Genomic DNA, 144,179 nt, shown 5'->3' with positions numbered 1-144,179 from the left:
ATTAAATTACTAATAATAAACTGTAAAAATACAAAGGTCTGTCAAGGAGAATAAGATGTGTAGATTGTCATCTTGGTATGAGATGATTTAATCTGTACGTTTTGCTTCTCTTTTCTGGGGGCAAGATTTGACAAGTAAATGAACTTCACACAGAACAAGAGTAGTGCATTTAGAAACATATTAAACCTATTAAATGTTTCTAATACCATACTATTAGTTTCTGTGATAAAGTATTTCCAAAAATCCAAATTAAAAACAAAAAAATCCAAAACAAACAAACAAGTCAAATATAGTCATTCTCTCATTTTATGCAGATGCTGCTTTTTCATAGATGTACCCTACTGACAGAGTAGTGAGCTTTACACGACTGAAAAAACATTTCAAAATTATGAGCAACTTCAAATACCACAGCTGACTGCACTGAAGAGTGAGGATTTTCTGATATTTTGTTCAGGATTTCAATTTTTCATTAGAAGCGATTACTGCTTTTAAAACACTAGTCACACTATACAGTCTTAAGGAAAATTATTTATTCCTATCCCTTGCTAATACAAATAAGCATATGCTTCCCAATAAAAATAATATGAATTAAAATTTTGCTATAGAAATACATCATCCAGTCATCAGATGACTGGCATTTCTAGCCATACTCAACACCAACAGAAGACTGCTCAGCACAATTTACTCTATTTACTGTAAAACTGAAAAGCAATTTTAGAAGGCATTTTAAACACAAGAGATAATAATAATTTGTATACTCAATCATGTACGTAAATTTAAGTACCTTGAACTGAAGTCTGTGCTTGCTACTCCCTAGGAAGCTGTGTGTATATATATCTACACACACACACAGAGTTATTCAACGTTTCAATATTCAAAAGATCCTAGGCACCGTACAATCTCTAGACTGAACAGCCCAAAGCCTGTAGGATATTTTATTAGGCATGATGCAGAAACTGAGAACAGAGATTTAGAGTTAAGAAACGGGTTACAGTAATTAGATCATACGGTTTCTCAGTTACGGTATATGCACATAATGACGACTCCATTAAAGTCAATTTTTATGGCATAGTAACTCAATTCTTGAAGGCAAAACAAAAAGACTATATTCCTAAAAGATTTGCTTGAGGAAAGATGGTAGTTTGATCACTGTTTTTAAAATGGCATGCAGTAAGTATTATTTTCAGCATATGGAACAATATTTTTAACAAGTAAAATGTAATACAATTTAAAGGCATCAAATCAGAACATGAAACTTAACAGAATATTTTTAAAAGGAGTGATATGTACTTCTTTCTAAACTCACTATAGTTCTTTTGTTTCCCTTGGAGACAGGCATGATCTAATAGAAAACTGTGAGGAAGCAGGAACTAATGATAGTTCCCAGCAAATGATGCGCATGAACCGGCAGTGTGATTATGTATGCATCTGCATTAAGGCAGCATGCAACATCAGCTTCCAAAAGGAGCAATGATAAAAACAACAAATTGAGAAGTACAGGAATATTTCTAGTGACGGAGTTCATTACTGCGCTCATTTGCGCTAAATATTGTGATTGCCTAGAACATTCAGGCTAGCACACTGTAAATCACATCTAAAGACACCAGTGTTTCATGTTATTACAAAACTGTAACTATGAGGTTCTAAACATTTCTAAGCTATATAAATGCAGTTTTAGTATTCATCTTCATTTTAAATTACCAAGAAGCATTCATAATAAATTAACACCCTATTCTGTTCAATTATAATAGCACCCTTTTTGAACGTACAGCAAAATGAACGAGACCATGATAAAGCATAACTCCTGAAACAGTGAAATTCAATGTCTAAATATTTATAAATATATTTATACAAGTGACTTAGGGTGAACAGAAATGTGACAGTAATAAATTTGTAGTGATTAAAGCTACTCAATTGTAAAGATGACCCAATTTAGTACACTTTTTCAAGCTCAAAACCAATGAAAGTGTATACAGTCTTTAAAATCTGCAGTAAAGACAATATAAATGGACTGTTACTTAACTTACTAACCTGTACATTATTCAGGTAAAGTATCCTATCTGTAATGGAATTAAAAAGCTTTTTAAAAATACTGACAAAGACTGAAGAGTAAATTGATGCGCTCTTAATAACTCTAAGTCATCTAGCTCTTTCTGCCAAGAAGTGTTGACAATACCAGCTTCAAGGTCATTGTCAACTTGGTAAGTCATTAGCAAATAAAATATGGTTTAATTGGAGCAAACTCAGCAAGGAGCTGCATTATTTTAAGTGAACACCGTAATATAACTTGAAGAAGAATTACTAATCGCCACTCCCGTTGACAATGAAATGGATGAAGAAGGTGCTTTGTAACTTTTTTCTATGACTTTCCCGTAATTAAATATGGAAATAGATTCTGTGAAGAATTAAAAGTCCCTGAGTGCATTAATTCAGGCACTAATGGACTGCCTCGCAGTGTTACAGCACACAGGTAGTACCCAGCGTGTTACCAGCATTAGCTAATGTATCAGTGTCAGACTCCAGCAGTACCCTTTAGTTTGAATACCCAACTCTAAAGCAGACTTGGGCTGATTACACATGCTGTTTTAAAAGGATGTATTTTTCATATTCTGAAATACTACCTGAAACTTTCTGTGCATTGATGAAACAGCTTGAGAAGACCGGAGATCCAGTTGCCTGAAGATGTGTCCAGATGTATTACATACATACAGTGCTTTGAAGCCTTTACAGCCACCTCACTAATCTCTAGCATAACGATTGCCAATGGTTTGCTTTTAAATATTTTAAGTAAAACACCTTTTAAAAATAACCTCATTTGCATATTTTCCATCTTTCCCAGCACACTATATATCACAAACTCCCCAACAGAATTGTACCTTTGAGGGTTATAACATTTAAAGAGTTCCTCTCAGCACAGACGACTTGATAACTGCTGCTTGGTTCAAACACTGTTTTCTCACTTTATGCCACAGAACTATTCACTTCCTCCAGCTCTCCCTCCAAATCATATTTTATGGACAAGCATCCCTAAATCTGCAAAGCTCCGTAGGTCCCAGCCTGATACACTAGTCCTCGCACATTTTTAAAACAACTGCCAATCTATCAAAGCATGGTAATGCTCACCATAAGAGCAATTGAAAATGAAGAGCTGGTGGTTTTTTTAAATGAACTGTGATATTTATGGAGTGCATATGTTTAAATAGCTAAAATATTTGCATTATAAAATAGGATTTTATTTTAATTGACAACTTTGCAAATCTATATCTGTATCAGAGAGCCTAGCTCAGTAATATAACACAAATTTGTTGCTCTTCCTTGGCATTACATGTGGGCACGGATCCACTAGAGCACTTCAGCATGTCCATAGCTTAAAATATGTAAGCAGTCCTACTGCAGTCAAATGCAAGAGTTGCATGTTAATAGTTAAATACATAGTTAAGTGCTTTGCTGGACTGAGGCCTGCATTTATTTTTGACAGTGAAAATGGGTTCTGGGAATTCATTGCTCATCCAAAATATGTACCCGTGGTAAGAAAAAAAAGAAGCAACTGAGGAGCCTTAGACAAGTGGATTGGGCTTTGAGGCACAATGAGGGAGCTCTGACCTAAAAATAGTGGTTGTGTAAAATAAAAATAAAGATTCAACCCAGCAATTACTACACATGCTCTGTCAGTACTCTAGGGAAAAGACAAGGCCAAACCAGCTGTTGCAAGTGCTGAAAGAACACTCAAAATAGTTTATTACCCACTTAAGAACTTACATATCTATTTTTCACATTTGTTTCTTGTTGTGCTATTATATTTTAATTGTGAAAACTCATTAAATTATTAAAGCTTATGTACTGTTTTTATTTAAGAAAATTTATATTAAAATGAAAATAATCAGGTATGTTTTGCTAACAAGAAAACACTGTCAAAAACCCCAGAGGATGGAATTGTTTTCAGAGTATTCGAAAGCCCTTTCCCCCCTGAGGATCATAATGCTTTAGAGTTTTATGTTGTTGGTGTATGTCCCTGATAAACTTGATGACTATTACTGCTTATATATACCCACAGACAAAATATTAACTTATCCCATTGATCCTGTAATAAGCATTAAAAGAAATGTGCATCTGCAGGTTTTCTGCTACTAAGTATAACCTTGCAAATAAGTCCTTAGAACTAACAAAAAATTGTCAAATTCTAACAAAAACAGGAGGATGACAAGACTCAGGTATTATGATCTCTACCTGTAGCAGAATCATAAATGAAGAAAAATAACAATATTCTATTAAAACCAAACAGATACAAAACAAAAGTTTCAACATATGAATGGTCTCCAATGAATCACTTAAATGTTTTCCCCTCAACCCTTAGTTTTGACTACTGTAAAACTATGATCTCAAATTGTGACCACTATTTCTATGCTGTATCCAAAATCCAACACCTGACTAAAACAGGGCAGTAAAATCTGACATTAAAGAAAAATAAATTCTATGAACAAGAACCAAGAGGAACTAAACAAACACAGACAAATCAAAACTGAAACATGACAATACTACAATATTTCTATGACCTATTCATAAGAAAGAATGGTAGTTAGATATAGGGTAATGACTACTAAGATATTGTAGAATAAGGACTTGACTTAGAGAGGTACTGAGCCACTCAAATGCTTTGCTCTGGTTATGGGTCAGTTCCTTAAATAGGAACTAATAATTACACTCTTGAAAGATGCCTATCTTTTCCCATGAAGGTGTTCATTATTTCCCTTAACAGACAGAAACAAAGTTCCGCTTTGTCCTCAAAAGTCTTTTTTCCAACAAATTCAAGATATAAATTTGGTAGGCAAATTAACAATAAAGTCCTTAAAGAGCATGTAATTTTTTTTATCCTTTTCTGTAGGATAACAGTGATGAAGTGGTCAACGTTCCTTAAAACACAAAAGCATTTTAAGTTCTCATCAAAAGCTGTCTTAACACCATCAGTTAAACCTAGAATTCAAAAATTGTTTCTAAGTTATGTATACAAGCAATACAAGTTTTGAATAAAAACTTCACTTATGTATTCTACGAGTTCTCTTGACCTTTTGCCTCTCCCTAAAAGATAAGACATACAAGCAGCTAAAAGACTACCTGAAATCATCCAAATCTAGAAATCAGCAGCCTATTTCAGATTGAAATTCTCGCATTTCCAAGCCCCTTTTCACTATATCATTTAGAATCTCCTTGCCTTAGTTTCCTAGTGGTATAACTATAATAATTACAGACAACTACACAGATTCTACATATGATTACTTAAAGAATATTCATTTTGCTTATTTGCGTTTAGAAAACATGATGCCTTATATTTGTGCAACGGTATTCACAGAAAATGCAATTCCTAACAAAAAAGCCAAATACTGAAATGCTTGCATGAAGTACTTAGAAGTGGTTGCAAACTGGATCACTACAAGACACTGCTGCCACCTAATGCATTTCTTGGAAAAATATTACAGGGGGAAATAATAACCAGAAAGTAGTAATCCATTATTCTCTTTTTTATTTTTGTTAATTATGAACTACAACTCACTCTATGCAATTAGTATTGCTTAAAACTCCTCTTTGTCATAAATGATGCTATATATAGCTCATGTTGCTACTGAGAATCATCAGTAATAAGGAACAGTGAACAGCAGTTATTGAGGTTTTTCAAATGGAAGGCATCTTTAATCTACAATTTGTTTGCGAAGACGTGACAGAAACATTAAAGGACACACTGTTTATTACAATAGTGTAAAAATTCACATCTCAACAGAACATAAGAGTTATAAACCCAGAGCTTTGAATCTGTCATGTCTCAGAATAGTTTTAAAGTAGAACTGCTAATCTGTAAAAGTTCTTATAATTAAAAGAATTTTTGCAACCTAGATTTGACAGCAGATTTATAGTCTTTCAGGTCTGGAAGGGATTTAACAGTCTGCTTTAAAAAAAAGCCCACATAATTAATTCTTTGAATAAGCAGTAAGTTGAGCTAGAGCAAAAAAGAAGTAAGACAGTACAAAAAGACTTTGGAGTAAAAATAAAGTGGTAACCTATAGACTTCGAAATTAGCATGTTTTGCCACAGACTGACCCAGATCTGTCAACTATTCCGTTAGCAGGAGTCACACAATTAAATCCCAAGTACCTTTTTCAAAGACATTAATACATCACTATCCTGACCTACAATGATACCTTTTAATTAAAGACAAAAATGTCAAGAATGATGAGGAGATAAACATTATAAACACGAAGTGGAAATACCACAGTCAAAAATCTGTCAGTGCTAGCAACTTCTCAGCAGGTAAATTTCTTTACTAGATGCTTTAGATTTGGGACTCAGATTTTTAGTATTAAAGTTGCCAGATTCTACTGTAATGTCTGACACTTTGGAGATTAATTACAAATAACACAACTTATTAAGATCCTGAAAACACAGCAGAACTATCAAAGCTCATTACTTTAAGTCATCACTTACCTAATATAACAGAATTATGAGAAAATTTATTCAAAGAATTCAAGAATGCCTGTGATTCAAGAGGTCTCATACTGAAAACTTACATGAAATACTACAACTTCAAGAGTTTTCTGCAATAGTCCCCATGTAGCTTGGAAAGCACTAAGAACTGCATAACTTTAAAAGAGAATTTATGTTTCATATGTATAACATACATATATATATTTATTTCTATTTTATGTATTACTCCTCTTCTTATGAAAGGAGTAAAGGCAGGGGTGGGAATCTCTTTATTCTGAAATTTTTTGTGACCTACAATTAAGAAAAAATATTGCCCAAACCCAAGAAGTTTATCTAAAATATTTGCAAATAAAAATAAAACAGTGGAAAATACATAATTTTAAGGTTGCACTCAGGATATGTACTATATTAGAATCATATTCTTTCAATTCAGTTGTTTTTCCTGTGATTTAATATATATATATATGTCAGTGTCATGCTTTAAGCCCAGCCAGCAGCTAAGCCCTACGCAGCTGCTCACACACTCTCCCCCACAGTGGGACAGCAGGGAGAGAATCAGAAGGGTAAAAGCGAGAAAACTCACAGGTTGAGATAGAGACAGTTTAATAGGAAAACAAAAGCTGCATGTGTAAGCAAAGCGAGACAAGGAATTTATTCCCCACTTCCCATGGGCAGGCAGGTGTTCAGCCATCCCCGGGAAAGCAGGGCTCCATCACATATAACACGTACTTGGGAAGGCAAACACCATCACTCCAAATGTGCGTGTGTGTCCCTTTCCTTCTTTCCTCAGTTCTATATGCTGAGTATGACATCACATAGTGTGGGATATCCCTTTGGTCAGTTGGGGTCAGCTATCTTGGTTGTGTCCCCTCCCAACTCCTTGTGCACCCCCAGCCCACTCGCTGGTGGGGTGGGGTGAGAAGCAGCAAAGCCCTTGGCTCTGTGTAAGCACTGCTCAGCAATAACAAAAACATCTCTCCATTATCAACACTGTTTTCAGCACAAATCCAAAACACAGCCCCTTACTAACTACTATGAAGAAAACTATCACAGTCAAAATCAGCACATTCTCCACCCCTTATTCCATGCCATTTACGTTATGCTCAGGCCTCACAGTATTCAATACAGCCTCATTGACCACCACCCCCCTTCCCATCCTTTGATATAAACACACAGATATCATTCCCTTAGTCTATGGAGCACCCTTATAAAATGTCTGTAAAATGTGCACAAGCGTCCATGATTTTGGGCTCCATCTATTATGGTGGTCACTCAGGACAGGAGAAGTGGTGTGTTGCATGGAGTTACTGGGCACCAAAGCCAGCTCAGGTCAGGTCACTGCTGCACTTGCACTGCTTCTTGTAAGGCTTGTTCTCCATTAGTTCAGGTGGTTCCTGCTACCATAATGCCTATAACAACTCAAATCATAGGTTACAACAATTTAAAGATATTTCCATTACAATCTCCACCCCTGGTCTCTTTGGACCAGACCATAGGGTTTAACATTGCAGTGAACTCCTCTCCTTGACCCTGCTCTGGCTTGGACTTATCCACAGACTGCAATCCCTTAGGATTGTACCTGCTCCAGGTAGAGCGTTATCTATGAGCCACAGTCTCTCCTGAGGCATACTTGCTGTAGCATAGACTTATCCACAGCTGCTTTGAGGTGCACTTGTTCCAACGTGGCCTTCTCCATAGGCCACAATGCCTTCAGAGATATACCTGCACCACCGTGGCCTTACCCACAGCCACAATCCCTTCAGAAGTAAACCTGCTCCAACATGGCCTTACCCATGGCTGCAGTCCCTCCAGGGGAGTACCTGCCCTGTCGTGGGCCACACACTTTAAGGTGCTCCAGCATGACCTCATGCACAGCCGCTGGTGCTTTGAAATGTACCTTCTCCAGCATGGACTTATCCTTAGGCCACAATCCCTTCAGAGGTATATCTGCTGTGGCAGAGTCATTAAAAGTTACCTACAAATAGTGTCTGAGAGTAAGCTAGACCCAGTGCTATACCTCTGGGGTGGGTACTGTTTTATTAGAGTGCCATCCTCGGCTTCCTCACATCCAAAACTCTGACCAGCAGAAGGAACAGAGGAATCATCCACCTTTTGGTAGATTTTTATAGAGTCTACAGCTTGCTCACTCTCAAAAAAAAAAATAGATATACATTTTAAAATAGGTTATCCACACATCTTTACTCACAGTAGATAAACTGAAAATGGGTATCCCTGAAGGAACCAAATGCCCTGTACTATAAAAAAAAAAAAACCACAAATCACCACACACTTTCACTTTACAGTAGGAGGTGCAAGATCTCAGAATACTACAGAACCAATAGGTAATCCTACAGCAGTGATAACTTTTATAATGTTGCATGCACAAAAAAATGACATCAATTTTAGTCACTTGTGTCACATTGTTGCACAAGCATAAACCAGTAAAATTGTGCAAGGGTACGCCTAATAGGATTACTAATATTCTTTCCAAGTCAAATGAAAAATGGCAGTGTTACCTTCTGGCTTCTCCATCATATTCAAGAACGCCTCACAGCATTAAGGCATTTGTAACCACTAGATGATATCAGCATCCTGGCCCTACCTGCTATTTAGTAAAGTGAAAAATCTCAGCCGCTTCCTATCTACTGCAAATTAAACTCCCCAAATCCATTTCTTTACAACATTCACAAACTTTTTTAAAAATAAGCATTAATGGCTAGGTTTTTGTTTGGATCTGTTGGGTTATAGTAACTTTAAAAACTGGTGGGGTCCCCCCCCGCTTTTTTTTTTTTAAAAAAGCAGGTTTTGTTACCACAGACACAAGCTTGAACATGTAAGTGTTCAAGCATTTTTGCACTTCACATGGCTCAGCTTAGCTTTTCAGAACATTAGCATAATAAAAACATTATCACAAGCATTCAGTAATATGCTCAATCATTTTTTAAAGAGGGAATTAATGGACATTTAAAATTAGCATACCAGCTGACTACGCTCCTTAGACTCTCTCTGCTTTTTGCTGTTTCTAGCCAAGTCCATCGTAGGAGCTTGGTTACAACTGCCAGGTCCTAGAGTAATTGTGTGGATGTCTTTGAAGCACTTCTCTCACTTGGCACTCTTGCCACCTTTTATATTCTAAAATATATTAATTTAAAAAACCCCAACCAAACAGAAAAACATTACCATAAATTAACTATGAACTTGATAACGATTTTATTAAAATAATTCTGATGCCTAGATGCATCTATTAAAAAAATCACCTGTGGCCAGTAATATTAAAGCACTATAATTTCTTCTTTCAAAGTTGTTTCACATATTTCAATTAGGAAAAATCTAAAGAAGCTAAAAATCCTTCGCTCTCATCTGCATCCTCCAATAAATTACTGTTTCTAAAATTCTGATATAAACTAGTCATTATCTCAAAGTGTTTCAATAAAGCAAAATAATGGATAAAATTGTATAGTAAAAGCTAAAAGTACGATTTCACTATTACTGACTCTATAATGGTAAAGACCCTGCAACTGATGAAGGCCCTCAGCAAGCCAAGATCTCAATAGTAATCTACTCAGTATCAGTTCCTTCAGTTCAAACATTTTAGCGTCCTAAATATTTTAGTTATAGTTGAGCTTTATGTACAGAAACCTCTATACTTAATTACATCAAACTAGAACTGCCAGACTGTGGTTTTCTTAATAACTAAGAAGCTACAGCATTTCTTTGGAGGTTTGTTTTGGTTTTTTGTTTGGTGGGGTTTTTTTAAGACCTTCTGGAGGATTTATATGGTTTGACAAGTGAACACCACAGCAATTCTTACAATAGTGGAGATGGCAGATAATTATGTTTTTTCCTTACACTTACAATATACTAAGAAAATTAATTAGAAAACAAGACTGAAGTATTTGACTTTCTGCTACTCTAAATGGGACCCAAGACATGAACTATGAGGAAAGCCTTCAGAAATTTCCAAACTTCACCATTAGTGCTGCTACTGTAACTGTCAACCATTGAAAGTACATTTTCTGCATACTTCTAATAACCATCCTTACTAAATATAAATTATCAGATATCGCTTGCTTTTTTTGACCAATGATATCTCACATCATAACACATTATTTATGCAGTATTATGGCAGGTGTGATGGAAAAGTGTAACACAAGAGTAAATTAATAGAAGTACCAACATGATGTATCTCAGTTAAAACATGAAGCTGCCATTCCGCAAAGCCTGTCATCTGCCAATTTTTGTAACATATTGTTCGCACCACTACACTCTCATAAAACTCAATGGTGATCCACAACAACCAACCAATAATGAAGCAGAAGCGCCAAAGATAAGTATCTTTTACATTGACATCGCTAATTTCAAACTCTTATGTCTAAAAATGGAGTAAAGGTTCTCATATGCAACATCATTACTTAGTGAGTTATTTGATCTTTTTCCATTATAATTTAAGCTTGAGGAAGATTCAGGAAAAGAAGATAAGAGCAAGCAGTGAAGACACTTTATGATACACTGTACTCTACAACTGTGATTTTATCATTCTAGTATGAAATTTAGTGCAACAATCAGCTTTATCACCTTTTCCCACTTGGGAACATATATAGTGGTCAGCCTGTCCTAAATGATTGTACAGTAAGAAAAAAGTACACTACATGACATACACAACTATAACATGAATTTTTTTCATTGTCAGACCCATGCTGTAGACAGTCTAATTCTTTCTGTAGTTGCATGATTTTATGTATTTTGTAGCTGTTGGCACTGATACTATTTCAGAGTCATGCTATGCTCTTGTTCTATAAAGTTTACCCCACGTATTAAAGCTTAAAAAGCTGAAATTTACATTTTTCTTCTTGACATAAGGACTTAATTATACATCTAAAGATGGGTTCCATTCCAAGTTATAAGCATCACTCTTCTTTGAGAGTAGTAAGTAGTACTGCCTCAGGCAAACAGCATCCCTGCTCAGCTTCCAATAGTGAGAGACACTGTTCCCACACATTTATCTCTTCCAGCAGATAGGGAAGAAAAAAAAAAAAAGAGTCAAAAATTCTCCCTACAATGCCTAAAAGTACTCAAGAAAGCATTAGGAAGACCAGACTTCTGCATTCCAAAGAGGAGGACTGCAAATGCAGCATTTTGCGGTGCAAGGATGAAGGAGTGAGGAGAACTTCAAGCACCTATCTTTCCACGGATTTCACAAGAGTCATGCGTAATTCTGGTTTTTTCACCTGATCCCCACTTCATGCTGCCTAGCTAAAACACCAGCAGGCTATATGACATCATCTTAAAACTACAGCCGCCCTCCAGCTTGGAGACCTCACACAATTGCAACAGGCAGGTCAGTCTCTGGAACAGGAGAGGGGAAAAGGACCATGCAGCAACCATGGTGACAGCCTGCTGCGCACACAGCAATTGTACCAGAAGGTATACAAACACCTGCTGCAGTCTCTGCCACATTTTATTCCCATCACATAAGAAAAGCCACACAACAATGACAATATCAGATCAAACTAAAAGTCCACCTTGCCCTGTGTTGCAGTCTTCCTTGCTGACCTGCCATAGAAGGGTAAGCAGACAGCAATATTTCTCCTTACACTCACTGCCAGATTCTAGTAATCTGCATCTAAAGACCTTTGTACTGAAGAACATTGAATAGCTCCTCAGAATTTCTGCTTCCACTAATTCATCTAATCTTTGATCACATAACTATATACCCTTTACTTCTGAACATTTCACCAGATAGTTTCACAATACCCCTCATTTTTTGCATTAGGAAGAAAAAAAAAAAAGACATCATAAACAGTCATTTCTCATTCATCTGTTCTATGAAACTCAATACTACATAGACTTCCATATCCTGGAAAAGTTACAACCAGGATGAAAGATCCCTAATCTACCTACTGACTCCTTAAGTCTTTTTAATATCTATGATCATCCTTGTTGTCCTTCTCTACATGTATTTTAAAATACACTTTCAGGATAGGGGTAACCAGAACTTCAGGTAACAATGAATCTGCTGGCAAACTAAGGCATTTATGCAAGGGCATAATAAGGTTTTATGGTTTGTTTTCTATCCCTTTTCTAATTATTCATAATAGTCTAGTTGCCTTTTTTTTTTTTTTTTGAGTGCTACTGTGCTTTGAGCTAGCATTTGCTTAGAATGAAGTGTTTGAATTTTAAGATCTCTCTTGTGCCATATGTCATTCGGTGTCCTTGGTTTTGATGTGGAAGATTAAGATTGGTTTTCCCAAGTGCATTTATCTGCAGTGAACCTCACATGCCATTTTATCACTCTATCATGCAGTATCACGAAATCTTGTTACAAAGAGCTGTGGAAAGATTTCATTTTTTACTATCTTGAATAAATCAGTGCAGTGAGCAAACTTCACCACCTTGCTCATCCCTTTTTTCCACCTATTAGATAGCAGAGACCCCAGAACAAATTCACTTCTGCTCTAAGCCACGTTGGAACTTCTTAAATAGTTTTTAACCTGAAAGAAAAGATGCTGTTACCTCACTACTCAAAGAAGGCACACTTATTTCACAAGAGTGCAATATGGGGGGGGGGGGGGGGGGGGGAAATACTTTCACACTTTTTATGCAAAGCACAGTGATCTCCAACCTAAGGTAAACAACTGAGACAAACACAGTGGAGAAACTGCCCAGCACACAGCTATGCATTACAAACCCCAGGGCTATGATACAGGCCCTCTCAAATTACCAGCTCTGCACCGCCCTAACACCTCTCCCGTCCACGCCTTGCCTGTTGGCAGCTAACAAATGGTATTACTGCTTCTTCACGTGCGTTTTTATTACGTTCAGCCCTCTATGCGCCTAACAACTGGTGGAGCCAGCCCCGGCTCTGTGCAGACACCGATAACAGGCCCAAGGGGTGGCACGGGTCACCACGCGCTTGTGGGCTTGGCGCGGCCGCTGCCAGAGCCGCCCTACTCTGACACATACGAACGCTTCGAGCTGACAGGCCACTGCCTACGGGACTGGGAACTGCAGCGTCCAGCCGCAGGCACTGTGGGAGAGAGGGCAGGCAGTGTGAGGAAACTCCTCAGCTGGGTGCTGCGGCTGCTGCGGCTGCTGCCACCTTATTTCTCTCTTCCCCCTCAGTCTCCCCGCGGTCGGGCATTACAGTTTTGCGCTAAAGATCTTCACAGCTTGGGGGCTGTGGCATGGCAGGTGGCCCCCATGGCCTGCCTGTCCCAGGCACTGTAGCAGCTTTCACCAGGCACCAGGGCAGGCTTGGCGGTGCCCACTGCAGCCCCTGGCAGGCTCTGAAGAAGCAAGCTCATAAAGGAGTTACTCTGTCCCATCTCTTTGCTTCATCTTTTAAAGTGGTACTTGGCCTGCAGCAGAGCTTTATTTCATGTTCATCCTGCAATAGTGGCTGCCACCATGCAGCCTCCTCAGAGCCACAGTAAGCCACAAACAAGTATGGTGATGGTGCTTTTGAACAACCTCACTCCCTTCATTTTAATAGGTCTTACCTGGTTCTGTGTCCTCATTAATGACTATAGAGTAGTAATGGTAGTGGGAATCCCTCAATTAAAAGTACCCATGTCCTTCAGGAACTGTAGAAGAGGTGGGAGACAACCCAACTTTTGGGAGATAAGTGGCATGTCTTGAGAACAGGCAGCAAAGCTTTCCTCCTGCAATCCTCAAAGGAGGCTATACTAGCCCCTGGAATGATCATTGCTAATAATTATTATTACTACATGTTATGCTGTTTCCTTCTTTGTTTCCAAAAAACTCCCAAGTGACAAATGCTGACGATAAGCATGCCTAAATTTCTAGCCTTGCATCCATACATAGCACCGATTTCCAAACTGCTGACAAGTGGCCTCACTGCTCTAAGTGCAGCACTTCGTTCAAACGCACCCTCTTTCTTCTTGGACCCCAGGAGCAGCTAGATGACTCGTCACTTTGCACCAAGCTTACTGCTAAAGAATAGAGGTGATTTCCTGTAGACACCTGATACCACATCTTGGTACATCCACTCCAGCCATGGAGAAATGTGGGAAGACAAATGAAAGAGCACATTTTCTCCCTTGACACATGCATTCAGCTGGCAGACAACGCATCAGGTATTTCCCACTGCTGAAAAATGGCAAACATAGGTAAAGCAGTTACATCTAAGCATGCAATCATTCACACTCTATTGTTCACCCACTACCTTTCATTAGAATTGTATTTACTGCGGGCACGTTAAGGTTCCGAGTCCCCTATTTAAACATACCTCAGCCTTTCTGGGAACATCTTTCTTGTATTCACACAGAGCATTTGTATAAAACTGGTGCAGATTCCTTGTGTCCACAGCTGGCTGTGCAGGCAGTGAATTTAGCCCCCAAACTAAAAATACAGTAAGAAAGTTTAAACTGAGATTGATTTAATTCCAAATTATTCCTTAACACTAGGCCTGCATATGTGAAAAAATGGCAATATACACAATGTTAAATATATTTACTTGCCTTCATTGGTAGTAACAGACAGAGCTTCTTGATATGGTTTTAAACAATAACTTTCTAGAAAAAAAAAAAAAACACACAACCACAAGAAATACTACAGAGATAGCTGTAGATGGCGTATTTCCCCAATTTTCCTCAGGTTGTATGCAGTACAACTGAACTGCCCATTTCACCATTGCAAACATGATGCAGCAGAAAGCTTTCCGATTTCCAGCGCTTTCACCTAAAAAGTATTTATAAATATCTTCAGGCTACTACAGTTCTGAGATTAAACATATCCATATCGTCCTACCTACTGACTTGAAGAAATCGTGCTTCATCAACATCCATTCCAGAATTACATGCAATAAGGATCATTTTTAAAAAGCTGCTACAAGTAGAAATCAATAATGAAACTCTTCTATCTTAAGTGATATTCTTCCTGTTTAGGCAAAGTATTCATGATTTTTGTTACATATGTGAAATACTATCGGAGTTGTCACATAAGTCTTAAATACGCATGACGGGGATCAGAGTTCACCTGCGTATGAGCCTCTGATCCAGGACTGCTAGTGGCCTCCATGTGCTGTACCAATAACTGCACTCAGTATGCAGAAGTCTCTGCTTCTCTAATCATTTCTGGAGCAGTTTTCATGCAGCAAAACCCACAAGCTTCTGCTCCTATTTTTCTGGTATCATCCCTATCTGGATTGGATATAGTCAGATATTCTTATCTGAGGCTGGAAAGATATTTCTGTAGTACAAAATCTTGTAAGGAGAAGCAGCCAATAAAAATAGATGTGTTTCACATCTCCAAAGAAATTCAGAAGACTCATATAGGAATCCCCATAAAAAACAAATTCACAACATTAAATTAGCAAATAAGCAATTTGTCAGAATACTAAAACGATTAAAAAAAAAAAAAAAGAAAGATGTATTTTGGGGTAGCTCACATGAGAAGTCCCAGGCTTAAAATTCAGTATGAGAGGCAGAGCCATTAGACACAAAGGGAAGCTTCCTAGTGAAGACTGTTTCATGAAACTTGTAGAAATTAAATAATGCAAACAGATATCTTTAAAGATGTAAATATTCAAAATACAAAGCATTAAATATATTTAAAAGAACAAGACAAGAGGTGCCCAAGCAGTGTGAATAGATGCTTTAATAATGCTGTGCTATTTCTGATGCGTGTAAAATCATATAGACTCTGAAATTCATCTATTCTGTGGATTACACTATACAAAGATGCTGGTTAAAGACAATGTAGCGGTGAGAAAGGACTACATTAAAAAAAAAGAGGGGGAAGACAGGACAAATTGGTTTATTACAGAAGGAACAGTGAAACTGAAGATCATCAAGAGGATAAATTATAAATGGTTTAAAGTTATTCAGATGAAATAGTCCAGATTTCTAATCCTAGGCCAGATGTCTTTCTCTGTTGGGAATATTCCCAAGAGATGATTCTCCTTACCCTAGCATTTCTTTCTACATCCTGCTGCAAATTCTGCATCTGTTTCATTTTTCAATCCTGCCATGTGAAAATATCTAAGTATAGTTTTCCACCAGGGTTTTTTCTGCAGCTCAGACCTCACTCTGCTTGCATTATCATCTTCCAACCTGCTGTGAGATTTGTTGATTCATTTCTTTTTCCCCATTTCCAATAGCTATACAGGCAGCAAGTTGCAATGCTGAAATTACCGCTACCTGGTAATTCTACTGGTGAATGAATAAATTGTATGTACAGGAAGAGATACTAGTTTGGCTGAGGACAGCTCTGATATCAGGACATACTTCTTGTTCCAGTTGTTTTCCCTAGTTCAAATACTGTCCTTTCATTCTTCATGCACATTTTCTATTTATATGTATTTCAGTTGCATCCAAAACACCAAATCCAGGATTAAACCCTCACTGCAGTAAGTACAGTCCACACACATGAATGCAAAGACTTCTGCAGATACAGAAACACCAATGCCATCACCAGAATAATTTTAAAAATGAGTTCCATTGATAAACATGGTCCCAGATTTACACTTTATACTGCTACAGTATGTTAGAAACAATTGCACAACTTCCAAGACATGCCATAGGTTGAGAAATGTAGCATGTTACTTTACTTACTGAAGCTAAATATTGGATCGCTAAACAGTGAAAAAAAGCTAAAGAAGTGGGTTTTGTGTTTCCTTTGTTTGTTTTAGAGAAGAGGATATTATAAATAAAAGCATTGTATTACAGCTGTGATTCAGGAGAAGTTCTGAGCTTTCACACCATGTAATATAAACACATTACATATTATAATTCTCCTCTCCCAAGGGGTGATTATTACAGATAAAAAGCTTTGGAATGTATAAAGTTGTCTTTAACTGCTCAGTATTTTCTGTTAACATCCATAATGCATGCATCTATCTACCTTTAGTATCAATCCAAATGTCTCTGGACAGGAGCTTGTTAAAAGCTGGTTTCACGAAGAATAACCATCTTCTGCTACAGATCATTATAGCAGCTGATGGAATTTGTTTCCAAAGGACCAAGCCTATCTCAAGCAGCAGAACAGAGAACGCTATGGGCCACAGATATATTTTTATTAGTTCAAAAGTTCTGGTTATACTCTCTGCATGCATGTGAAAAAGAATTGCAGGGCTTTTTGCTGTTCTCTCATCATGTGAGCATTACTGGAACTTAACAATCTGCAGTTATAAACCATGGAGTCTCTGATGAAGAGTACTGGACCTGGAGTTGTATTTAGCAGAAAAATATGCTTACTGGTGTCCAAGACTATGGCAAGCAGACACTTCTCAAAATATAAGTACTTAAACAGCATAGTCTACACAGCTAGCTGAATTTAGTATATTCTATTTGTTGTTTTCATTAGGAAGTTGGTAAGTAAACACATACTGCCAATAGAAACATGGCACCAGAGTAAGCTCATCTGTAACATTTTCCTTTGTTAATACACTGGTGGTCTTTTTTCACTTGGCAGCTGAGAAATTTCTTTTTCAAGTTAAGTTCCATAGCCTTACAAATCAGATAAAATTTTTAAAAGGTAGGTTTTGACTATCACTCTATTTAGTATCTTAGAATTGATTTTAAAACTTTTTTTCATTATTATGTTAAAAACAGTAATTCCAAAAGAGAAATTAATCTATTCTGGCAAATGCAACCATTACCGAGTTGTATTATACACAAAGAGGTTGATTAAGCCCCACTGAAATATACACGGGGGCTACACAAATATAATATTAAAGACTTCAGTAAAGTTCAATAGTATTGTGGTTGGGGGGGAAGTCAGTCTTGTCTCATTTGTAATGCAATTAAGTGAAAAGCAAGTGTGATGAAATCAACGTGTAATTCCAAATTAATTGCTATAAATTAGACTAGGATCTAGCATCAGTAGTTGCAAAGAACTGGTAACTGGATACAAGTTGTTCCCAATTCAAATGCAGTCAGGAAAAGTAGTTAATGGATGTTAGCTTCCCCTTGACAACTGTTCAGCAGCCTGTGAGAACTGAGAGCGCAGTGTTCTTACTCCAGTTGCCAGTGAACAGCTGCCCGGCTCAGAAAAAATCAGGATCACAAACTGACAGTGAGGCAAATCAGTAAATTCAGCAGTTTCACCCATATTCTGTCCTGGCCAAAGCCATGCAGTTGCAGTTAGTATCGCCCCAGCCCTGAACTAATAAGCCCTCCTGAAATTTCAAATGTCAGCCTCAGCTCAGGACCATGGCGGTACAGTCACATAACTTCTGGTTGGCTTTAAGAGCAAGCTGTGCTTACCTATGTCTGCCTGCAACATATGTTGTAAGCATATATACGGTACATGGGCCATTTTTGCCCTTCAAAGCCCTTATTACCTTCCATCAAGAAATCAATAAAGTACATAGAACATTCTGTTCATTAACCCTTCTGCTAAAAGGGCATCCCCAAAGTACTGGCTAACTAAATCTGTCTCTTGTTAAATCTTGAGGTTACCAAACTCAGGCTTCAGTAAATCCAGCAAAACAGGCCTTTTCCTACTAATTTCTTATCAGTGGAGAAACTTAAACCTGAGAGCAAGACAGGAAATAGAAGGAAAAAAGACTCGATCTTCCAGCTCCTCAGCGTTCTGGGCATGCGGTGGTATCACTTCAATGCCACCCAAAATCCCACCCACGTTCAGAAGCAAAATGGATTGCCAAGGCTGAGCTTGGATGTCAGGTGAGTTTCTGCTACATTCACTGGCTGCAGGTTTGCCAGGCTGCAGCTTTCATCAGCCTATGTCTTTGACTCACATGTTACATGATCACACACACCATCTCTATAGATGGCTAGCAGAATACCTGCGTTCAACATTCATGTTGCCCAGCTGAAAACAATAACCCACACTCTAAAGCTGCAGAAAAATTAGTATCACCTCTTTCCAAAGGAAAGATTGGATTTTGTCTTAGAACTGAAGCAAGCTGAATTCCAATCTTGTTCACCAGGCCAAAAAAATTCTCTCACACAAGCGTGTGCAAATGCAAAGGAGAGCAAGAGTTTCCCCTACTAAAGTAAGATCAAAGCATCCCACAGCCTTTCTGTTACAACTGTTGTGACTCTGAGGTGTTTTCTGGCATAAGAGCTTTATCAGCTTCCATAACAGCTTGCCCAGTCACAGGTCAGTTTGGGAATGTGATAACCCCCACGGCAGTGTGAGAAGAACAGCTGGGCTGGAGCAATGCATGCATTTTCCTTGAATAATACGTATTATTTCAACGCTATTCTACAGCGCCGCCAGAATTCATACTTTGCGGGGCGTGCATCCTGGACAATTAGAGTGAGATTTGTTCTCAGCCCTACACTTATTATTCTATTTTTAGGAACTAAAAGGCTTATCCCTTCCTCCTTGCCTCATCAGTGGCTTTACACAGCCTGTGGCCAGTTTCTATGGTAACTATAAGGACAGGTGGAAACGTACAGATGCCACATAGAATTGCAGTTCCAGCAGCAGTCAGGAAGGGGTCAAGGCAAAAGGACTTCATGGTTACATATTTCTTAAAGCTTTTAGAAGTTAGATCAGCACTCCAGGAGTGAAAGGAAAAAGGAGGGTCAAAATCTAAATACGAAGTGATTATGAGAAGAAAAAGGAGAGGAAAAAATTCAAAACTCAGACCACAAAAATCAAAAACTAATTGGAATAGCAAGGTGGAAAGATGCAAACTATCTCTAGGAACGATATTTGCATTAGCAAAGCCTTGCTCTACAAAGACATGTACATATTGAAATAAGAGAAAGAGGTGCACAACTGGGTTCTTATTAGGTTCTTCCCCTCTACTTAGTGCTGGATAAGTTTTTATTTTAAAACAGCACTGGTTATTAAACACAGAGGCTTTTAGTAAAATCCCACTGCTAATACCCTTTGGGATATTTGATAGCATGCCAGCTGTATTGTGAGCTCAGAGGCAAGCAATGTAGGCATTTTAAACAGCAGGCACTATATGCTCCTGAGCAGCATTCCCTAACTTCCCCCCGCTCCGCAATACGCAGGCAGCACTTTAGGAGACTCCATTTCCTGTGGATGGGTCCCACTCCCACCTCATTTGTAAAGACTGGGCTTCTCATTCCCATTTGCAAGTGTACAACTCCCCTTGGTAATTCAGTCCTTAAGTACAGACAAGCTACATTAGAAATTGTGTATATTTTGGGGGAAAAATAACAGGAAAGAAATAGCAAGCCAACGCAGCCTGCCTGTTCGCTTTGGACTGGGGCTTGTGTGGCTCAAAGCTCTGGGTGTGTTCCGGCTAGCAGCCACACGCACGTCTAGTGGTAAAAGAGCCTCTATTAGAGCTGGCAGGAAAGTGAATATAGCGCTGGGGTGAATCCAGTGGAACAGCAAAAGGCTGACATTGTTCTTCTGAACTCCAAGGTGTTGCCCTGCCCACACTTACTTCCATCCCTCCCTTTCCCCTGGAAAATAAAGACCAAATCCTCCTTTTATCTTTCAGTTTTGCTCAGCTGTCCCCCAACCACACCACACTTCAATGTTAACAAATAACTAAAACTGTAATACACTGTGGATCCAACAGAACACCAAATAATATACTTTGCTATTCCACCAATATATGTACATAAAATACATATAAACATATTTATCTTCCTTTCCATCTCTAGAAATGGAAATTCTTCAGGGACTGGATTACTGCAATACATTTGTGCAGTATCAAGCACACCTTGATCTTAGCTAAGGTCTATACATGCTGCTAAAATACCTGCTTTGTAAACAAAGATAAAGACACAGCAGTGACACAGAATTTAAGATCTAACCTACACGCCTGAAGGTAGCTGATGAAAAGGGAAAGGAGTATTGCTTTTTGCTTTAAACACACTATTCTACAAACAGTTCAAGTGTAAAATCTGAGGAATGGCTGATGCCATTCCAATCAGCACTTCCCAGAAGTAAATATTGTTCCCAAAATGCTAAGCAGTATTGCACACTTCTATTGTTATGCTTGGAAAAATATATTATATAAATATTTCCTCTGACATAAGAGCAAACTTTTACAAATATTTTCTGAATTATTAGTGTTTTCTACAAAATATGTATGTTTTGCAGGGTAGAAGACTTCATATGATAAAAGTTTTTCTGGATTCTTCTGATTTTGATCTCAAATCATATCTACAGCTATAGGATTTCTTTCACTTATTTAATTTTCAGTAAAACATATAGATTTCTACAGACATCTTCAGAAAAATTAGTTCTGCTTCATTAAAAAAACCCAAGAAAATATAAAGTCTTCTCAAATTCAGGCATAAAGAGAGAGCAGTTTTAAACACTGGGTGAAAAGGAGAGGACACATTAATCCAGGAATGTCTGAGCAATGACACATGTATTCATGCTCTTTTCTTCTTCTCTACTCTTTGTTTACTTTTTCCAATTTCTGGTTACTTTCTGTGTCTAACTTAGCATGGACAACCACAGCTGCAACTAGCCTGTCCTGGAGTCTGTTTTCTTCTTCTTGAATTAAGTTTCACTTCCTCCCACACAAGCATTCATGGCACAGGATATCAGGCAAAGACTTTTGAGTTTTTAGCTATCTTATTCAATAACGTAATTTGACTGTCTCTTCCATTTAGCTTTTAGGAAGGATGACTAGTCCATGCATTATCTTGAATGAAGTCCACAATTGCTTCCTAGAGCCTGCTCCCACATAATGTGTTTTCCTCCCCCGCCTTGCAATTCTAGCCCATAGCTACTAAATCAGTTAGCAAAGTACATGCTGCTCTGATTCATTTGGCCTTTTGAGAAGCTCTCAATACTGAAAGGTTAGTGTATAAACTATACATATTGTATTACAATTCATTAAATGTTACTTACTGCTTGCCCTAAAACCGTAGAAGCCGCCTGACAGGCATCCTATCGACTGCATACAATATTTGTGTTAATGATTTCATAGAGAACTTGCACAGACAGTTTTAGCTGCTGCATGATCTCAAGTGCCCAAAAGGCTATTTCAGCTTTTGACACAGCGAATCAGGGAACCCTCAGACCCTGCAACAGCTTCCAGCTTTCTCCCCCACATAGCTCCTTCCCTCTCCAAATCACCAGAACGGATCCAGGCTTCCAGCACCTCCTCATACAACCTAACATTATCATCTCAGAGAAGCGAAAGCAGCCTTCAGCCTCCTCCCAAATAGGAGCTGAACTCTAAAGAGTGTTTTCTAGTTTGGCATGCATTCAGTAGAGTAATCGTGGAATGAGAGCTCTTAAGTCTAGCTTTGCCCAAGCTAATCTCTTGTTGCGTGCCTAAGTGGTGTGCTTCTCAGGGCTGCATGCTGTATAAAAGGCTTTGCACATCAGGTGCAGCACAGAAGCATGCAGTCACCTTGGACCTAGCATGCAACCAGGCTAATAAGATCTTAAAATTCTGATTAATAGGGAAGTTTGATATTCATGCACCTCAGGTGCCTGGTAAGAGACAAGAGGAGACCTGGGCCCAGCTTCAAGCTTTGGCTGTTTGCCAACTCTGCCACATTCTTAGGTCTCTATGTTATGACCCTCAATACCTGAATTAGCCAAGTTTTTGCATTCACAAGGTTATACTAGTTACTCACTGCTCCCAGAAGTTGAGAGCAGACTGTGCAAGAGATTATATTCTGGCATGCTGTTGACAGCTGAGCATGCCATCAAAAGAAATGGTAGTTAACAGATTCTCATCCTTTTATTTCTCTGCTAACTTGAGGAAAGTACTAGAATAGCTTTTTTTTTTTAAACCTACTTAGAATTAAATATTTGTAATTCAGAAGCCCCAGTGCAACGAAGAATTTAGTCAACAGAACACCTTAAGTACTGTTATAACATTTTGGATTCCTTCTGGCTAGATTTTCAACTATTTTATAAATGACTCCACTAGCCCAAGTATTAAAAAGCACTGACTGCCAGACTCTCTCAAGCAAGGCCACATCACATCAGTATTCATAAAGACAAAGCACTCTCCTTTAGTATTCTCGCTAGCAGTTGTTTTGTCTTCTGCTGAGGCTTTTCATCTTTAGTCTTAAATTCCAACGAGCAAGAAACTGGCACGCTACCAATCTACTCTAGAATGCCTCAAGGGCTTTTGGCTATGTAAGGAACAAATATAATCTCATACCTTTAACAGTTCAGATGAAATTTCTTTTTTCTTTCCTTCTAGTGCTCAAGTGTCTCTTGGCCTACTGAGATGGATGGGTAGTTCCAAAGTGTGTATTACAGATTCGTTTAAGCTTTGGATGATGAGATTTCTTTCCCTGCGGGTAAATTCTGCGGCACCCTCAGAGGTGGGTCACTTACGCTGTCTACTGAAATCCCTCTTTTAGTCCATTACAGTCAAATAATCATCACAAGGAGTTTTCTCTTCAAAGATAACATCATTAAACTGAAGCAATCCAATTTCTTGCCTTTACCTTCTGCAGATTATGAATAGGGTATAAAATAAGAGCAGGATGAAAAATATCCTTTCTTACCTAAACCCTTCGGATGTTTGAAACATCTTACCCAGAGAGCTAGCTCCTACTATGGCCTGAAATATTTTTCTTTCTTTGTGAGCTAATTATTCAGTTTGTCCACCACTTACAGCATCTTATCTCAGCATTTTCCAAGTTGGCCAGTAGTTTCCATGTCTCCTATTTCTTGGAAAACTTTCTGGGTCATGACAGCCAGGTCACTGAGCACCTCATCAATCTGTCTTGTTCTTACAGAGAACTCTGATTTGGCTTCTACATTCAGAGACACTTTTAACTGTATGGCTAACAGTTTTTATCTCCTCTGACAAAGTATTGAAGGTCTCCCAGAAGGGACTGGGGTACAATATCTTAATTCATTTTGCAAAAATCTGTAGTTCTTATGTCTCATTTCTTGGACTTCTTTTAACATCTTTTGGTTGCCTCTCAATGCTCCTAGCATCTCTGTAACAGTTCTGTTTGGGCTTACTGGGAATATCACCTTACAAAGTGTCCTTCCTGGAAACTCACTCAATTTGACACCAGCATATCAAAATTTAGCCTACATCTAATGGAAAAAACGATAGAGTGTCTATGTAGGTAGAATGCCTTGGCTAACACTTTTATCATTTCATGTATTACAGCCCTTAAAGGTTAATGAAGATCAGAGACAGGGTTAGCAAGGTCCACTCTTGTCCGAGCATTAAATACCTGTCATTAACATCACACCTGAGCAGCAGGTGAGCTGTGGAGGGCCTCAGCAGGCCAAGCTAACAGCCCAAAGTTACTGTGATACAACCACACTTTCTTTACCTGCCAATACCCTCCCTTCTGGTAGCTGAGGACTGTAGGAGTCATTACATGAGCACTGTGATGCTACTATTAAGGCACCTGTAGGGCTGCTTCATGCCTCCTGTCTGGCAGAAAGCAGTGGCTGCTCACCTGCAGAGTAGCCTTCCTGTTTTGTGTCAGGTAAATCTTTAAAAACCCCACCTAAATAAACAACAAAAACCCCAGCAGACAACCCACACACCACTGACCTGAGAGCATGCCCAAATAGGAATGAAAATTGCACTAGTCCAAGGACTAGCTCTTGTCCAGATGAGTCTGGATCGGTGCCACAATATTATTAGATGTTGGAAGAGACTAATTAAATTCCAGTTGCTCATTAGTCCTATAATACTACAAACTCCAAACCACTCAAAAACTGAAGATCTCACCTTTCTGATGTTGACAAATAGTTGCTTCTAGAATTAGCATGGATTGAATGATCACAGTTTTAAATTAAATTATATGGGTATAGATATTAATTAGCAAACATTAGTGCAGATAGATACAACTTGTAATGTAAGTTACAATTTGCCAAACTGGCAAATAAAGCTTTAAAGTGGCTTAAAGCTTAGGGACTGATTGAAAATTGGAGGGGGGGAACACACCACAAAAAAACCCCCCAACGATAACCTTCCGTATTTTGTAACACAGTTAGTCACACCCACAAGCACATCCATCTCCATCTAAAACCAGTCAGGTATTTCAACTGTTCAGAAAGCTGTTCCAGAATCTTATTTTTCTTTTAATTAAGTAGCTGTTTCTTCTTCTGTCCTGCCTAAGGTAATTAATGAACAGGCTATGCTCTTATGTCCACACACCATCCCTAGCTTAATTCTATTTTTCTTCCTCTCTGATTTTTATCTCACTGCAGTATACTCATAGAAAACAAACGTGGTCTTTCAGCCTGCATTTTTAGGTTACACAGCAGGTCATGCTCCACTTTTAAGTTATGTACTCCATTTTCCTGTAAGGCAAATTTGAATTTACCTTTCCTGAACACAGGTAATAATAATTATATAGAGATCCTAAATAAGATCTAGCCAATAAGAGACATCTTACAGCTTGAAATTTCATGTTGGAAACAGATCAAGAGACCTATAAGATGCTGTAGAGGCGGCATTATTAAGGATGTGTATATTTGACCACCTGACAGGAGATGAAGCCCTGGATTAACATACATGTCCCTCTTACTTGAAGTTTCTTAAATCCCATGCTATTTACTGCAAAAGAAAAAAAACAGATCCTTGCTTACAGGCTAAATTGAAAGAAAAACCCAGCCCCGTATTTATTCCCTTGTTTCACTAAAATAGCAATACTGAAAAGACTGAAGTAGTTGTTCTTTGCCACTTTTTGCTTATTTAGCCCTTTGTTGCTAATGGATCAGGTTAATGCAAGTAGGCTTAGGAAGAATTTCATGCTGCATTTTGAAATCAAAGTTTTTCTTCCCTTTTTGTGATATTTACACTTTTTTTTTTTATTTCTGGCTTGTCCAAACAGATTTTGTACAGCTTTAAGGACCAACTGCAGCAAGAGATAGAATCCTCCTGCGTACATGTTTTTGTACTTATGCCAAGGCAACATCCAGGTCTAATGCTCTTAATCAAAATTAATATTGGCAGAAAACTTACACTGAACTAGTAAATAATAAACTGTACTTAGTACTGACACAACTGAACGGTTACATAATTCTTTAACTTGCAACCATTGTTCATACCAAGACAAACACTCAATTTCAGCAATTACCTTCCAAAGTATTCTGAAAATTGTCACCATTATCATTAGTACCAGAGTGCTTGGTATCTTTTAGATCATTTTCCTTCTCACTTCTAGCTGTAATATTCAAAGCATTTCCTCAGTACTGAGGGCTGCAATTATGCTCCGCCTGTGCCTAAAGCCTCATGCCCAGTCCTTTTAATTTCTCTGACAATCTCCCATGAGGCATAAATCTATTTCCCTCACTGAGCTCATTAGTATCTATTCCTGCTCCAGCAGGTAGATCTCAGACTTCCAGGGACTTTTGCTGGAAAGACTATTCTATTGGCAGCTGTATACAAAGAAAAGGATTATTATGAATAAAAGATTAAAGGAAAGCAGTGACTAACAACTATTAAATAAAGTAAAAACAGCATTGGCAGCAAAACTTTATAGTGCAGGTCTAACCTAAATGACTACTTGAACCAAATTCCAGAAAGAAAAGGAGGCTTACATACTAAGATGCAATTGATATAGTTAAACAATACCTTTTTTACTGATACACTGATGTCTGCATAAAGGTGATTTCTATTGATAGCTATACATGTTTAAAAGTATATCTTCCCCATAAAATTGATTCTATGCTAAGGATTTTATCACTACACTAGTTTTATATTTTAAAAAAAAAAAAAATCATATCTTTATGTACCAGACCAAAGTAACTACTCATAGCACCACACAATGTTACGATCTGCTCTTTGCTTAAGTTATATCTTACCAAAACCTTTAAAGCACCTAGAAGGACCAGGACAAACCCCCTTTCCCTCAGCTACAGAACACTTTATATTTTCCAAGATTTTATCATGCTTTGATAGTTATTGTGTCTCCGCCCAGAAAAATAACAGAATTTCTTCTAAGAGATACATTTGCATCTCAATATATGTCCTTGATAACACTTAAGCCTTTAGTGAATTTTCCTGAATGAGATAAAATTCTATGTATGTCTCAAAAGCATGCCATACTCTAGCATTTAAGTGTTTGTTAGGTAGTATAATATATACAGCATTACAAAAAAATGTCACAGAGAAAGGGAATATTCAGATGCTGATTGTGGGAATGGTAATAATTCATACAGGAAGAAGAATGACTCATCTTTTGTGAAAAATTATCTGAAAGCACTTAGCCAATGCTGGCTTCATATCTGTCAGGCTTAGAGTATTTCTGGGAATCTAAAGAGCCTGACATTCCTGTCAGCTCCAACAACATGTACCCTTAATTAAGATATGCATACACACATTGATGAAACATCATTCCTGTCAACTGATCTGAGGGCTTGTCTGCAGAGGGAATCTATTCTGGAACACGCAAGGGTGTGAACATAACCCATCCACACCAGGACCTGGCATTGAACTGGTATCCTGTGGTAGCTGGTTTATCATATTTCCCCTTTAGCCAAGGACAAATATGAAAATAATCAGTATTTTGCTGGGTTTTGAGAACTTGTAGGCATATTTCACTTCTTGTTTACCTCCAGCCCTCAATTTCAAACAGATACTTTATGTGGTACACCAGGAAAGATGACAGCACTTACATGAAAAGCAAAGACAAAAATCCTATGTTCCAATTAATTAAAAGACTCAATAGATTTAGAACACTAATAAAATAACTGACAACACATATGTTTAACTGCAAACATATATTACCTATGATATTAAAGAAGCTTGCAGAAGTATAAAAATCAGTAAATCAGTTATTGAAATCAAAGATGGGAAGGCTTACTAAGGATTATCTCCAAAATTTTGCCAAACCCATTGCTGGATACATGGGAGAGTTCACAAGCTGTGAATATTTGAAGAGAGGTCATCCTTGAGACAGCTTGCAGACTAGCCTCCTATACATTTCTGCAACCATTTAGTTTAGATAGTTCCAAAAATACTTCATTTACAGAAGAAAAATCTTGTGTTTGTTCCCTGGAATATTTCTTCTTCATTAAATTCTGAGAAATGGAACATGAAAGATAACTTGATAACCTGAACCCATAGGTCTGGATTTTCCTCAGAAGAATAAAGTTAAATGGAAATAGTGTACTGTGTACATCCCTTCCAGTCTGGATACTTCTGCCTATGGTGCACATTCACTCTAAAATAGAAGCAGACAGCATAAAATGCCTGGAACTCAGTCTGTCCTTTTTTCTTCGTGATTATTTTCTTGCACTGTCTGCAATGTGATGCAAATGACAGTCTCAGTTTCAATCTGGAATTTCACTTTGGAAAGCCCAAGCGTGACAAGTTAATTCTATTATACAGAACGTCTGCTGAACAGTTTGCAGAACTATGCTAACTGCTCTAAAATAACATCTTTGATGTGTGCCTTAGCGTGGCAACCAGGCAATAGCCACCCCTCACAAGGGGATTACATTCAAGACCACCAAGAGCAGTAGAACTGACCAAATACAGGCAATAAAAATCACTTTGATGAGTTATAGAAGGTAAGATTTAGGATGATAAACCCTGGCCCTCCTTGTCATCTTAAAACTTTAGAGAGCTTATGCTATTTCACTACATAGAGCTATAGATTTCAGTAGCTATGAACAAGTCTGAAGAAAAGAAATTATTCATCACTTCTTTGTTTATGAAGTTTTTTCCCCTCACAGCTAACATGCCTTACGTATATTTAAAGCTACATGATGAAATAGTCACATTTCTTACTAAACAGTTTGTACAGATGAAACTACCATAATTCAACATCTGCACTGAAGAATAGGAAGTAAGATTTATTATGATTCTCAATAAAAACATAGGAGTTCAAAGGCACAGTAATCACAAATAACAAGACAGCAATTGTACCATAATTCATGTACCCACATGCCTCATAGGGTCCTGTCACTTAGCAATTACAAGTTTCAGTCTTCAGTAATGAGTTGAAAGCACTGCTAGATGAGATCCAACAGCAAACCTATGTGTCCAGTCTTCCCTGAGCACATTGGTTAAACCACTTAAGGTCATATAGACCAGCTGCGCCAGAAGATTTTTTTATTTAAATAAATTCTTTTACATGGTTTAAATTAGGAGCTGAGAAAGGGGGAGAAAACAAAAAGCAGGAGCTAATGATTCTGAACAGCATGGAAGCTAAATAAATTACCATCTTTTCCTCATAATCTCAAAATAACACCCTCTACCTTCAAGGTACAGACAAGTTCCTGTTCAATAGAACTAAAAGGAGATACGTTGCAGGGCTTGGCAACCGTGAGTAGAGTAAAATGTTACAAGGGAGGACTCTGCAGCAGGGCAAGACAAAAGAAATGGCTGGAAGTGTAGGAGGGTTGATAGGAGAAACTGTTTATAATCTAATGTATTTAAATTTGGCATTTTATACTGAAATTATAATGTATACACTTTTAGTTTCCTCCTCTAACATTCTAAAAGTCAATAAGTAATTATAACATCGTAAAAGCTAATAAAAATATTTTAATAAAGTGTATTCTTTTTGAAGATCAGTCATGCAGCTTTTGTACATTTCAGGTTAGATTCTTGAATCCAAGCTTTCAACAGGATAAAAGAAAAACTTTGTCCAAAAACCCCGCAGAAAATGTAGCCTCTGTGTAAATAAAAGGTAATCTCACCAAGTTGACAACATCTACCAGTATGAAAGCAAATGTAAAAAAAAAAAGCAAGTTCAATTTTATTCTTTGGCACATCATATCTATTGGGATTATCTCCTTTGGATTTAATTGGAATTGCATTTTCACTGAAATAAGAACACTGAAGAGCATGGGTAATTATTTTTTGATTTTTCTATATTTTTTATGGTGATGTCTTATAAACCCAAAATCAATGTCTGCAAACCTGGAAAAGACCAGAAGTGTTCATTCTCCTTCCAGACAGGATAATCCTGAGTCAGTAGAAATGCATGGAAAGTTACAGTAGGTTATAAGGACTCCAGGAGGGAGTTACTTGAGCTCATTTCCAATACAGAAAATGATCATTTTTCACATCACTGGCCAATTAAATGTGTTCAAACAAACCTCTCATATCCTGGGGCAATGCAAATTTGCAAGAAAAAAATAGCACTCGGTCTTAGAAATCCAAAGTAGGAGATCAAAGGAAAACACATAATAATACCACAATGCAAATGAGGTTTTGCCTGGGAAATAAAAAGCTCTGCAAAAATGTCCACAACAGCAGAATTCCTAGAGCTCAGTTGTATAAAGCCAGTTAGCAGGGTTTGACTCATCTTTTTGATAGCAGAAGCTTGACCCTTAGGAAGATATCCGTGCTGTTGGAGAGGCAGTCCCAGCTCCAAGGTTTGAAGCTTTGGAAATGTTTATGCTAAATGTTTATCCAAATTTGTTTTTTGTTCATTTTGAAGTGATTATGTCCTACCTGCCCTGCACAACGCAAAATACCCATTAAAATAAGAAGCATAAGAAACAGTACGATTTTTCAGTTTGAGAATAAAGACCTGGGTCCAAAAGCCTACAAGGAACCATAGTGCAGGTCCCTTTATTTTAGGCCCTCTCTCTGACAAGTAAATATCATCCATCTTAATAATGCTTCTGATTTGGTAGAACAGGATATCATGGGAAAGCGGATCAAATATTGCAGTGAAACTATGAAGCAGAAATTACAGTTGTTGAAAACTCCAGTTATTTACATTTGTTCCCTCCAGTAAAATCACCCATGGACTTTATTTTCAAGCCTTCCAGTTTATCCAGATAATATGCTATTAAGCACTGACCATTACCTTTTCCCTTCTGAATAGTCCCTTCACTAGTCATTGTTTGCTCTCACTTCCAGACATTTTATGTAGACAAGCTATTTGTAATGCTGATTTTTGATAGCATTGGATCCCAGAGGCATCTGCGTATGAGCCCACATGGGGTCTAGGAAGCTCAGCTTAGACTTTGGTGTGCATTGATGTTGTCAGAACATGCAGCTGCTTCGATTCAGCCACAGGTCTCATTGTTAGTCCAAGGGGAGAGGCAGAGGTCGCCTAGAGTTAGACAAGTGGAAAGAGAAGAGGGAAGAGACTTCCCTACAAAATACATAGCCGCACAGAATCTCTCTGGAGAAGGTGAACTAGGAAAAATACAATATACAGGGGACAGTACAAGAAAAGAAAAAAGAAGTTGTGTCTCTGCACAACGAGGCAGGCATAGGTCTCTGAGCAATTTTAAGCCATTGTTTTCCATTAGAGGAGTTTCCAGATTTTTCAGACCTACGTCTCTGTAATTTGCAGGTACGAAGCATACAGATTTCCACATACTACGTAGTATGTGTGAATTACACTTCCAAGTCCACTATTTTCACAAAACTAGCGTGAATACACAAGTGGACCTATTGGCCCAGCTCCAGCTAATCCCTGAACTATTCTTGGCACATTACCAAGCAGCAGCAACTATAATGAACAGCAATAGCAAAGAAATGATAGCCTTATCTTTCTGGCAAGAGCTCTGAAAGCTCCATGAGAAACTCATCATCACAAATGCAAACTTGAGAAAGTAGGGAAATGTGTTTTCACTAAGCAGCATTCTCACTGGAGCCTCTGTTTAGGATAACATTCACAGAAGCTTAGAAAACTTCCTATAATAAAACAGTTGGTAAAGATTCATGCAGCACAAATGTATCCAAGCAAACAGGGAAGCAAATGGCTATTTTAACTATCTTGGTTCATGACTTTATTTTTTTTAATAAACAAATAATTAGCAGGAAAAAAAATAATTAGGTTTGTGAAGATAAAACAGTTTTGGGGGTGGTTAGTTGAGATCTTTAACTGATTTTAAATGTTTTAAAATTTAAAGCTTGGGTAGTTACTAGTTTCATACACAAAAGAAAGGACCTAACCTCAAACGTAACACCAAAAAAATCAAAATTCAGCAATACAAAGCAGCAACGAGATTACTTGAAGCCTCTTCTTAAACATCCCTGCAGTCCTTGCCATCAGGAAGCGCAAGAAGTACAGCTCCAGCTAGCCCCACAGCAAGAACTTTAAGACTTCAAAGATAATTTTTCAAAGGCCTCTCAGTTTGTTGTTGACAACAGTGTTTTGGTTTCAATTCCAGAGGTCCTTATAACTAAAAAACCTCAGATATGAGCACATATATGCGTGTTTCTGAACGCACGCTAACATCAAGTGAGAGGGGTTTTTTTAATGTAAACTATCAACAGGCAAACCACAGGGGTGATGGGAAAGTCAGGGCCGTAACACAGAGCTAGGAAAGACAATGGTAGGCAGTGCTGGAAAACTACCATTTAAATCAGAAATGTCTTTATAAGGCTAAAGCATAACATACCTCTTAATATGTTCATTTTAAACCCACCTTCTTCATGTGCTCTCCCTCCCATCATCTCTCCCCTAGCTTCAGTTTGTGCCCCATTCATTGTTGATGGGCTCTATTTCCTCTTATAGATTGCAGGTCCAATGCTGCTGCAGCCCTCCTCACCATGCCAGAAAAAAAACCCAACATTCAGAGTGCACCAAGTCAGCACTGCAGGCTCCAACTCCTACCTTCTCCATGCTCCCTGGAGAGACATCACTCCTAAAAGCAGCCTCCGTTGCCTGAAGATCAAGGTACACGGTGATTACCTTTGTTGTGATTTCCACCCCCACTTGCACTGCTATGGATAAAGTTTTCAGACATGACAAGCACCTGCAAGATCTCGCAGTTTGTCACAATGCCCGACAGGCTAAATTAACAGCGGTGGTGGGAAAAATATGCTAACGTACATACATGGCACTAAAACAGGGCAACTTCGAATCAGCTCTAAGCTTCAAAATTAGAAAGCCTGATGAGTAAAGTCAGCATAATACCCATTATTAGAAAAAGTGTGGCTCTAGCAGTTTCTAGAAACAGAGCTGTGACTGAACACAAGCGTATGAGCTACTTGTACGATACATAGGCTACATCTATGCCGGTAAAGGGTTGTGTTCAGGAATGGTCCCAAACATAGGGTGCACACCTGTACAGTTGCTGGAAAATGAGGTCTGAGTTTCATCACATGGACTCAGAATATGAGTCTCTCACAGACTCACATCTGTCCCACAATACTCTTCTCAGTAAAGAACAATGAAACTTTCCATTCTCACACCTTCTTGTGTTATGCCAATTTTCCAGGCTTCCATACAATGGGGAATAACCCAGACTTTGGCCTAAAATGCTGATAGAAATAATCCTTAAATGCTTCAACAGTCTGGATTTGATTTCTTATTAATTTACCTTTTATTTTTTGTTTTGGTAGCTTGTGCAGTAGATAATGAAAACAGAAACATTAAAGGATCTCCGCATTTCTGATTGCACCGGCATTTAATTCTGCCTATGATCTGCTCCTCTCTTGCTGCTGCCATGGCCTGGACATCATCTAGCTTGGCAGCCTTCCCTACAGGTCAGGGCACTACTGCTGACTACAAATCTTTTCCATCATGCAATATAAACATCAGATTTTCTTAATCTCTCCAGTGCCTTCTTTTTTCCTGATGCATCAGATACCAGCTTTCCCTCACTACTAGGAATATAATAGATAATAATCTTATTTATCGCAAATTTCAGAAGTGTAAACTCTTCACAGTCCTATCATCTGTCTTACTCCTTAGTCCCTTCCTCATCTGACTGCTGCATCTGCTATCAAGCTGCTGTCATATACCTGGAATCTTCATCCATCAAGTCCAACCACTCTCACAGCTTCACAGTTTCAAGTATCATATTAAAGATGCTAGGCTATGCAACACCTCTTCTTTCACATGCATCAACAATCCTGATGCCCTGTATTATTCGTCTGCCTGTTGTATTGAAATCTCAATGTTTCTCAAGGTGGACACAAGTCTTACATACAACCTGAGGAACTTCAAGAAATCTGTCCCCAAAGGCAAGTTGGTGGGGGGTTTTTTTGTGGGTTTTTGGTGGTTTTTTTTTTTTTTCCCAAAACAATACTGTTCTGTATTGCCGGTCCCACTGGGAAAAGTAAATAAATTTGTTTGGGCCTGGAATATCATTGCATTTGTTTGGTTTTTCGTTTTTTTTTTTTTTTTTTTTGTTTTTTTTTTTTACATGGACCAAACCTTACAGAGGCAAACAATAAGAAGGGGGGAGCCTGGCTCAGTGAAGTTATTTTAATAATATTTTGTGGGAGACAGTTAAAATTATCACACTTCACAACTTTTGAGCTCTCCTGCTACTGTATGTAGATCAATGCCCTTTTTGGGGAAAAGAAAAAGGATATTAAGAAAGGAAAAACCAACACAAGCTTCTTGAGATATCAAGCCTTCTGTGGATGCACATCCCAAGAAATTTGGAGAATCACATATCTAGATTTAACTTATCAAGTAATTACAGACAGAGTGAAATGCTTCACCATCCTGAGGGCAGCTCTTGTGGGCATTCGAATGCCTCAAAGTTGACTTTCTGAAATTCTCAGCCTCAGTAAACAGGGAAGCTTGCCAAGAGCTTGCTGCAGTATTCAGAGAAGATAACAGCCTCACTGCTGGTGCCTAGGTGCAGATTTTCCCTAATTCTAGTTTTGGAAAACACCATCTTTCTCTAGACTTGCTACAATGGATGTAGTTTTTGCTGCCAATACCATTGTAGGTACCTAGATTTCAACACAAAAAAGATAAAAATAATGCAAAATTCACAACTAACAAAACTGAAAGAGACACTTGCTGATCCCTTTATGAACACCAGCATCTTCATTGCCTGAAGCAGCACTTACAGTTAATTGCTCCATCGTGCACCTTTTACACACACACAAACATACATTCTGCCTTTGCCATTACACATTAATCACTTTCACAGCATAAGTTGTGATTCCACCCCAACCCCCTGAGCTGCATGGTAGAAGGAAAAGAAGCTTGAGAGCAAGCAGATCCGACCAGAGCTCATATCTATCTGAAAAGCCAGTTTTCTCAGATTTGCCCAACTGCGTGCTTTCAGCTATAGAAGTCACAGATGTTAGTGCAAGAAACCTAGCCCGTAATATCTCAAATACAGTATCACTTTTAAGAGCTTGCTTGGGAAAAATGACAACCCAAAAAAGTTACTTCAAATCATCAGGTTATACCTGGAGCTGCCTGCTTGTAAAACAGGCTCTGCCTCTAAGATCCAGGACAGAGTGCAACTAATTATTTATGTTGTGGAATGCAGTTAGAGAAATATGGGTTGCAGTAGCTCAAGGGGTAGGAAAAAAAAAGGAGGGGGGAAGACACACGCAGCTGCAGCAAAATGATGCATTCAATGGCAACGTGAAGTCTGTAACAAATTCTGTAATATTGAAAAATGAAAACCTAAGGATTTTTGTCTGCGATATTCAGAGTTGTTATTATTTCAGACTTCCACAAGTGCAGAAAGACTTTTTTTCAGTTCATACCCAATTTATATTTAAGATATTCCAGAAACATCTATGCATGTATACATATTTGTGTGCATATATAGACATATACATATTAAACACATGTGAAGATATAGATATATACATATTTAGTGAAATATATTTAGCAAAAGTCCCATTTCTGAAATTCAATGAAACCTATAGGCAGTTTTACAGTTAAGGACCCACAAAACATACAGGGTCCTGCATATGTACACACTAAGGAATTTTTGCTACCTTAAGATAGAGCCTGAACTCCTGTACTAAAGAACCAAAAATTAAGTAAACCACAGAGTTCATATTTCATCTGCTTGAACTAAAGACAGGCTTTAAAAGGACATAGTCCAGGCAGCTGGATATTCCCTTCACCAGATTAACGTAACCCTAGCATGTTGCAGGCAATAATGTGGCAAGGGACTGCCTCGGAGTTGCAAATTCCTCTGAAAACAGTCATCTGGCTAATAGGTTATTCATTTGTTAACTTCAGTCAGAATTAGTGCCGTTGTCAAGCGTGATGGTTATTTCCTGATGGGGAAATGGAATTAAAATAGCAAAAGAGTTAAAGAGTCCTGGGGAAGCTCAAGCTCACTGGATTGCAAGGTTGAAAAAGTGCAGAAATATTTAAATAAGAAAGGCTGGCATACACAACTCTAATATCTTGTTTAAATTCTGAGAGCTTAGAGATATTATTAAAGCACTGCAGTATTGAACCTGGCACTGAGGGATCTACTATGTGCTAAAGTGGGGTTTTCTTAGATTTTTTTTCCTATTTGATTTTATCAGATAACACACAATAAACAATAGATTAATTCTCATCTATCAGTTACTGAAAGGCTGTCCTCACAGATGTAAAATCACAGACTAAAGTAACTTGACTATACCACCTAGGAAGCATAAAAATTTGGATTTCAAACTAGGTCTTTTTTGTAGCTGTATTTTGCTTGTATTGTAATCTTTCGGCTTATGCATCATTAACAGCTAAACACAGTGGCCTTGCTTAGCTAAAGCTTTGCTCTTGCCTTTATTATTGCTTAGGTAGAATTCAAGTTACCTCCATTAGTATTATCAAGTCAGAAGCTGTTTTTGCAAGTTAGAAGTTACTTATAGAACTTAGTTTTATTTGTACCTAAGTAGAGAAATTAATAGAAGCAGAAAAATAAATACAACACAGATGTCCCACTAGAGGAGTAACACTATTTCTGCAGTAATAAATTATAACATCTAAATATGAAATGCTTCATAACAGTTAAATAAAACACACTGTAGCAAATTCTGCATACACTTCACTGGGTTAAGTTCAAAACCATGTGATTTAAACAAGTGAGGCTATACTAAAGGTATGTAATTAAAAGAGCACTGTATAATTGCTTTGTACATCTAACAACTCCAAAACAAACTTTTACCCAAGAATGTGAACATGTATTAGCACTTACTCAAAAATAGCAGTGTGAATCTATAAAAAAGTTTTTTCCAATTTTATTTCACAGTCTTCTAACTGAAGCAGGAAAAAGAACTAAAATTAGGTGATGATAGCCAGTCAATATTTGGAAGAATATACTTACAGAACAGCTGGAGATGTCTGCAGACAAAACCCCTTTTTAGCAAATATTTTAACCTGTTTCACTTTCCAGTATTTAAATGGGCTGAGAAAAGTTGAGTTCTGATTTGCCTTTAAGGAATATAAACCAGAAAGCTAGTTCATCCTTTTCTACTGTTTGCTCCCAGCCCTCTCAGCTGTCTTGAATTACTTCCTTAAGCATAATGGCCATCAGGTCACCTGCGTATCATAGGCCAATAAATTTAACCTAGATCTCCCATAGAGTAGTCTGACTCTATTCACCTGAACAGGGGAAGGGGAAACACCAAGTTTTCATACCTAAGACAGCTGCCTGACTGGATGCTGGTTAGATGAGATTTGCAGAGAGAGCCCAGCTGGGAAACCACCTCCCACAGTGAAGGGAAAGGCAAATATAGACAAGGTCTCTGCCAATCTCACCTGCGAGCAAAGTCTTTCCCAAGCCCAGATCTTATGACTAGGTCATCCAAGTAGATTTTATACATACAATATAATCTTGGAGCAATTTTTCCCTCTAGTTGCTCTCCAATCTCTTCTTGAGGGCTGTAGGAGAGCCATAATAAATATAACACCTTAGCAAGTAAACAAAAAGCAATGCAACTGCCCAGTTCCATTTGAGGGGAAGAAGGAAGAAATTCCTTCCTGACTATGCAGGAAGCCTCCTTCAGCTCTAAAATCTGACTAGCTTACAGCTACTACCTTCATGTGTTATGAACGTACCAAGCATCAAATGCCATTTTTACTCTCCCCAGTACCCAGGAAGAAAGCGGGAGATACTGGCCATTCAAAAACTCCCAAATTTTCAGGCCAGAAAGGGTTACTGCAATCTTTTAGCATGACAAATGACACATAGGCACTCACACATAACATGCACAGATTTTTCCTTCAGCCAGATTAAAGCTTTGCTTTTTGAATGATAGCCAAACTTGGGACTGAGAGATACAAAAAACCTGTGAATTTATCAGATTTCACTTTCCCAGGTCAGCCATTCTGGTATTTAAATTGCACTCACAGCTAGAAAGTTGTACTTTATGTCAAGGTTGGAGTTTTGTTTTCTAATTTCAACTTCCAGCACTTACCAGAAAGGCTTTATCATGAATACTTACACACTGGATGTGGGAACATGAGTTATTGTAGGACAAGGTCAGGTGTTCACTTCTGTATTAATAACTGCTCTTATCCCATGGAAAATGTGAGGCAGCTTACTCTCAGGGGCAAGAACATCAAGTCATCCCTGGCAACACTCTTTCCCTGTGCACACTTTGTTGTCTTCCCATTCACATATCACAGGATGATCTCAAGAAGTAGCTTGTCCTGGTTTCCATGTGCAAGTTCATAGATAGCCCTGCCACTTCTAGTTTTACAAGAACTTAAATTTCCCAAGGTGCTAGGAGTCAGAGGGTTGTCTGTGCCTCTAACCAGAAACAAGGGGTAAAGTGCTACCCACAGTTCTGCTTTCTTTGCCCCTCCTCACTTATGGAACAAGTCGTGACAGCCTATTCCCATCAGATGATCCAAATTCCATTAAGTTACAGCACCATATTGTATTTCCCTATGCATTCGAGCATCCCAACATCCTACTGTTGCTCATGTCGGTTTCTAACATCAGTACAGAGGCAATGAAAAATATATTCCTTTCATGTGCCTTTGTGCCAAATCAAATGATATAATGTATGCAAGAAGATTTTTCAAGGAGTCACTATGTCAGGGGTGAGGAGATGTGCTGAGAATTTGAAACTGATGCAAGATATGAAAAAGAAAATTCATGAAGTAGTAAGCCCTGGAAGGTCACTTTGACCCATTTTTCCATTTTCCTGCAGGACATCAGACATAGTGTTTCGGAATGCACAGTGCTTGTTAACAACTTCATAATTTCTGTAGTCCACAACTCGATTTTCACACCTGCATTACAAGTGCAGAAACAAGCAGTGATCTCATAAGCTGTTCTAAAGGATATTTTTATGAAAGAATCCTTCATTCTCTTCCCCACTGCTGAAATTAAACATCCCCTGAAATCTTGAAATCCTCAGAATGTGCTTGTACAGGTTTATTCCCAATTTCTACTGCAAACCTCAATGGTAACTTAATACATTGCTTCTAGTTCCCACTTTTCCTCAAATACATACTTTTAACTAATTTTTTCCTTGATGAACACATCAAGAACATCATCATTTCATTGTTTTTAATGAGAGATTCTCACAGGCATCACTGTATCACACTTCACAGGTACTAATCACTTTTAAAAAATTCAGTGCACTGATTTTGCATATTATCTTCTACAGATATGGTATCTAAAGCCTGATGGCCCAAAGCTCTTTTGTATAGTCTCTTGGAGATGGAAATTACTTTCATGAAGACTACTCTCCCTTTTGCATTATACCATGAGTAGCTATACATACAGGATCTTGCATTAAATTACAAGAATGGCAGGGCGTTATTTGGATTTTTTTTTCAACAGCCCCTTTGTTCTATTTTAAACTTGTACCTAATTGAGAGATTGACAAAAATCAATCAGCTCCTTTGGAGTTTTCTCTTTCTCTCCTAGAATTAATAAGTATTCAGTCAAAAGATCGGAAAGCGTTCCTAGTTCTACATGGTTCTTTTGGATCCACCACAATCAATTATAATCAAAGACGTTCTGTAGTGCCAGGCCTCTTTCTGGAAATTTTTTTGAAAGCAGAACTCTTTAGAAGTCACTGTCCTCAAAATCCTCTCTTGGAGTAGGTAACAGTCATACCTTTCTGGGTCCTGCAAAGATATACGTGTGCATTTCACTTAGGACATACAAGTAAACTTGTGAAACCCTTGCATTTTACAGGTTGTTCTGATTAATCACAGGTACCCACACGGGAAATAATATGTGGAATATCTGCTCCATGATCCCTCAGAGATGGATCAGTAAGAACAGCATTTCATTGCCTTTTTCCCCAGAGAAGTAGGGGAAACATTTGGGGGACAGTTATAAAGCAAAAATTATTGCCAAGTAAAAGAAATAAGGAGGTAAAAACATAGGACAAAGAATTTCAGGCAAGATCTGAAAATAGATGAAAGCAGAATACACATTTTCACCACTTAGACTCATTTAAGAATCCCTGTATTTTATTAGGTACTGAATTAGACAAACCCAGCAGTTACAAAACCAACATGTTCTGGTTTGATTTTTCTGCAGTTGCGGTGCAATGGAAACAGTCACAAAAGTGTTTTAGTTGTCTAGCCATTGTAAAAACATACGAATTTTCAGTATCAGCTGATCATAAAATTACGTATCTTCAGTGTCAAGTTCTGCATACTTGGATAGTGGTTAACCCCACTGAAGTCTACTCCAAAATTCTGCTGATGCCCTACGGAAAGAGTTGGTGAATCATAGGGCTACACCACAGTAAATGGAGAAACCCCAAAACGTTCAGCCTATACTCCACAGAAGGACTGATGAATTCTTCTTTGCTTGTCATATCACACTGCCCTTTTACAGGCATGAAAGCTCCCAGGACCTCTTCCAGAGAGGAAACTCCTGGCAGCTGTTGACTGCTGGTGAAAGGGACTACTGGTGTCACTTGTGAAGCCACTGTGCGGGCCGACTCATCCACAACTTCATTACCTCACTCATCTGAATTGTCCCTGGCCTAACCATTTCTACAGAGCAAGTAAGACCCTCTGTCATACTCTTTGGTCCTACTCTATTTAACCAGACTTTAGGATTTACTCAGGTAAACCTGTGAATACCTAAATATGGAAAGATTTGGAAAATGTGAAAATGCCACAAGTTACTCATTTCAATGCCCCTCAAAACAGTTCCCAGTGAAAGCGCTGTAATGAGAGGTTCATAACAGCAAACAGTTCCTTATTGTTCCCTGCGTTACAGAGACCGAGTATCCCAGGGGAGAAAGGGGAGTGGAACACTGAATAGAGAGATTCATTTTCTTATTAAAAATCTCTTCCACGCATAACTACCTTGTGCAGAAGCCTTTCAGTTTTGGGTGTAAAACTCATCAGGTTGTACAGCAATTGGACTTCACCTGGCAGTTTGCTCCACCAATTCTTTTCCTCACACAGCCCACCTAAAAACCACTCTTCCACCCAGCTTAATCCCCCCTCCTGCAAAATGCTCCTCCTGGAGTCCACATTCTTAAATACGAATTTAAATGCTACACTCCCCATTTTTAAACCACCTCCTCCAGTAGGTCCGCCTTGTGCCCCCAGCCCGCGGCGAGGGGCTGCTGGGGGGCTGCGGGAAGGCCGCCCCGGCGGGACCAGGGCCTCTGCAGAACTTCGAAGAGACAGCCGCGGACCCGGGCGCGGCCCTCTCGGCGCCCGTTGCCCCACCGCCTAACCCTCTCTCCTTCACCAGCCAACATCCCCGACCGCAAGCCGCAACCGAGGCGGCCTGCCTTCCACAAAACACGTAGGGATAGCCAGCATCGCGGAAAAACCCCTCTCGCCGCCGCGTCGGTGAAGCCTCAGCCCCTTCTCCCCGGAGGACCTGGGCAGGTGCGGGGCGGCGGGAAAACAGAGGGCCGGCCTCAGGCGCCCGCAGCGCGGGGGGTGGGGGCAGGTTACCACGCCGTGCGCTGGCAGCCGTTACTAACGGCCAGCTCCGCGCCCCTCACTCCCTCACGGCCATACCACCCACACCATACCATGCCCCGCCATCCCGCGGCCCGGCGGGCGGCCCCACCCCAGCCCCTCTAACAAAGGAGGCCCGGGGCCGCGGTGAGGGGCGGGAGTTATTGCTCCCCGCAGGGACCCGCCCCTTAGTTCCCGCCTTCCCGGCCGGGGGCGCTGCCGCCGGCCCCACACAGCCTCCTCCCTCCGTGGTTGCCCGCCCTTCCCGGCGGCGGCAGCAGGGTGCCGCCGGGCGGGCGGGGTGTCTCCCAGGCGGCCTTGCCCGGATGTGCTACCCTGACTCATAGCCGCTCCGCACGCAGGCTCCGCGCCGCTGCCGCGCCCGCCCGCCCCGCGCACACGTCTCCCGCACCTCCCTCCGCGCTAGCGGAGAGGTCGGCGGCAGCAGCAGCAGCAGGAGGGGAAGGAGGCGGAGGAGGCCGCGGCGGTACCATGGGTAAGTCGCCCTAGCTCCGCGCTGTGCAGTCCCCTGCCGCCGCCCCTCTGCCCCCGGAGGCCGCCGCCCGCTCGTGGCCGGCGGGCGGGGAGTAAGCGACTGGTGCAACTTCCTCATCGGCCGCCTTTCTCCCCTCCTTGCCTTAGCTTGGGAGGAGGGTCGGGGTGGCAGCGGGGCTCCGCCGCGTTACCCCCCGGCGCTGCCGTGACCGCTGCCCGGCCCCTGCGGCGCAAAGTTTCCGCGGCTCCTGCGCTGCCGTCTGCCGGCTCTGCCTCAGCCCGGCGCCTGGCTGGTCAGCCCCGTGGTGCTGCTCCCCGCACGGCACTCGCCGTCTTGGGTCTGAATGCAAGTGGGTTAGAGGAAAGATAAATTCCCCGAGTGCGAAGGGGGGGTTTCAGAGCAAAGAGTTATATAAGGCACCCCCAGGACGCTTTCCCAGTTACTGTTTGCATAATGGACACAGTTGGGGTAATATGTTTAGGAGATCATTTTATAATCTCTGTTTATTGTTTGCAGAAGACACAAGGATCCTCGTATTTCTCTGGCTTTTAGAAAGAGCATTACTTATGCCTACAAATGCAGCCATATTACCTCTGCCTTTTTTATCTTAAGATTATAAATTAAGTAGTTTCACACTGATTGCCGCTTGAATGGATCTTCCAACAAATGCCATGTGAATCTAGGAAGTATAGTATTTGATTTTTTTCTTTCCAGAGTGCTCAGTGAATTTGTCATGCCTTCTCTGCCTCGTTCTTTTGAACAAACTACAGTTCTCCCGGTATTAAACAGCCATTGTAAATCAGATTTCCCAGAAATCTGGCTGTAACATTGATCCCAGGGATGGATAGGGAGTGCCCACATTAAGCTGCCACGGACTCAGCCAGCCGGCTGAATGTGATGGTGGGATCAAGGTTGCAGATCTGGAGGGCAAGGAGTTGTGGTTCACAACCAGGGTAAGGAGGTGCCAGTTCCTGAATTCAGCTCAGGGGTTTGACATCAGCACTTCCTGTGGCCTTAGATAAATCAGTAGTTTCTGTGCAGATCACATGCATCTTTCACTTTTAACTAGAAGTTTCCATGGAAAGAAGCAGTTTCCATGCCTTGGTTTTTCTGGTTGTGGAATGAAGATGAATACTTATTTAGCTCCTCTAAAGCAGTGGAGAACCTTTGGAGAATGGTTCAGGTTAGAAGCTGCCAGGGTCAGGCGTGAGGAACAACTGTCAGATTTCATCAGAATTAGGTAAAACTCTAATGATGTAGCGAAGGTCTCTCTTTTTATGTGGGTTGAAAAGACAAGACACCAGGATTTAGTTTGCACATATTTCCTGCCTCCAGTCACAAAGTAGGACTATTAATCTCATCATTCTGGTCAAAGTCTAATTGTAGCTAACTCTGTTTTGGCTTCCAGAAATAAAAACTTCAGGGCATCAGCTAAAACCTGTTCAGAAAAGCTGGTGCAGAATGAGCGCAGCACTCCTTTTTTTAGATGAGACTATGCTTCAGTTGCAGGCAAGTTTGTAAACAGCTTGAGAATCTGCTACAGCTTGCTGCATAAGTAAGAGTAGTTATAAGTATTTTCAGGAAGACTGAAATAATTTTCCTGTAGAATCTATCAGCACCCATCCATAAAATGCCCTGAGAGATTGCTTGTGAAAATACAGAGGAACCTTCCCCCACACACACTTCTTCATGTGTCAGGGCCTGATTCCACTGTTTAAAATCAAGGCAAAGTCTAAGTAACCTCTGCAGCAGATCTTCTTGTGAGTGGCAAAGACTGAAATTAGTTTCACCTTGGCTAGCAACTAATAATGACTTTCTGTGTATAAGATCTATGTTTAAACTCATACAATCAATGCACTAGCTTACCTTATTCAGGTTATAGCATTCTTTTTGGTAATACATTGCATAAAAGCTGAAAATCCTTAGAATTAAATCAAGGATGAATTTGGTCTTTCTGTAGCTTTTATATCTTTCCATAAATTATGCTCAACAAACAAGCATTTGTGGCAGAGAGTGCAGTAATGTCTTATGGTTAAACATATGGTCTACTCTGTATTTATGAAGGTTGGTATGGTATTAGCTGGTTTGTATACTAATGATATAAAATGGAAGCCCAAGCAGGTATATTTTAAGTCCAAGAAAAAGATTTCTGTCATTAAGCATACTTGTTATGTATACGTGGATCTGCATTATCTTTACTGTATAGAAATATCTTTGCTGCCACTCTGGTTCCAACTGTGTATCCCTCCAAAGACATTATCATGGCAGTTGTTTCCTCCTAGAGGACAGGGATTTCTTCCCATTAATATCAGTTCTTTCAAAAATGATCTTTTTTGTTGCTTGTGTTTATAGTTTTTAAAGTTGTGTCAGCGTACAGTTTAAACGATATTCAACTGCTGGAGTGTAGTGACAGGACAAGGGGTAATGGGTTTAAGCTGAAGGAGGGTTGATTTAGATTAGATGTTAGGACAAAATTCTTTACTGTTAGAGTGGTGAGGCACTGGAACAGGTTGCCTAGAGAGGTTGTGGCTGCCCCATCCCTGGAAGTGGGATGAGGCATCCCATCCAGGCTGGATGAGGCTTTGGGCAACATGGAGGGTGTCCCTGCCCACAGCAGGGGGGTTGGAACTAGATGATCTTTAAGGTCCCTTCCAACCCAAACCATTCTATGATTCCATGGATATAAATTAAGAAAATAAAAATGAGGAACTTGGTTACATGGTGACCGCTCAACAGTAATCCATTGGCTCCAAAAGATGGAGACACAGCATGTATGAGACTTTATATGTGAAATACAAATACAGATCACTTTTTTTTATTGCACATATCAGTTTGTTTGAAGTGTTGATGTTATAATCTGTAGTAGCGAAAGCACATAAAAATATTCTTCCATTTTGAGAGTACTGGTTTTGTTAGTAGGAAATGGAAGACAGCCTCTGCTCTGATGAAGCTTAATACATACTTAGGTGCTTAGTTGGGCAACAAACTGTGAAAGCAACCTGCTAGACTCTTACAATACCTAGCAGTAATAGCACAATGACAAGATATATAAGGTACACAGGCTATAATGTAGATGAATTTATTTAAGTACTGTCCATTTAGCTACACTTTTGTCAGAACAAAGATCTGTATTGCCACCTTCCTCGCAATACACTCAATTTTCATTCCCAGTTTCCCTGAAGAATTACGATGTGCAACTATATATCCAGTTTTGGGGTCAGCCTGGTGGTTGTCAAACACCAAGTCCAAACTGAACCACAGATCAGGGCGTAACAAGCCACTACCTGTCTTCAGGACATCGGTTCCTGAAATAAAGGAGGCAGGAGGGTGTGAAGCTTCAGGCATGGCTATGTGCAGTATTGCTTTTAGGAAGATAGGGATAAACCTGCCTGCTTTTTATTAAAAAATGTAATCAGTAGCCTCAGACATGAGAGGAATGAAAGCTAATGAAAAAAAAAAAGTCTTCCATCTTGACAGCTCTTACAAGAGATGCAGGTCAGCCTCATTAACTGCTCGGAAGAGATATATCAATTGCACAAAAAGAAAATTTTTAATTCTTGAAGTTTTTGCTAAAACAATGAGACTTCTAACACCACCAGCATATTAGTTCTAGCCAGCATGAATACATGAGTTTAAGCCAGTATAAAATGTTGCATTAGCATTTCCTAAAAACAAGACTGATTTTGGCAAAAGTCTTGTCTTTAAAACACAAACACGGAGGAAACTGCTTTTAGACTTCATCTCTTTTGCTTCAGTAATGTTCCTCAAAGTGTGCTTCTGAAGCAGCCAGAGAGGTTAGGTTCATTCTGACTGACCTTCTGTAATGAATAACTGTTCCTGTGTTCAGGCTAATATTTTTGATCTTTTATTATTATGTGAGAATGAAACCAACCAATTTTGTCTTTAGCTTTAGGTTAAAGGCTTCATTCATGAGTGTGTTCCCTGAGAACAGAATATTCAGATGTAGTTTCAGAAGTCTGTGACGAACATCTGGCTTTCTGTAGCTTCAAAATAAAAGTGGAAAGAGAAGGGGCAAAAGAACAGCTGAAACCTGAAGGAAACAAAGCAGTAATAATGGAAATGAGAAAGCTACCAAGAAAAGAGACAAGAGTAGAAGGGAACAAAAATCCCTTAAGGAAAATGCATGGTGAGAGAGAAAGACTAGAAGCGGAGGAAAAACAGGATAATAAATGGATGAATGGAGCAATAGAGGACAGAAATGGGACAAAGAAATTAGGACCTTTACTCTGCTTCCTCCCCCACCCCCAAGTTAAGAAAATAGTTGGGGTATAAATGTAAATAAAATCAATTAATTTTTACCCTCTTATTTTGTAGTACCATTTGCCTGCTGCTCACAGTCCTTGAGAAGACTCATTATATTTTTTCATCTTTCTCAAGTAAAGCTGATTTATTTCTGGAAGTTCTGAGAATTTAATTATTTATAAATATGTTAAAAAAAGGGATTAACATAAACTAGCATTTGCTCAATAAAGAGGAAAATAATGTCATCACCATTTGACAGGAGAGAAAGCTATGGAGATTCATCTATGGCATCTGTCAAGGAGGTTGGTTGTTATCCCTTCTTAACTCTGTCGCAGGATGCAGTTCATGTCTTCGGATGACAAAGGGATATTAAACAGTGACCCAGTTACTTACATAAGAGAAAACCCACTTTCCACTGTTGACTAGTCCACCTGGGTCTGTTCACATGCTGTGTGTTCAAGAAAACGAGCATCCCTGCTGTCTTGATACTGTTGGAGACATTACGTTTAAGATTCTAACTTGTTTCCAGATTAAAGTAGATTAGGAACTACATCTAAACTTCTGGAAATTAGGAGTCTTAAAGTGTTGATGTATGTTCTCCAGCTAATGGAGAAATTTTTTAAATGACAGTTTGAATTTTAATTAGACAAGGAGCTTTTCCTAGTAAGGGATTTTATAAGTAGCACCTTTCACTGTAAGGACAACCTCCCAAGGCCTCTTTTTGTTAAATATGGTCTAGAAAATTGTTTCTGTTTACAATTTTAATATAATATCAACCAAATTAAATTTGTTTTGGTAGAGTGAAATGATAGTTAAAAGCCGTGGACTTCTGAACATTGAAGTTCCTTTTAGTGCAAAAAATAGCTGATGTGTATTAGAATTTACATGCGCTCCAGATATGCCTAATAGAATTTGTAAACTCTCTGAAATAAATGGCTGTGGTTCAAGGACACTCAAAGCTGTGCGCCTCAAACAACCTGGCAATGTTTGTTCAGCCTGAGAGTTGCGCAGTTCTAGTTTAGGGAGCTTTGAGGTTGTGCAGAAACCCTAGTGATCTCATACCATACTTAAACTGTAGTTCAAGTAGATTACAGGGTTGGCAGACACTCAGAAGAATTTGTCAAATCTATAAACCAGATAACTGCTGTTCATTTAACTCCAGATAGAGGACAGAATTTAGTGCAGGATGCTTTGGGACCTGCAAATAAATACAGTGTACCTTAACTGTACAAGTGTAAGTGTGCATTGGCAAGGTGTGTGTCTTAAAATATCTCTGACTTGAAGCACTTTCAGATACATCTTCACAAATTCTGATAAGAAATGTCAGGGAATAAATGTGTGTGTGTCTGAAGTAGTTGGATTTCAAAATATGCATAAATCAAGACAATGTAGGTACCTGTACAAAGTTGTGCTAAAATTTGCAGTTTAAAATAGACAAAGTGCCTTCATTGCATGCTTTCCATTTCTAGGTGAGACACAAAACTCTTATAAAAATCACAGAAAATTTAAAAAAATAAATCACACTTTGCAAAGGAAATATTTTAACTGATCCCTTTCAGGTTTAGGTCCCATTTTTCCTCATATTTCACAGCTCTTACAAGCTTACTGCTTCCTAGTCATGTATTATAGGAATATCTGAGGCATAAGTCAATTCTGAGCTTTTATTAAAACACTGAGCTATTCCTTACGTTAGTGATAGCTCAGGGAGATTCATGAAAGTTAATCAGTGTTGTTGAAGTTCATTAGTTGGTTCCATCCGCTGATACTTGCCAACCTGATGGACATAATGATTTTGAAGAAATATGCAAAATTTGTGTATAACTTTATTTTTTTTATTGACCCTTCCTATCAGTTGACTCAGATTTGACAAGTCATTTCAGTATCTGATTAAATCCAGTTAGGCAGGTGCTTAAATTCACATGGTGAACAGCAGCCTCCCTTTCAGGCTTACTGTCTGTGCTCTGCAAATGTACTTGGGAGTAAGGCTGGACAGAGAGTGATATGGAAATTATAAGAAGGAGATGAAGACTGGATGAGAAGACTGAGATTCATGGAGGAGAGCAGTATAGGATGGATGACATGATGAGGAGTGAACGAAACCTTAGAGAAATTTGTCAGGCCTGCCAATGAGCCTGTCAGGAACTGGCCTGTGTTTGGGAGACCTGGGAAGGAGGTGGTAGCTCAGCATCTCCTGGTAGTCTTGAGTTTGCACATCTGCTGTCAGCCGCCTGTGTGTTTGTACGACTTTCCTGATATACTAATATGGGAGCACTGGGGCACAAAATCTGAGGTTGAAAACCCTATCCTTATTGCATTCTTCACCTTTCAGTAAATGTCTTTACATCTGGAATACACCAGTCCAAAAAAAACCCCCACAGGTGTAACAGAACACTCATCTTTCTCTCATCTTATCTTTCATACAGTAAAGAGGTCTACAGTTGGAAGAGAACTCTGTCATACCCAGCAGTTTATGAACTCTGTTCTACCCCTTTGCCCTTAATTTTACCCAGACTGGAAACTAAAATTGCATTGTGCTGTAGGGACTAATTCTCTGACAACATTTTGTGGCTAGAAGCTGAAAATTTTGATAGCTTAGCTATTTAACATAAATATTAAAACCCATAAAAAGTGAACACATGCAAGTCTTTATGGTCTCTAGGGTGAGCGGAGTGTTTGGCTGGGGAGGTCTGCGTGTTGCTGAGGGCGGTGTGCTCTCTGGCAGCTAGGAAATCTTCTTGGGACCATATTTAGAAACGCTTCCTGTCTTTCATGTTGCACATGACAGTCCAGTGGCTTAAATTAATGGGACTATTTTAGCCTTTCTAGCCTTAAATGCAACCTTAAAAGTACATGTCATTATTTACAGGGCCAGTAGCACACCTGTTCCCTTCTCTAGCCTTGCTAAGTTCATTCCCGTATCCCTCCTCTATGGAGAAATCCCATCGTGCTCGCAGTCCGCAGCAACCAATACCCTGCAGGCATAACTTGAGTTCAGTACTGCCAAATAGCTGCTTGTGCTACATAAAGGCTTTGGAACGATTTCCTTAAATCAAAATGCTATTTTATCTTGACAGCAGGAACAAAGCATGGGAAGTGAAGAGAGTTTTAAAACCAAAGCAGGATTGTACACCTCTTTCTTATCTAAATCTTCCCTGTCCACAGAATGTTTAAGTTTCCCCTCCTGGGCTCTGGAGGAACTGACTGAAGTCAATCTTCCAAGTCCGGTGTACTTGGTAATAGCATCTTCATATCTCTGACCACTTCTTCAAGCAACCTTCCAATGTGCACACTGGAAGTCACCGGATTGCTGGTCATGTTAGGACCATGTTGTACAAATACCTAAGACACCCCTCCTGAACTTCAGTGAGCAATTTAAGAGGAAATGCAGTGAGTGAACGTGACCATCAAGAGGAGTCACAGCAACAATGAACAGTTATGAGGTATTTCCACACTTACTTTCTCTCTTTCTTTTTTTCCCTCTTCCCCAAGTGACTAGTAGCCATTATTTTTCCTCCTTCCTCTCCCGTGCTTATGTGTGCTGACAGTAATCCAAGCAGGTTCAGGGTTTTATTTGTTTGGGTTTTTTAAAACCATTGCAATAAAAATTCTGTCACCCATTTACAGCAAGATAGTACTTCAATCCAATCAGAGATACTAATCAATACATTTACGTGCAAGCAGTGCCCAAAACACAGTGTGCACTTTCCGGGCAAAAAACACACTTCTCCATCTGATCTTACAATGTACTTATTTTCTTCAAGTCTTTTCTATTTTACCTACGAATCCTTTCCTACTCTTTGCACTCTCTTCCACAGCCATCCTATTCCTTCAGGCTTCTTTATTTCATTGCCCAGTTTTCTATAATGTCTTCCTCCTCTCTACCTCCTCCAGTTATCTCTTCTGTCTTTCCTCCCATCTCCCACTCTCTCCTCCTCTGGAGTCTTTATTAATTAAATATCTGACAGGTTCTTCCATCATCTACCCTTTCCACTATCTTTGTTAGGGAAAGAATTGAAAAACTGGTGCTTCACTTTCTAATTTCAGGAGCTGAAAGTATTTTTTTTCCTTCTCTGTGGTTAAATATCAGTTATTTACAACCAGTTTAAAATCATGCTTCAGTTTCGCCTAATGCACAATAAGTGAGAATATATGAAAGAATGTATCTCATAGGAAAAAAATTGTACAGAATTGGGCCCTGTTCATGTAAATGCTGTTTATACAGCATTCTTGTACCCACACAAAGCCCACACTGAGTACCACTGAAGTCATTGGGATCCTGCTTTTCTGACTCAGCTGATCTTAAACTGTCTTGTTTTGGTGAAAACATGTAAAATGGCATGCATCACCCCATTCTTTCAAGATGTAATAATATTGGCTCTCCAGTTTATACATTTGGAGGCTGATTATACACTGGGCTGATTTTGGCCATCAGAAGAACTGTTAAATTATCTTTTATTCATAAGTGTGATGCTATACTAACATGTAGCATCTGAAGGAACTTGCCAAATGAAGAAAGAGCCATATCCTATGATAAAGATGATGATTTAGTGAACTTGATTTTTCTTAAAAATTGACAGAATTACATAGTTTATATAATTTCTTATATCAAAGAAGAAACCAATTCAACATGGAGATCATCATATTAGACCATCCTCCTGTAAAAGAAGTAGTAAGCATGGTGTCACAATCTATTAATATACATCCAGTGACCTTTGTTCTACCTTGTAGCAGCATAGGGAAAAGAAAAAAAAAAATGTTTTCAGAAATCTGTTTCAGAAACTCACTTTGTAACCATTAGGTGATGGCTTTCAATGCTCTCTGATATTCCAGAAAATGTTAGGAATCCCTCTTTGCAAGTTTGCTACACATTATGCTTCTAATAACACATATATTAGAGTGTGGACACTTAAGGCTCTGAAGGCAAGAATGGTGGAGAGAAACAAAAAGCAATTCAATGCACTTCAGAATGCATCTTCATCCAAGAAATGATCTGAAGTGCTTGTTTATTTTTATGAAGGCCATAACTTCTCCTTTACAAGGAGGGTGAAGGCATCACAGTTCTTTTTTTTTTGGCTGTTGAGAACAAGGTAGAATTTAAGACTTCTTATACAGTCTCTGAAAGAGACTGGAAGAGTTCTCTTGTGAACATAAAATTTGACTTCAGTTCAAAACAGATGGCTGGAGAGAGAAATGCCCTAGTTAATATAGCAGTTCATGTTAGCAAGGGGTGGCCTGTTTTGCTTTTTCTTTTTTCTTTAAATTGATATTAAATTGGCTTTCTGATAAAAAGCAACAGCTGTGGACTACTGGATTGTTTTTAGCCTACTTAGCTCTTCCAGTTCTGAACAGTTCTCTGTAGTTAAGTGATCACAACAACAAGGTATCACTTGGAAGCCAGCATGCTTAGCAACTATTTAAACTAAAGTGCTTTCTTTTCTAAAATCAGAAATGGTCATCAGCAGAACAGCATTTTTGGCTGTACATAAAGAACTTGCTGGATTTTTCGAAAGCTGGTTAATAGGCACATTTTACAAAATGACTTAATCTTTGGCAGGTTTTTTGAAACACAGGCTTTTCTGTTTGACCCTTTTTAAGTCTTAAAAAATAAATAGATGAGCCTATTAATTTTTTTCCCCATTATCAGAAATTTATTTCTTACAATCAAAAATATGCTGAGGAGCCTGCTTGTGGATTAAGGTTAAACTCTGGGCAGAGATGTAACTTTTAGAGCAAAGATTAGGTATCAAACTTGAAAATTCAGGAATTCTTGCAAGCTCCCAGTGTTTCTCCTTCTTTCTTCTTCCCAAACTCATGTAATTCTTGCAAAAGCAGCACTGTGACAAAAAAGGCCTCTTCTGGTTTTGGTCACAATTTGGAATTAAAATATTTTTGTTTTAACAATTGTTGGCCTCTCATAGAACAATCAGAATAGGTGTTTGATGGCCACTATGGTTATTGTATTTATATAACAGTAAAAGATTCTGTACTTAGGCTTTGATCATGTAGCATGTGTTGGACTTCGGTGTTACTTTCTAGCACCTTCAGAGGGTCAGTACAAGTTTGGAAGCCAAATTGTGCTAGTTTACATGAGCATACTATTCTGCTCTGTATTTGTGGAACTAATTTGTCCCCAGAATTCAGCATATAATTTGAATCTTTTCATTCTGGAGGTTTCTGCTGCTTCATCTAATGCAATCTAAGGGTAACTTAAAACCATCAGACAAGAAAGCCTAGTTGCTTTGACATGAAAGATCTGCCTGCTCAAGACAGAGCTTATAAAGAGGCATTAATTTAGTGGAAGTAAAACTTTTTATTCAATGCTGAGACATGACGTCTTCAAATTGAATACAGCAAACTCTGTCAAATGACAGGTTTAAGTATGTGTTGTAGTTTTAAATGACGCTGTATTGCAATGCTTTAAGTGACCTGGTTGCACAGCATTTAGTAAAGGTAATCTGTTGAAACCAGCTTTGCTGCTGAAGCTTCTGTGTAGTCAGATTATGGCCTCAGTTCCCCATTGCCCTGTATTACGCATAAAGTGACTGCAAATTTGATTTAAGATAGTAATTGGGCCCAAATTGTAGCTTTTATATTCTGCCTGGGCATAAATGACCATAGGATAATGGGTAATAAAGTGATGGGTAATAAAATGATGTCCATAGTGCCTTCATATTTGAGATGACATGAAGAAGTCTCATTTTTAAATACTCATCATGGTTTAGTAGAATTAATGGTTTAGATCTGCATACAGTTTTGAGAATGCAGTGACTCACAGCTGTGGAAAGCCAGAAAAAGCTGCAGATGTTTGGTACACTGGAGAATTTGCAGCACAAGGGAATGGGAATTGTATTCTCAAAATACTAGTCAGTTCAGCGTATCATGATGTCAGACACAGATGAGGAAATCTGACTTCTCATGCATTAGAGAGAAAAGGTAGATGTGCTGGCCGTAGATGACAAACAGACAGTTACTGAAAAGATAAGAGCATTGAGCTCTATCATTAAAAAAAAAAATCCTCTTCAGAGGGATCTATTAACATTAATTCATCTAAATAGCCTTTTAAGTGAGAAAGTGAAAATAATATGTTTAACTACATGAAAAGTGAAGCAAGGAAATAAAACCAAACTCAAATTTAGTCCTCCCCCCAATCTGTTTCTTTAAAAAAGTGAAAACAACAAGACCAAGACAGTAGATTGTAAAAAAGTGTCTTCCTCTCTACTCCCATTCTCAGTTAATGTGTTGCAGAAGGCTGCTATTGACACAGATAAGGGAAATAGGAAATGAGTGAAAACTGGATTTTTACTTTGAACTCTGAAACATAAAAGTAAACCAGTAACCTAACAAATGAAAGGCACACTGTGGAAAGGAGATATTGGTTCAATATATGTGAAAACTTTTGCTCTTAAAATGTGGTTTTCTAGTGTAACACTGCATCATTCAAAGAGATATCAAGGTGCAAAAGGTGTCATGACAGCTAGAATTGGACCTAGCATTTTCAAAGGCCTATGTTCAGACCACAACTCCTTATTCACCTCAGAAGGTAAAGTTTGTGGGAGTTTTGGTAATTATTTCATTATATACATATCATCTCCTAACAATTAATAGGCTGCGAAGTTCCTAACCACTTGTTTTAATAGGAATGTGGAGAGTTAATATACTTTTGCAGTTTTACTAGCAAACAGTTCACAAAATCACCTCTGCGGTACTTATGTTCCATTTGTGTCATGTATACTGTCATCTGACAAATTTTGAGATTTTTTCAACCAGAAGTCACATTTTTAATCCTTTTTTTTTTCTTTTCAGAGATAGGAATAATTAATAACCTTTCCTCAGTATTAAAATACTGCTACAGAAAGCAAGCCTTGTTCAAGCTCTTTTTGTTTGCCTTTACTCTCTTTCACTGTGGTCTTCAGTTGTATACCTTCTCTGTTCTTCAAAGTTGTGCTCAGATCCTTCTGGAATAATACAAAGGACTTACCAAATCAAGATAATTTTGCATCATACTCAACAAGTTGCTTTTTCCTAATAGTAAGACTTAGCTTCCATGGTATTTTACAATCACAGTCTGTCTTCCCATATGTGGGAATTTAAGCAGTACCAAAAATACATATACTGTTGAGTAAATGCAAGACAAGAATCTCACAATAAAAATTAACAGTATGTTAGCAAGAGAAAGCAAATAATTTTATACACACAAAGAAGTCCTTTCTTACCTGTGTTTGGGGATTTTTCTTTTTGAGCCCCAAACTGCTACATGGTTTGTAGAACAAAAGGGTACTTACCTGTTTGGAAAGAAAAGGAAAAGATCTGTTACATAAGAGTTAGATAGCAGGAATAGTCAGATCAGGATTTTTCCAATCTGTGCTCTGCTAATTTTTAGTAAGACCAAGCAGTTACATTTCTGTCACACAGCAAGTCTTAGATGTACCTGTAATAAGCATGTCCTACTTAGAGGCACTGTAATAAGCCCTGTGGTAGAAACAGTGAAGGTGTTTTGAGCTGAAAATCATAGAAGAAATACAGAATTGTCAGTTGGAAGGATTTTGAAGAAGGACTGTTGCCAACACTAGAACCAGGTCAACTATGACTTTGTCTAGCTACTACTAGCCTCTGTAGTCTTTGTAACATCCGTTCAGGTAGCTGCAGGCCCCCCTTAGCCTCCTCTTTGCTGGCTTAAAGAAGCCCCCAACCTCCCCTTACACATCATGTGTTGTGGGCACATGCCCATCTTGGTAGCTCTGTCCTAGACTCTCTCCAGTTTTTCAGTGTCTGTCTTGATCTGGGACACCAAAACCGGACAAAGAATTTTGGGACACAGAAATCCTTGCCAGGAATCAAGCAGAGCCTTGATCTGCTGGCCACGCTCCTAATATAGCCAATATACAGTTTGCTTTATTTACCTTGAGAGCACGCTGCTGCCTCATGTTTTCCTTGGCATGCGCTGTAACCCCTGGGTCTTTCCAGCAGTCTGTTCCCAGCCTGCATTGATGCTTGGGGTAATTCTCATTGTGCCTAGCTGCCTATTTCAACGGGACATGAGAAAGGAGAAAGACTTCTTTTTATCTTTTGCTTATAGCCGAAATATTACCAATTTTCCTGATAAATATTGCTTTAAGGGTCAATTGCTGACTGTATTAATATTACCTCAATAACATTCCATATGAGGCTTTTGTGTGATAATAAAATGGAGATGAAGGTTATTAAACCTGATAATGCTTTTAAAAATTTTTATTCTTCCATGCATCTTCTAGAAGTAAATGGAATATGGCCAGCGACAAAGCTGCACTGATCTATGCCTGCTGATGCAGAAGCATGCTGGTATCTTCCTCTCGTTTCATTAAAACCTCAGTGTATATCACTGGTAGTTAAAATTGACAGCAGCTTTTGGCTTCTGCATAATCCACACATTTACTCCCTGAAAGCTTTTTCTCTAAGCTTTTTTCCTGTAAGGTGTGACAACTTTTGCACTATTCTTTTCCCCACTTCCCCTTCCTTCCACTTTTCAAGGGATCAATTATAACTGAGAAAATAAAGTTTCAGAAAAACATAAGTGGAAAACTTAATAGGAGAGATTTTTTCCTCAACTGTGGTCCCGTTGTGGCTGGCATCTATGGGAGGTGTATATGCTGACCAAGAGGAATTTCCTTGGCGCAAACACTATAAACATGCAATACAGAGAGGACTGTGCTGTTCCTTAAAGTTGGCGCAAGATTCCTAGTGGAGGATGGGCTAGGAGACGTTGTTGGAATTTTTCAGATTATTGACAGACTGTTGCAAAGATTCTTAGTGTCTCTTGTCTGTCAAGCAGTCCATAAATAACTCCTCAGTGCACTCAGTTATGCTAAAGGCTGCAGCATCCTTGTTACAAGCAGGAGCTGGTCAGGAAATCACCTCTCGGAAAATCACACTGGGTTTTGACTTCTGTTCTCTGCATCTCTGCCTTCTGAAGTATCACTGCATCTTTCAGCCCTAATGGCAAAAGGACTGGCAGTCGATCAGTAGCTCAGTCCTCTAAGAGTCTGTCTATGTTGAGTAGTTTGCTGACATGGACCAGTGTAACAGCACAACTGCAGTTAACAGTGATACAGTTCTCTGAGACTATGATTGAAAGTGGCATTAAAAAAATAACGTAAATACTCTGAAATACTTCCTGCGGTAGAAGTTTCTTTGTGGATGCATATTTAGAGATAGACTGCATTACACATATGCACTGGATTTTAGGTGCTGATTCTCAGTGTTGCATTCAGAAACCTGAGCCAGGAGTTTTGGCTCTCTAAACAATGCCCGGAGAGTTCAGAGTAGGATCAACTACCAAGCTCAGCAGGAAACCACCTATAATTAATATGCATACTATTTTCTGATCGGCACAATTTCTGCCTTAAGTCCAGAGCCTGGAATTATTTTAGAGCTGGATGCCTGTACTTTTTCTATGAAAGTCTGAACCTTCATTCCTCCTCCTTTTCAAATGTGAATGAAGAGGCACAACTGGATTACCACCTTCACCTTCCTTGGGATAGGCACGCGTTTACAGAGGAAAGAGAATAGTCCAGGCTTTTTTCTGCCCAAAAATGAAGCTGCGCCCTCAGATGAGGAAACCAGGCCTAATAGTGGTATGCATTCATAGCCTATTAGTCAAGGCATGGCTTTTAAAAGGTGGAGGTGTTTAGTTCCAGCACTTTTTCCTGTGAGTGCTCATTTGGTTTATGCAATGACTGCTTAATCTAAAATTTACCTCAAGAGAAGCATTAGAAGGTGTTTCAGTCCTCATATGAAAAATGAAAAAATCTGATTTGAGTATGTTTCTAGGAAATTGTGTTTAAATCCTTTCAGGGAGGGAATAGCATTTGGGTTATTTTCATGTTTAGGCTAATGTGCAAAAGGCACTTTCACCTTTTTTGCCGTCTACTTTCTGTGGGATGCTAGTGCCTTTCTCCAAGAATTCCTGTGTTGCCTTTGTGTATGGGGCACACTGGAAGAAGGGCCAAGAAGAGTCACTCCTTCAGAGATCCCAATAAGGCTAATACATGAATTTGGTTATTAAGCTGCCTGAGAGAACTAGGAGAGAGTTCTGGATTTGGGCTTAAGCTGACTGCATGTGGAACTTCAAAGGAAAAAAAGGTTACGTTTCTCCAGGATTTGGTGACACGCGAATGGGAGTTACGCTTCCTAGAGCCATCTCTGTGTATAAACCTGTTCGGTTTTTTCCTCCCCTGTGATTTAAGGGTCAGTCAAGACCTGCTTCGTCATCAGAGGGATAAATGTCTTTGAGAGTACAGTAGACATTCTTCATTTGGGGGCTATAACATTTGCAATTGTATTCAGTCGTCACAGAACCTTGCATCCCTTGTGAAACACATCCTAAGGTTTTGTTTGTCTTCCTCATCTGCTATTAGCTCTGCCCTTCATTCTTGAGACCTACAGATTGTATGCAGAGCCTGACTCCTTTCACTTTCTGTCAATATGACTCTTTACTTAGTCTGAGAGATGGTTATTAAGCAGTGAAAGCAAAGCACTCCTCCACTTTGCAACACACTCTGATCCTGTCGTGAGGAAAACAAATGACTTGCAGTTTAATGTAACAAGTGACATTTTGCAGAATCTTTTGTCTTTTAAAAATACGTGTCTTTTTGGGGAAAAAAAAAAATCTTGATTGCCTTTTTTGTTGAGCTGCCTACAAATATGTGTGTCTTGGGAGCATTTAACTTTTTTTTTGGATGTTGTCCAAACACAGCTGATTGCAGAATGGGGGATTAATAGTTTAATTAAGAGTCATGAGATTTAAGACATATAAAGTAGCCTTTTCTTTTGAAGATTTTTTCCCCTTGATTTGCACTGTCAAATTTTCTCTCTCCAAAAACATATTTTCAGTGGATATGTATTGTATCTTACTCATTCAAATGTTCATCTTAGTGGTTTGAAGTAATACTTGAGGCCTATAACATTTGGATTATAATTTATCCAGCTGTGCATATGTACTGTAACATGCTGCCTCAGAACATCAGTATCATGTTTACTGCATTGTCACTGTTGTATAATTTTTACTAAATAAAGCTCTTAAATGCTGTGCAGAGGTTAATAATCACTGATAACTGCAGCAGTTGTGCAGAACACTAGTGGGTTTTGTGGAAATCTTTCTTTAAAGTAGAGATATATAAAGCATTTTGTGCACCATTTTAATTTTGCCATCTGATTATGCAGTTTTGTGTCAGTCTTACATGAAAACTCAGTTGAATCCTTTTTCCCGAGAGAGCATCTGAGCTGATCCTGTCACTGCAGTGTTTTTATTGATGCTCTACATCCTATGCATTCCTAAGTGAGAACAAATAACTGCATTAATAGGTAAATATTTATCACTAGAGGGATTAACCACAGATGTCTACTAATCTTAGTAACATCAGGTTTAAGGCAATACATGATACCTATAAAAACAAACTCTATAGTACATTTTGGCCCTAAAAGCTCATAGATGAATGATACTGACAACCCAGTCTTCATTTTAGAATATGCAGGCACCACAATCTGCCTACAAAGTGCATATTGTTGATTTGGGGCCATCTTAGTAATTTGTGCTAAACTGCTAAATTGAAGGACTAGTGGCATCAGAGAATCTCACAAGCCAAGAAGCAGTGCTTTCTAGAACTGACTTAATTTCCTTCGTGTCCTTCATTGACATTAGAGAATATGAAAAGCCTTTATCCGCAAGGCACAAGGAGACTGTCATAATTCTATCAGTCTTTCTGTGGTTAAAAGAAATTGTTAAATTACGGGTTTTAACAATTGTGTTTTCAGGAGGAAAGGCACATTCTTATGTGATAGTCTTTCCCTGTCTTCCTTGGGACAAAAATGTTTTGCTGAGCGTTAACTTTAGTAGGAGAATACAAGCAAACAAGTACTTACCACCATATGATTTTTTAATTGCAAGATGTTTGTAAACAAAGGGGTTTAGAGTCAAGTATTAGATTTGCAACCGATCTCTAACAAACTTTCACTGAGAACCAAACAATAGCACAAATGGCAGGTCACTTCCATTATGAAGTATTTGCACACACTCATCAAATTCAAACAGTGTATTTTCTGGGCTAAAAGTTTTCATGCACAGTTTGTAATTATCATGTAGCTTGTGATTGAAAGTAGTGACTATTTTTTGTAATTTTTGGGAAAACTAAATTAAAACAAATTAAAAGCAAACTTTGAAAGTTCTCTGGAGAACAGCATAAACCACCATTATGACTTCAAACCTAAGGAATATGTGCCCTTTGGGACATCATTGTGAAGTTCCTTGGTCTGACAAAATTCAGAAGCTGCAACTCTCAACCTTCTGCTGGGATAGAGAATTGGAGAAAACCTGCATGTTTGCATAAAAAGATAACTGCAGGGACAAGTGTAGTAGGTCAGCTGGTTTAGGATATGTATCTTGCTGTCAAGAAGGAAAACGGTACTTGCGTGAGTGTTGTTGCATAACAGAATGTCTGATGTCTTTTTATTTATGCGCAGCTAAGCTAATTTCATTTATGACTTTTTTTTTAATTTGTTTTTAAGCTTTATTGTACCAGTTATAGATGTATTATTTTACATTTATATATCCATATAAAATGTAAAAGGATAGACTACAAAGTTTATAATTATATCAGGGTAAATATTTACTCTCCTTGATGAGCTTTCATTGAGGTGTGTTGTGCTGTGCAAGCCTTCAATCTTTTAGTGTCTGGGGTTATGTTCTGTGTCAGGCATTGGAGAGGTTTCTCACAGAGCTAACATGCGAAGGGGACTCCACATATCAGCACGAAGCACCGGAAACTCAAGTCAGTAGAATATGGGTTGCTAGAGTGCTCTGATCCACCTTGAATTTAAAACTAGCTGCTTGAAGATCCATCCAACAAAACAATTTCTTAGCTTGTAAAAGAACTGAGAAATTCAAGTCTCTGTATTTTAAGAGTTTTTAAAGGGCTTACCATTCAGCAAGATGCTCCAGGTCCAGACTTCCTTCTAGAATGGTATGCATTTGCAGGCAGGTACAACAATTTATATCCCATAATCGCATGCAAAAAGACAGTAGTAAAACAAAGAAAAGTTACTAACTCATAAAAATGTAAGATTTCAGACCAGGAGTACAAAAGCAGATTATATAAATTGTTAATTTTCAATGACAACTTCATTTAAGGTGCCAAGATACCTTTAAAAATGTAGCACTAAGTAGTATGTTCTGTTATTAGGTCTTTTATAGCCTTTCCTTAAAGCTTCACAGCTTTTCCTAGATTAGTCTCTATTTTTCGATTGCTCAGACCTATTTTGTTTTCTGTAGTAGATTGCTCTTTGGGTCCTAATCATATATGTTACGGCTTTGAAGACTGGAGTAGCTAGTTTTAATTAAGTCCACAGCCAAAAGTTGAAAGACAATGTCAAAGCAAAGGTCTTTCTATTCAAATAATTTCCAAAACTCCATTTTGATGTATTGCCATAAATTAATTAAACCAACAATAAAAATAGTCTATATTTTTACGGTTTTATTCTCTTTAGTATCTCATTACATCAGGACCTCCAAGTGTTTATGCACACGTGGAAGACTACTTACAACAATACAAACAGTTCCTCACAGATAAGTAGTGACAGAATCAGGCCCTTATCTGCCTTCTGGGTGCTTATCCTACAGAGATTTAAGATATAAATTAATCCCATTAATTTACCTATTTTATACTTGATTCAGTTAAAAGGTGTTGAGGGATAGGAATGAGGAGGGAGTGTTACTAAACCGCTTCATATAACTGAAATAGTATTTTTGTCTCACTGTGTATTTCTCACATCCTAGGCAATCGATCCTCTAGCTAAGTGTCTGGTGAAGCATTCAGTTTTGGTTTACCTCTCTCTTTTGGCTCAGTATAGTGCAGAAGTGGATCACCTAGATTACCTCTGCCAGTATTGCAATGTTTTGAATCCTCCCTGATAATTTGGCTAGTAGTATGATTATTTTAGTAGCTGTTTTGCATTGAAGGCTATAGACCAGGCCAAGCAATTCAGTGCTATGTGTTTATGATGTATACAACCTTATCAGATAGGCTCACAGCATCACACAAAAAATGAAGTTGTTAGGGCCATCAGAGGTCACCCAATACAGCCTTCTGTGCCAAGCTGGGCTAACTTTGAAGCTAGATCAGGTCTCTCAGAATGTGTTTTTTTTTAATTGGGGGTGGAGTGGTTTTTTTTGGCAAACCAATTTTGGTTTTCCAAGGCAAATTTGAATATAAATTACAGTGTGGAATTTATTTTTCTCTATTAAATGTACATATTTTAGCACAGCAGCTAGAGAATAAATCTTGCATTGGTTTTGGCACTAAAAGATATGTACTTAATATATACTGAGCGTAGTACCCATCTGTTGCTGGAATCTCTCTCATTGCTCAGAGCGGTCTTGAGATTTGTTTCCCCTGTGAAGATTTTTGTCGCTGAACATTTCTTTAGCTTGCTGTCTACTGTGGCTTTAACTCCCGGTACCTAAACCCATTCCGTTGGCTCTCAGCAGGCTGAGCAAATTCTTACTATGTTTGCAGGTTTAGAACAACTAGGCATCAGGTTTTCACTTTCACTTTGTATTTGCCTAATAAGGAGCTTGGAGCAGCAGTAGACTGAACAATCCTAAATGTCAGAAAAATATATAAACCCAAGCAACAACCCAAAGCAAAAGCTCAGCAGTTTACTTTCAAGGTTAGTTTCATGTTTACATGCAAGTAAACTTGTTAGAACCTAGCCATCTGTACACTATTAGGTGCGTATTTGACAAAAAAAAAAAAAAAGGTAAATGAAAAAGCTGTCAAATGAGTCTTGAACATTCAAACGGCTCGAAGGCTCTTTGTGTAGTAATGTTGGCACAGCTCCTAAGTGACCAGATGGAATTTTATTAACACTCAACAGGACAAGGGCTGAGATTTTGTTTTTTAACTTACTATATTTGAAACGCTTGTAGAGAATGTGTCAGAAAGCTTGATATTTTTTCCTACTACACAAAATTACACATATACCTTCCCTTAATGCAAAGATGCTGACTGCTTCAGAGGTTGTCATTTCTGTAACGTAGGTAAGAAAAAAGATATGAGATGTATGGTAATTTAAATATCACAACTTTTTAGTGAATTTTAAAAAGCTGGTTTTATATACACAATTAGTGGTCATATTAGCAGAATTTAGAAACAGGCTTTTTAATAAACAGACATAAAGAATGTATTTTTATAAGAAAGAACAAAAAATATCTATTAAAATAACCTTAATTTCTGACATCAATAACTGGCAGTAGTGATGTCAGATTTCCATTTAAGGACTCTAGTAAACATATAAAACCTTGCGAATTTATGTGAATACTCTTTCATCATGGGTTTATTGTCAGTAAGAAATATCTGAAAACTGAAAATCTCCATTGTCTCTGCTAAATCGCAGGATGACCTTCAAACCAGACAGCTTAAGAAGCAAAGAAAGAAAATCTGTAACACACTGGACTCCTCGTTTGCTCTGTGCCTTTTAAGTGCTTCTTTTCCACATTCAAGGTTTTCAGGGAACTCATGACAGCTAGAAGCATGCTGTGTTACAGATTAGTATTTCATAACATCTGACAGAAGACCACTGATGTGACATACAGTTAGAGTTAGCAGTACCAATTTTGAGCCTGGGTATCTTACTCAGGCAAAATTCTCACTGTTGCTGGTGAAAGATAAGCCTGAGGGCTTTGTACAGAATCAGATCCCGTATTTGTTAAATAACTCAAACTGGTAGCATAAGTATAGTTATGATGCATATTGTACTGTGACTTACATTGTATAATTTATATGTACTTACTTGCGTAGTGTAGGCCAAAGACCAGATCCAGAGCTTGCTGAAGTCAGTGAGAGTTTTTCTCAGCTTCTTCTTCAGTACTCTTGGCAATCCTGGAACTTTGTATCCTCAGCCTTGTATTGCCTGATTAATTAAAATTTATTTATGTATTTATTTTATTTTTGTTAAAGCCCCAGCTCTGTTTATACCTCTCATGTAGGAGAAAATGATAGACTCAGTATCGTTACAAGAGGAAAAAGTAATTTTAACTTACTTATTGAAAAAGCTAACAGCAGATTAACCTTGTTATACAGATTAGGAATGTATATACTTAAAATCTAAATCATTGTCCTGCATTATAGCATCCTGCAGATGTCAATTCAGACCAACTTCTGGCATTACATATGTGTTATTTTGTTGCTTCACAAGCCATATTTTGAACAGAACTGGGAAAAAGTATAGAGAATTGGGAGCCCCATTAAATTATGCAAGGGAAAAAAATCAGTGTTTGTTCTAACATCATAATAGATATTTATTAAATCAATGTTTGTTCTAATATAGTAAAGGAAATAATTTAAATGAAAATTCAAAAACATTTTAGGAAAATGTTTTCCTCTTGTTTGTGTAATGTCTAGATTAGTATTTGCTGTCTGTAGTCAGTTAACTTGAATCACATGAGGATCAAAACTTTTAGAGTAGCTACGGTCGGAGAACATCGTACGCAGTAGCATAGGCGAAGATCATCCCAAAGAAAAGATCAAGCTGAGAGAGCTAACAGTTTTAAATGTGCTGTTTCTAGACTGTACTATTTCTGTAGATTAATTTTCTTCTGTTTGTTTTCTATCACCTGTTCTCTGTTCTTGCTATCTTGACTTGACAAAGTCTCTCTTACTTGCTAGATTAAAAATGCTTCAGGCATAAAGGATCTGGAGGGGCAGAAAAGGAAGGGAAAAGAAAGAGGAAAAAAGAACATAATCAAACAGCTAACTCAAATGAAAAAATGAGCCAGTAAAGAGATGCAAGCCCTGCTAGTTGCATGTGTGTGTGCGCACACACAAGCTTTTCTTTTCTATACTCCTGCTGTGTATGGTTGTCTATTTATATGTAATACAGCGTTGTAGGGAATGATAGCATTGATTAAGGTTCTCCCTTTGTCTACAACATCCTGTTTCAGTCATTTACTGACTCTTCAGGAAGAGCTATATTCTATGTCAAGTGTCTGGTTTAGGCTGTCCATTTTCATTTGCTTGGTGGGTTTTTGTTTTAGCATTAGCAAGAAACAGGTGTGGACTATTGTCTGAAGTGTCAGTAGTCATTTAAGAGACTATTTTGGTCCTGCTGTTTTTCCTCAATTTTTTTTTCATTCTATGCGTAAAGTGGGGCAGTAATCCAGGGTAATCTGATGACTGAGACCTTCTGTTGCCTCAAGGACCCTACCTCTTATGTTGCAGTACTTGGAAGCCATGTCATATATTAAGGAGGGGTGGGCATGTATAGAGAAGAATTGGTCTGACGGTAGTTGAATATTTCCACAAAAATCTGGATCCCCCTTTCCCCCGTGACACACAGTTCGTATAGGAAAACATGGTAGGCAATTTTTTAAACCAAAAATAATCCTGGTAATCTCTTAGCATATCTCATGCTTTCTTGATACCTATCTGTGATGTGTTGCGGTCTGCTTTATAGAAGTGCTGAGGATAATTCATACCTGCATCTGAAGACTCAAGGAATCCAGAATGTGTAGTAACTCTGGAACCTGAAAACCAGGAACTGTCTCATGTTTGAAACCCCAAATTCCCACACAAATACTTTTGACCTTAAATTTTCCAAGTTTCAGTTCTCCCATTTACTCGCATAGTATATTGATTCCTTCTTACCTTATAAATACCCTGTGAAAACAGGCACATTAATATCATTAAAACACTATGACACAATGTAATGTTACTAGCTTTATAATTGCCAATGAGAAAGGAAGTAATCCTTCAGAACAGGATTTTTTAATAGTATCTAGTAAATAAGACTAGAAGCACATGCCAGGAAGGAGGATAAGACATTAAGTAGCTATTCTTTGACAGAACATTTGTCCTGAAAGAGAAGGGGGTCCCTTGGAAAAAGCAGTATTCATCATGTGTACATCTTGGAATGCACTATATTGCGTGGCAAATATTTCACACGGGCAAATATGTGTGGGTTGATTGAATTCTGGAACTTTCTGTGTTTTGAATACCTAACTATGCAACCTAATATCACTCTAGGAATTTTTTGTTTGCAGTAGTGTATGTATATACTATATGTGTTTGTGTGTGTACACACACCTGTCTCTAAGATAAAGGAATTATGGAGATCTTATAACATGGAATACATGCAACTTTTGCACAGATACATATTTTACTTATTTGGGGGATTACATTAGTAATAGTATTTGTTTAAATCTAACCAATGTAAGGAAACTGTGACAAGTATGTGTATAATGGGGGGGGGGGGCGGAAATGGAACTTGAAAATGCCAAATGATGAGCAAAACAAAAAAAATCATTGAGATTGACTTTAAAAGTCATTATTTTGTAAAGGATATGACTTTGGGTTGTTTCTGTTTACTCTTCTAATATCTAGTTTTCTTTTCAAGTTGTTTTTTTTCCAAACATGAGGGCTAGAAAAATATATATTGAGAAATGAAACCTGATATTCTCAGGTGTTTGAGACTCATGGAGAGTCACACCTTAAGAGAAATACCAGCTAACACATGATAATATTGTGACAACTGATGACCTGGGAATTGTGTAATTTTAACTGTTCTTGGGAGCTGGTGTGGGAGACCACCAAACTGAACAATTCATTTTCATAATTTAAGCTAAAAAGTTAGAATCTTGTTGACAACAGAAAGAGGCTGTTGTCTTTTGTGAACCGAATGCTATGGCTACATACAATGAGCTGGTTGACTCTTTCATAAAGCCAGCCTGTACTAGCTTAAATCCTGGAAGAAACCTACTTACTTCTTGGTGGCCACTCTCTTGTCCTTCAGCAGGGGCCAGGGAGACCAGGAATGCTGAAAGAAAAGATACCTGCAGCCTGAGCTTCAGCTGCCAAGCATTCTTCACATGAGCGGTCACATACTGTATTGCCGCAGATCAGACCTATGGGAGGCAGGAGGAGCATGGCACCCATCACACCCAGCAAGCAGAGATGCGCAATGGCGCACTTACACAATGTCCTTGCAAATCCTTAATTGTGTGTTTCCCTTTTATTTTCTAAACAACCCGTTCAGTGCATTTGTCTAGAGACAGCAGTGTCCCTAGCCTTAGTGCTTCTACACAGCATGGCTAGTAGCATAGATTTTGACACAATCTGTCAATGTGAGAACATTTTATCTATTAAATAACATTGCCGTTTTGTTAGCCAGTTACACAGAGTAAAAAAAATCCATACACACCATGATGCACGGGTATTTTGTTTCCTGCATTAGCTATATTCTCAGGATATAAAAAAGTTGAGCCTTAACAGGACTCACTGTTTGAAGGCTTAGGTTGTGATCTACTTTTTATAATTTTCGTTTGGCTTTGACATACCTCTGTGCCTGAGCTGTTATTTCTCATGATGGAGTGATGTCTTTACCAGGAAGATGAGTTGGTAGTTTTTTCACATAAATACAGTAGAAAGGTTAGGAAGATTGCTACTTCTGCACTACATTACCTGTACAGATTTCCTTGGAAGAGGTTTAGAGACTCCACGTAACCTAAGTGGGTAGATAAAAACTACACAAACTCCCAAGATGCTAAAGTTAGGCTTTTGACTGTCTTGCAGCTTTTCTTTCTGTGTTATTGCTGGCAGTAGCTGAACTGTCAAAGGACATTTCTATTTTGTAAGGATGCAGGGCAGGTACCCTGCCCTGCCTTAGCTTTTTTTCTCCGTATGGGAAAATTGCTGCAATGAACTTTGATTTTCCTTTATATTCAAAATTCTGGTGCTGCTTTCCAGAAATGCAGGTAGCCTGAATAGTAATTTGGAGAGAGAAATCACTTAAAGATTGTCTTTTAAAAAATATCTAAAAAGGAAGGGAAAGGGGTAAGATCTATTCAGTAGGGTGACTCTGAAGAAATTAACTGCGATATGCATGAATTTATGAAATTAATATATTTATAAAAAGAGTCATATGAATATGTGAGAATTAAACCAGAGGACACGGAGGAAAATTATGTATTACTTAGGGTAGTGACAATAAGACATTTTTCTTCCATTCAGCATCCAAACCATTTTTCTCTGAAATTTGACTAATCTTGATACAACACATCATTTGGATAAAACAGACACCTTATTAGCGGTTTTATAATGGAGCATTGAATAAAGCCACTGAAGTGGATTCAGTTTTGATTGCAGACAAAGTTGTGTGTTTCTTGCTCACTAAGGACTCAGTGAGAATGTAAGGGCTTTTGTCTATCAAAAGTTCCAATTAGTATTTTTTGTTATGCCCTACACATCTCCTGGGTTTTCATAATGTGACTCAGTGAAGATCAGGCACCTGGTGAAAATAAACTATATGAAAACAAAATGTGCAGTTATCTGTCAATTAAATGTAATTCTTTACAAATTGGTAGCCATCTTGTGTATGATTTTGTCTACTATTCCTAGTAATAGAGTACCAGAAAAGATCTTTCCATAAACTGAGAAGCATCTCTTCTTTAGTTGAAATAATTACTTTTTCTATCATTAGCTGATTTTTAAATGAAAATTCATCCCATACAGATTCTCTTTATCAAACAGTATCTTTCTTTTTTATTTATTAAAAAAATCCATTTCATCCTTCTTTTAGGACCTATTTTAAACAAGATCTTTTAGGGGATTTTGTAAATCAGTAAAAGTTGTTGATTTCACTGAATTTTGATCAGTTTCTTTGGACTTTAAGATAATTCCAGATCTTCAGTGTTTAATTATGAAATATAAATATACCTAATTCTGTACCACATTTTCCTAGGGAAGGGACAAAAATCTTCCAAGATTCTGCAAAATCATCTGAAATGTCATTCTTACAGTCTAGCATTTGCAACTCAGGATTTAAGTAATAGGGGAAGGATCATTAGCATGCAGAAACCAATTACAGCAGCTACAGATCAATACACCTTGCAATAGTGTAAACATGTTTGTATTAATATCTATTGTTTACCTGTGACTACAGTAAAAATAATTAAAATATTTTCAAAGATCTCAAATTTCACCCAAGGCAAAAAAGACCAAAACACAAAACAAGAATAAAGTCATTTTAGCTAATCTCTGTTTCTGATTATCTTTAGGGTTGATCTTCTTAATGCTACTTACAGACATGTTATTGAGGGAGTTCAGAAGTAGTAAAAAAAAAACCCAAACCAACCAACACCACACCACTCTGTTTGCTTAAAATTAACCAGAATTCTACAGGAAAATGAAAATTTTTCACTGGCAAGAGATTCCAAGTAAACTGAATGCTGGCTGATGCTGCTTTGTTTAGGTTTCTATCCTGATTTTGAATACAAACTAAGTAGTTGTTAGCATGTATAGGCTGACCTGATGATTACCAAAAATAATTAGGTAACTTACTGCTCAGGTGGCAATGAGTCATAGTGTGTCAGTATTTTCAGGTAATAAAAATGAAGCTCCATGAGAGATTGAGGTGTCACAAGAACAGATGCGAAAGCAAATGGGTAAATGAAAGAGTAACAAGTCTCTTAGACCAGATGGTATATATCTAAGATTCAGAAAGTGTTTAAGAATGAAGCAGCTGAACTGTTGACAAAAATAGGCACTCTCATTAAAATTAGTTACTATGCTAGAAAAGTAAAGGAAATGTACCTAAGTTAAAAACAGGTTGCAGCAGGAGCCCTGCAGTTAACAATCTATCAGTATTTCCCTAGAACTAGTAAAATCAGTTGGAAAAAAACCCCCACATTAACCCACCTCAGTGAATAGGGTAGGACAGAAACAAACAAGCAGGATTTCTGTTAAAAATAAAAAAGTTCCTCCCTGATTAAGATGCCTGGATTTGTGGATTTAAGTGTTAATCTGGTTTAGGGCAAGGGTCAGCCTCAGGACCTGTTCAGCACCAAAGATGCAGCTGATAACACAGGAGTTACCTTACTGGCTGTAGAGAAACCACGGAACTCAAAATCTTTTCCAGCTTGCTAGTTGTTGTGTTAGGAGACACAGTAAATATTAAGTTTCATTACCGTAGTCCTATTCATGATTCCATACATCTAGATCCTATTTTTTACCCTCAGTCATCTTTTTTTTCAGAATGAAGAGTCCTTGCCTGTTTAACTTCTTGAGGAGTAGTTGTTCCGTACCTTTGCTCAGCCATATCTGTGCCTTTTCTAGTTCTGCAGCATGTCATTTACAGCATGAGGTGCCTAGAGTTGTACGCAGTATGAAAAATGTGGGTGCATAGTAATAATTTTACAGTGGCAAAATAGTTTTCTATTTCCTGTTCATTTCCCAACAAAGCTGTTGATCTTTGAATTGTCCTAGGCTGTTTGGTCTGGTTTGTCCTTACCAGGTCTCCTGGTTGTGTATCCTCAGGCAGTTTTTAGATGACCTCCTGCTGGGGATAGCACCATGGTGCCAGCATGCATCTTGCATGGCAGCAGAGCAGAACCAGCACCCTGGGGCTCATGCTACACTCATGCACCCTGGAGAGAAGCTGTATTTCTCCAGAGTCTCAAGGGAGCAGGGGTGCTTCAGACTGCCCATTGCGTTGGTGGCATAACTCACAGAAGGAGCATCTCTAAGGACCAAAGAGGAATCCTGTGCCAGGTTGTCGCTTGGAAAGGTTACGTGCAAGAGCACCCGTGCAGCCAAAAGCATCTTGTTTAAGTGATTCTAGGCGAAAAGAGCCACCTGCTGATACAAGCAGCATGGCTACAGCACCCGTGGCTGTTTGTCAGCGTTCAGAGATGTGTTTCTCTGTGCCTAGAGATTCTGCTGACATTGCTGACTGAACAACACCTGCAGAACAGAGTCTGTAATTCTCAGATGGCCTAAATTTGCACAGCAATCAGGCACAAGAAAGTCTGGTAATGAATAAGGGCAATTGCTTGCTTTGATGGCCGGCACCTCCATCTCCCAGCTCTGGCCTGCAATGCCATCATGTAGCAGAGAAACAAGATGGAGCACAGGTTCATGTAGCACATGCAGATCCGTCTCCTGTCTGTGCCAGGTAACTGCTAATCCAATCTGTACATCAGATGTGGTTCACATCCAGGTTGTCCCAGCTGTGTCCTGGCAGCATGTAAAACACTGCGTTTGCAAGGACCCACTCTCAGCCAGGTCCCTCTGTTTGCATTCCTGAGAAGAGTAAAATGCTGTGGGAATCCATTGAGTCACACTGAACTTTCTCTGCTATTGGAGGCACACCTTACTTCTTTTAGGAGACAATAGCCAGCTAAGTTTCTCCTGGCATTACCTATCAAAAATTAATTCTTTACCACTGGCCTCTGACAGCATGTATCTACCTCCTGGTCAGATGCCAAGTTTCAAAATTTCCTGGCTGGGCTAAGAACAGAAAGTGGTTTCTAATGACAGATTTGGGTGGTTTGACAGAAAACACTCTACACTTGGGAGCACTTGAGGGCAGCTGCTGCAAAGAAAGGAGGGGAGGGAGTATTCTATGGCAATGGCCTAAGCATGAGGACAAAGTTCTTTTGTCCTCAGTGAACAGGGTATGTTTTGGATGTTTGCATGTCTAGGTAGATGAACTTTTGTATGGGACTAGGTATCTTCTGAAAAGGTATCCAAGGAGAAGCTCTTAACGTTTTCTTCTGTAGATTCAAGAAGGGCCCATCCTGTGCATTCCTGCCAGGTTATTCAATGTCCTGCGAACTAATGGGCTCTGATCATTTTGAGCCAGTCTTTTGTGTTTTCTTTGGGGAAGGGGCATCTGGGGTCATTAAAGACCAAAAGCATGCTACAGATCTCACCAGTTGCTGGGCTTCCTGCTGCAAAAAGTAATTCAGGCCAAATATGCCGGCACTTCAGGCAGCCAGCTTCAGGATCAACAAAGCATCACCACCCCCCGCCCCCCGTGGGAGGCTATCAAGGTTGGGGCAATGCCTCGCGAGGTAGGTGTTATATACCACTGGGCTCCTCAGGCACCCCTGAATATGGTTGTGCATGGAGTACTCCGCCAGTGGTGTGGGGTCTGCATTAAGTTAGAAACACAGATGGAATCAGAAGGGAAGTGAAGAGCATGGGGTAAGGATGGTTTGGGAGCTGGATGCTGGCCTAAATGGATTGCTTGTCTGATCTTTGTATCAGTTCCTAGGTTCTCAAATAATATAACCTCAGAATACACTTCTAGTCAAAAACAATTGAGGTGAGTCAGTGGTAGATTTTCCATATAGGTTAATTTGTACTGAAATGCTAGGAAGTTAAAATCCATACAAGAAAATTAAGTAATTTCTGAAGTCTAGTCCATGTAGACGTACACACTTAAATTTTTAAGACATTTATGCCATTATAACACAAGGAGACCCATAAAATGGCATCATTCCTTCTGCTCAGTTTGATGTCTCACTGTTTCCTGAGAGGCAGTAAAACTGACTCAAAAGGCTCTGAGGCTAGTACAGCCACCATCCCTGTCATAGCAGAACTGCTTGAACTTCTTTTCTTATCTGATCAGCCTGTTTCAGTATGTCCCATTTCAATATCTATTCATTTTGAATTCCTTATCTGTTAAATTGTGTGTATAATGTAATAGTCCCTGTAATAACAACAGTCTATCAGCTGTCAAAAGATACAGAAAATGTGAATGATATGTTCAAAGTCTCTTTTTTAAAGAAAATATCTATACTGAAAAAAGATCACAAAATACATAAAAATAAACTGTTCAGACAAAAGCTGTCCATCTAAATACTTAGCTAAAACATTCTGAATAAGTTTTTTAATGTCAGTCTTAGAAGATGGCTTCTTTGTGTACCTTTCGTGTACCACTTTCTGTGGTTTGGATGAAGATGCTGTGAACTCAAGGCAAAATTAATAAGTTGGCTCTTGTCCACAGAAGCTCCATCCCCAGATAGACTATCGGGTACCTTGTAAAACTATTTCCAGTGCAGCCAGCATTCCTGTGGCCCTGACACTAAACCAAAGTTTTACAAGATGAAAGTTCTTCTGTATAAAACAAATTAGTGATTGAAAATAGGAATGAGTCACCAAAAAACTCTCCAAAAAAAAGGGTACAGTGACATGAAATGGAATATTAAAGCATTCACTTATGTTAGTTTCTGATTATTTTTCTCTGTAAAAATGCCTGCACAAGAGATAGCAAAAGTTTGTGAGAGATAGTAGTAAAGCTGTACCGTCAAAAGCAACGTGGGCTACTACAGTATTTAAACCACCTAATTTTCATGAGTGTTTGTGCTGGAGTAGTTATCAGGGGAAACCAAAATGCAGCAGTAGGTGGAATAGGCCAGACAGGTCTGACAGCTCTTGCCAGACTCCACTTCCTATCAGTTTGTATCATTAGGATATGTGGGATTAAGGTCTCTGGGATTCAGGGCTTTCTGTCCAGATAAGAGAACTAATTCTTCTGAAAGCAATCTGGTAAACCAGGTGTAAGTATGTGCGACTCCCTGTGCCTAGGGTCATCAACAAAATAGTTGATACTTCTGTTAAACTTCTGACTCAGTGCCTCACAAACTCGATGCCAGACTGCTGACCAGCTGTGCCATAGGGAACATTACTAGCCTCATTTTTACCTTTACCACCCTGATCTTGCCCTCTTAGAGCTTCCCAACTAACGTGAGTGTTCACGTGACCTTGCATATTGACAAAATCTACTTATTCGCGTTTCCCTGACACTCGGCCGAAAGGATTCCTTAAGTTGTTTTTATCCCACGGGTTTTTAGCTCTGAGAATCTGATCAGCCTATGCAGTAACAAGCCTGCTGGAAACAGCTTCTGTAGAAAGACACAGAAAGGTAAGCAGATGATCACAAGAAAACAACGGGGGTGTTGCACATGGAAGACGAGCATCTGCAGCTTCTTCATTAAATGACAGGTTCAGGGCAACTGTGAAAACTGCACAAGTTAGGAAGCCTTGTGTGATTATATGGTGAGAGCCTGCTGGACCACTACAGCCCTTCCTCTCTGAATATTCCCATCAGTGTCATCTCAAACTGTAAGGCTTTGTTCTTTTCAGAACAGCAAAAGAAAAAAAGAAGAAAAAAAAACCCCACCACAAAAACCCAAAACCTCTGAATCTGTTTAAGGTATATTTGCATATGTCCGAGATTCTCAGGTTTCAGAAGTAAACGTGTCTTTCAAGATACTGACCTTGTTTAGGAAGGAGACCAGCTTTGACAGGAGGAATCAAAGTGGGCAAATAGTCTTTCCTGAAGGGTGTTTTTTCACTCTGTGCCCATGGCCTTCTGACATTGTGCCATGAGGTCTGTTGTTTCTGCAGTATTCCTGCTTACATTTTCTTCTTTTGCATAGGAACGAGTCTCAAGCTGCAATAAGTTTACAGTTGTAGGCTTGTTAGAAAGTCAAGGATTATTGTAATTTATTTTAGAAACACACTTTATGCATATGGTTGCCAATTTAATTTCTATTATTAAAGTATTTACAGTATCCAGGCATATGTAGTGAAATGGCAATTCAGCACATATTGCAACATAGTTTCGTAAGACATTTTAAAAGTAACATGGCATACCACTGTCACACTGTCCGTTAATTCTTGAAGTGTGTGTCAAAGTTGAAATTAAAGTCCGTGTATGTCAGTGGGATGTGCATATGCTCAGTACCATGAAAAATTGAGTTGTTTGTCCTAGGGAATGAAATATTTGGATAGTCACATTTGATAATTTTGCCCAAAATGCATCATTCCGCATATCATATAGAACTGTATAGTATTAAAATAGTGAGCTTGCTCCAGAAAAACTTAATGTGGCACTGAGCAGAAAGGGGAGGTAGGAAAAAAGACTGGGGAGACCTTCCGAACTCTATTGCAGGTTCTGATGTGACATGGAGTGGAGGAAATTACAGGTATTTGAGGTAAAGCACTCATCTCTTTGCACAGTAAAATGAAATAATAAGTGGGAAATTGTGATTTATTTGGCACATGCAAGGTAGAGTAGGCTATAAGAGAGAAATAATGTCTGGGTGTGCTCTCTGATAACAATAGCCTCTCTCCATATTCTGTAAAGTCTGGTGTGAAGGTGAATTTCTTGCCTATGCATTTTATTCTTCCCCAGATTGTGGGAACCCCTGTTTTTTATATATAAGTAGATTTAGTGTTCTTACTATAAGTGGTTGCTACAGTTTCAAAGCTAAGGGGTGAGTATACATGGAGATGAGGTGCCTGCCTGTAGGATGGAAGAGAATTAGTGCTGTATTAGTGGAAAACTGAAGAGAGTAATATGAGAGGGAGATGGGTGAGGAAAGCATAAGAAGAGGTGGAGCACACAATGTTAAATTGTAGTACTGGGGCTGGTAATTTGGTACCCTGCACCTGTGTCTTTTGACACATCCCAGTGATATTTCCTGAATAATGTATTTAAGCAATGAGACTTTGCAGTGCATGTACAGCTCTACTGTTGGTTAAGTGTCATTCAATACATGTGCTGCAGTAAGCCTGCTAGACAGTAACATAAGTCAGTACAAGGGAAATTGATAATTTTTTTTTTTTTTCCTTCTTTCCCTTGGTAGCTTGTTCCAGGAGGTGTCAGTTCAGTCTAGCAAGGAGAGGAGGTAGGGAGGCAGGTTTGAGATTTCAAGGAGTGCAACCAATTGCAGCTGCCCCAAAGGCTTTTAGAGTTGCCTGCATGCTGCTGGCACGCTGCATTTAGGAGTAATGGGATTCCTGGCTATAGCATAGCTGAGAACATGTTCATTACTGAATAGACAAACTAACAGCTTGATAAACAATTTCATGACGAATTTCATACCTAAATACTGAGCACTTAAAAAATGAAGCATCTTAGCTTTATCTAGATGGGATATCGGGCTACAAAAGCATATGCTAATAAAAAATGGAGATGGCACAAAAGCCACAGCTTTGGCTGAGAAGCAGAGCAGCTCCAGGAGGAGTGAGATTCCACCTTCTTCATGAGATGCTTGCTGTGTCGCCACTGGGTGGCCAGTGCCTCAAAGACAAATAAAGGGAGGTTCTTGCCATGCCTCCTTTCCTTTGCGCCATCCCATACGTGGGCAGGTGAAGAGGAGGCAAAGCACAGCAGCTGCCAGCTTGCCTGTGAAGGGGGCTTCCTCCATTGCTGTGAAGCTCTAAGGTAGCACTGGCTGCCTTTCAGGCTGAGAAGATACCAGTGACGCATTGCAAAGAAACTGTACCTGTGGTTCCGTAGGGCTTGGGTCAAGGCTTTTTGATTAGTCACTGGGGAACAAGAGACAGCTAGACACTATTTAACATTATTTGTTTTGAGTAACACTTTCTGCTTACTGACAGTTGGCATGGAAACTGAATCAGCACTCGTTTTTTAAAAGGGTAGTCCATTCAGTGTAAGGTTAGTCATCAGCAGGCAAACCAGAGACTCAGGCTGCAGCTGCTAACACTTGTACCTTGCTCATGAATAAATCGAATACTCAAAATGGTGGTAGTCATATTACCCCAACTTTTATGGGAATAAATGTACATCTATTGAGAATTATATTAATGTGGTTTGGGTGTTGTGGTTTGTTTTTTGTTTGGGTTTTGTTGTGGTTTTTTTCCTTAAGAGGGAAGAGTTATTTAATTATCTGAAATCCACAACAGAACTTTCTTATTTCTAGAAGATGCCTTATGTTTTTATGGACCAGTTAAATTTTTTACAGAGTTAACACAGTTCATATAAACAACGGTGCTTGTAACATTGTGGTGGAAAATTACATAATACTTAAAAGGCTATAAGCTTAGCACTAGGGATCTGTGAACGTATAGCCAAGATGGAAGCCTACACAGCATGCAGAAAATGACATTTTCAATTACTTTCCCTTATTGATGTAAAAATTCAAGATGTGCTTATTTCCATCATATTTTTTCCCCTCACACAAGGATAGAAGCAAAGAATCGGCTGCTGGTTTTCTGCACCAACTACCCTGAGAAAATATTGATGGCTAAATTGCTGTTCAGTGGCATTTCATAAAGCGCCTGCTGGCATCCTATTCTCAGATGCAGAATGATAAATGTATATTTCAATCTGAAAAGTTTAATCTATAACCTTTGACTCCTGGCTTTTTGTATCCTCAGAACACTGACCATATATACCTTCTTCATTGATACAGGATGTTGTTTACTGTACAGTAACTATGGTCAAGGCTATAATGCTGTTACCAAATTGATGAGGACACTGATTTCTCTTTTCTTTGTGTTTACCAAGCAGATGATCTAAGTGACGCCCTAAAAAAACTGAAGATAACAACCACTGACAGCACAGCAGATAGCTTGGAGGGATGCTTGGACTGTCTGCTTCAAGCTCTGGCACAAAACAGTAAGTTGTATGGACCTTTCAAATTTTACATTGTATAATGAGATCAGCGAATTAAAATGGAGGCAGTGAAATGTGGCAGAAAGACTGACTCAAGCAGTAGGCTGCTGGTTTGGCTGTTCTGGGTTTTGCATTTTTTAACCCATATACCTGTAATGTACAGGTAGCATCAAAAACAGTGACAGTAAATACCTGGATATTTGCAACAGCTGTAGTCCAGTCCTTTTTCCAATATGATAAGTAGCACAATTACTTTTCCAATTGATCACTCAAGAAACAAAGAACAGGGATGGACAAATATGGCTGATAGGATGGGGAGAGGGATATGGGAGCAGCTTGCTAATTCTGGTTAAAAGAGCATAGTTTCCTATTTGTAATGTATTTTTCCTCATACTTATGATCACATATTTCCAGTAGTTTTGATTAGCAGAAATAGGCTGGATATCCAAAGATGGTCCAAATTTGACATGTGGTATGATAACAAAAATAGCTTAAGAATGGAACAAGATGTCTTTTTCACCAAAAGCTGTAGAATGTGTGTCCCCACTCACAGTAGACAGTAAGGTATGGTGAATGAAGATGACAGCTTATAAGACTTTTCCAAGTTTAACTTTCTTAGCGCTTCAGATGGTGGCAGAAGAAAAATCTGTGTACAATTTTGGGTCGAAAAACTTGTCAGGGTAGATACAAGCCATGATTAGAAATTCTTTATTTAAAAAAAAAGGTTAGTCCTTTGTAAATATCAATACACTCAAAAGTACATACTATTAATAAGTCTTGTTTCTTTCCTGTGATGATATTCTATAAATCACAACCTTTGTGCTTGGTTGGTGTAAAATACTTCTTGAGGTTTTTCACAATAGAATATAAGCACCATCCATATCAAATCAAATATGGATTATAACAGTCTCTATTTAATGGTAGTGTGGTTTTAATTCTGATTATTTTGCAAGGAGATGTCAGCCAGGAAATAATAAAATCAACCCATTTTTTGAAGATGCTGAATCATTTTTCTTGCATGTTGATTTATAAGGTATATCCAATACTTTAGTCCAACTTCCAATTGGATTTGGAATTTCCAGTACTTTTAAGTGTAATACTTAAATGATAAGTACTATAAAGAAGATGGTATGAAAAATGACAAAGTACTTAGTGTAAATAACTGAGTTTAACATTTTGCCTATGAAGGCCACATAGCTATGCCACAGAACAAGATTGGCAGACGCAAAATAATTTTGACTAGTGTATAGCAAACTTACCGATGCTTCCTTGCAAACAGACTATTCTCTTCTGTCTCAGTCTGGGGCTTTCCTCTTCCTTCCAAGATCTTTTCTAGTCTCGTAGCTGCTAGATCAGATAAGCAGATTATTAGGATTTTGACCTCTCTCTTTTGGGTAGTTTTAAAAAAATTTAGTTATAGTTGCTCCACCATTTACCATGTTCCTTGCATGTAAGTCAGTAACATGAATATAATCCTACTGAGCTGCCACATGATACAGATCTCCACATATTTTCAGTTGCCCAAGATTGAGGGCAACAAAATAACTCACTGAAAATTAGATACGTTAGACGGGACAGTTTTTTCAATAGGTTGCTGGTGATTTAGGAACCTGTATATAAATTCCCTTTCAAGTGAATTAGATACTTCGATACCTAAGTTTTGCTGAGTCTCTTTGAACAACAGGCTTTAGTTCTCAAGATAGTCTGATGATTTGGAAAAAAAAATCCTCGTAGAAGACAGGTTTCTGTTTTGGAATAAATTTGTGAGAACAGCAGTACATTCAAAAGACTTCAGAGATTATGAGGTAAATTGCATGTAATAGGTTGATTCAAGAAATAGCTTTCTAAATGCTGCAGTCTCTGAGTTATTATTGGGCTGCCAATGCACTATGACTGTCCTTCCTTTGACCAAAAAAACCAATGGATGTCCTTTCTCATAGTTCTCATCCATCCGGTTAACATCTTAATATGGATTTATTTATTGATTGATTCTTTTAGTTACAGTGTGTATTATCATATATATGATATATATATGATATCATATAGATACGGGATACACACTGTACCTCTGTATCTGTGTATACATTATTATATAATAATAATTAGAAATCAGATTGTTTATATAAAACTACACGTAAATTGTAAGATTTCTCAAATAATTATTCTTCTCTCCTTTAGTATATTCCCATGCATTTGGTTATATCAATGCAGTTTTATTCACTTCATATTATTTTATCTTACATAAAATATAGTATATTACTAATACACTAATGCAACTCACTCTCATCTACTGCCAGCCAAAACCAGCAGTTAAACCCAGTGTTAATACAACTCTGAGATTTTTAACAAGGAAATAATAATTTCCACAACATCAATTTGGGCATATTGCGTGTACATATGAAAGTTTCAGAGAGCATTACACTGCTTTTAATTGCTAACTGCATGCATGTGGTTGCTGCGGAAACGTAAGTTAAATTCCTTAGTCTCTAACAATACAGTGACAATTATAGTTCCATTTACTTTACATCCAACCTTTTAACTTTTCATTATGTTAAAACATTACAAACTACTTTCTTCCCATATTGTCTACCATATAGAAAGGGGTGGCAAAATTATGATGAATATTGTAGCTTGTAATTTTTTGGTATGTAATCTGCTGCTTTTTCTTTTGTTTCCCGCACTCCTCCTGACAGCTGATCTTTTGATAATCCCGGACAGGCTGTAGTGCCCTGGAACATGATACCTCCTGTCTGGCTTTACAAGCTATTCTGCCATTTGTCACACCAATCAAATTAAGATGTATGCACATACACCTGCCAAACTATACAAGGGCGGACCAAATAGTTTGCTGAATGCGATAAGTGCTGGTAAATATTTGGCAAGCCAAATTCAAATGGTTTTAGCTACTGTTTGTCTAGAGAGGTTGTCTAGAGAGTTGTACAACCCTTCGTGTCTGAGACCTGGATCTGAAAATCCTGCACAGATGGTTTCTTCAGGAGACACTGTTTGAAGACACATATATTCCTATTTAGGCAGGTATGTTAGTTCTTATCTGTCACCAGCACTTCTGGCTGAGGCCACTCATATATGGACTAGCTTGAGGCACTAGATAAAACTGGGAACTTTAGGATGAAAGAGGCAGCAATGACAGAGGAATGTGAGATAAGCATGCATTAGAAGTGCTTTAGAATAACAAGAACATACCTCATTTTGTGTGGACTTCCTTCAGCATTCCCAGTGAAGTTAACTGACATAGCTGGGGACTTTGCAGCCATAAGGCCTGCAGGAATGAAGACATGTAGTAACATAACATTAGTCTGGATTCCCAGCTAACGTAAATCGGCACAGGTCCTCTCGCCTCTGTGGATCTACCTCATTCATATTCACGTAAACTGAGATTCTGCCCACCTTACTTCTGAAATGAAAACGTGAATGCTTGATCTCTCTCCACCTGCCAGTGTTCACGATGCCTAGATTGCTAAACATTCCATAATTTAGATTTTTAAAGGAAGGCTGTGGTGCATGATCTATAAGCAGTGTTAGCAGCAAAGAAATATAATATCAGCCATGCATTAAATGAAATACTGCCTTTTACTAAATCAGGAGGTGAAAACACATGCAAGAGATGAATTTCTTTTTAAAACTATGTATTGAAACAAATTACTCCATTGTCTGCTCTGTAGAATTTGGATTCTTTCACATGGTTTGATGTGTTCCTGTGAAGAAAGAATTTTGCTGATCTGGAAGCAGACTGTTTACAGTATATGAAGCATAGAATGATCATAACAATCAGAAAAGGCAAAAAACAAGGAACTACTTTGTCAGAGAATATGATTCTGAGGTTCTGCAGCTTTTTTTTATTCAGCTTAAAAAAAAACCCTGAGATTAACTGTGCATTGCAAAATGAAATTTAATTTTGTGTTTAATATGTCAGAATTCCTTACATTATAATTTGAGGCTTTTTGACAAACAGGGGTCATTTCACTCCCCCCAGCAATGGGTTAGAGTAATAAACAGTGTATGTTGTAGCTGCTTTATAATAATGTGCGTAAAGAAGAAAAGAATTCAAGTCTGCAGAAAAATCCACAGGAGGAAACTGGGGGAAGGAGAGCTCTGGTAGGTGAATGTGGATGTATTTTTCTCAGGGAAATGCAGTTGTGTCACCTCCCAGTGCTCTCTGCAGAGGGGTGAGCAAGGTCCCTCCCCTGGGCTTCAGGCTGCTCTCCGACCAACACACAAATGTCACATACTTGTTTGTCTGCAGCCTACAGCCATCTGCCTCAAAGTCTTAGCCATAGTTATGAAAGCTGTATATTTACTCTGATATTTTTGCTAAGTTTCTGTCATATTTAGCAACTTTGGAATTCAAGGGTATTTTGGGGGGGTTTTTTAATGACAAGTTAGAGAGGAGCATTCTCTGAAATCTCATTCTTTCAGCACACTGAAAGTTACGTTAAAGATGCGAGAGAGGCATATTTGCTTTCCTGACCGACAGAAATTCTTGGTGCTAATACTGTAGAAAAATGACAGTATTAAACATCAGCTCCAGTGGCATCATTAGACTTGTTATATTACTGAAATTTATTATTTTTTGAATAATAAAAAAACCAGCTGAATGTTACAAGCTCAAGTTACTTTCTATTTTGGAACCAAAACCTATCTTGTAAAAAAGTAAACAATTACTGGTTTCAAGAGTTTTGTTCTAAAAGCACAGTGTTGCTATCATAATTCAAGGGCATAGTAGTTAGAACTGAACTAGTTATATGTAGAAAAAGATCTGTGAGACAATGGATACTACTTCATCCATTTATGATCATCCATTTATGATCAGATATTTTCAATTTAAACCTTAATCAATGGCAGGCTAAACTAACAGAAAAATATGATAGCTTAACATATGGAATCTATTTTTTTAAAAATAAGTTGTCAAAAGAATGAGTAAAGCACTTATGCACTGGAGAAAAGTATTTGGAAAGATAGTATGCTTACATTTCTGGAAAGAAGTAGTAAATGCTTTCTTTTTTTATCTCACACTCAAAGAAAAATACGAGTATGTACTATCGGATTTTCGGAACAGTAGGTTAATTGTATTGTATAGAGAAGTACAACAGAAAGCAGTATTGGCCATCACTTTATATCACAACATATACAGATTTATACCTATTAAAAGCCGTCTCATAAATATTGTGCCTATCAAAAAAAGTGCAGTTATCTCAAGATCCTCAAGTAGAGGTCCACAAGAAAGGACTGCCTGAGAAAAACAAAACAAGAAGGAAATAGAAGTTTTCTTTTAAACCACAGGCCTTCTGGGACATAATTATTGCAGTAACAACAAAAAAAAAGTTATTGCTAGTCCAGACATGCTGCATTTCAGATACAAGAGGTTATAGCAGACATAAATAACCCAGTTTTGACAGATGAGAAATCTGAAGATCTGCTGAGAACGTTATTTTTGGCTCTGATCTACTCAGTGTAAGAGGCTGAAAATGCCCACTAATCCCAGCCTTCAGCACCTGGCTCTGAAAAATATCTGACATGAAATTGAAGTGCAAAGGCTAGCACATGCATTTGAAACATTATTTTACATACACTTTTTTGGAGGCTAAAAGTATGAATTGACAAGTTTCTGTCTAAAAACAGTTGAGCAAAATCACATCAATAAAGAAGCTTAAGTGAGAGGGCAGGCCCCAACTTTGAAAGGGATTTAGAAATTTTGGAAAACTCTTACAGTTCAGAGAAGAAGGTTTAAAATAATGCACTTTACCTTGAAGATGTGGTTGGCTAATGTGCTGGTTTCAGCACACTAGAAATTTCAGCATTATTCTAAGGCTTCTTTGGCGTGTCATTTTTCTCCCCATAATGAACACAATTTCTTTACGCTATTTTGGTTTGTCCTAAAACATATTTTGGCTATATACTGTAGCCATGTTTTATTTTGTTTTGAATGTACTCACTGTCTTGTATCAGAGAAAATAACATGCTACAAACTTCCTGGGCAACTGCTAGCAAGCCTTTGCTATCACTTCGTGCTGTTTTGGCTTTATGGTGTTGAAATCATGAGCTCAGCCCTCCTCCCTAAAGCTTCTGTTCAGGTTTTCTCTTGAAAGTCACCAGTGGGTTTTCTGAAATGCATTGGTTCCTATTTGATGGCATCACAGGGGAGGATGTGTTAGCATCTGGAGTGCTTAAGAAAATGTTGGATTTCTGCAGAGACTGCAGATTTCTCACATTCTTTCATCAGTGATGAAGCTTTGCATCCAACGCCCTGAATCTTCTGTAGGCATTTGCTTTCAAAGGCATCTAGTTTCCCGTCTTTAATGTTTTGGTGGATTTCCAGTTCTTACAACCATATGGTAACACAGAGGTTATATTTGAGTTGGAAATTATTCATTTTATTCTGTTCTTTATAGCTGAGGCTTCCATATGTTGTTGAATTTAGTTAGTATGCATGCTTTTCCTATACTTGATGTTCCTTTTTCTGATCTTCACTGGCCATAGAAGATGGAACAGTTCCTCTACTGGAGCAGAAAAATCATGGAGCATTTAGAGATATTTTGTAATTGTTAAATTCAGGGTTCAACTAAAAAAAAAAAAATCTGCTTCTCTGAATTTCTTCGTGTATTATTGTTGCTATTAATGCCTCTGATTTATGAAAAAAATTAGAGCTCTACCCATTTTTATCTATTTCTTTTTGGATGTTTTTGACAGTTCAGTGTACGTACTATTATTTATTCATTGCAGAGTCAGGTAAGCGGCTATCTGCTTAACTTTTAGCACATGAGAGTGCCATCTGATGTCAGTGAAATCTTGTACCTCTTTAGGATACACAGGATTAAGCAATAGTCATTTCATCTTTTGTTTCCATGATCCTCTCAGTTTAGTATGAAAGTAGAAGACATACTACCCTCCCATCCCAGACATAGAAAAAATAAAGTTGTAGAACCTTTGTCCTAGCAGAGTTATTCTAAAGTATAAACATTATAGCTTAAAACAAAAGAGTAACCATCTCTAGGCCCTATTCTGACCGTCACGGGTAGGATTAACTTTTGGCTACTGTTGTTTCATATAAATAAAAAAAAGAGCACTCAGCATCCCCACAGATTTAATACGCATTGCTAACAAGTAAGCTGTAACAACACAAGCCAGTGCAGAAGCACATCAAGTTAGCATAGGACGAGCAAATAGGTAGGCAATGGTACCAGTTGGATCAGTGGCCTTGTAAACCAACTGATAACTAGTAGAATTAAGTCCAATGACAAATACCATAGCAGCAGTCTCTCTTCTAGTTGGATTTTTGATCCTCCTCATGTCTGCCCTCCAGTGATCCCCGTGCCACCCCCTGTGATCTTAGGAGGAGGAGGCAGCCACCCATGGGTGTGTACTCGGACGTAGCAGACACGTGCCTGCGTGTTAGTCCTGGTATGTAAGTGTCCCAGTCCGAGCATTTAAACAAGCAACAGACATTTATGGTGTATATCCACGAAAAGGAAATATGCAGACGAAAGCTACAACATCCTCCTCCAAAAAGACAAAACCAAAACAGTATTATTGCTAATTGTCTACTGAAATCTATAGTTATCTGCTGAGATTAAAGTATTATTTAGGAAGGTGGTGGCTTTAGCTCATGACGAAGATTTTACTACTTTATTATTCCTGTTTTGTTTTGGAAACCACAAAAATATTAAGTGTAGCACTGAGCTACCCATAGTACCTCGTACAGCCTGTTTTCTTTGCATGTTGGAGACATGAACTGGTGTCTGTGCAGCAACTGCTAAATCTTGATCCAGCTTCTTTGAACATCAGTGGTGCAGGGATAATGTATTTAATGGCTACTCAAACCAAGGGAGAGAGAGGGAATACAAATGAAAAAAAGAAGAAATGAAACTAAGTGGATGAGTAACAAGGAACAAAGTAGTGCAGAAGATTTTTTAAAGGAAGGAGAGAAATGGGAGAAGGGCGGAACAGATTTAAACTTTTTGAAAGAAAACAGCAAGCTAAATGCAAATATCTAAGCAGCGATGGATACCATATCTTCATAATTCCCACTGCCATCTACAACAGCTGCTTACGCTGAGAATCTCTGTTGATTTGGCTCAGTATGTTACTGCAGCACACATGTTTAGAGCACAGAGTAAAATTAGTAAAAGGAATATAAAGAAAGAGCCTGATTCTGCCTACATTTGCATATATTCTTACCTTTAAGGACATAGATTCTTATGTTTTGGTAGTCCTACCAAGCTCAGGAGATATATTTGTATATAAAAAGCTATATATATGGCAAAGCATTTGCATGTTCAAAGCCAAAATATATACAGCCTCTTTTAGCAATTCCTTTGGTTTGGGTTACCATCAGTCTTGATTCTTATATGACAGTAGGTGTCAAGGAAAGTGTTCTTCCTTCAAAGGTGTATTTCCAGTTTATTTCTTAGTACACTGTCTTTGCTGAGCAGCACATAAACCTGTTTTTCTTGTTGGGGAGTATAAAGCTATAAAATTAAAGGAAGAGGCATGACATAAACATTTAGCTTTTGTAATTGAATTATGTCTTACAACATCCATATTAGTATAAATTAATATAACATTTAACATAATTGAGAATATTTTGCATGCCCCAAAATAATTTTGATTGGCTTGTGTGCATAAAGTCAAGTCTTATGCTCATATAAATGGTAATAATGGATTACAGAGGAAAACATTTGACAGGAGCATTTTCATAAATATAGATAGTTTTGGTGAGAAAATGAAGATAGTACATGGAATCCTGAGGAAGGTTTTTTATTCTGCTGCTAGGAAAGGCTTAGGCCTGCTTTTGCACTAGCAAGGATGGAAACCATCTTAGTACAGAACAGATGCAGTTTCTACTGGCTAAAACATTCCTTTGCTACAACACCTTACACCACATCTCTCGGAAAGTAACATTACCAACAAAACAGACTATTTTTGTAGCTTTTGGCAGTATAGCTGCATCGGCAGTAAGGGTTTGCTGGTAGGAAGCTGTCAAGCAAAAACCTGCATCCTTGACCAGCATATTCATACAAGCATGAATTTCTAGTCTGCCTCTTACGCAGATAATTTCTTGTGGTGGACTCAGAGGTTCCGACTGAATTGGGCCAGCTCAGCTAATTAAGCTCATTGGAGTCCATTAAGTTTACCTGAGAAGATTTCTAGACAAATGCCTTTCTGAAAGTTGGGGATCCTGATAGATATTTTGTAAGAGTTTTGGCTCAAATACTGTGTTATAAAGCTTTCTTTCTTTTTGCTGAAGAAGGATGTTTGTTGCATCTTTGCTCATGAAGCTGTTGCCTTTTCATGGCACTGTGTACACATAATCCAGAAATGTTTCATCATAAGTGCTGTATATATTATTACAGTATACTTATTTAATTGGAACATACTAAATCAAGGTGACTGCTTTTTATTGGACTGTCTCCCAGTAAACTGGCATACCCTAATGATACTCAATGGTAATCGCTGCTGCTTAGTGGGATTATATTTTACATAAATTCCTCTTAATAGTGATGTATTTAGTTACTGCCAGATAGTTAAATGATGTTTATCCAAGTGTTAAATTCCAAGTGTTATTCATTGAATACACAATGTGCCAAATAAAGATTAAATATTATATATTTTTTCTTTGCAGAAGGCATCAGTGAATAGCAGTTCCATATAATAGAATTGACAAATTTCTTTTTAGATTGCATTTTTTAAATGCAATACAGAAGCAAAGGAAAAGGCCTGCCTTTTGAAATGCGGTACAGAAGCAAATGAAAAGGCCTGCTTTTTACAAAAAATTATATTTAGAGATCATATAATTCACAATTTCAGGTCTGAGATTTCATTCTTAGTTTTGTCTCAGTCCCTTATGACTTAAAAACATGATCTTTTTTAGATTAGTTTTTCCTTAAGCTACTTTGGCAGCAACACTTTTGAAAAACATCAGTAGCTAAAAAAAATTCCTTTGTATGTAGATGAACTCTTCCAATAAGCACTGGGCAGAATTTTACAGCAGGCATTTGAGTTTGCTTGAGAGCGCTCTTAAGAGATTGTTTAAAAAGAATATGAAACAGTTCCTGCATATATAACGCACAGCTTTCAAATCTAATTTGATTTTTAAACTAAATTGAATTTGGAAAAGGATTTTACGCTAGAGGCCTAGTATTTCTATTATACAGATTGAAAAACTAAAGCATGAGGATACTTAAGGCTTTACCCAGGGTCCTTTAATAAGTCTAGTTAGTCCAAGTAACAGAGGAGGCAGATAAAAATGTCCACACAGATTATAAAACATGAACAGCAACTGTGCTACCAAAGCGCTTGCCTCCTGCAGAGGGTGAGTCAGAAGGGGGGAGCGGGGGAGCTAACAGCTCAGATCCAGCAAACTACGTGTCAGGGCTCTAAACTAGATCCAGTTCAGGAGCTCAGGGGTTCTGAGCTGCCTAACTTTAATATTCTGCCTTGTGCTGTGACGTATCCATGGAACTATTGATGTGCATATTTCTTCACTGAAGGCAAAGCTAGCATGTATTGTTATTAAATTACTTCGTTGGTACCTGCAACAGACTACTCAAGGGGTGGGTCTCATACTGAAATTCACTTTCATTCTTTGGATATAGCTTTTGGAGAATTTAATCAGTGGGAATCATGCGGCTAGTTGGTTGGTGAATCTGTCTCTCCATCTGTCCTTCCTTCCTTGTTAGAGCTGAGATTTTAATTACAAACATCTGTGCACTATCTCCATTTCTTCATTAAAAATAGGAATTGAAGTTGTCCTGTTGCTGCTGGCAGAGACAGAACAGAGCAAACACCAAGATGATGGAAACACTCACACAGCTAAGGAGAATCCTCCCTCCCTGTCTCCTAGGGGTCTAGTTTGAAGGATAGGTGAGCAAGCAGATTGTATTTGTGGGGATTTCCCCATGTGAGGAGGAGCATGCCAAAAGGAAGTTATATTTATATATTTATTTCTATATACAAATTATTATTAGAGGATTGTTTTTTCCTGTAAACACAACTCTTGATTACTGGAACAGTCTTTCTGGCTAGGTGTGTTAAGCAAAAGCCTCCTTATCAGTGGTGCATTCTTTGTTGTGTGAGAGCACATCATTTGTTTCACTGAGGTTCTTTACAACCCACTTTTTGTGCTCTTGTATTCAGACTAAAATCTCTGTTTTGTGGTTTGGAAAATACAGGAGGAGGCCATGGAGACAGACCGTGCTTCTTGAGGGCAGCCTTATATGGGGAGAGCATCAATACTTGTTCTTGGTCACATGAACATTTTTTACGGTGGTGGTTGGAAGGATGTGTCAGTTAGAAAGATATCCCTTGCTCCCTTCATTTTCCTCCCTTCTGCCTTTTGAAAGAGCAGATGGAAGGGTCCTTTCATGATATACGTGGCGCATCATTATTTATTCATGTGTTCATCTTTCTCTTTCTGATGAGAGTACATGTAGGAGAGACATTGTAAAGCCAAGGTAATTTTCTGCAGTCGTTTCAGGAGGTTTATAAAACATCTTTGCAGTTAGAAATACATACATTTTTCAAAAGAGTACCTTGCAAACACAGTTGGCTTAATAAAGAGGACACTCATGAAGCTACTCATTTACAATTCTGTGGTGTGCCTCATTTCTCATGTAAAACTCCACAACATGGGAATTATTGCAGTGCTAGCCTCCACTACTGTTGGGTTACATCTAATAGTGTAACTTAAACTCATTGTTCATAGAGAACAGGAACAGCGAACCTATAGTTTTCTTCTGCTAGCAAGGGCAAAGTAGTAGCGCTTCTGACAGATAATGCCTTGCCTTTCCCTTCCCCCTCCCTGATTTTCTTTCACTTGAAGGTGAACAAAATGATGCAGAGAGGAGAAAAGAGTGAAATAGGAGTGAAAATTCATAGGAAATAAAGCTGAGAAGGAAGAGAGTGTAGAATTTAATTTGAGACCTTCATTGGATTTTTTTCCTGTAGTGATTTCTGCTAGTTAATTAAGCAGTCTGATAGCCACAGTGCTCAGCTCTCCAGCTCTGATCTATGGCATTAAAGAATTTCCTGCCCACACCCTTTATTATTCTGACTTCAGGCACTGCAAAAACCATGAAAAGCAAGGATATTGACATTTTAATCACCCAGCTATGACATTAATAAGATTTTGGCACTATGTGATCTAACATACCCTTTATCTTGATATCTAGTGATATAAAGAGACATCTAAAGCTGCAGGTTTAACCTTAGAGGTTTTTTCCCCCAATTATGCTGCTGTGGCACATCACTGTATTTTATTGTGTGCAAAAGGGCTGTTTCTAAAGCGGCATTATTACAGTCTTACAGTTTCTTTGCCTTAAGATGGGGGACAGTGGGTGCTCTACGGGTGGGTTAGTGCATGCAGACAGAAAATCAGGCTTTAAAAGAAAGCAGTAGAAATCTGGACATCACATAGAGCAAAAGGATTTTGAGGCTACCTAGATTGTTAGTTTTCCTTAAGAGACAAATTGAACAGATTTGAAAAGGGATGCAGTTCTGCTAAAGGAGTTAAAATGGTAAGCAGAAGCCAATTTTTTAGCATGTGATTAACATTGGCTGTAATTTCTTTTTTTTGCCTATGGGCAAAAAAGCATGGGCGGAGATTATGTGGTGGAGATTTTGCCTAGATCTTTCTTGCACCTTGAGAAACATTTGGTTTTACTTGCTCCAACTACAATTGACAATACATTGAAATAGCAATTCAAAAGAAGACAACTGAAATAATTTTTCAAAATAATTAGCCTCTAATAATTTACTAGGAAGCCCAGACACAAGCATGCAGCAGATTCATATCCTTAACAAACAGTACCTCTTTTGCGCGTACGCACGCAGACAGGAAGCCAGGCAGGCCTTCTCCAGTCTCTGAAGAGGGCAAATGAAGGCAAGAACTGAGGGTTGACTCTGCTAAAGCCAGTGGCAACTTCTAGTTCTCAGCAAACCCCAAACTGTTTCTCCTAGGCCCAGGCAGTGGTATGGGTACCAGCTCTGTGGCAGCATTGGCATGTTATCTTCCAGTCTTAGGTTCTGCAGAAGGAAAACCAAATCTTGGTTTTTACAATCACAGTGAAAATACTGCTACGTAAACATGACCCTTCATCGTCCTCTCCAGAATAACAACACCCCACACTCTTTTTCCTTAGTTTCTGTCCCTTCGCTTTTTATGCTTTTATACAGGATTCACGTGATATGAAGCTAAGCAAAAAAGAGACAGAGGTGTATGGGCGGGCAATCTAAATCCATGCTACCTAAAGCCCCTGCCCTAACAACCGTGCCACTATCTAGTTGCAAGTGGAAAAAACAAAGCAGAAGAAAAGCTTCGCTTGATTTAGGGTGGTTATTTGCTTTTCAGTGCTGTCTGCAGCTGCAGACCTTTACCACCACCGTTATACCTTCAGTGCATGCTGCAGAACAGGGTCTAGAACCACATACATACATGTGCACAGCATCACACACAAGACTCTTTGCTTGTATTTTGCAAGTAGCCATGAAGTAATTGTCCCATTTGGGCATTTCTAAGAAACAGGCAAACTGCTTATATACCTACAGCTGTGCCGAAATCATCTTCAAAACCTCCAACTTGGTATTTTCTTCTACAGCCATGTGTTTCAACACTTACTACCTGAACTGAGTGTACAGTTGACTCCTCAGACAACTGAAGGGTGGCTGAAGATCTTCATCTGGACTTCCCAATTTCCACAGGGCAGCCCTGTGCATCATTTACCTGTTAAGCCCTCCTCCTTTAAAAGAATGTAAAAAATACTTAGGAAAAATGCAGATTTAACAAGGCAATTTTAAGTTTATATATAAGACATCTTGTTCCAATTAAAATACGTTTCTTGTGTAAGCATTTCAAAAGCCTTCCAAAAGGATTGATCTTCTATAACTAAAATGTCTACCAATTATATATGTCTTCAGAAATTATTTTGTATATTTCAGCACATTTTTTTTCCACTTACTTCATTAGAACTTTAGTGTGATGAACATAGAATCCCTGAAAAAAATTGATTTATTCTGCAGATACAAAACAGGACAATTTAGACTAACATGCATGAGGACGTAACAGTAATTTTATTGGCATGTTCCCTTACAATGCCTTTTATGGAGGATATACTATAAATTACCTGCAAGGATTTAATGTCATACTGTCATATCTCTATTTTGACACTGGATTAATGTGCAAATTGTAAAAGTTCTGCAGAGGAAGAGCAGAGCTTAGGTAGATTTGGTGTAGACAAGCTGAAGCGCCCCATGGCATTTTTTTATACCCAAAGCAATTACTGGCAAAAACACCTCAGAGAGCTCTGTGGACTGCATAGTTAGTAGCTGTCCTTCTGTCTGATGCCAGAGTAAAGTGCTTTCCCCCCCTCAAACAATAACGCTTGAGCACTCATTCAGGGTAGAGCGGAGGTAGGGGTATCCGTGCCCAGTGACAGGAGAGGTACACTGGCTGCTAATCAAATGAATCAGTCTTCCCTCTTTTGTGACTAGCAAAAATTTGACATTGGTACTCAGCCTGGGTAACAAGAACCAGTGGGATGTTGGTTTGAAGAGGAGAGTATACACGGCTGTGTCTCCTGTACTGCTTAACAGTAAGAAAAAAGTCAACAATCTGTTTTCAGCTATGTGATCCTGGGTAGCAGATTTCCCAATTTCTGACAGGTCTGTTAAGCCCTGTGCTTTTATTGGTGCTCGCTTGCTTATCTTAATAAAATAAATCAGTGCATATCTGCCACACACAACTGGCCTGGAGAAGCATTTAATTTTATTTTCCCACTTCTTGCAGGATATATTTTGTTCTATTTATGTAATTTAGGCTTTGCAGAGTAATGAGTCCATCAAACTACAGGTCATAAAAATAAGACTGGATATTGTATATTTCAGCAGAGTGGCAAAAGAAAATGCATTAACGTCTCCTGCCTACTAATACAGGTTCACAGATATCTACATTTTCAATTTTGAGTTCTGTACTTTCAGTTTTGAACTTAAGGGAGAAGGAGGATCTCTTCTTTAATAGACAGCTAAGATATGTGGACCAGTCCTTAGTCCTAACATGATTTTCTCTGCATTCAGACTTTTCTTTCATCTGTATATATCCATAGGAGAATATATCTACTACATGTCAGAACTTATAAAAGCTTCCAAATAAGCCATAAGCTCCTTGGCATTATATCTTCTGAGAAAGTTTTTCAGTGCATTTCAAAAACTGCAGTTAACTGGATTGAAAACAGGTTAATAATAATAATTAGCACTTATATTATGCATGATACATTGAAATTAATCAATCTTCATTTTATACCTAATCTGTTTGTTATCAGATGCAATCACTGACATATTGTAGATGAGTAATCCTAGCCAAAGACCAAGATGGAATTGAATACAGAAATACAGAGGCATAACTGCAATCCAGACTTGAAGTCATCTCCTTTTAGTCCATTTTCTGTCACCTAGGCATCATGGGCTCCCAGCCAGCAAAGCATGTACATACTGTGAGCCACAAAACCCACATGAGTCACCTCTGCCAGGCTTGTGCTGGCTTCTGTCCAGGGTCAGCTCAAGTGGCTCTCTCCCATGCTCACAGGCAGCGTGGATTATCCTGGAGCTACCACAAGTCAAAAATCAATTGCAGCTCTGAGAATGGGGAAAGGGAGGAGGAGAGAGGAGGTGGTGAGCCCACTGACATGTCATTACCAAGTCACAGGCGAAGCACTGCTAGAGTGCTTGCAAAATGCTGCTAGTTGTATTGCACAAAATAGGCGTTTACTAGTTTAAGGGGAAAACAGAGAACATTGTATTAAAAAAAAAAAAGGATTAGTTTAAGGCTCCTCTTTTGCTGTTCAGGAATGTATAATAACCCTTCCTTTTCTCCTAGATTTGAAAGATACTATATAAAACCAAAATCCATTGATTACTACTATTGCTGCCCAGCCTGTCTGGATAGCTCTTGCACCAGAGTAAGGGTGCTTCTAAGAAACTGCAGAAAGTGGTGCTCAGAGGACTTTCTTTTCAACTCTGAAATGTCTACATCTGTTTCTCACCACTACTGGCAAGCTCTAGCAATTTTTTAAATTTTAATTTATACTTACTGTGAAGCTTTTAAGTGATGTGAGGGAGTTTGTGCATGTTGTAGTGCTCTAAAAATGCCCCTGTGAGACAGGGTTGTCGAACAACAGACTTGCATTCGGATGGATTTGTTTTGCTTTGCAAAAGTCATCACTTAGCATGTCACAGCCATCTTTGGAGAAGATCATCATCTTCCATTATGAATGGCTTCAGGAGTCATGCTGCTTTCTAAAGTGATAGCTGCCATCTAATCATATTGTATGTCTCACTAATATTCATGTGAAATATGCCATTATTTGAAAGCACTAGCAAAATATGTTTTAGCATCTAGTACCTTACTTTTAATTGCAGTTGAATCAATGTTAGTTTTCAGTTTGTCACAGAGCTGTCGGCCAGCAATGCTAGGTGGGGCCCTGTTGCAGACCAGCTGCACAATTCCTCTCTACTGCAGGCAGAAAGAGGAAAAGTTTTGTCCCCAATCTTTGATCTCTACTACAAGAAACTCAATGTTATTTTTCCTTTTCCCTTCTACTGAGACTATACTGGAGCTACTGTAGCTTAGCAGAGTAACATAGAAGATGCTCAAGCTGAGTAAGAGGAGTCTAGACCATGATCTGCTTGGCTCTCCCTCTTCACCAGTTTCTGACTCCTGCACTGCATTAAGCTGTGCCCTCAGCTGAAAGGGACTTCCCCTCGTCATTCCTTGAATGTTTCCAATAATTCATCACTTCAGAGTACCATTCCTTGGACTTTTACATAGTATCTTAGGATGCTGCATATGACTCCATGACCTTTAGTCTTTCTACCAGTCTCTCCAGTAGTTTCCCTGTGTATGCATGAGTATGTATCTGTATTTACTTACATAACACAGTCACCTTATAAAGATCAATTGATTAGGAATGGCAAAGTATTAAGTTCTGTGACTACATCATGTAAAATAAATACGATCAGTGAAACAGCACTTGTCTTGTTATATGGGAAAATAAGTACTTTAAGAATTACTTTTGAGAAAACTTAACTTCCTTTCTGCTTTTCTTTCTTTTCTTCCCCAAAGCAAGCTGATACACAAGTCATTTTTGTGTGATGTGTTTTTCAGATACGGAGACAAGTGAAAAAATCCAGAAAAGTGGAGTTCTTCAGGTGTTTGCAAGTCTGTTGACGCCACAGTCTTCCTGCACAGCAAAAGTAGCTAACATCATAGCAGAAGTAGCCAGAAATGGTGAGGTTTTCTACAAGAACTTTTCTGCTGGAACATCTTCAGTTTTTCACCTCACTTGTCAGTATGTTTTACTTCATTTATGTTTTCATTTTGTAGATTAGACACCTTTCATGTCCCTCCTTTTCACTCTTTGTGGTTTTGTTTTGTCAAATTTTATTTCTCTACTTTTTAATACAATCAAAACAGCATTTGGCTGCTGGAATTTTTTTTAGTCCTTACATGCCATTTATTTTTTAAGACAATCGATAGTATAATTTATTGGGCAGAAGTAGCACACCACTGGCTTTTTGAAATGCATATTAAAAAAAAAAATGTGCATCATTTGTGCATCCAGTTACAACAGCAGTATGTATACAGGTGGTTAAGGGATAGGAGATAGTTTCTTTGATCTGAGATTTGTGATAATGTTACTACCATTATGAGGCCTTTGATACTACACCAAAACCAGTTGCTCCTACCTAAAGAGCATTATATGTGTTAGAGTAAGAACTCAAGATCCCAAATGAGAATCAGGTCCATTTTGGTATGTATTATATACATACAGTCATATAGTGTAGGAGATAATCTAAAACTATTTAATTTTTTTTTTTCTTTAGAAAGAATTATCTTAAAGCTCACCCAATAACCTGCATACCTTGAGCTCAAAAAAATGGCCTCATATCTGCAGGCAGATGCTACTGGCAGACCCTGTGATGAGGGTAGAGGAGGTTTGTGGTTGACTTTTCTTACTCCTTGACTTGCTGCTGTCCCACCCGAAGAGGCACAGATTGCATTTTTCACTTTCCTTCCGCAGAAGCCAGGCAGAGAAAAGTAGGGTGTCTCTTAACTGCTGTAGTCATGCAGGCCTGACGGCTGTGTGTCTCCCTCTGTAAACTCTCATGGTGCCTCTTCAGAGAAGGGGCTACGTTATTGCTGGTTATTTCCACATTCCCTTTCCACATTTTCTTTGGAATCACAATACTACAGCTTCTTAACTGATAGCACCTGTGTGACCTCCTCCATCCAATTCACTGATTTTGAGACCATACTATATGTAGATATTCAGAAACAGCATTAACAAGAAGATATACTGTGTTAGTTCTTAAGTTTTAAAATTATTTAGATAAATATTCAGTAAAAAATGAAAACACAGAAATTTAAACTTAGAAATGTTTTAGAATTATATTCATGCAACCATATCACGTGCTTTTTCTGTACTTAATAAATTCATAATAAGAATTTTAGAATATTTAGAATACAACTGTGTATCCTCACAATCCTTTTAGCTCCTACCTCAGAAAAGGAAAGTTAAGAATAAAAACAATGTTCAGAATAGCTTAACTGATTACTATGCATCATTTCCTGCAAGATTCTCTTACAGAGCATTTTAGCTGGTATCTTTCAAATCTGAATGAATACATAAAATCTCTGAATAGTTTCTAATGTATCCTTTTAAATTGCTGTTATGAGTACACTCTTCCAAAGAGCTGGCATTCTACTTTTTGTCTTTTTCTTAGAGTTATTAGCAGGTGTAACTGGGACCTCTGGCAGCCAGGGTTAAAGTGAAGGTATTCAGAAATTATTTAAGGTGCCCAGTGCTTTCAAGACTGAGATGAGCTGGGTGTTTCTCTTTGGATTCTAACTCTGTTGAAATAGTTGCATAAGCAGGAACACCTCATTTGAATTCTGTTGTTTTCTTTGTCCTCTTACATAAGAATACAAGTGTTTCATGTTTATATTGCACCTTTTTTCAACAAGCTTTAGGGCACTTTGAGAAATGTGTATTATCAACATCCTACGGATAGTAGGCATTAAACTCAGGCAATTTAATTGATTTCCCTATGGTCGTGCCATGCAGCACTGGCAGAGCTGGGAGCAGTGCCTCTTACTCTGAATATGGGCTTTACTGGGAAAAGACCATCTTTTCCTTCCCCACTTCTTGTTTTCCTTTCCCATTCCCCTCATCTGCTCACATCAAACCCCTCTACTTGCCTCAGTGATTTTGTTGTTTCATCTCCTCCTTTACACCTCCTTTGTGCTCTTGCTGTGTTTCATCTCTGCAGCTCACATGACTCTTTCCTCCTCACAACATAAGTTCATGTTAGTTTCTCCCATTTAAACTATCCAAACACCGAAAACTCCTTTAGTCACTCTTGTCTCTCCAGCTACAGCCATTTCCCTTTCAACTGGGAGCATACTGAAGGCTCAGAGGTACTTATTATGTGGAGTTTCTCTCCCCGCTGTGGACCTTTTAAACCTTCTTCCAAGGTCTTTAGTGTCTTCCTCTTTGCCAGGTGTAGGAATGAGAACATCTTTACAATCTGTAATACTACAACACAATCACATTTCTCTTTTGAAATCTTGTCCTCCTTTAATTTACGTTACTCTGTCCTCAGGGGTTCTCCTCCTAACTTCTTAAGTGATTCTTCACTGTTTCCTTCCAGGATCTGCTTCATCTCCCCACTAAGTTTCTGGAAACCTTCTTTCTGTTCTTGCTTACCTTCTCTTTCTTCTATTACTTCTGTGTAGTATCATCTGCAAATATAGTTGCAGTTACCACATTTTTGTTGCTGTCTCACAGATCTATTTTGCTATATATGGCACCATTTCTTTTACTTCTTGCCCTTACATGACCTTGATAAATACAAATTTACTCAGCATATTGCCTAATTATTTTGTTGCTGAATGAGAGACCGAAAGCTTCTGCTCACTCCAAATGGAGAGAGGGGTGGAGGAAGGGTTTCCTACTCCTTTTCACCACATGAGCAATAACCTAAACATACAACAGAACAGAAACCTCTGTGTCTTTTAGGAGAGAACAAATTCCATTTCCTGTCACAGACTAGGAGAAGAAGAAAAACATAAATCTGACTTCGATGATGTTCAGACTATGGTAAATTAGTGAGTGTAAAAGAAAGTGATGCAGGGGGAAGCTGAGGAACAGATAAGAGTTTTTGTAGGCAATTAAGAGAGGAAGAGGCTGAGGGGACAGAGAAGACAGAGGGAGGAACATGATACCTTTAATAAGTACGCATTGAGATGAAGATGAAAGTGGGTGATAAAGAAATAGATAAAAAGTTACAAGGACATGGCAAGACCAATTTTAAAGAACAGATGAGTCTGATACTTGTTCTGTTCATTACGATGGGTACCATCACTATTTATCACAGTATAGCATCTGTCTACAGTTTCAAAATGTTACAATATCTTAAGGAAGGTGAGTCAATTGTGCTGACTACTATCTTCTGTTGGACCTGTGCAAGTATATAGATATTGCTGATTCTACGTCATCTACTTGTTGCTATATCAAAGTTTATCATCACGTGAGGATTTCTTACCTCTATGACAATTATTTCTTTGGCTAAAATAACACTGCAAGATTAACTACCAAAGGTACAAGATTTTGTAGCTACAGAAACATCAAAGAACATTGTAATAGGTGCAACAAAGGGAGTATTTAAGAAAATGTATTTTTACTTCAAGCATTGTTTGACATCTTTGAGTTATTGGTGTGAGGGATTCTGTTGGTCCAGAATCAGAAAAACTTTCTCATCTCTTTTTATGGGGATTGTACACCCTGGTTCATTCTGTCTCAGAAATGACTAAGCAACACAAAGGTAAACTGGTTTTTGGAAGATCCAACATAGTCTAGGATCAGGAAGAGACATAATTTGCAATTCATAACAAATCAAAAACATATTGACCTTTTGTCTCAATGCTACATCCCTGAAGGATGCTCTGTAGCAAACTATTAAGTAACACTATTCATCTGTCAGGTGGTTGTTTCTGTAAACCTCCCTTGTAAAATGTGCAGCACAGTGCCTGCCTAACTATAGCTCCTTCTGGACACCAGTCCTTTATCGCTCTTTCACGCCAGGATAATTCTCTATGACTTCCATGGATATGAAATAACACTGGTTCTGTGTGACTGGGGGTCATCGCAGGAAGGAAGGACAGAAAGGCAGAGAGCTTCCTAGTGGATGCATCCTCTGGCTTTCCTCCCATGGTGGGCATCAGTTAGACTGTGGAAAGGTACGGGCCTTTGGGCTCACATAATCTCCCTTGTATTTCTCATTCTTTGTTTTTATTTTCCTTTCCTTACCTTCGAAATAAAGAGCCTGTTACTTTAATTCCTTTTTTAATTTTTTTTTCTTTTTAAAGCAAAAGCTTTTCAGGCGTTCTTATTAAGGGAATAGAGAGTAAAAAATGCCGCTCGTTTTGGAGTATGAATACTAGTTTTAAATCATCTTTTGTGTTATTTAGTAATTTTAATTTATGTTGAATTTGTTGGGGTGGAGAAAAAGATTGTGAATTCACTATTCTTTTCAGCACTTCTTTGTGATGCTAAAAACATGCTCAGTCTAGCTATGTTTAATTACTTTCCATGGAAGTCAATTAAATACTCTTAATTCCTTCTAAATTAACAAATAATGGAAAGAACATAGGCCCAAAGCCTGGCTTGGGCTTATTCTCTAGAAACTTGCACGAGAACTTACGTTCTTTGTCTATGCACGTGTTTATTCTCACAAAAGGCCCAGTTGCAATGCCACTGTAACGAGAATGGATGAAACTGAAAATACTTGCCTCGCTTTTAACAGGCTTTGCATTGTTTGCAGAATTTATGCGGAACCCATGTGTGGATGCTGGGTTGATCCCTCCTTTGGTGCAGCTGTTAAACTGCAAAGACCAGGAAGTATTGCTTCAAACAGGACGTGCCCTGGGCAATATATGCTACGATAGCCGTGAGTGTTGAAATATGCCATATTTTGTAGATGCTTTTGCAGAAGGGCGGGGAATGTTTTGGCATTCTGTACATTGTATACTGGGGGGATCATTTTCCTCTTTTCTTGATTTTTATTTACCACACAACTCTTCCGATTGTATGGGACAATTGAACGTCACACTTCCATTATGCTTGTGTGACAGAAAGATTAAAAAAACCTGTTTCAATATTGTGATGCAACTGGGCATAAAAACAGAAAATATTTATGATTCTGGGTTTAATTTTTTTAAAACATATGAGCTAGGTTTTCAAAGGTGCTACATGCACAGAGGCCGAATAGTTAATTTTTCCTCAAACAGAATGTCTCAGAAGGGAATAGACAGAGTCAGAAGGGAATATTCATATTCTACCATTCTCAAAGCTGTGCAGAGCTACTTGCATATGTTGCTGAAATGATGCCTGAGGTATGTTGCGGATTCTCAGAATTCTTATGTGGCCAATTAATTGCTCCAAGGTTACATACTGGTATTTTCGGTAGCCAGGGGTCAAGGTGGGGGGAGGTTGGGGAGGTTTTTTTTAGCTTTTTGTAGGCACAATAAATTTTGCACTGCCAAGCAATTGAGTTTTGAAATGCAAGTGTGACTCCATGTGCTGATTATATGCATGGATATGTCATTTGCAAAACCAAACCAGTGGTTGCAGTGTTTTGAAAATGCAGCCTCATTATCCCTTACTTTAAATATTTTGATAAAAGCCAGTGTATGATAAATATGGTACAAAAGCAGAGACACCAGGAACATCTTTCTATGCACATGAAGGAATTAGAAGCCTATGGATGTCTGCAGATGGGAAGTGAGATGAAATTGTAAAAGCATTTTGTTATCTTGAGATTTAGTGCCTTATTTCATATGGCAGGACATTTTCTTTGTACTATGTATTTCGTTTACTAAAAGTTTTACTGTTCTGAATACTGCCTGTTGAAAAAACTGAATTATTAACAGCCTTTATCCTTGCTACTTTTTTTCATGCTAGTTTGGAAATTTACATTTTATATTGTTTTAAATTACCTTGCCTTTGACCTCAGGGAAGTTAATCAAATTTTCCATGCTGGCATTTCCGTTTACAGACAACTACTGCTTGAGGATGTTAATGTATAATTCTTTCATTTAGGATTTTCTTCAAGGTGACCAATCAACTGGACAGCTGCTTCCCCATGGAAACTTCAAGGAGAAGCTGTTGAGCTTTCTATAACATAATTTATGTACTATTATTTTATTTCAGGGTCATATGTGATAAAAAGCTCACTCCCAGGTGGCACTAGTTTATTTTATATGAGTAAAGTATACATAACTATTCATCTCGTTGTTCAACCTATATTTTTTCATGAGATACAAGGACACATAAAAATGGTTTTGTAGTATCAGGTATTGTGGACTACTGCGGGCTTTTACAGTGCAGGATTTATTTTTATTTATGCCTTGTGTTGCCGTTCTGTGGAGCAAAGCTGGCACTGATAAAATCTACAGTAGGCAGTGATGTGTTCTGTATGCCATGTGTTGCTGTCCTCCTGTGGGAGGACAGTCACTACCTTCCCTGTATATTTGAATAACATTAATGAATAAAGTGTAATAAAATGTCACAAAACTCAAGATTAGCATCTCAGATTTGAGTGGAAGAGGCTTTTTACGGTGCTTATTTATCACATCCACCCTATCTGACTTTATATTGTAAGTTATCTTAATGTGTAATGATTACATAGTTATGTACCCATTCCTAAATTCTTATTTAGGGCAAATACTTTCAATATGCTTATTGCTATAAAGTTTAATATATTTTCATTTATGACTATTATTTTTTCCCTAACAAAAAGCTTTAAAGTATAACAGAGACAAGATGTGGAGGCCAACAGTTCTAATAAAAGCTGTTGTTATGTATTGATAGTCTTTCTCTTTTCAATTGAGACAAAAGCAGCTGTTACCCTTCTGATAACTGGGACTCGTATAAGAACTTGAAATACATCCATAACTATATTTTATCATATACATGAGCGTTTTTTCACTTCTACTGCCCATATAATTATAATATGCAGCAATGAGGAAAGACTTCAGGTCCTAAATCAGTGTTAGGCTGAAATGATGAAATCAAGCCCTTACTGGATGGCTCATAGCAACATTTCTATTTATGGAAAACCCCAATTATCCTGTATTTCATCCCAGCAAGCATGCATTGCTTTGTTTAGTGACAGTTTACGCAAAAAGGAGTTAATCAGGTCTCTATTTTTGAGGGAAGTTTGCATGGCACAGGATGAAAATTGTCGAACAAATGGCTTTTCCTACAGAGAAGGCCCCTTAAAAGTGGCCTTGCAGAGGAGAAGCATTGCCTGACATTTTTTTTGATTAAATGAAAATGGCAGTGGTTTCCCAGAGTTCACAGATCCCAGGTTTGCTGCACAAAGGCAAGACCATTTCCATGTAAGTTCAGGAGGGGCTACTCCTGGAATATGGCTGCTGTGGAAAGGTAATTCATGGCTGAGTCCCAGTGCTGGGAGGGATTTAGTACCTTCTGCAAGGTAAAAGGGTAATTACACACTTGCTGGCCAGGGACCTTACTGAACAGCTTCACCTCCTCACAGAAAACATGAAATGAAAACCTAGTGACTTACTGACCAATTTTCTTCTCTATTAAGTTTGAGGTACACACGCACAGTGTTATTGTCTGGGTGCTTGTCAGTTAGCGCCCTAAAAATAAGACTGAATCACCTGTTTGAGCATGGAAGAAAATACAGAGAATTAAGTGCATTTTGTAAACAGTTAAATAGGTCAAATTTATCCCAAGCAGCCTCAAGAGCATCCTTTTGAAAGTATTTATGTTGTGAAGAGATCTGCTTTGTGTGAGTCTCTGAACATCAAGAATATGGGCAACTATAATTGCAAAGCAGAGTAGAAGGAAGCTTTGTTGGTACTGATGAGGTTTCTGGTGTCCCAGCCTTCCTCTTGTATGCAGAGATGAAAGGAACAATTGAGGCAGCCAAAAAGATTTTAAGTCAGAAGCAATGAATTTAACTAATCACAGTATGCAGACTGTTCAGTGCTGTCCTACAATTTAAGAACAGATAAATTACTGCATGTTCCTGTACAGCCTGTAATTGTTCTGCATATCTTATCTAGTAAACGGCACATACACCTCGGCCCCCAAGTTTTCGTCAAAGCAGAAAGCGCAAAGCAAAGAAATGGAGACGTGATCTCTCCTCCTCTCCCTCCTGCTTTCTCCCCCACTGTATCTACAGCCTGTACCAAGTACAGCTGCTTGTACTTCCGTATCCCCAGACAACCGATTCCTCAGCCTCACTCAGGGACAGAATTTTTTTTGTCTGAACTATATTACTAGACGCAAAGCTCCTAGCCCACTCAATCTTTTTAACCACCGGTTATGTTTTTTCACTTATAATCAAAGCTAAATTCTTGGGCCTTGTCCAGTCAGAGCATAAGAGCTGTCCTTCTAGCTATTTCACCACTCTCTATCCATAAATCAAACTATAGCTACTTTTCTACTGTGTTTCTTTCCAGCCCCCACCATTCTCCCCAGTGCTGTTTCTTTAGTACGTTTGTTCATTTAGGGCTGGTACAGATGTACAGATGTTACAGACTAATAGGGCATACCTCCAAAACTCTGCCAAGTTCCCCCTGTACCTTGGTTCCACATGCAACATGAAGATCTCATCTCCATTGTTCGGGAAAGGTTATGTTTAACATAACATGATTCTTGCTACAAAAAGCAGTGTCTCAAGTCAGAGCAGAATGGTTAATTCTGCTGTAGATAAAGCCTAGAAATTATTTGCTCTGGCAGTTGGGATATTAAGTTAAAGACCAGCATTATCCAAATTGCAGCTTGCGATCACATCATGAACAATCTGATGGCTAGTAAACGCCTCGTCTCTCTCTGCTGTCTTCTTTCCCAATAGGCTGGGAAGACTCTGGTGACTTGAATCATGTGGCAGATTGAGTGCATGGGGGACAGGCAGGCTGAGACCATGGTTTTCAAGTTAGGCCTGCCTTCTTGCAAGACCCACGTGAGAATGCGGGAGAAAGACAAAACCCGTCTTTGTCTCTATCCTGCTCTGACAACCTACACACCAACACAGTTGGTATAGATGAAAGATCAGGTCAACCAGATACATTTTAGTCAAGTATTTTAATGGAAGATGATGTTATATTAAAATAGTAGTATTTTCTTAGCCGATAATAGCCTCACAATATTTTTTTATCATTGTTCGTGATGCACATGCTATCTGAATCTCAGTGATCTTTCCACAGGTAGTTTGTTACACACTTCAGTTTTGAACTGACTGACAAACTATTTCCCTGTGTTTTTATATAGCAGTAAGCACACTACAGAAGCAACCATAATTATAAAAGTGATAATTATAAGAGGAGGTGAAAGGCTACGATATTTAGAGCCTGATTCAGTAGCTGTACAGACTAGAGGGAGTCATTCTGATTGACTTGAGTTGGGATTAGACTCTTACCCATTAGAAAGTAATTCCTTCTTGCTGTTTTGAGCATCCGCATATTCTGAAAGCTATCAAAGGGAAAGGAGCTCTCCATGTATCTTGTAAGGGAAATGAAAAATTTCCCATTCTGCCCTTCCATAATGTTCATATTAATGGTAACGCTTAGAGACCTCCTTGGGGAATCACAAAGCTACTGTTTTTTGCACTCATCTACAACCTTGTTTCTTTATGAAACCACCAGCCTGGGTACATGTTCTCACCAACCATAGTTCACGATATAAACAGCTATAGAATTGGAAAGAAACTAAAAATGCCAACTCATTCTATAAAGGCTCTTCTCTCACAGCTGCTTATCTACCTTTTTCTGCAGGAAATTCACTGTATCCTCTTATCATTTCCTAAGCTGTACATTTCTTTGTTATTCATCCAGTCTTACTTATATGGATGGAAGACTCCTTGCTGAATTTCACCGATGTGGCCTTTCACATCTCTCTTGATCCCAGCCTTAACACCAGACCATGAACATTATACCACTTCTTGTTAAAAAGATCTTACACGTGCTAGAAATTCTGTATACTCAGCTGCCCATCCTATAAAGATATATATAGACCTTTTGCAGAGATCTGCTAAGACTAAGTACAAAAATAAGAAACTACTCAATTGTACAGTTACATATATCGCCTCTCAGGAGATGAGGTTAATTTCAGGATCTAAAGCAGCAAACAACACACTTAAGAATTAAACAAACTGTAAAGAAGTCAAAGTCAGTTTTCTTCAAAAAATGGCATAACCTTTTTCAGTACCATATGGAAAACCAGCAGAATCCTAGAACACAACTGGTTTGATAACGGCACACTACTGACTAATCATTTTTATGACTGTCATCCTGATCCATGCCAGGCAGCATCTTACCACAATCTTTCACTTTTCGTTGTACTAGATCCTACCAAATGCCAATGCCACCTACTAAGCTGTTTCCCAGGCAATATCATGAAATTGAGACCAGAGGCTTTAACTTGTTGCTTGAAAACTGATTGTTTACAACAGCTTACAGAGAATTAAAATTCTAGGTTTGAATTTTACAGTAATAGTGTTTTACCTTTAGATCTGTCTTAAGGCATGTCAGAGTCTTAGAAAACTATAGGATTTTTAAGGTAGAAGTCCTTGATAATGCAGTATTTTTCCAAGCCTCTGCAGCACAAGCATTGCATCAGCTAGAAACTAAGCATGCCATATGCATGCCAACACATACTTTTCACAGTAATATTTAGTACTTATCAGCAATTAATCATGAATGTTCTTAGGAAGCTGTTAAACAATGTTATTCTAATTTATTTATGTTATAGCTGGCCTAAATAGAATCAGAATGTTGAGGAAATCTTCCTAGAGCTTCAGAAAGAGCCATTTGAGAGGTGACATGAAAAGCATGAATTCTTATGCTCAGGCTATTACTCTTTTTAAAATTTACATTCTAAATATTAACTCTACGGAAACAAGTGGCAAAATTCTCATAACTTAAGCCAAAACTTAACAAAAGCCCACATGAAGAAAAAAATAAAAGAACCAAAACCAAATTGCCATAGATTTGCAACTTTTCCCTTCTTTAAGATGAAGGTATGAGGCCTGATTTTCTGAGGGTTTTTTTTTTTTTAAAGAGTATAGGTCCTGCTTATTTTCTACAGTGCAAATATTTTTCCTCTTCCTTTTTTTTTTCCAGGAAAATTATTTGAATAAGCAGAATAAATAAATCAGAATTCTGTTAGTACAGGTACAAAGAAAATAAAATCTAAGAAACACAGCAGATTTTTTTTCTGATTCCTTACTTTCTCCCCCTCCAGCATTTCATTCACAGTTTTTAAAGGTTGTATATTGCTCATATTCCAACAGGCTGAGAGAGACACCTGCTTAATCTACCGTCTTAAAGAAGGTCATGAGCAGACTTGGAAAGAAATCCTGCTTTATTCACTAGATCTTGCTAAAAGCAAGCTAAGGATTCAAACTTTGATTAATGACCAAGCTAGTTCTTCATACTTCAAACCTCAACAAAGTAGGAAAGGCAAAAACTTGGAATTCTCCTACTTTTTATGAAGACTAAAAAAAAATTTATCAGGGAAGAAAGCTTTTAGAATTTTAGTAACAATAAGTGAACCACACAAGATATGTAACTTACTCTTCTCCTGTCAATTCAAGCTCCCTTTTCATGTCTTTTGTCACGTTGCCTTTTAAGATAGTTGAAATTTTTCATATTTATAGATAACTTCACAGTCACATGTTGTTGCTTTCAAGCCCCTCAGAAAACAAAGCGTGTTAGTTCAGTGTCTAGACATAGCCAAAGTGTCTAGCTTATTCTACTTTATTTAGAAAAGCAGGCATTATGTGACTGGAAATATCAACTGTCACTAAATCAGTAATGGTAGAAAACATCAACTGAATTACCATGGAAAACAGAAGAAAGAATCTGTTAGTATCTTGCTAAGCATTGCCTATGTATAATTGGGATGTAAGTGTTTATTAATTTTTTTTGTTAAGCATGCAGCCATCATTCTTTTCTCAATGCAGTCTAATTATCTAATTATAGCTTCTTAAATAATGATGTAGGATATAATTTTGTTGTACTCTCAGATCAACTTCTGTAGGTTTTTGCAACACTGTGTGCACCATGCATATATTGCATGGGCCAAGCCTTTTAGTTGTTTTCATGATAGCCGCACAGACATCTGGTTTTATACAGCATTTCATACAATGCTATAACAGCATAGAGATGACATACAATATGCAAAACACCTAAATTCAATTACATTTGTTGCATTCATAGCTAAGGAATACTTTGCAACCCTCAGAAATTGGACATTATTGGCAAAGAACTATATTAGTAAATATATTATTGTATTAATCCAGTGAAGCTCTTGAATGTCTCAGCCAGAGGACCAGGACTTTGTTTAGTTAGGTTTTTACAATACTGTTTGTACCTAATATAATCAAGACACAGTGCCCACCAGGGGAAGTTGCAGCCTAAACATTTGATAAAAGAGGGAAAGAGGAAAGAGTTAGGTAAATAGCAGATAATAGCAAGATGGTTAGCATTAGCAACAATGAAGCTGTGTTCCTGTCACGTGAGGTGTCAGTGTGTATGGACAAAGTTGGTCTTTGAGCCTCCTTGATCCTGAGACTGCTGTGTGTCTGGTTAGTTGTCTAGCCAGCAGAATGGCCTGAGGAGTCGGGGTGGATGCCTTGAATACCCTATATACAACATTTCCCTGAAAAAAAAAGTATCACTTACCTGTGACAGTGTCCAGATTATCACCCACCTCTTGGCACCACCCAGCCTCTTGAGTGCAGCTGTTCTGCAGTCGTAGTGCATTGTTAGTTGCCCTCTGGTCAAATTGGTGGGCTGCCTTCTGCTAAGGAGGTAAAAGATTTCGTAAAACAAAACATTTTGCTGGTCTTTCTCAGGCTGTGTCCTATGTCATTTCAGATATAAGAATCTTCCACAGGTCAGCTCCTCCATGCAGGCTGCACACTAACAAGGAACAGCCTGCACACTGCTGCTCAGAGTTGCTTTAGAAGGCCATGTCCTCCCACTCCCCTTAGTCTTCATGAGTTGGGGCAAGGATAGCACTGACACCAAACCCAAGACTCACCCCAGCTTTTCCTAGATCCCACGGCCACTTGTTACTTTCTCACTTCTCGGAATATTTTTTTTTCCCCCCAGAGCCTAGTAGCATCAACAGATATACTTTATGGTGGGGGTTTTTTGTTTGGTTTCATTTCTTGCTTCTTGGACTTTCCCCAGCCTACTCCAAATCCCCATGGGTTACATGCTTTCTGAAGCTGCTCCTCTGACTGCTTTGATGGAGACCCACAGCCCCTTCAGCTAGCAGTACCACTCTTCACACAATACCAGGCCAAGCCTCTTGCCAAGCTCCTTTCAGCAGCACCCAGCAGAACGCCCCAGTTCTGCACTGGACTGTGACCATGCCATGCTCAGTTCACACCCTTGTCTGAGAGTCTGAAGCCGAGACACAACATTGCACTCAAGGCCTGGAAGTAAAAATTCTAAATTAATTGCTGTGTGCAGGTTTATTCCATTAATAGTATGAGATGCTATAAATACCTATTTTCCAGTGTAGAAAAACTGCCTGATGTTTTACTGTATAATTGGATTCCATGATTTATTGCATGCTGTATGAAATAATGAGCATAGGCTGGCTTCAGCTCTGACTTATGCTCTCATAAACCTAGAGTAATTTGTTTGACTGCAATGGAATTACTAAGGAGTTGCATAGAGTTATAAAATCAACCGAAGAATCTGCTGTAAGCATATTGCAGATGGAAAGGAAGACAGAGAAAAGTGCTACATTCAACTTTGAATGGTCAGGCCTTTACCTGACTTTTATTTATCTAGAAGAATTTTTCCATACTGCTTGGCTTTTTCATTTTCAAATAGAATTCAGTAGTGGAAATTACTACATTTTAAAACTAAAATCTCCTTGGAACCCAGAACAAATCACCTGCCAATACTAAGACTGGTAGTATTTTATGTCTTGTTGCTGATAAAAACATTGCTACTGTTCTATTGAAACCTCAGGTCCGCTAGTAGAATTTGACTGGAAGTGCAGTATTGAAAAGTCTTGAACAGTGAACTCATCCACTGTTCTTTTGTCATAAAATCAGAAACATGTGATTTTTCTCATATTCCTCATGTCAGATACATACGAAAAATAAAAATAAGCAAATTTTGTTGCCATTAAATTGTGGAGTTGAATCTGGCTTGCATTGGAGGGCTGCCTCAGCATGACGTTAGGGAGATTGTGATACTGGCAAATTTACCTGTCCCTTCAAATGTTCTGCCAAACTCCTGACTCTGTAGACAAAAGAAATCCCATGATATTTATGAGAGAGATTAGGGCTTGTTGGTGTTGATATCTTATGGTCCCCACATTGAACATATTCTAAGGAGTCTACCAAAAATACACCTAGATCTGCACTTGGATACAACATTTTAAAAATGTGTTTGTTAGAATAAACCAGTTGCACAAGAGGGCCTGTACACCGCTGCATCAGTTGTCATTAGCCAGCAAATATGCTGGCAACAGTTTTACAAAAAAGAACAATCTTACGTATTTTCAGTCCTTGAAGGCACTATATTAAAAGACAGTGTTCTGTTAGCATTTCTAGCTTACTGTTTACATGTTTACTATTTCAGCAATAATTTCTAAAAGAATAACTTATGAGACAGTACCCTGAATGCAGCTGGAGTTAGGGCTAAGGATAGTTGCCAGCAATTTAAGATGAACTGATTACAAGACTGTCTGTTTATCTCTGAAGCAAGCATGACTAATTCAAGATTTTTTTTCTTCATAAAGCAAAAATTTTGAGGCTATATTGATTGATTTTAATCAATAAGCAAATAAAACAAAACTGTAGTTCTGGTAATCAGTCTTATAATTCCTTCAGGAATTAAATAGAAGGAAAGGAAAATTCAGTACAAGACAGGGCAATCCCAAAAAATATCTTTCAAATTATTAAAACTTGAATCTTAAAATACGGTATTGCTGTGTCCTGTCCCTTGTAGACAAGTGCACAGAAGACACGGAAAAAGTAGCAAACAGTAATAGTGCAACATAATTACATGAAGCTTACTTTCCTAGAAAAAATGAAATTAATGCAATGCTGCTCTGTGTCCTGTAACAGGGCTGTAGTCTGCAGTCTTGCAGCCAAAGAATTGACAGAGTCCAGAATCCAGTAATTTAAAAGCATACACAAACAGATTAAAGATAAAACATAGGGCCAAATATTAAAAATGAATGACAGCATTGTATTTAAAGGTTTATCCTTAAAATGTTCAGACAGGAAAAAAAAGTAAACACCCAGTTTATATAAGTGACAATATTTTTTCCTAATCTCTACATAGATAATGTAGTTTACACTAGCTAAGGCTTTGCCCCTAACGGTGTTATTTGAATATTTTCTCTTTCAATTTTTTAATAATAAGAGAAAAAACACGTAAGCAGGACCTTTCTTCCTTTTGAGCTCTAGTCCTGCTGTTTTTCCCCACGCATGGTCATAATTTTCTATATGTCACATCATCATTTCTTCTGCAGCAGCCAAGGTTATGACTTCAGGTGAAAGAATAAGCAGCAGGAGCAGATGAATGCCTCGGTGCAAAAACCATGCAAAAAGGACCTAATTAAAAAATAGAGGAAAATAAAAATAGAACATGTAGAAAGAACTCTACACACACACACACCCCCTTCGGTACTGTAAATTAGTTCATCTTCAAAAAAAAAAACAATTAAAAAAATGTTATCCATAAAGCACTAGTCTAACCTAAGCAATATTTTGGTCAAAAAGAATGCAGGATTGGAGCCAAATGCAATAAAGATAAAACACTTAAAGTAAAATGGCAGTATGTCATTTAAATGATTCTATCATTACACCCAATTGCAGCATAAAAGCATTTAAAAAGAAATACTGTATTTTTTCCATGTCACCAAAAGCTGCTGTCTTGGCAGGTTGGTTTATGCAAATCGGGGACCTTTATCATAGAAATCATCCTTTCCCTCCCTGACTTGCACCATTTATACCAGTGCAACTAATTACACCAGTAAACTTTTGTAGTACATGAGTTGGAGGAAGGAGAATTCAGGTTTTCAGGGTTTTTGAAAGGTTCTGGTTTTGTCTTGTCAAAGTACAAATCTAAATTTGAAGCCCAAAAGATCATTTTTTAAAAATGCTGTCAAATAGTTTTCTAGCTGATTATCTGAGAAATGGGTATGGTTTTGAAGCCTCCATGTATGATAAGCATTATAACAACATGGTAACTTTTGATTTCTGGTGCTTTTTAAAGGTTAAATCTATTATGCATTTTGAGTCTGCAAACCAATACAGGGCCCCTACTAAGAAATATCATTGTATGAAATTGTATTGTGAAACACCAAATTCACATTTCAGAATGAAGATACAGTAACAAAGACTTAGCAAAGAACTGTTTGGAAAGCAGTGGCACTATGGCCGTCATGATGTAAAGATGTGATAGGCAAGGGTGATACAGAGTGCTCATACCTTACCTTTTTTGTGAGACAAAAGTGGACAAGCTTTCAAACAACCATTCAGTACATCTATAGTGAACATAATTTGCTATCCTTTTTACTTAGTTGTTATTTAACTAGCTCTGATGCCATCATCACCAGAATCATAGACGCCTACCTAATTTTTACAAGCCTGTGGGTTTACTCACCATATACACACTGAAATAGCAGTGTGCATCTTTGCAGGATCAGGATCATTTCCGAAGTACAAATGACTTCTAAACTGTAGTTTAGAGATGAAGAAAAGTTTGGAATAATGGAGGAATCAGACCAATATATTTTAAAACTTAATTAAAAATTGGGTAAAACATGAGGTTTTAGAACTGTCTAAAACTGTGCTGTTTTTTTCTTGTGAAGACACAGCTCTATATCCTAATAGAACATTAGTAAGAAATGTTTGTGTCCCAATCTGTATGAGATGCATCTGCTTCTTTAATGTCACTTCGATTGGCAGAGCTTAAACTTTATATTAAAAAAAGGGCCCGGTATGAAATCAACAAAGCTAATTTAAGGTTTAGATTAAAAAGCACTAGGTGAGCTATTTGCAAAAATGTTTTCTGGTATCTGCCTATGCAATGGCGTAGCCCTTTGCCTGATATAACTGTATTTCCAGAAATAATAACCTTACAGTGATGACAAAAATCAAAGTATTGGTGCATGTGTTTTAGAAATAACTCATTGGCTGTATATAGCTTATGCTTTACGTAGTTTTCATACCTTAAGCTGTCACTTTAATTCTTTTTTCCTGTTAACCTTTTATGACTTAGTGGTTTGTTTTAGGGTTTAGTAAACTGGGGAAGAAAACTCAAGGGAAAATTATGCGAACACATCTTGGGAAAAGCAAATTGAAACTACTCTTAAGTACTGCATTTTAAAGATCTACCAATCATAGGCACTAAAAAGATGTTGGTCTTTCACTTGGGCATCCATTGGAGCAGGCATGGCTGAGCCATGGGGCAATTTGACAAGGCTCTGTTCATAGGGGGAATGCGAGCAGTCACGGTAATTTGATAATCCACATTAAACCCCAGTTTTTCCTAAAACTCCTGTGAGCGACTCAGGATAGAAAGAGACCATACTAATTCTTAGAGATGGTTGTGTTGCTCTGGGCTAAAGAACATTGTGGAAGGAGTAACTCATTCTGTAATAAATCTCACTGTACATTTTGTAGGGGAAAAAAATCCCTCTTGGGTTGTTGTCATTCTGGAATCTTTAAACAGTAATACGTGTACTTTAAAAAAAAAAAAACAAAAAAACTATACAACAGCGTTGCCCTTTGTCTGCTGTAGTGAAGAATTTTTAAGCAGAAATGCGAATGCTTTCATTAAAGTGTTCAATCACTGATCTCTTAGGAATAGCAAATGTTTATTTAAAAAGGTCACAGGAAAAAATTTCAACACAGCTTCTGGGAGGCTGGAAGCACATTAAGTGTGGGAGTTCATATTGCTGCTGAACTGCAAAGTAATAGTTGGATTGAGAACAAGACACAGCAACATGCTGTGCTCTTGTTTTGACTGTAAATGATTTGGAGTTCAGTGAGTGAATAATCTTGTGTGCAAAATCTGTTTCTTAGCGACAGAAGCAGGGAGAAGCGAGTCGGTAATAAGTACATGAAGCACTCAGAGTCAAAAATACTCTTTTTTGCTTGGGCATGCAACGGGGCGTCATGGCCCGAGCTTGGAGTGGGTAGTCAGGACCTTCAGAATTTTCCTCCTGCATCTGGCACAGGATTCTTTGTGGCCCTGCACTAACGAGCTGAGTTAATCCTCTTGGGCATAAGAAGACAGCACCAGGAGATCCTAATTAGAGCACTAGGCCAGGTCTGTTCTTCGCCCAGCTGCCTAGAGCAGAGAAGCAGCTATGCAGGGTGAGCTCTAGCATGGGAAAGAGGTGGAGCAACAAACTCAGTGAAGGCATCTGTTTTATGAATCTACCAGCCTATGTAGTCATGTCAAAGTTTGGCACTTACAGCCTGCCACCGACTTGGGAGGGATCCTGAAGTTCATTTTACCCTAACTTTTTGAGTAAACCATAGAGATAGACATTTCTTGGAGTGAGATTTTTTTTCTGAATCTTTCTGCCTTACTTTTGCTGTTTGTACAGCAGAAGCTGATTATCTATCTACCTATGAAAATATTGTGTGGATAAGAATTGTGTCATGTATTTGTAGTGAGAGACTATTATGTACTTAAAGATACAGCAGTTTTTAATATATAACTTCTCTGACAAACCAGACAGAATGAAAGTAAAAGGGTGTATGGATTAGATTTTCACTTGCTGTAAGATACTATCACACAGTTATTTTCAGTGGAGTTGTACCAGATTCCGTCCAGGTAAGGAATGTGGCTTGTAACTGGTTTTTGTTTTTTTAAACCTTGCTTCCAAACCCTTTATATTATTCTTTGCTTACATATTTTATATGCAGTTCCATATCAAGACACAGCAACAAGCTTGAACACCTGATTCTTATCTGAAGCTTAATTTTATCATGGTTTTAGTTTGTTGATTTCAATTGCATTATAGTAATTTGAGGACCACATTCAGTCCATCTGATCCAGAATCAGTGATTCAGTTTTATTTTGCACACCTGTTTTGACTCACAAAACAGGTGAGTCAAATACAAAATCATGTATTTGCATAACTTTTGTAATGAAAAAGAGGAGAAGAGAATACATAAAACAGGATGTTGGAGTATTCCAGCCAAGTTTGGTTTTTTCTCTGCCAATTTGGTAAACATAAGCACTGATTCTGAACATCTGATTATATTATCTCACTATATTTTGGTGTAGGACTTCCTTTCAATTCAGCATTATGCCTACGTTTGTCCCAACATCAAGGATGCGAGAGATTTATTTTTTATATTTCTCCTTTTTTTTTTATAGTCCTTCCTTGACACAGAATCTTATCTTCAATCTGACTGTAAACAGCTTCCACTTTCTCCTTTTTCAAAATGGAATATACATACCTGCAGTGAAACACAGTCCCCTGATGTCCTGGTCATGTCCAAGGCGGAGACAGTCGTGGCAGTGGTGTTTTTCCTCTGTTGCATGTATCTAGTTATTCTGCAAAACACTTATTACTTCAGTAATAAATTTAATAGTTAAGATCCACCAAGAATTACATTTCCTCCTTCAGCTCCGCTCAGCAAATTATCTGAAGTCCCTATATATATACCCCTCATATATATATATATTTATGAATATATATAGTGTAGGTGTATATGCAATACTTACAATCCTATTATATATGTATATAGTATATAAAGAGTATTCATGCCTCATAAATAGTGTTAACAAGAATTGGAAGATTTAGAAACTTCTTTTTGCAGAGCTCTGAAACACCTTATAGTGGAAGATCATATTATAAATGTGGACAGCCTTCATTTTCATACTAAATACATTGCAGAATGAAGAAAACTTGGTAGCTTGACCTCTGTGTATGATGGGGAGAGAGAAGAGTGACAATAGAATGGTGAATAACAAGGGAAAGAGGAGATTTGCTTTGGGGCCATTCAGAAATTGAGGAGAGAGTTTGGAGTTTTTTTCTTACTTTGCAAAAGTTTTGCTTTAGTAATTTTCACCCCAAGGTTTTGTTTTCATCCAGATTTTCCAGCTGATTCCAACTGTAACTCACTTGGAAATCTCTCCTTTTGGAAGCTCTGGAATTTATGTTATTGACTGTTGTCTGTTGCTGATTGCCTGCTGGGAAAGGAAGTGGTATTGTTGATTACTGTAATACAAGGCCAATTTTTCCTTTATTCCTACACTGATACTGATTTGTTATAGTGTTCCATACAAAGATTATGGTATGTTATTTACAAAACCTCAGAACATTGTAGTCTACTATAGATACAGAGCAAATTTTTCTTTTAGCCATTCAGAAAGAATCTGATAGTGGTATTAAATTTCAGGTATAGAAGTACAAAGAACATGCTGCATAGCAGAGCGAGTGCATGAACAGAGTTTGTGACTGGGAAGTAGTACCTCTGTCTGCTTTGTCCATTTTATTCCCCATTTTGCTTTTAAGTAACCTAAGCAATTTATTTTCTATATTGCAATTTCTTAATCTGCATAACAGCAGGAGTAATTTACCTGGTCCTCAAGGGTGTATGGACAAGGTTTTGGAAAGTGCTCAGAACCTCCCTCTGGCAAAACCCAGTGTATCTTCAGAATATTATTTATCGGCTCCAGTAGCTCTGCCTCAAACACTGAAGTACTTTACAAAGGTATTAGTGCCAGGTAGTTAATCCCTTTTCTTGTAGGTGTTTTCACTTTCCTAACTCTGGTGCCCTAAAAGCTCGCCCTCAAGCATCTCTCTAGATGAATTTGACAACACTGGAGGAATGACTTCACTCTGTTTAAAAACTTCGTTTTGTGTGATTACTGTTATGTTCGGGACTCTACGGTGGGTTTTGGTTTCATTTTTTAATGTAACTCTTTGTTTTACAGATGAGGGCAGGAACGCAGTTGACCATGCAGGTGGTGCACATATTGTAGTAGACCATATAAGGTCACTGTGCAGTAAAACAGATCCAGCCAGTGAGAAGCTCTTGACTGTCTTTTGTGGCATGCTGATGAACTATAGCAATGAGAATGGTAAACAACACCGAAAATTTGCTTTATGTCTACCAGGAGAACAACCCCATCAAAAAAAAAAGAAAAAAGATAACAGTTAAACTCAACTGTAGGTTTAATTGTAGATACTAACATTAAGTTATTCTGAAAAGATCAAGTACCTCAATTCAAATACACAATTTTCTCTTTCAGTAAAATTATGTTCCAAGAAATACTAGATATCTTCTTGATGCAATTCCATATAGCATATCATGTAAAGTTTTAAAATCAACATCTGGAATTTACTACTTTGTCTAAAAGCAATACATGGAGATGTATCATACACCTTAGGAAAAAACAGATTTACAGAAGTAACCTAGAAGGCTACATTAAGTCCTCTCTTTTTCATTTAGTATCAAACAACACCATAAGACTAATTTGTCGCAGGTATGCAGTGTTGTCTTGTGGATGATTTGGGGGTGTATATGCCAAACAGTTTTCCTTAATTGTTCTTCTCCTTGTGAAATGTATATAAAACCATGCTATTTTCTTCTAAGATAAATGGGGAATAATTTATGTGTATGTTCAACACTCTTCTGTGTCTACAAATTGTAAGTTTATGTTCTTCATCCCATTAAATGGAGATGTTCAGGGGCTGGGACAAAAACACAAGATAGTATCTTAAATGAGAAATCCTTGACCACAGAGTAAGAAAAATAGTGTTCTACACTAGTTGTACAAACTTACTGATATTTCGGTACCTAGCTTGCTTCTGCACGCAAGCATGGTTATAAGCCAAATCATATTTTACAGCGTTCACACATTTCCAAGTTTTTCAAAATTTGAATCTCTAGGAAAATTGGGATAAATGAGGAAAGCTAAATAGAGGCTGTTCTCCTGACTTGTAATGGCACAGATTGCAAATGTAGTTAGCTAATGACATTGTTTCTTCGATCATGCCCATTCCCTAAATTGTAGTGTTTTATCTTAGGAAGAAATAGCTTCTTTATTAGCTGCTCTCCATTTCCTTAAAATTATCACTTGCTGTGACTCACTTTCCAAACCTATGTCCCCGAAACTCTTCTACTTTTCAGGATGGTCCATAGGCTTAATTTATTTTTTTTACCTTTACTGTATAAATTTTTAATCTGCTTTGTCATATCTTCTAGCATAGTTTTCTTGTACGTTTTCTGTGCCATCTTTCTGGAGCTCTCGCTCTTAGTGTTTCTTACCCACCTCCAAATACCACTGTTCTATGTGTCTCATCTCTTTATCTTGTTCTTGCGTTCTTTTTATCTCCTCTTTTACTAGTATTATCTAAGAATATGCGTTTACAGTACTTCTTCCTTCTTCTCCAAATAGCAACTTTCTAGTTCCTTTATTTCATATATTTTTCAGGAACTGTTTTTCTTGATGTCTGCATGAATGTCACATTTTATTACATTTCATAGAGTTAACTCCATATTTTCCTTATTTGTTAAAATATTTGGAGCAAATAGATATTCTCACCTGTAAGCTACCAGACTCTTCTGGATTAATTAAGACTAATGAGCATCCAGTATATTTGGTAGCTCAAGACAGACCAGTCCAAAAGTGCTGTGTAGAGATACTCTATCAGTTTTGCTTCAGTGACCAAGCTCCCAGCAGATCTTCCCTAGGAAAACTAATTATGAGATAAATCTCCCAAACAAGTAGCTTCTGAACACTTTAACTGTTATGAACACTGAATAAATGACTCATTCCATCTAGTAAGATAGCTTATTCTGATGCAATCAATAAAGCAGTTGTGTAGCTCAGTGACAAGTAGGAGGATTCACTAGCTGCTCTCTCCTCTGCTAAATGACATTTTTCATCTTGCATTCTCGCGCGAACTAACCAACTGACGCAATATTCACAGGAGCCACTGAAGCAACGTCAGAAGTGAGAAATACAGGAGTATTCCCAGCTCCTAGAGCTGGGTGCACACCACCATCCTGTCCTACCACCACATCAGGGAGGATTGCTGGGGGTTTAACCAAACCCTCACCTTACCCCACATACTTGGTGGTCTCCATGAGAAAGGACCTTTCAGTAGGGACCCAGCCCCTGTTCACCCAGCACCCATGGGTATGCTGTGTAAGGCTTGTGTCTTGTAGTTCTACCGTAAATTCACCCACTGACTGGGGCAACCACTGAATCAAACCCCAAATAATCTGCCAAATCAATATTAAACAAAAAGAAGTTAGAGGATCACAATTTTAGAAGAAAACTCAGTGACCATACCTGCAGCACGTGCATGGAGAGACAGGTAGTAGGCCTGTCTTGCCAGTTTTAAGAGCCACAAGTACAACTGGCCCATAGTTGTGAACTGCTCAAAAAACATCACCTACAGACCACCATAAATTTTCAGGACACCAGTAAGTGTCAGATACAAGCCCAAAACAACCACTTACTTCCACACATTGCAGCATCAGGTGGATCATAATCTGAGTAAATGCAGTTCTTTGCTGACCTGTTAAACATGAAAACTCAGATTGTCCTGACAGTTAATTGTGCTCACAGATTAGCAGATACCGTTTTCAGGATTTACTTGCAAAGGCTTGATCCCATGTTACTTACGAAGAAGATGAACACTCCATTGGTTTCACTGAAGGATGAGGAGTATGGGATTGCTTTGTCAGTAGTTATGGAAGCAAACTGAACACAAATAAAAGAAATAATATTGGAAACGTAAGAAGGAAGCGTTTCAGTCTTTGAAATAACAATTCTACCTTCTCTTGTTTCTGTAATGTTTCCTGCTTAGCATGCTATGTGACAAAATTACAGGTGGGGATTTTGAAGATTTCTGTTCTGCTTTTAATGATTCACACTAGCTACCCAGATAAGGACGATTACAGCACATTTGGTTCTTAGTTGCATCTAATGATCTGTGAACACCCTAATATTTTCTAATCCTTAGCATTTTGTGAGCAAAGAGTATATAAATTGTTTTATTTGGTTCTAAGGAGTTCATCATTCCCAGTCAACTAATTGCCCTCTGTTTCCAATAGCTACTACTTTATTTTTAAAAGCTATCAGCTACCTTGTTTTTTTAAAATGACTCATTATCTAGTACTTCAAGGTTTTGAATTAACAGAGATTTATCACACATGAGTTTTAATGGAGCATTCCTGTATCTCATCCTGATGCTGGACACTCAGCTTGCAATTGTAACTCCATTCATAACACTGTTGTCTAAGCTTTAAAACTAAGATTCTCTTTACAAGGTTCTTGTGCCATCTGCTTGTGTTCAGGAATTATTTTTGCTTGCTGTTTCAATTCTTCCTTTGCCTTCTTGGTATCTTATCATTTCATTAGTCGCTACAATGTTAACAGAACAAACTCAGCTTTGGCATCTCTCAGTTCTTTTAAGCTTATGTTAAAAAAAAAGTCCATTTTTAATTGCAGTGCTAGAAATCAGAGTGTTTTTCTGATGGGACACATCCCTTCAGCCCAGATTATCCTGAGCCTCTCTGCCATAATCATATTTTACTACCCAAATTCAATCAGACACAGGTAGCTCATCCTTGCTTTCCATTATTAGTTGTTAGAATGCAAAGTTGCAGGTATGGCTAGGAATTAAACGAACATGTCACACGTGTTTGTGAATGTTTTTGCTCATAGCTTAATCCCGAAAGAAGCCAGTCTTGACAAAAGCTTATAATAATTCTTTCTTTGTCAAGCTTTGCAAACTTTATTTGGCGTACAGAGCACCTGTGCTTAAAGCTGCTGGTTTGGCACCTTTCAGTGGGTTCAGTATGTGCTTTTCCGCTTCTGAAGACTTATCATTACATATATTCTCTGTGTAGCTATGAATCTGCTTAAGAGGAAGAGGAAAAGCAGGCTTGGATAGTGTGAAAAACTAATAACTAATCTAATAAAACTAATGATCACATGCAGACACTCACGTAAAAGAGTTAGTGACATGAGTAGTTATTCTGCAGATCTCATAATCCTGCGAGCCAAGACTGTTTACAAGTTAATGGGATCAGTCTGTAAGGTAGCTAATTGTCTCTTGAGATTTAGAAAACAAACCGTGAAAGCATTTTTAAAGAAATGCAGAAACGATGGAAGAACTAGGCCAATTGGCTTACTAGGTAGTCAGATTGCAGATCAAAAGTTAACTGGATACAGTATGCATGTGTGAAAGTATACGTATGCTTATATATGGGAGTATATATATAGCTAAAAATAATTATGTTTAGAGATTGCTTCCTCATCTCATTTCATATTAAACTTCAATCTACCAAGGTTGTCTTTCCTTCAGTGCCTTTGTAAAACATAACATTCTGATGTTAAATCATACAACTGCCAAGCCTTTCTTATTCTCACAAAACTCTCAGCAACTGGAATGAATGTTGGGGACCGATGTGCACTGTTTACCATCTGCAGAAGCTATGTAACTACACCAGAAATGAAAGGGAGATTTATGGCACCATTATTATGGTCTAACAGCAATATTTCAGTAATGCTTCCTTCTAAGACTTACCTTTGTTAATTTCCATGCTTGCCGTGGTTTTTGTTTCATTTACATCACAGCTAAAGATGTCTAGCATGCTTTTAAGACCTAAATATACAAATGCAAAGTAACCTAAAGCATGTAAAAGCAGATAAAAAATTACGTTTCTTACGACAGTGAGATAATCAATACAATCACTTATATGTTATATAATGATTTAACATAGATGTGGGGATTGCAAGCAGGTTTCTCTAGGGTGCAAATTATGCCACCAATTTGTACAAAATGAATTTTCCTTTAGCATTGTAATCACGGTTACTATGAAACACAAAATGACTAGTTGTTTTCTAAGTTCTGTCCAAAATCATGAACTAGCCTAAATCAGCATTTTAAACTCAAATGCCCCCAATAAAGTTCTCAATTTGGGATATTCTCCCCAGATCTTACTCTTTGGAGTTTCCATGTGTGTCACCGAAGGACATGAAGCCATTGAAATTCAAGTTTTAGGTAGGTAATTCTTTGTGCTGGCGCATGTATTGATTGCCTTTTATCAACCTGTATCTGCATCTGTACAGCATCACTGTCGGTGCTTTTCACCCCAAGAGAACACAGAGGCGTCTTACTAGTGCGACACGTGTAAAATTTGAGAGAATTTCTTTTGTGGCTTTAAGTCATAAGTTCAGAAGAGGCATTCAGTTTTTCATGCTTCCTGCTCACTCTACATAAAGTTCTGCTTAGGAAGCTGAGAGAAATGCTGTTTCATCCCGAGACATGATGTTGCCTGGCTTCGTGGCTCACTTTAGTCCTGTGTCAGGCAACTGCTTGTAGGATGGATGCATGTGTGCCCTGAATTTGTCTCCTGCTGTAGTAGGGCTTTTGCACTTCCCGCAATGAAAGGCTGACATACGCAGTTATTCCAAGTTCCCCAGTCTGTGGTCTTTCATAGGAGAGCCTGAGCTGTCAGGCCCTTCAGCTAAGACCGAACCACTTAGATGTTTTTAATTTCTCTGAAGTAAAAATCTGCTGTAGGTCTCCACACCAGTGAGAAACCTAATACTTTTAAACTTCTTCTGACTAGACCTTGCTCTTGTATTTACTAGAGAAAGATCCTCCTATTGGTGGTAATGGCCAATGTAAATGACAAGTCCAGAATTTGTATGGCAAGCCCAGGCTTAAGTATAAGCATAGCAAATAGCTGCTGGCAGCCTTTTATTTTCAAAGTTTTGGCCTCCTATGCAGCTTTGTGACAGGGTTGTCCTGTCTTTGGCAGAGGAGAAGATTTATCCTTTCACTTACTGCAGTTAAGACACCAATATTTACCTTATTGGCAATTCTTGTAATCCCGTTCCTACCACTATAGACCATTCCTGTGCTCAGGTGCCATCCTTCTACTCCAGGGAAATGAGACTGGTACGGAGTCAGGTATAATACCTGACTTTTGACCCAGTACAATTGTTCTTTCTGGGTATATTTTCTTTTTCCTTTTTTCCTACTTGGGAATTCTAGAGGCCCTCTCACAAGCACGCTCCATGCTCTCTTGAAAAACAATATATCCTTCTATTTGGCTCTTCAGATTCCTGTTGCCTTTCAAAGATGGATATGGTTTCCTTTTTTCCACTCATCTTCTCCTCCACAGTTTTTATATATTTTGTACTAAGAAAGAGACAGCAGAAAAAAAAAAAACCTGCTGAAAATAGAGAGTTTATCTTTCTGATGTCAGAACGCTTTGCCAAATGAAGCCCATAGAGATTAATTGTCTCTTTGTACATTACAGTTGGATACAGTGATTTTAGAGTGACTAAAGGCATAGTCTAGTAACAAAGCAATTTCTTTCCACATAATTTTCTATGGCATTTGTGGTTTGTGTCTTTGTTCTCCTACCTGCCATAAAAACCATTTTTCCTTCAGAATTTTTAAGTGCCTGCAGGGGACAATCACAAGCCAAGGACAAAAACTGGATTATTTACCAGTAACTTGAGTTCTCCTACATGCTCATTTTCTCCACGGAACCATTCCAGCTCCCCCCTCCCCGGTTTTCCTATTCAGAGATAGATTTTTACAGTCAGTTTGGAATGAAGTAGGAGGGTATAGTAGTGACTCACATATCTGCTGGAGGTAAAATGGCATTCAATGCATGCGCTAGTGCAATATGTTGTACTTACCTGAAATTTGACAACTTCAACAGCTCTTTGATGTCTGACATGGTGTTCTCAAATTTCTCTAAAGACCACAAACCTGTGGAAGAGGTAAACTTCCCACCTCCTTCCCAACACCCGCCTCCCCCCCCATCCCCCCCCCAAAAAAAGAAAAAAAACAAAGGAAATTCAGTTACTGGTAAGTAATACAGTTTTATTAAAGATGTCAAGCCATAAGGATTCCTGCTCATCCCCACTAACCTGTCATAACCATGCCATTTACTTCCTTAGTGTACCAAATCGATAATCATTACAAAAGTATTTTACATTTAATGTAAAAAACCTAAACATTCCAGAATCTTTTCATAATTTTTATTATATGAAAATTTCAAACACACTTGGCAGAATGTTGAAGGCAAAGAGTTTTCTGAGAGCATGAGATTATACTAAATTTGCTAGACTTAAGTTGTAATATGTTTTTATCTCCCAGTAAAAATATGCAATTTTTATGGCTCTCATGCCACAAATATAAAAACTCCAACTGATTTCAGTTGCTCAGAATGAATTCCTTAAAAAAAAAAAAAATTCCCCTGTAGGCCTTGACCCAAAGCTAAATGAAGTAATAACAATTCTCTTGAATTCACTGGGCTTTGGATCTTTGTCTTTTGAATCTGTAACATTTAAACGTAGTTAAAGTGCTTAGAATCAAAGGAAAAAAATGCTTAGAAAAATTACTAAACAACATTTGGTGTGTTCGTGTCTGCTTCATTCTATTCAACTGTGAAACAATGTTTTTCTTCTTTGCTATGTAATAGGTAAAATGTGTAAGAGAAAAATATCGTTATAAATAATCCTTTTAAAACAGTCATGTTTCTGCCTAACCATCAAAGCATCTTTCTATTTGCAGACATCTAGGAGCAATAACTTTCTTACTTGTAAATACTATAAACTTTCATCCTATGCAAGAAATTATCAGAATGGCTTCTAAGGACTTTTCTTAAACCTTCCATTTTTTTGTCTTTATTAAACTTTCTTTTTCTCAAGCTCCTCATAATCTACATTGTGACTTCCTGTGTTTATAAAACTTTTCATGTTTATTTCAGTGCCAGTTTATATTCATTCTAATTTTAATTTTCCAGTTTTGATCTTTAAGGGAAGACAGTATATAGGAACATGCTCTTAGATAAATAATTATTTCACTGTTGTAGTTTTGTTTGGTTTCAGTCAGCTAGTCAAACCCAACATGTATTAGGAACCTGCTAGCCACAAAATTATCAGTAGCTGCATAATCCACTATACCCTATGACTATATCAGGAGGGAATATTTCTGGGAATATGTCCCATTGCCAGGGGCAGGGGGAATTATGAGTCCATATCTCAAATCTGGACCAGATCCTAGTGTAGAAGAGTAGAGGAGACAGACATTTTAATGCTGCTTAGCCTAGAAGTTGCTTTGTGTGAAAAATGCTTTTTTGAAGAACAGAAACGCTAACTTACTGTTCTACTTTCTTTTTATGTAGATACCCTGCAGTCACAGCTTATCAATATGGGTGTTATTCCTACATTAGTGAAATTGTTGGGCATTCATTGCCAAAATGCAGCTCTGACAGAGATGTGCCTTGTTGCATTTGGCAATTTAGCAGAACTTGGTAAGTCCACAATATTAATCTCAAATCTACAGTTTTCATAAAGTTAAATCTTAAGACTAACAAAAGCCTTGCACTGACACTTGTTCCGTTCCTTTTGGTACATTCAAAATTTAAAGCCAGCAATTTCTGCTTATTGTCTCTAAAACCTATAGTTGTCTTTTTTTTTTTTTTTTCCCCTTCAGTAACTGAAATTTATTTGGGTACTTAGTACAACCTTATGTTTTATGTTAACGTCCTTCAGTGCAACTAAGCACATTTTAAATCATCTAAACATATTGCCTGAGCGCTGCTACTTACTGTGAATTATTTATTAATAATATAAATAATGTATCCTGGTGTAGCTCCACAAATTTACATCAGGATTAAATTTGGCTCGTGGAAATTACTGAATGAAACTGAGACAGGCACAGTTCATAAATCTGCCTATACAATATTCTTTTAGGTGTAGAGTTTTAACATGTTCTAGACTAAATATTTGCACATATAAATCATGAATACTACTAAGCTGTAGATGTTATTTTTAGCAAGTTTAGTTACAACTTCATTTAAATTGAAGTTTGTGGTCCTGCTTTGATCCAACGTCTTTGCAAGTGGATTAGTTTTTATTGGAATTCCACAAAGTGTAAACCAACAGGTTGTTAGGGCCCATGTTTTATTATTACTTGTGGTTTGCATTGCTGCTGTTCATTTGCTAACCTATTCAGTGAAATTTTAGTCTTAGAGGTTTTTTTCACTGCAGTACAATAATACAGCAGTTATGATGTCATCCTGTATTTTTAGGAAGATTCAGCAATTCAAAAATACGAGAAATATATCTGTGACTTTGTACTATTTGGTGGCCTGAAGTTATTCACAACTGTCCCAAATTCGTAGATTTCAAGGCCAGAGGGAATATCATGTTATCTAATGTAGTCTGATCACACGCATAATACCTTTGCTTATAGCAGACAAGTCTACTTAACAAAACAACAACAGAAAGAGCCATCAAAATAGCACTAAAGAATTTAATAGATCAGAGATCTTCAAGATGGGCACTATGTATTGTGTCTGCACAGAAGAAAATATAATACGAGTTGTCTACTGGAAATTCTAGTGCTAAAATGCAACTAAACCCATAAGGATATTAAATACAATAAATGGTATCTTCACGGAGATCTACATTTCGTTTCCCTCTTTGGAAAGATCCAGCTTTGTCCAGTTGAGTAATAAGAACCATGGGGAAAGAAGCTTAACAGCAGCTGCTTCCCTTCCTGTTCCCATACACTGAAGAGATGCTGGTTCTTGAAGATGGGCACAAATTAATTTAGCTTGTAATACTTTAATCTCCCTTAAGCAGTAGCTTAGTCAATCACATTGTAACGGTAATATTTTATTTTTTGCCTTGTAACATCAGGGAATTTTATTGTCACTTGAAGAGACAACTGCATTCCACAGATCCCTTGAGAAGCGTTATATAAAACTCTTATTTTGTTGCAAAGCAGAGCAAAAACCCAATAAAGTGATGCTTCTGCTTTAAAAAATACTGGAGAGGTCAAAAATCCACTTAGAATATGCTATGCAGTCACGCATATTGAGAAAAAACAAAAATGGGACACGCACAAAAGGGTCTAGGTCTGCGGTTCATGCTTTTCCCCAGTCCTTGGGGTTAATTCTACATTAAAATAATCCCTAACCATCCATTAGAGCAGTAGCAAAGGTGCTGGAAGGTTTTCCAGCTACAGATGGCCCTCAGGAGGTGGCAACTGGAGAACACGGAACACCAGCCCTACCACCTGCATCCTCTGTAATACTGCCAGTGAGGAGGAGTAAGATACAGGCAACGGAGGAAGAGATGCTTTTGTTGAATCTACATTTGAAGAACCTGCTGGCTAACCTCCTGGTAGCAAGCTAGCCCGTCTGTAAAGCTGCTTTATGCTATCTGTGCAGTATGAACTGGCCCTGCAACAGCCACGCACAGGTGTCAAAGCAAACGTCACCATCATGAAACCATGTAAATACTAAAGCGTTCAGTATGACTCATTTCCCCCACAGAAAATGCAGTATATAATCTTTTAGTCTTCCTGTTAAGCTGAGGGGAATCAAAGACTTTACACATAATTTCTGTAATGGTACTGTTTCTATAGCTACCTTTACATTCTGTTGGGCAGAAGCAGTCCCAACACCCTTGATCATGTATTTATATATTTTTAACAGCCATAATCATTAATTCAGGTCAGTGCATTTACCTTAAAGTGTTAGACATTTTTCTTTTCATTTAGTGACAAGCATGAGTCTATTGTTCTTGTCTGTGAAGAGCACTATTAGTCATCTTACTGAATAAACCTGGTAATAAAGAGAAAAAAACCACAAACAGTCCTACCTTTTGATGTGGTTTGTTTACTTGATACTGAATTTTTTCTTTTTCTTCACAGAGTCAAGTAAAGAGCAGTTTGCCTACACAAACATTGCTGAAGAGCTTGTGAAACTGTTCAAGAAGCAAATAGAGCACGATAAAAAAGAGATGATTTTTGAAGTTTTGGCTCCCCTGGCAGAAAATGGTGAGAATTTGATTTTTTTTTTCTTGCACTATTTTTCATTCATTCCCTTATATGTATTTTCATATATCGGTGTCTTTTTTCAGGGACTAGATGCAGAGTAACTGGCTGCCTTGTTCAGAAGCCACCATAGTTGATCCTTGTGATGACAGTTTCATATGAAGTGAATAGGTCTTAATTGTCTGAGCATATGACAGGACCCAACAAATTGTTGATGCTAATTCCATCTCTGATTCATTCTGTCTGTGATTATGTTATATTTAATTTCCCTGTACCTGCAGTGGGAGTATCAAAAGCTGCTTTTCAGAGGGCTTTACAACATTTGTCTGCAAAACATTGGCTCAAGCGTTCTCAGTCAGTTACAGCACCAGGACATCGGTCATTCTGTCATTTCCTGGGATCGCAGAACCACTGGCAGTTCCAGTTCGTATGGACCTATTTTTTTGCATGGGGCACGTTAATTGCAGAGCTAAGAGCTGGACGTTCTCCCCCTACTGTTCATTGAGAGATCACATAAATTTAATACGGGTGTTTGGCGGCATATATTATGATAGCCCCAGGCAACTGGAGTTTCATTCACTGCTCAAGCCAGAGCAGGAAGTGATGTGTGCCCCAAAAGAGTTCTAGGTGGTTTGTATAATCCACCATCTGCCCTTAAGGGAAATGAAGAAATGAGTTAACAGGTGGAGCTGGACTGGAGTGGGAAGCAGTTCTGAGCACGGAAGACATCACAGTATTTGACGGCTCTATACCCTTGTTTTAACCACCTCAGCATTAAAGCTTGTCTGAATGGAATAAATTATTGGATGGAATTGTAAATTCTAAAGCTTTATCCTACACTGTTTACCCACACGCTCTGTCTGTGTCTGTTTTACATAGTATAAATCAAGATAAATTTTTACTTCAGTTTAAAAAATTACTTTGTCTTTTAAGCGGCCCATAAAAACAGGATTCCTTTTTTCAGTTCTAAAAATGCACATTTTGCCAAAATATATTCATTTATTACATAAAACTAACAAGTTGCTCTAAGATAGTTCCATCCTCGGAGACTGACACAGAATTAGGTCCAACATTTTGTGAGTTTGACATATTTCAGTTCAAATGCTTTATTTTTCTTAGACTATGTTTTATAGTTGCAATAAAAATTGATAAGTTTACTGCTGCTGAACATAACTCAGGTGCTTGCATGTTATTGGGTAGTCAGCTGAACTCTTCCACTGTGGATTCAAGGCATACTTAAAGGAGTTCACTGTGCTTGTACTGTTTAGGTGCTTTTGGTTGTAGATAATTAGCAATAGGTCAGCAGGCAAAACCATCTAAGTGAAGTATTTGCAGAGTCTGGATTTTGGTGGTTGGAGGTTTTTTTTTTAGTTTTGTTTTTAAGGACACTGGTGTAGCAATTTATATTTCAAATCACAGCACACCTGCAACCTTGTATTCTGTCACTGAGAGACCTCTCCTCTATTTTTTAAAGTACCTCAGTGCAAAAGTACCTCTTTAAAAAAATCCCAGCTGGATATTTTGCATTCCCTAACAAAGTTCATGAGAAGGTCAGCCACTTTTAGAGGAACAATGGATTTCATTCATGCAAAAAGCCTAGTGACAACAGGAAACAGAGTCAGTCACATCCTTCACTAGAGGTAGAACACTTCTCACCCAGCTGTCACTGCTAAACTATATGAAAAAAATATTTCCAAAGCTTTGGCCTTTAAAAATATTTTAACTGAGGTTAAACTCCTTATTGTTAAAACATCATTTCATGTAGAAAGCTAAGAGAAATCCACTTGTTTGCACATTTCTGCAGATGTTTGTGACTCTGCTTTCTAAAATCAGCATGCAAAATCTACCAGAATCACATTCTCATAACAAAAAAACATAACACAGCATCAGACAACCTGCCATTCCCGCTTAAGAGAAAGGGAGTTTCAGCTGGGAGATTCCCAGCTCCAAGTTCACAGGGACAAATCTGTTAAAGATTGTGTTGTAGGTACAACAGAAAAAAATATTACTCCCAAGTCCTATTTCACCACCTGAAAAACATGTTTATCACCTTTTCTGTTGAGCCTTGTTGCCAATAGCAACTAAGAAATTAGTTTGCCTCATCAGTTTCCAGTTTTTCTTCAATCACAACAAATTCCCCTCCCAACCCAGCCTTTTGGATTTGGCCTTACTGTATTCTTCCTGCAGCCCTTTCAATGAACGGCAAAAATTTTGGCTCAGGTAAAAGAAACAGGTCATTACTTGCTCTGAGATGTCATCAAAAAGTTCTATATTTTACACTTGCATGCCTCAGTGAAGTCAGTAGCTCTTCTGTACATGAAATAGCAGAAGAAACCCCAAGTTTGTTCTGCAACACAGTTGAAAGTCTTTGGAAAGCCCAAACACGGCACAGTCCTTTTGAGTCTGCTGTGTGATGACTGAGATGCCAGAAATTTGCTCTAGAGAAATATCCTCATTTTTGAGAGGTGAAGAGCAGCTCCATACAGCTTCAGTATATAGTTGTGCTCTGAAGGCAGTCAGGAGCCGGGGGAGCGCTTGGTAGATGAATAACAACAGAAGTTGACCCTGAGAATTTAAAATTAAAAAAAAGAAGAAAAAAATTGCAGTTTTATCTACACAAGCTGTCAGTGAAACCGTTGACATCACTACTTCTTTTCACAGTCTGTCCTGCACGTATGTACAATAGATGTATTTAAGATCATGATTCTGACTCCTATTATCCGTGCTGTTCTTCAGATGTCATTAAACTGCAGCTGGTTGAAGCAGGCTTGGTGGAGTGCTTACTTGAGATCGTCCAGAAGACTGTGGACAGTGACAAAGAGGATGATGTTGCAGAGCTTAAAACAGCTTCTGATCTTATGGTTTTATTATTGCTTGGAGGTGAGTATAGTGTGTCACCACCTTCTGCAAAACAACAGCAGATACCTGTAATGCCATTTGGCTGCTGAATTTTGCTATTTATTAATTTTCTAAATAACCTAGAGGACCTGCTACCTGCCAGTTAACATTTAATGTGTCAGATTTTGTCTCTCATCCCACTGCAGGACTGATTAATTGTAGTGAAGCCCCCAGAGCTTCACTGATAGAGAAGGATTTTCCCTAACAAACACTTCTTTGGCTTGCTGACTGTCTGTGCTTTTTACTCCAGATGAATCCATGCAAAAGTTATTTGAAGGAGGAAAAGGCAGTGTGTTCCAAAGAGTACTTTCATGGATTCCTTCCAATAGCCATCAGCTACAGCTTGCAGGAGCATTGGCTATTGCAAATTTTGCCAGAAATGGTAAGAATATGCCATAATAGCTTATGTTAATTTATCTGTGCCCCTCTATCATGTTCCGTCTGTACAGCTACAAACAAAAACTGCATGTCACAGTAAAGCTGGTATTGAGCTATGCAGCAACATCAGTAGTTTTATAATTTACAATCCTGAAAATCATTAAGCCTACTTTAAAAATACTGTTTCACATTTGTAGAGAGGTGTAGGGGATTTCTGCCTTCTTCAGTGTTTCCTGTATCACTCTTCTAAATTTTTCATGAGCACTGCAACTCCCATTGATGATGGTGGTCAAATTCTCAACAATAAAATCTAGAAAGGAGCAAGGAAATAACCCCTGTATTCTTAAAAAGCTGTTGTAAAAATCTTAGTAATAATCTTCCATTCACAAGTGACTTGTCTCATCTCACACAGACGGAAACTGCATCCATATGGTGGATAATGGCATAGTTCAAAAGCTGATGGATCTGCTAGACAGACATGTGGAGGATGGAAATGTAACCGTGCAGCACGCTGCACTGAGTGCTCTAAGAAACCTGGCTATTCCTGGTAAGCCTCACTTTGCATTGCTAATTACCCCTGAAGGTGAATTCTGTTCTCCCAATGCACCTCCAGGGAATGAGGGTGGGAGGACTGACTGACAGTCCCAGAGGCAGGTCAGACCGCTATTTTTCATTCCAGACCGATCATCGGTTTTATGTCTTCTGCATGGCAGTTGTGACCAGCAGACCTACTGACCATCCTTTACCACTTTGATCCTACAACATCATCCCCCACCAAGGAGAGGGCAGCTTTGTCAAAGCTGAGGCAGCCTCGGATATCGTTGCTCAATCCTTTCTGTCCAGAGCGCTGCATTTTTATTTTTTGTTTCATTTGGGATCTCTCTCTCAGCTGAGGGTCCCCACCAGAGAGATGCCCACTGCATCTCACCCTAACTTCCTCAGGGTTTGGCAATTCACAAATTAGAGCTGGAGGTAGACTGTTAGAATAGCCTGCCTATTGCAATTAATTACTGTTTGTAATGTTTATTAGGCAATGAACTGAATGCTAATTTTGTCATTTTTAATAACTTAGTTTGAACGAGTTTTGATTACTCAAGCACAAAAGGCAGAGCATGTGCACATAAAAACAAAGCAAGTCTCTATTACTTGCGTATGCTTTCTTTTACCAAGCCAAAAATAAATCTTTCATCCATTTAACCTTATTTTACTATTTTCACTTTTGACAAACAATAACTTTGTAAAAATGATCAAGCATACATAACTAATCCATGCATCATTAGTGGTTCACCCTTTGCTTACCTTTCTCAGGTGAGTAATTCTATTAACTTCCATCAGCCAGCAAGCTTCCCTGTAGCCTATGCTCAAGGATGTCTGCCAGAGACCTACATAAGATCTAATATATATTGTTATAAACGAGCAAGTAATAACTGGCCCCAGTGATGAACTGCTTGTTAAACCCTACTTTGAATACGAAATAAGTACTTTTTTCTAAGTTCAATATCCGACCAAGTTTGCACCTTACATGTATTTCAGAGCGCTCCATAAGAGCGGAGAACTTAGGCTAGTGGAGGGGATGAAAGAGAGTTTGGGGGGGCAATACAAGGACTACAGACATGTCAGGCCACAGTGTTGATGTATAAAGTATTGGAACCAGGTAAGAGGTTATTCTGCTAATTAGTTGCTTTAGTTCCTTTGCCTCTGTGAAACAGAGGAGTGTTGTTGGGAATCAGAGAAGCTTCCTCATATTTTGCAAGTACTAGCCTGGACTTCTGCTTCATGCATTTTGTGGAAGACGCCTTTCCAGGCGGGGGAGGTCTAGCTTTCAGTTTGTATCAGGCTGAACACTAGAAATTAGATGTGCATGCTAGGAAAAAGCACTTAACTTCACACCTGTGTCTTAGCAACCATGACATTTTTCCACCATGCAGTATTGTCAGTGCACACTTGTGTTCCTGAAGTCTGTGTTCACAAGCTATTTTTCAAACTGTGCCTGACAATTTGCTTCAAGACTGTCTTAGAAATAAACTGCATCTTCCAGAAATGTTCTTGAGATCATTCCTGTTCTTTCTTCATGCAGTTGTAAATAAGGCTAAGATGCTATCAGCTGGTGTTGCAGAAGCTGTATTGAAATTTCTCAGATCGGAGATGCCCCCTGTTCAATTCAAGCTACTGGGAACATTAAGAATGTTAATAGATGCACAAGGTAAAAATAAACTGTTCTCTATGTTAAGTGATTTGCTTTGGTTCAGTCTGTGATATGCTGCCAAGATTCTTACAAGAGGGAAGCAGAGGGGTTGGTTGTTTTTTTGGGTTTTTTGGTTTTTTTTAAGAACTTTATTCCTGAAATCTTGGAATAAATCTAATACATATGCAAAGGGAGAGGAATGTGGGTTGATTTTTTTTTTTCAGAACTCCTAAATTGACTACCAGGGACCCTCAGAATAGGTGTCAGATGCTTATTTACTTTTGTACTTCAGAACTTTCCTACACTGTCACATTACAAGTATGTATTGAGGCGTGAGTGTTTCAAGCTACCACTCCTGTTTTGCTGTTCACTTACTACATTTCCTGGCTGTACCTAGCTCCTTGGAACACACTAATACACTTGCTAATTGATAAACTGCAATTTCAAAATGAACAAGCACCTTTTAGTGTAACAGCTTGTTCCAGGATGAGGATTTGTGACATCAGAAGAACAAAAAAAAAATAAATCAAATTTGTAAAATCTGCTGAAGACCAAAAGTAGTTAACAAGATAAATTAGCCAAGTATTTATTTTTGGCCCAGTTCTGCAGATTTTTTCAAAAGATCCATTCTAGTTCAAGCAAAGCTATCAGATATGAAATAGAAATTCATTGAATAAACTGACATGACTTAAAGTCTATAAAACCTCATCTGACTGACCACAGTGCTCCCCTTCTGGCAGCAGTCCCTCCTGGTTTTAAATTTTTAAGCTAGCTCACCTGGGAGTGTGACATCACCTGTCTTTTCCCTACTGTTAATCAATGCACAAGCCTCATTAACTGGGCTTATAAGTTGTTTTCAAAAACTGGATTATGAACGTTTTTCTGTATTTTGTTTCCATTTTGACTGGCTTTATTTGCTTTCACACAGCCTAGACTTTTCCCATTCTTGGTGCAAGCTAGTGAAGTTCTACTTAACAAACTTCTCCTAGTTAGTAACTTTCAGCTTATTTTTCTGGCACTTGCTTAAAAAAAGTGACAACTTTTTTTGTTGTGTTGTTGGCTCTGGCATCGTGTAGCAGAAGCAGCTGAACAGCTGGGCAAAAATGTAAAACTGGTGGAACGATTGGTGGAGTGGTGTGAAGCCAAGGATCATGCAGGTGTGATGGGAGAGTCCAACAGACTACTTTCTGCACTTATACGACACAGCAAATCAAAAGTAAGTTCGTGGTGTAAAAGGGCAGCTTGCAAGAACTACGAGTTACCTCTGCACGTGGCATTGGTAGCCGAGGCCTCTAGGTCATCCTTCCAGAGAGCCGGGTCGGTCAGTTCACGCAGTACATCTCCTCTGCCTCGGGCCCGCCAGTAGACACAAGCAACAGGTTTAAATGCTCGCTGGAACTGTGTAGTTAAAAAAAAACTGAAACAAAGCAAAACAATTTCAGAGTGGCCCTTCAGGCCAGCTGAAGGAACACTGTTAGGGTTCACGTGGCTAAGTCTTGACTCATTTTTATTTGTATTGTATCCTGTTGAAGTTCAGCATGCTGTATTTTCTGTTTTAATGATGATATATATGAAGAACCATTGCGCCTAATTGTTATGATCTTGCTATATATTTATGTAAAATTGAGATCCAGAAGTAGTCTGTCTCCCACTCTTCATAAAGCATTTTTCAGAATTTTAAAATTCTAACAGATCATTAGAAAATGATCATTTATTCCAAATTCTAACAGAAGCTTGCTTGTACCCAGCAAAAGGTATGACATTAAGAGAAACTGTGGGAGAGATCAGTTCTGTCCGTCCCATCACCTTCGCATCACCCAAATACCTTTACATAAGCAGTCCAAGTCCTCAGTCCTTGCTCAGGAGAGCATTAGGCAAAACAGCCTTAGAAGGGACAAAAGCATCTCCTCTGGAAACAAGGCTCAGGCTTCGCTTAGGGTGTTCACCGGTACGAACGCAGGCTGCCTGACTGAGCTTACATAGCAAGCGTGATTTGGACAACTCAGACTTTAACAGTGACCTCTTCATTCGTGTGTGGCATTTGCAAAGTGAAACACATATCATGGACCTGATCTGTACTCAGTCTCTCCAAAAACAAATCAACAGGACTTAGAGAGATTTTAATCTTTGCTGATTTCTAATATTACTCTCTTTCTAATGCACATTTTTTATTTTATGTTCAGCTTCTAAAACTGATCAGGTTTCACTTTTCCTACACACACAGAGTCCACAAGATGCACACATGGATGGCATACACCACCACAGGTGCAAGTTTTTATCAATACGCACTACAAGAAAACAGAATTCAATTCCAGAGACACTATTGATGGCATCAAGCAGACATTAATACAGAAGTTAACAGAATTACCACAGATGAACTTTTGTGTGGTTTATGTACTCATAGAGGAAACTTGAGTGGGAAGAGGAAAGCAGAGCTGAGTACGTGGGGTTTTTAATGCTTTTACTGCCCTCTAGGTTTGAATACAAGTACAACTTTACAGCACATCAGATTTGAATTCAGTTTTTGGGGTAGTATTTACAAAGGTGACAGTGGTTTAGAAAACTTATGTCTCATTCTAAAAAATGGAGTAAGTACTTGAGAGTTAAACCACAATAGCACCAAAACCTGACTGCTGTCATCCCTTCTATCTATTTGGTATTGCCTTATAGAGGGTCACGTTCACCTATAAAATAACAAATTTTGATGCCAAAGGTGCTGATTGATTCCCAAGGCTTATGTAGCCAAGACTCCACACCAATTCAAGTAGAAATTAGCAGTTCTCAGATTATTCCATGAAGTCTCAAAACTACTGTGGAGTTCCACCAGAAAATCACAAATAACAAGACACATCATTGTAAGGAAAGAAAAATATAAAAGTACTTACGTGCTTGTGTACATTACGTCATTCAGAAAAAATAGGTCATAAATGTGGAATTCTGGAGACGTTAGGCTGTGACTTGTGCCAATTGCATCTTCAATAAGATTATCTAAAAATATTTCAATTCTCAAGGATTATGATCATATTGTGTCTATTTCCGTGCATAAAGAATGTCACTGCATGCTCTGTGCACGCACCAGAGCATAAATCATTGTAAACACCAGTATCTGTTAATGCGTTTTGACTTGTGGCTGGACTTAGAAAGGGACATGTTCTTTAAATAGAAATTCAACACACTGATTAAAAATTTATATTGGATTCTTACTTCAAGAAGTAACTACTATTCCAAGATTTTGTGCACCCATAGAACAAACAGAAAATAATAAAAGCCAAACCACGTTTCCTTGAACAATTTCCCATTGGCATGCCAAGTTACCCGACTTCCAGGCAAACATTTTGCAAGTATTTTTAGGACGTGTAATGGTGAAAACATTAGGTGCAAACTCACTTTTTTAATGATAACTAACAAGTCAAAGACCTGCAGACAGCAGACATCTTTATTCATCCTAAGTAAGTTGGATCAAATTTTGGACTAGAAAACAGAATCTCAGTTGTGTATTTTTAAACCGCTTTAAAGCCATTTAATCCAGTCAGCATTTTCATTTCCTAGATACTGGGCAATAGCTCATTTTAACTGCTGGCTTTAGAACAGAAACCAACTCATTGGTATCCCATAACTATCCTTTGCTAACCTGTTTCCCACAACACTTCAAGAGAATGCTGCTCGTTTTCCTGTCCATTTCTAAAAATCTTTTGTCAAGTGCAGCATTTGTATTACGTAGTAAGGTGTAATATTTGTGATCTCACCTCTCTGAACGTTTTGAAGAAACTCTGAAAACTCATGGGGAGAGGTAAAGGATTTGATAACTTTATTAAAACTAAGTGCTTGTGTCTCCTTATCCCAAATACATGATTTGTTGGGTGCTTTTGATAAGCTGCTCTGAACATCACAACATGAAGAAGGGAAAACTAACCACCTTTGAACACCAGCTGAGTTCAAAGATAACAGAGTGGGCTCATTGTTAGGCGACTGATGGCACACCACAAGAACTTGAGTTACACAGTATAACCTGGAAAAGAGTTACTTGTGTCTTAACTTAATCATATGGTTAATTGGCTTGGTTTAATAAGCTGTACCTTGTAATTGCAGAGTAATAGCAGATAATTTATAGGCCCACGTGCACATACATTTATGTAAAGTGATTATGTGTGCATAAAGCCAATGAGTATCCTTACCCAGAGATAACATAGCATCTATGACAGCTTTGTTATTTAATACAGTTTGTGTACAATGCAAATTTTTTTATTTCTATGTTATTTATTTTAGGAGGTTATTAGGACCATTGTACAGAGTGGTGGCATCAAGCATTTAGTAACCATGGCAACCAGTGAACACGTAATAATGCAAAACGAAGCTCTCGTTGCGCTGGCACTAATAGCAGCTTTAGAGTTAGGTGAGTATCCCAGCAGTTTACTCTGCCTGTTTTCTTTCCAGTCTGTGCCCAAGAGAAGTCGTAGAGGGAGAGTTGTGCCAGTTTCTTTTGCAATGTAGAAAAGCCGCCTCCTTCCACCTGCCTTTCAGTAGCATGGAAATACACGGCAGTTCACGCAGACATAGGCAGGTGAGAAGGTTATGCAGAAATCTGGACTTTGTTGGTGATACAGTGTCTGTTCTGTCACTCTGGTAGGTGATCACAAGATCTAGAAAGGCCCTTGAACATAACTTTCAGATTTTGGGTAAAACCTGAAGGAATAACAGTTAAGAAAATTGTACTTTAGAGTGGAGAAGATATGATCTGACCACATTCCTACACTGAAATGGTTAATCCCCTTCTGAGAGGGCTTATCAAAGTAAAGCTTTCACTTCCCTAATTATAGTGAGAGCTACAGAATACACACAGAGGTGGATGATGCCCCCAAAATGTCTTTATTATTATGAAGTTCCACAGAAATAGATGCAGGAGTTGCCAGATGAAGGCAGAAATGATTACATGTCTTGATTTGCCTTTGTACCACCTCACTTAGAAGCAAAAAGGCAAACGTCCAGCAAAGGTTTTGTTTATCCTATTTGCTTAATTATTAACTAAGATCATGAACTAAACAAGCAACATTACATATTTTTGCTCTTGATTTCATCTCTTGCCATTGTTGTACTACAGCAATGCTGTGTTCATCTTCCAAATCACTGCGAATCCATCAGGGAATCGTTTTAATTAAAAGGAAAAACCAGTTCTATTCACATGAATTGTCTAACCCTTCTTTGTCTTGTCTTCAGACATTTAAAGGTTTTGAGATTGAATTCAGCATATAATGTTTCTTAGAAAACTACAGAGGAAATAACTCTCAGTCTGATCTTGAAAAGTTTCTCACAGCCTTTATAATGGGACCCTGAGCTCCCTCTACCACGGAATCAAGAATTACACCATCTGTATTTACTCAGACAAAATTTCCAAAAGCAAATTCAGGCACTGGAAGTGTTGAAAGCTGAAATATTGCAGGTGTTGGCCTAAACAGCTAGAAAGCCTAGGGGATTTTCCATCAGCTCACTGCAGATTTAAGATTGGATTTTATCATTAAAGTCTGATTGTCCTTTCAAGCAGTTAGGCTATTTTACATTTTTATGGCAAGAGCTGTGATTCCTATTCATCATACCAATATGTGCTTCAGTTTTATGCCAATAAGTTATGTGCCACGGCACCACTTTCGCTACAGTGAGAGATCCGTGTTTCAGTGAATGGCTAACACAGGGAAGCATCAAAGCAAGTGGAGCTTCCAGATTTACAAAGTTTCCTTTGTATTTCAGTCACTGCTGAAAAGGATCTTGAAAATGCTCAGCTTGTTCAGATTCTACACAGACTGCTCTCAGATGACAGGAGTGCTCCAGAAATAAAATACAACTCCATGGTGCTGATCTGTGCCCTTATAGGATCTGGTGAGTATTCAGGAGGGGCTGCTTTCCTAAGAGATTTATGTATTTAAAGCTAGTTCTCTCCTTTAGCCAGAGCATAGAACATGTGCAAATGCACTCTGAGACTGGTTCTCTGTTCACGATGAACGTAGACAGAAGGGTTCAATTTACTATGACACTTTATTTACAGCATTTATTTATAGTGTCAAGGAGGCGGCTGTTAACTCAGTTTTGGATATTAACTGCAGAAGTTGGACTCTGGCTTCTGCAGGATGCAGATAGCTCAAACTTCAACTGACAGGAGAGAAATGAAAGGCATTTAAAACTCTACAGTATCAGGCTCTCTTTGCAAAAATATGCAGATAACAAGAACTTTATTTTCACCTTTACCTGCCAGTTCCCTGTAATTGCTGTGTGACGGCTTTTATTAGCAGTCAGTCAAGTAAAATTTGGTGGAAGAGAAGTTTGCAAGGAGCCTCCTCACTTGTAGTTTCAAATTCCTACAAGAATGGTAGGGAACAAATAAATATACGGGTAATATTTGCAAGGACGCGCGTGCGCACAAGTACGTACTTAGTACAGCACATAGGCTGTAATCCTGCTTCAGAAGGGATCCTCATGCTTACCTCACTAGGAAGAGCCCTTCCCTCAGCAGCCCTCACGCGCTCGGCCCACCAGGCACAACTGTTCATGGTTGCGTTGAAAGACAAGCAGGACACACTCTAACATGTCAGTGCTGGACACTGGAAAGTGTACTCTTTCTGAGCTACCCCTCTGCTAAAGGTCAGACTGTTTTGAGGATTGTGTAGCAGGCTGTGGTTTGATGTTGCAACTTCCCACCTGTGTGTGGGCAAACAAAAACAACAAAGAGCAAGGTATCATTGAGAAATTTGATTTCCAGCTGAGGTTTCAAGAAGTGGCCACATTTCTTTCATTGCATTCTTTAAGTAGCATTTACTCTGTGGAAGGAGAGCAAATTGCATTCCAGAAAGGTTGCAGAGATTTACAGACAACTAAGATGACAAAGAACTGGATTAAGTACAGAAATGTGGAAACTCAGAGCCTGTCAGCGCAGGACTTGCCACATGTGAAACATTTGAAGGTTCACCAGAGATGAGTTTACAGCAATTCAGTTGAAAGGATTAAAAGTTACCATGGCTAAGTGTGTGCTGTCTCTGTAAAGAAATCGGCTTGCTTTTTTTTCCCCCTTAAACAAAGTTCACCGTGTCCACTGTAAGCGTGACTCTGGTGACCTGTACAGCCATACGAGTGAATACTCTATTACTGCCATCATAAAGGAACAAATACTTGTTTTTAGAGCAGTATATACATCTCAATGTTAGCAACTTTTGAGCACAATTTTTGTACAAGCCTCAGCTCCCAGTAAGCATTCGCTTTAATGTTAAGACATGCCATTTAGTTTTTACTCACAACTTTCTTGAGCCATTTTGTGCTTGGGATTATGCATCCATTGTTAGAGCAGACGCCTTTCTGCAGAGGTTCCCTCAGCCTCACCGTGATGTTCTTGTGTGTATTCCCACTGCTTCCAGCTAAAATAATCATCCTCAGAAGTTCTGCCTGGCACGTGCATTTTCTCTGCCCCAAGTCTTGTCACCTGCAGGATTGACAGAGTTATTGAAAGTCAAATACCTGTGTCTCTGTTCCACCAGAGTAAGGAGCAGTCTTGTCGCAGGGGGATTTTAGGGTTATCTAGCTGGCAGAGGTCAGTCTGCTGCCACACCATGTAAGCTTTGCCTAGACACGAGGTGTCTCAGCCCACTCCCAGGAAACAGGCAGCGCGTTCTTGCAATGTAAAGCCGTAGTTAAGACCCAGCACTTGGCTGAGCCAGTGTTCAGCCCCACTTCCTGAGGAACAGACTTGCGTAAAATTAGCGAGTACATGAGAGTAACAACTAGAGCAACCCTGATACTCACTTTTAACTTTTTTAAAAACTGTTTTAACCGAGTCTGCTCTTTACACAGATGAAAATACGAACATATATCTCCCTCCCAGCTCTGTTGGCCTCTAACTTTCACCACCATCTCCACACAGTGAGCTTTTCTATTTACGTGTTTGCATATTCTACTGTAACCAGGCCTGTGTAGCCATTTTAAAGTAATTGCCCCCAGTATAGTTCCATAGACTAGAAATGGTTGCACTGACTTAATCATTGGTAAGTTTATTTCTCCAGTGACTGCTGTTCTTACTAGCTTTTGTCACAGGGTGTCTGGCATCACATTTAACTTGATATTGCCAACAGCTGTGTGTTAAGCAGTAAATAGATATATATTTACATATTATTTTTGCCATCTGGAATTTGCTTTTGCAACTGAGTGAATGGATGGAAAGAGGGAAAAATCAGGACAGTGGAAAATGGAAACATGTAACAAAGAATCAGCAAAAGAGCATTCACAGCTAGCAGAGTCATGACTATGTGAGGGTCTCCGGGCCCACAGGAATCTGGATGTTAAGCAGAACTATTCAGCCACTGTAAAGCACAGTAAATTCCCAAAATTCAGTTTAGTAACACCTGCTTAAACCTGTGAACAAGAAAGTAGGTAGGAAGGGAAACAAATGTCAAAGTTTGCCATTAAAAAAAAGGTAAATATGCATAGCATACAGTATAGCTATCTGAAACAGATGGTTGGGATTTCTCCTGGGAAGCTCAGGGATTAGGCCCCCAGCAGCTTCTGGGAAGCAAAAAAAAAAAAAAAATCTAGGTCAGTGTTTGTTGCTGAGTAGGAGCTCACTAGAGTGGCCTGAACAGGGCACAAAACAAAACCAACTGCTTTGGATCTCAACTGTGAGATGTCTATAGAGTACAGGGCTTTGATAAAACTCATGGAATTTTTTTTAAAATTGCTCAATTTTATGGGTTGTTCCCAACCTTTCCTTATTAATACAAAGTATAGTGCAATCCAGGATCAGAATCATAAAACTGTCTCATAGTTTTGAGTAAAATGTAAACGCTGTATACGTATGCACAGCACTGGGCAATGCACCACGTGTTGTATTTGTATTCACTTCAGAGCTAACCTGTGAACAGACAGCTAACAGTGACCAAGCGGTGACACATCCATTAAAGAACCAGCTCACCCACTTCACACCTCACATCAACAACCAGAGCTGATTTGATACAAACGACGTAGTGAACCTTCCAAGGCAAGCTCACTTAGTCTGGCTAGTTTAAGGAATAAAGCAGAAAAATATTTTCACTAAAATGACTTCCCAAGCATCTGTTTCAGAAGGCAGTCCAGGTGGATTTTCTTAACTGCTCTGCAGCAGCTTCACCATTCATCTCTACCTGAAATCCGTGGAGTCTGTGTGTGTCCCAGGCCCCGGAGAGTTTTCTATCTGTCCTCAAAAGCAACTCAAAGAAGTAAATAAAAAGATGATGTGCACACACATTTGTCTGCTTACGTGTGTACAGGGTACTTTTCAGTAGAAAAGTTTCTCACGCTCACCAACCTTTTCTGTTCTTTTGCCCGTCTCATACAAAGCACCGTTTCTTTTACTATCTGTTTCTTTTTCCAGAGCCTCTTCAAAAGGAAGTGCAGAGCATGGCCTTTCTAGAAGTCGTATCAAAACTCCGCAGCCATGAGAACAAAACTGTTGCTCAGCAGGCCTCGCTAACAGAGCAGAGACTTGCTGTAGAAAGCTGAGGAAGGTCTTGTTTCCGATGCATCCCATCACAGATTTCACCTTTGTCCTGCGTCCTGCTGCCGCTCCTGCTATGTTTTCCACTGTATCACTCGTGCATGCGTGTAATGTTCCCACACAAATTGATGAACTGCTGTAGGTACCCGTCCAAAAAGGTTTCTACAAATTCATAGGTGGTGTTAACATGAACCTGTCTCCACCTGTAAATGTTCTACTTGTATTCTTGTTGCTTGGGCCACATAGTAGAATGTGCATGTTGTAGTCCTATGATGATGTAGAAGTGGTACTACACAATGACTCTCTCCTCACGCCCCCAAACTGCATAACAATGTACTACTAAATTAGGGACAAAACAAGATGCAGCAAGTCCAGGCTAGCGTGCTGACTATAGGATTAAGAAGTAAATCTAGCTCCATTTTTGGTGCTTTGGAGATTCAGGTTTGAATGCGATGTACTGCTGCTCATTCACTGGTCTTGCCTATTAATGTCAAACTCGTGGTACCTAGAGGTAACAAATAAAAATTTCAGTGCTTTATCCTGCGGTTTGTCCTTTTTTGTATTCACGTGCGGAAGCCACGACTGCACCACCACGCACTGGTGAGGAGCCCGTCTTGTTCCTGGCTCCGGCCCCGACGCAATCACTGCCTTTCAGTTGAGCGAATACAAAGGAAACAATTCCAACCACTTTCGCTGTGTACGTTCACACAGAGACACTGTGTGGTTTAACAGGAATACACTGTGACTGCTGTTAGGCTTGCTTGGGATGGGGGTTCTGTTTGTAGATGGATTTTTAAAGGCAGATCTTGCAGCAACTTTTCAACAGAACCCCATCAAGTGAGAAGTGCAGCATGCAGGAGTCTTCCTTTTTCTCCTTTCCTAGGTAAGGGAGTTGGGAAATTGCCAGTTTGAAGCATCTGATTTCACAGTTGCTCTTTTGTAGGTTTGTAACATGCCAGCAAGCAAACCAGCAGACGAGTCTCTGGCAAAAGGAGGGAGCCGTTAGGATAGCAGTTTCCAGCAAGCCAGCACATGTTATTTTTGACTGTACAACACCATTGTCTAGCGTGATCCAGCCCATAACACACAAAGACCATAAGATCTATCACATTTTAAGGTGACTTCAGCACTCCCAGTGCCAAAGTGCCGGCCTCAGAAGTTTCAGGCTCCTTGTTTATCAGCAGAAGAGGCAAACCCAGAGGCCAAGCACCCGTGCGATCCCACGCCACCTGGCTGCAGGAACACTGCTTTTGACCTTCCCAAATTCACTTCCCAGCTCCATGAAAGCACTGGCAATCCCCCAGACACTGGGATGGGAAGATGCCAGTCGTGATGGGAAAGGGATTATGTACACAAGCTGGGTATGAAAAGAAACTTGCCTCAAATAGTTTAAGCTCCGAGAGTGTACCAAAACCCAGCAGATGTTACAGGAGTATTCACACAGCAGAGATTCCACATCCATTTAATCCAGTGCCAGAAACACAAAGAAAAAGCCTCTTGTACTAAACTGTACAACAGCCTCTTATTTTAAAAAAAAAAACAAAAAACAAAAAAAAAACCCACATTAAAAAGACACTTGCTAGTAATAGTGCAATAAAGGCACTGATTGAGTGTAGAGCTGTCACACAGACCAGGATCCCGTGACATCAGGCTCCGCGTAACACAGAACCTCTGCACTGCTGAACATAACCAGCATGTTTACAGTCACCATTCATAGCGGACCCACACGAGCCCAAGTTTTCTCAGGCATGGAAATAATTTCCATTGATTTAAACAGAACACAAAATACATTTGAAAGACCGGTTACCAATGACTTACCTGGTTCTAGAAAGAGACTATTCCTTTTGACGTCGGTATAAACTGCAAGTGCTCACACAAGCCAACCATAACCAACAAAGCTGTGACACCAACAAAATTCCCATTCACCTGGTTGTCTAACTAGACCCCAGGTTCAACATGAGCCATACCCTTACCACCACATTTTTATTAAGGATACCACCAGCACAGCAAGCCCAGAGGCCGATGCTGATAGCGTCCTGCTTTCAGAGGGTTTCCCGGGATGGAACATCCAGTGACTTACATTTCTAGATAAAATCTGTGCTAAGCCAATACACAGAAGGAAAGTCTGCATAAGGGCAAAGACAGGTGTATGTCACAGAAGGTGGCGGTAGTTGAAGAGACTGTATCTATCCACACAAGCGCTGTGCTGAGGCATGCTGCAGCCTGCAGGTCATTTCTATGAGCTGGTAAATCATTCATCCTCGGAGCTTCTTTTATGAAGAGAAAGAGGATCTAAGGACAATACTATCATATGCATTTCACTACTCACTTGACTGAAGTCAAATGAATTGAAATTGCTGACAATAGTTCCAATGAGATGTTTAGTAGATAGCTTACATCGAAGCAAAGCTTGCACTCTGCTGCTCAGACTATTTTTACAAGGGTGATGCCAGACGTTGGGCCTTTTCATTTGTCAACTGCCACAGCAAACCAAGCTGAATCGATCACTGCTGCCACACTACGCAGGGCAGGCAGCACCTCCCTGGTGCCTTACATTTACCTGCACCAGTGTGACCTCTGCAAGACCTAGCATCACACCAGTCAGGAAGATAAAAACCACACATATGTTTTTACATTTCATAGTGTGGAAATACAAGGAAAAGTTTCACTTTGGGTAAGGCACAAACCTCAACAATACGGGCCTTGGATCCGGTGGACCCATTGGTCAAACGAGACCATGAGACCCAGAAAAGGTCATTTCTTCCAAAAGTTCCAGAAATGGTAACTAGCTGCAACTTCAAGAAACAATATGCAAGCCTGTTAAGAGTTTGACAGAATGCAGGTGGCCACTCCCAGTCTCCCCCTCCATCGTGGAAAAGGCTTACCCAAGTGTGTCACATCTATTGCGCATTTAAGCAACGCCCTCAGCTTTGCTTCTTTTTGGTTGACTTTTGTTCCTTCCTCCCCTCCACATTTGCATTATTTTACCAAGTCATTTCCATACGTGCAGATAAATGTCTATGCCTGAAATAAGCAAAAAGCATTGGACTTCAATTTAGATATAGAGATGGGCTTTTAAATCAGTCACAGTGATGTTTTGTGGACAAAACTGCAGGTTTGAGATACTGAATTGGATTAGCTTGCTCTACAGTTTTTGAAATACTAAAACCTGGGCTGCTTCCTCCTCTGCCTAAACAGGCACAAGACATTGTTACCTGTTGTTACCTGCACAATAAAATAAGCCAGCTCCCACTACTTCTGTTTAAGTGCATGTTGCACTTAGAAAAGTGCAATTCCCACCTCCCTTTACAAAAGCTTAATTAAGTCATGACGAATCCCCTTTGTGCTGCTCCCTGCAAAGCAGCAACTTCTGAACACTTCGGGTCACTAA

At 38.6% G+C, this 144,179-nt stretch overlaps 1 protein-coding gene and 1 long non-coding RNA gene across 9 annotated transcripts; one reads left to right on the top strand and one right to left on the bottom strand.

The window, feature by feature from the left end:
- The first annotated feature begins 42,087 nt into the window (after positions 1–42,087).
- On the top strand, positions 42,088–141,323 carry RAP1GDS1 (Rap1 GTPase-GDP dissociation stimulator 1). 8 transcript variants are annotated; one of them, XM_075751573.1, is made up of 17 exons: positions 42,126–42,375; positions 76,768–76,878; positions 94,049–94,171; positions 98,767–98,892; positions 114,923–115,069; positions 116,925–117,133; positions 119,945–120,011; positions 123,160–123,288; positions 125,700–125,825; positions 128,559–128,702; positions 128,971–129,102; positions 129,511–129,645; positions 131,176–131,301; positions 132,360–132,499; positions 135,550–135,676; positions 137,026–137,154; positions 140,666–141,323. In XM_075751573.1, exons 1-17 carry the CDS (start codon positions 42,372–42,374, stop codon positions 140,791–140,793), a joined length of 2,103 nt encoding a protein of 700 aa, XP_075607688.1. In that variant the 5' UTR covers positions 42,126–42,371; the 3' UTR covers positions 140,794–141,323. The 8 variants fall into 8 exon arrangements, with proteins under 8 accessions (XP_075607686.1, XP_075607688.1, XP_075607684.1 ...); XM_075751571.1 differs by lacking the exons at positions 116,925–117,133; positions 119,945–120,011 and having other exon boundaries at positions 42,088–42,375; XM_075751569.1 differs by lacking the exons at positions 116,925–117,133; positions 119,945–120,011 and having other exon boundaries at positions 42,129–42,375; positions 76,771–76,878; positions 94,049–94,232.
- LOC142601710 (uncharacterized) lies at positions 126,674–138,946 on the bottom strand. Its single transcript, XR_012835278.1, has 8 exons — positions 138,562–138,946; positions 137,757–137,970; positions 137,319–137,630; positions 135,200–135,292; positions 134,165–134,271; positions 132,546–132,681; positions 130,398–130,480; positions 126,674–128,387 (listed from the first exon to the last, which is right to left on the bottom strand). It is a non-coding gene; the product is annotated as an uncharacterized LOC142601710 (long non-coding RNA).
- Positions 141,324–144,179: the final 2,856 nt, after the last annotated feature.

Source organism: Balearica regulorum, chromosome 4 (assembly GCF_011004875.1).
Source record: "Balearica regulorum gibbericeps isolate bBalReg1 chromosome 4, bBalReg1.pri, whole genome shotgun sequence".
NCBI lineage: Eukaryota > Metazoa > Chordata > Aves > Gruiformes > Gruidae > Balearica > Balearica regulorum.
This window is presented reverse-complemented; position numbering and strand designations above follow the sequence as displayed.

What these genes read in the sequence shown, in the direction of transcription:
- RAP1GDS1 (XM_075751573.1), top strand. An exon ending in AGCAGAAGTAGCCAGAAATG is followed by an intron (nt 94,172 to 98,766) that starts GTGAGGTTTTCT and finishes CATTGTTTGCAG; the next exon opens with AATTTATGCGGAACCCATGT. An exon ending in TGCAAATTTTGCCAGAAATG is followed by an intron (nt 129,103 to 129,510) that starts GTAAGAATATGC and finishes CATCTCACACAG; the next exon opens with ACGGAAACTGCATCCATATG.